This window comes from Ixodes scapularis, unplaced genomic scaffold (genome assembly GCF_016920785.2).
Source record: "Ixodes scapularis isolate PalLabHiFi unplaced genomic scaffold, ASM1692078v2 PGA_scaffold0__279_contigs__length_252992795, whole genome shotgun sequence".
Classification (NCBI taxonomy): domain Eukaryota; kingdom Metazoa; phylum Arthropoda; class Arachnida; order Ixodida; family Ixodidae; genus Ixodes; species Ixodes scapularis.
Genome location: NW_024609835.1, coordinates 15,133,707 through 15,277,885, shown reverse-complemented (window position 1 = coordinate 15,277,885; position 144,179 = coordinate 15,133,707). Strand labels below are relative to the sequence as shown.

The 144,179-nt window shown below is 46.8% G+C and overlaps 1 long non-coding RNA gene and 3 pseudogenes across 1 annotated transcript; 2 read left to right on the top strand and 2 right to left on the bottom strand.

Annotated features, from left to right (window-relative positions):
• Positions 1–35,967: 35,967 nt before the first annotated feature.
• On the bottom strand, positions 35,968–39,643 carry LOC121835399. Its single transcript, XR_006077601.1, has 5 exons — positions 39,058–39,643; positions 38,874–38,946; positions 38,092–38,292; positions 37,918–38,030; positions 35,968–36,189 (listed from the first exon to the last, which is right to left on the bottom strand). It is a non-coding gene; the product is annotated as an uncharacterized LOC121835399 (long non-coding RNA).
• Positions 39,644–44,830: 5,187 nt separating this feature from the next.
• LOC120849706 lies at positions 44,831–48,385 on the bottom strand (annotated as a pseudogene).
• A 14,037-nt stretch (positions 48,386–62,422) lies between these two features.
• LOC120849655 lies at positions 62,423–63,179 on the top strand (annotated as a pseudogene).
• A 38,229-nt stretch (positions 63,180–101,408) lies between these two features.
• On the top strand, positions 101,409–101,966 carry LOC121836429 (annotated as a pseudogene).
• The last annotated feature ends 42,213 nt before the right edge of the window (positions 101,967–144,179 follow it).

The window sequence follows — 144,179 nt, the reverse complement described above, 5'->3', positions numbered from 1 at the left end:
AAAAAGTCCATTATGTCTTGCTGTTGCACCTCCCTTAGACAAAGGACAGCCTTCTCAGCAGCAGCTGTTAACCATAGACCGTCTTCACAGTCTTCACTTGCGCCAAAGTAGTGGTGCGGCAAGTCCACCTTGTCCAGTGCCTGCGACGATGTCAGCACGGGGAACGCGCAAGATTGCGGAGCGTCACGGTCCTTGTCGCTCTTATGATTTGTGCCGGTGATTGCGAGCATGATGTCCTTGTCAGTCAGCTTCTTCGTCGTCACCACCATCAGCGTCTGCGCTCACATAGCTGCAAAATGATTCATTTTGAGACACAACACCGGGGTCATGAAGTGCCTTCCACGTCGCTACAAGCTCGTCCGACGAGGCGGATTTGGCTGGTACAGCGATAAAGTCTACCAACTCGTCGTTGCCAGTCGCTTGCGTCGCGGGCAAATGATGTGTGTCAGAAGCAGTTCCCAATGATGCTCGTGGTAACGCTGATCAATGCGGCCAGAGGCATCTCGATTGCCATATATACAAGTCGGATGTTGGTGTTGAGTTTCAGGCTCATGTTGATCAATACCCTGTCAATCAGATGCTTTCGGTAGTTCGCCTTGAAAGCCATGATGACACCTTGGTCGAGGGGCTGTATTACCGCTATGCTGTTTGGCGTAAAAAAGCAAACTTCAATGCTCTCAAGTACAGCAGTTGTGTGTTGGGCTGTGCAATTGTCCAAGAATAGGCAGACCTTTCTCTTCTGCTTCTTGAGCTTCTCATCACAGTCATGAAGCCATTTGGCTAAAATGTCTGTTGTCATCCATGGCTTCTTGTTGGAAACATACTCCAGTTTGCTCGCTCCCTCCCCCATTGTGTGTCGAACCTGTTCACTTCCTGGGTTCACTCCGAGTGCCTTTTCAATCGTCTTCCTTAGTTTCTGCTTCCCTTTGAAGCTTTGTGGAGGTGCACTTTTCTCGATCACCAATGGTGGCATCTTTTCCGAGCCTTCCATTTTGGCACAAAGAAGCACAGTGATGCGCACCTTGGTTTGTTTCCCGCTATGGCAACAATCACCTTTGAGTGATACAGTTCTCTGCGGCAGCATTTGAAAAAAAAAGTCCCGTCTTGTCAGCCTTGAACACATCTCACTCGTCGTACTGCTCCAACAAAGGAGCAATGCTGCTCTTTACTTGTGCTGTAGCCTCTTCTTTGTCCACTGACTGACACTTGCCGTTAATGACTTTGCCGACAATGTTGTGGCATTCTTTGAAGCGCTGCAACCAGCCAGCACTCGCAACAAAACTCAAATTCCACGATGCAAGCGAAGTCTCTTGCCTTCTTCTGGAGTAGTGCTCCACTCATTGGAACATTTGCAGCTCTGGTGTCCAGGAACCATGTAAACAATGCTTTCTCCACTGCTTCAAAAGCAGCAGAACGCAACTTCTTGCGGCTGCCTTTCACGCCACATGCAATAGCTTCCGCGATGACGTCTTTGCTGTCAGGGATGTCTTTGCCGCCGATGTCGGAGAGCTGCTTGCGCAGATCGCTCTTTTCGGACCTGTCGAGTGCGTTTGGGGTGCCACACCCTTTGATTGAATGAATGTGCGACAGTTTGTTCCAGGTTGGAAGACCATGCCTTGGCTATAAAGTCCAGGATGTCCTGCCGTGATGGCTTTCGCAGGTTGCCTTTTGGAGTCTTCTCTTCTTTTCACATGAAGGCCTCTCAGGTCCTCTGAAGACGCCTTGAATGGTTTATTCCAGAACATGTGCATGTACTGAAGCAGACTGGTGGATCCAGCTGGCACGTACACAACGTCAGTGCCGCGCTCCTCGATCACGTCCTTAACTGCCGGGGTCTTATGTCGAGCGCCTGGCCTCACACTAGCAGTCGCGGCATGTCGTCAGTGTTCGGGCCCCATTCCTCTCTAGCCACTACTGGAACGTTTCGGACGTCATTGATCTGTTCTTGGAAGCTGTGACATGAACATTAGCTAGCTAGGGATGAAAAAACAAAACAAAAGAGGGATTAGCACGCAGCCTTGCAATGTGTAGCATTCCTCAGTCATAAAATTGCAAACAAAAAGGTTCATGAAGGACGCTCATGAAGGCTCTTGCCCATACTCTGCTCTCTTTGCCCAAACTCCCGTCTGTCTTCGTCATCACTGAAAGCTGAATCAAAGTTGGGATGATGAGTGCTTGGGCTATTTGGTGTCCCATTTTAAAAAATAAAGTGAGAAAAAGAGAAGAGGGAGCGACGCAAGCTATTAGTTTTGCAAAACTCTCGATAGTAAACCGTCGACAGTACTATCGATAGGTTTACGATAGTCGACTATTGATAGTTTTCCGATAGTCGATTAACGATAATTTTCCGATAGTCGACTATCGATCGTGCAATCCATAGCTTTTCAATAGCCAACTATTGTATTATCTATAGTTTTTTTATTGTCGACTATCGATAGTAGTATTGAGTTTTTTTTACTATCGATAGTCAGATTTCTGGCGACTACTGATACTATCGATAGTACCATCGATAGTTTTGCACCACAAGTATCCGGTCTTTGGGGGTGGCTGCATTTGAGGGCCCTGGAGCCATGGGGAGATTGGACTTGTGCAGGTCCTTTTGCTGTGGCTGCTTGATGAGGCTAAAATTGCGAACCGGTTGGAGGTGGGCAAGGTGGGCTGGTTGCCAACTTCGGTGTCTGGAGGGTTTGGGTCTTGAGTGTGGACGTTCCGGCGGTGCCCAGCTCTGGTTTGTTTTTGTAAGGACTGTGTTGCTTCGAGGCGTGCAGGGCAGGAAGGGGTTTTTTGCTGCGTGTTCTCTGTTACAGTTGAGGCATTGGGGCTCACCGTCTTGCCGGATGTCAGAGGGGTTTTTGTTCGGAGGAAAACGGGACCCACATGTGGCAGAGTACACAAACTCGGCTCGGTCTGGGCATACAAGGCTTTGAAGTTCGAGGCTGAAGCAGTGCTTACATTGCTGGCTGTTAGGACGTGGTAGGTATAGCCTGAAAACCGTGGAACAGAGGTTGGCATGTCGAGGGAGAGTAAATCCTTCTATGATGACGAGGAGCGAGACCATTTGCCCTAGGTGGTGGAATCGGAGAATCCTACGGGATGGGATTGTAGTTTACACGAATAAACCGTTTATTTACAGACGTTACTAGAAATAAGGTGAGGTAGCATAAGCCCGTCCGCCATGCTGTCCAAGGCCCGTGTTCTGTGTCCCATCCTGTGGTCCCGTGCACCTTCGTCGTCTTTTACCCCGCCTACTGGCTCTCTTTCTCGTGCTGTAGTTCGTACCAGCCTACATCTCTCTTTCTTCGCCTACTTGTTGACGAAGTTTGTGTCCCTGAAGCGGGCTGGTTTCCTTTTCGTTCTTTGGCTTCTGTGGAGCATTATGCTGTTTCGCCTGCACTGGACACCATCGTCGTCTTGGACGATGTACGATCTTGGCTGTGGTGCTTTTGCTACAACAATAGCAGGCCTCCACTTTCCGCTGTGTTGATCCCTGAGAAATATATCTTCTCCGGTGTGGAGTTCGGGCAGAGTTTTGGCATTTTTGTTGTATTGTTGCCGTTGTTTCTTTTGTTTGTCCCTCAACCGCTGTTGTACTTCTGTGTGGTTTGTTTTTGTGCTTTGAAGCAGTGAAGGATGCGTGGGAATTTCTGTCCTTGTGTGCCTATTCATAAGCCTTTGAACTGGAGATCCCAGGACTCCGTCTCGAGGTGTGTTGCGCCACTCCAGTAGGGCGTCATAATAGTCTGTAGTTCCATAGCTGCATTTGTTCATGAGCTTTTTGGCTTCTTGCACCGCTCTCTCAGCCATTCCATTGGATTTGGGGTGATAGGGGCTGGATGTCACGTGGGAGATTCCTCGGTGCTGTAGACACTCCTTAAAGTCTGCACTGTTGAATGGTGGACCGTTGTCTGAAACGACTTTGACTGGCAATCCATGCACAGCAAATGTTTTTAGACAGCAGTTGATCACTTGATTGACAGCTGTCCTCTGAAGCTGATGTGTTTCGTAGTAGAACGAGTAGTAGTCCACTATCACAATGTAGTGGTGGCCGTTGTGTTGGAACAAATCTATTCCAACCACTTGCCATGGTGCGGTTGGCACAGGATGGTTAATGAGAGCTTCTTTCTGTTGTCGTGGCTTGTTTTCTTTGCACACGATGCAACTTTCTACTTTATCCTTTATGTCTTTCTGCATTGTAGGCCAGTAGAGAACTTCTTTGGCACGATGTAGTGTTTTCTCTACACCGCTGTGCGCCCTGTGTAACTTTACTAGTATTTCACTCTTCAGTTGTTCTGGAATGATGAGTCTATTTGACCTGAACAGCAAGTCATCCTCTTCATGTATCTCGTCTCTGTATGGCCAATACTGCTTCAGAGTATTTGGTACTTCTTCTTTGCTGATTGGCCACTGACCTCTTGCATATTCTAACATGGTGGTCATATCTTTGTCTTTACTTATCGCTTTCCGACATTCTTCTAAGGTTTTGTCTTTGATGGGGAGGCACTCCAAGACTTTCACCTCGAAAACCTCTGGCTCTTCCTCCTTTGATGGATTTCTAGAGAGTGTGTCAGCAATGTATAGCTCTCTTCCTGGGGTGTACTTAACTTGAAGTTCATATTTTTGAAGGGTTAGTCTCATCCTCTGTAGCCTGAGAGGGCACTGGTTGAGAGGCTTTCGGAAGATAGCCTCCAATGGCTTGTGGTCCGACTCCACGACAACGGTGTGTCCGAAGATAAAGTCGTGGAATCGACTGCATCCGTGTACGATCGCTAACAACTCCTTCTCGATTTGTGCATAGTTCTTCTGAGCGTCACTCAAGGACCTTGAAGAATAAGCTACTGGATGTCCCTCCTGCAGCAACACTGCACCTGTTCCTCTGGAGCTTGCATCTACTGACAGCGTTACTTGCTTGTTTTTGTCGTAGAACCGCAGCGTGGGTGCGACCGTCAGAGCCGTCCGAAGGGCTGTGAAACTTCTCTCTTGTTCTTCTGTCCATGACCAGGCTGTCTCCTTCTTTAGGAGTTGCCTCAACGACGTACTCACGTCTGACATGTTAGGAATGAATCTTCCCAGGTAGTTTACCACTCCTAGGAAGCTCTTCAGTTCGCCCACATTGTTCGGTCTTGGTAGAGCAAGGATGTCTTTCACTTTATCCGGATCGATTGAGAGTCCCTCTGCTGAGAAAATGTGACCCAGGTACTTGATTTGTTTCATGCAGAGCTTGCACTTTTCCTTGTTCAGTCGTAGGTTGACCTCTCGGCACCTTTGTAGTACCGCCTGAAGCCGACAGTCATGTTCCTCAGTCGTCTTTCCCCAGATGAGGATGTCGTCTATCATGATCTCTACTCCGTCTAAGCCTTCAAACACCATGTGCATTGTCTTCTGGAACACCTCGGGAGCAGACGATATGCCAAAAGGCATTCGCAGGAATCTATACCTCCCAAACGGCGTCGCAAAAGTACACAAGTACGAGCTGGGCGTGTCGAGCTTGATTTGCCAAAACCCTGTGGCTGCGTCTAGCGTCGAGAAGATCTTGGCTCCTTCCAATCGTGTGGCAGTGTCCTCTAACGTAGGCATACAGTAGGTTTCCCGCATGAGGACCTTGTTCAGGTCTTGAGGATCAAGGCACAGTCGGAGTTTGGCTTTCTTTTGTACAACCACAATAGGGTGGACCCACTCCGTTGGTTCTGTTACTGGCGCAATCACTCTTTGTTGCACCAGATCTTCCAGGTGGCTTTTGAGCTTGTCCCTGATAGCGACCGGGACTGTACGCGGCTGCTGGATCACGCCTTGTGCATCTGGCTTGAGTCTCATGTGGTATTTGACGCCTTTTAATTCTCCCAATCCATGAAAGATGTCTTCATGTTGTTGCACCGTCTGACTGCAGTGCTTTTCCACGGATGCCACTCGCTTGATCAAGTTTAGTTTTTCCGCGATGGTACCGCTAATCGTGGTGGGCACTTCCCGTTTCACGATGTAGAATTTCACTTCGGTACTCCTGTTACCGTGCATGACTGGCAGGATGATACGGCCTTCTGCTTTGCTGACGTGTCCAAAAAAAGAGCCAATTCTAGTAGTAAGAACTTGTGGCTTCTGAGTCGTGACACGGCTAAGTTGCATCGCAGACATTACGGAACAGTTCGCTCCTGTGTCGATTCTGCAGTCGACTTGCTTCCCTGCGTTATTAACATCTGCACACCAGAACTCTTCGTCGCCGTCACCATTGTGTAGGCTGCAGACCAACTTTTCCTCGTCCGAGTCGTAGTCGGGGGTCTTGCATCGTTCTACTTGGCGTACGTTTCTTCGTGGCGTACCTTTATGCTTGGTTTTCTTGTCTGGTGTGCGGCACACACGTGCAAAGTGTCCTTTCCTGCCACAGTTCTTGCATTTCGCATTCTTTGCTGGGCAGCCTTCGCTTGTGTGTTTAAGGTATCCACAGCGAGAGCATTCTTCCGAGTGTAACCCATGTACTACGGTGGGTGTCGCACCAGCTTGAATATCTTTGAACTGCTGAACTCCACGTTCTTCGGTTCGACATTTTTGAATCACTTGATCCAGCGTTGGGTCTTCGTTAATCATGCGCTGTTGTAGTTGCTTGTTGGTCATTCCGAGAATGATCCTACTCCGTAACATGCGGTCGTGCATTTCGCCAAACTCGCATTGTGTTGCGAGTGTACGTAGGTCGGTAAGCCAGTCGTCGAACCGTTCACCGTCTCGCTGGTTCCGTGTTCCAAACACGAAATCCCTGTAGCTGACGTTTGTTGCTGTCTTGCAATGCCTCTCGAACAGCTCCACTAGCTTTTCTACGCGCATTTCGTCCCCTGGGTTTTCAAACCTGAAGGTTTTGTAGACCCGTCTTGCGTCTTCCCCGATGGTCACGAGGAATGTTGCAGCTTGCACCTCGGCGTCTTGTGACTTGAGTCCAGTGGCGGTTGAAAGCAACTTAAACTCATCCCACCAGTTTTTCCAGGACTCTTCCAAGTCGCCGGACATATCAAGTGGCCTAGGGGGTGGCAGCAGACTGGCGAGGACTCCTCCCGACGTGGGAAGCGCCACGGTTGGATTCCTGTTTGATGACTGCGTGTGATCTACCGGGTCCGGCATCGTTCGTGACTTGTCTCTCGCTTTCACTGCAGCTTGGAGCTACTCACACTTGGAGCTGGCTGGTCTTGGGTTTCTTCGCTTCTGACACCATGTAGTTTACATGAATAAACCGTTTATTTACAGACGTTACTAGAAATAAGGTGAGGTAGCATAAGCCCGTCCGCCATGCTGTCCAAGGCCCGTGTTCTGTGTCCCATCCTGTGGTCCCGTGCACCTTCGTCGTCTTTTACCCCACCTACTGGCTCTCTTTCTCGTGCTGTAGTTCGTACCAGCCTACAGGGATGTAGAGCTCCGAGTGGATGGCTTCGTCAGTGAGATCCAGGGATACTCCGTGGATAACTCCTTGAGCGTTATTCGGGTTATTGGCCTCGTACATGTTGGCGGGATGTAGTTTGCCTTGGAGAGGGATTTGTTAAAGAGCGAGGAGTTTGGTGGTCGCAGAGTCGCGATATGCATCCACTACCAGGAGGTTTTGTCGGGATCGCAGCTTGGTGAAGGTGTCGTGGCATCCCTGTTTTTTAAGGCGGGCTACTTGTTGGATGGCTTGGCCGATGGTGGTAGGGCTCACAGATGCCCAGTTGGTGCTGTCCGCGAGCTTCACGATTATGGTCTGGGCTGAAGGCAGGCGTGGCGTTGGAGTGGCGGGTGTCCAGCCAACTCCTATGTCGGCAGTATCCATGGGGAGGTGGTACGCAGATATGAGATAGAACTCTGGGCACGCGCCAGCGTCGGTAGTCGCCGTGACGTGCACGAGCTAAGGTTAGTGTGGTGGAGATGCTAGCCGAGGTGGAAAGTGTTGCACTGCTCAGTCAATACCGGTCAGAGGGGCCGGGTTTGAAACTCTAGGGGCGCAGAAGCTGTTCACTGACCTCCAAGGAAATGTTGAGCAGGTTTTGAGTCCGGGAACTGGGGAAAATTGTAGCTGGTGACAAGACTCGATGCAAGCACTTCGGAACGCATAGAGCGTTTCTTCTTTTTTTTTTTTGTCTGGAGAGGACGTAAGTATCGGGTGAAGCAGTGAAGATGTTGTAGCTGCTATACGCGTTGGCTCGCTAACAAGTTGTGACAGATTGAAGTCATAACACGCATTAAGAAAAATGACTGCCTCACTGAAAGCAGGTTCAGAAAAAAGACATGGGTGTGACCACTCAATAGTTGGAAAATGAAAGTCCCCAAAAAAGAAAATAGGGACACCAGGAAATCATACAGCCGTATGACCTAAACATTCATAAAGACCTTCAGAGAAGCCACTTGTACACATAAGGGAACAGTAACAAGCATTGCAAAACATTTTCGTAAAACCAAGTGTTAAGGGGGGACACTACCCAGAAAAAACAATTTCTGCAAAAAAAAAGTTGATTTTTGAAAAATGTCATATTTACACCCACCAACATCTAGAGGTATTCCCAGAAAGTTTCATTGGTTTACACTGCATAGTTAATTTTTTATAAATTTTTTTCGGTTCAACAATGCTAAAGAAAAGGTAGAGGTTGGAACACTTTGAACGCATTTTTCTCCATTCCACTTTTTGGCATAAATTTCACTTTAGGAAAACTATTGTTTTGTTATTACATAACTTGGATTCATTTTTATGAGTTTTTCTTGGGTGAAATTTTAAGGGGAAGATAGCTATGAACTTGTATTTTTTATTTTTGTCAATTTCCATGCTCAAGAATTAAAAATTTGGACAAAGGATGGAAATCTAAAAAACAGTATTTATGTTTATCTGACTTTTAGAGCGCAGCTCTTAGCCGCCCGTTTCCGGCTTGAGCGGCGTTGCCGTCGGCGTAACCAAGGTCACCCCAAGGTCTCGTGACCCCTCCCAAGGTCAAATGACCCATCTTGGTTTTAAAAGCGCACAAAAGACGAGGACAGAGTAAGAAACACAAACGACAGACGAGTGCTCACTTGCAACTGATAGGTTTTATTGGAACCTCAGAAAACACAAAAAGCATCCCCCCCCCCCCCCCCTCAGATCGCTCATGCGCACCGCAGCTCCTTGTTGTCAAACTACACATCTTAAAAACTGTAAAATCACGATGTTTACGTGTTGACACGTGTCGTTGTCTTTAGAAACGCCAACTCGGCCTCAGTCAATACAAGGGAGGGTTGGCTTATGCATCCCTCTCCCCGAGAAGCTATCTAAAAGGCCTCCAAGATCTCTCCCGCCCTCTGTTCTTTATACGTGCCCAAAATATTTGTGTCACCGAACGCTGGAGAGCAGCCGCACCTGTCACAGTGGACAGCCAGGTGGCCCGACGGAGTCGCTCGAAGAGAGGCACGGTGCTCCCTAAGCCTTTCATTAACACAGCGACCAGTTTGGCCCACGTACACTTTGCCACAGGATAGAGGAATGCAATACGCCACACAAACCCGACATCGAACAAAACAGTTCACATGTTTTTTTCCTCAGGAAAATTCACCTCTTCTTCCCCTCCCCCGACTCTCGGACCCTCTTACACAATTGAAGTAATTTGTTGGGAGCCTTAAACACCACCTGTACGTCATACCGCCTTGCAACATTCTTAACATTGTGCGAAACACCGTGTAGGTACGGGAGCACCACCGGTCTCTTCGACCTTTCCCGTGGTGCCCGGCTGACGGGACCTTTCAAACCCTTCATCAGCCCCGCCGACACTTCCCCGAATATTTGTAAAGGAAAACCTGCTTCCGTAAATTTCCTCACTTGATCATTGAAGCTCTTCCCCACTACGTGGAAGCATGATTTCTTGAGGGCCGAAACAAGGCAAGATGCCGCGATGCCTCTTTTTACTATTTTCGAATGCGCCGACTCGTACGGCAGAAGCGCTTTTCTTGAGCGGGGACTAAAAGCCCAACAAACATGGTTGCTTGACAAACGGAGAGACAAATCCAAAAACTGGAGGCAGCCCACCGACGGTGTCTCGAAGGTAAACTTCAGTCCTTTCCTGAGTTTTTCGAAGACTGACGACACTTTGGCTACAACATCCACCCTACCGTTGACTTCAACAAAAATAAGGTAGTCGTCTACATATCTAAACATTTTTATGACACCCTCGACCCCCTGTGCACCCTCGAGAGAAACATCGAGCTGTCCAAGGAAAATGTCGCTAAGAACCGGCGCCACACAAGAACCAATGCATATGCCATTCCTTTGCACAAAAACTCCCTTCTCCCACTGAACCAACATGGACTTCAAATAAAAACTGAGTAATTCCAAAAAACCCTCCACTGTAACCTTGCAGGAGTTTCTGAACTTGACCTCCCCCGTCGCGTCAATGCAGTCGTTGACAGCGACTAGTAACTCCTTTTGTGGAATCAAATAAAATCAATCTTCCATGTCCACAGAGAAGACTCGGCAAGATTTCGGGTTGTCACCCTTAAGATAGCTGATGACAACATCAGAGCTGCGTATTACATTACGTGCACAGACTTATGCCGCAGTTGTGCAGACGTCGTCGAATGTCGTAGACACTAAAACGTGGTGAAGAGCGCAGTGCAGACTACACTCGCGCCTGGCACACGCCTGCCCCAATCCCGCCTGTCGTTGCGTACAGGATCATGTGACATCTCGTACCACGTTATAGCCATGTTCTTGGCGGCCAGAGGCCAATGTTGCCAGACGGAGCAGAATTTTCGTTGTAGATTTCTGCTTGTGTTTAACATATTGAAAAATATATATTCCATTTTTCGGGACACAAATAACATAGTTTTTCCCTACGACACTTGATGCGAAATCACTCATTAATCCGAAATATTTGAAATTGAGCGGAGTTGCCTTTTAATTAAACTGTTCTGGTCATTGTGGACTACAAAGAAATAAAGATAGTTAAGTGATCCAATGTGCCTTTCTACCTAGGCCTTGTCAGGTGGAAGGAAGTGGAAACGAAATGAGTAAATGTTCCACTAACAGGTAAACAGCACGGAAAAAATATACTATCTTCATGACTCTGCGGTGTGTATATATTTAACCTTCCTTCACCATGTCACCATTCTCCCTTGCGGGTCTGGAATGCATCTCCTACTCTGCTTTAGACCATGCTTTTTTTTCCCCTCATGACCGTTTCGGTTTTGAATGAAATATTATCTTCCTTAATTGTCCACTTTTTTTTTTAAAACTTTTTAGAGCAACTGAGGGCTGTGACAAGTGTTACTGTTGTTGCCGCTTCCAATTTTATTGCAATTTTATTTTAACTGTATTGCTGTTCTTATGTTGCTCGGCATTTTAGTCATGTAACATGTTGCTGGCGTATTTTTTTAGCATGGCAAATGTGCTCTGTGTTTTGCTCTGAACTGTACAGGGGGTGGGGGCCCCTGCCATGCAGCAATGTCTTTTGCCCCTGCCTCCCTACCCGGTAATGCCGGTGAAAATCCAAATAAATAATGAATGAATGAATGGAGAAATGAGTACTGGACTGGATGTTTATTCATCATGATCATTTAACATTTTCATGTAACACAGCTAACTGAAGTGTGTGTGCAACAAATATTGTTCACAAAAATCTAAGAAAGAATATAAAAAGGATACCGAAGGCAAGTATGGGAAAAGGGAAATTAAACCCTGCGCTGTATGCAGGAAGTACATTGCTCATAGAAATATCAAAAGCAATATAAAAAGGCTGCCGAAAATAGGTATGACAAAAAGCAAAATAACCCCCTCCCCCTCCTCCTCCCTCCCTCCCTCCCTCCCCTCCCCCCCCAAACACAACTTCCAGTCTCCAAGAGGCCTCGAGGAACAGTATAGAAAACAATGAAATGCAAAGTTCTTTAGAAAGGTAACAAAGTGTGACGAGTTCAGGAAGTAGATGATTTTCTTGGGTAGTGTTACAAATGGGGACTGTTCTTGGAAAATAGCAAACTTGCCAGCCTACCTCTGTTTGAAGTAATTGTGCTGTGCCAGAGCTTGTACTCCATTTCACCTTATGACTGACTGCAGTGGATGCTACGAGCCATTGCAGCCAATCCAGTGCTGTGAATGTCTCACCTGGCTACACAGCCCACACATCGCTGCGCCTTTCCCAAAGGTCACGCACGACATTGGATTGCCTCCCATGGCTCATAGCATTTGCTGCAGTACACCATAAGGGGAAACTGAGTATAGCTGGTCATCTGGTGTCCCAGCTGTAGATGAGAAATTTAGTCAGTGAAGTATACTGCTTGCCTAGGGCCTAAAGAACATCACAAAGTAGTGATGGACGGTTCCTATTCGGAAGTTGAAGATTGAGAACTACTCAGTCTTTCAGCTCTGCAATGCAGTTCGTATAAAAGCGACTTAACTTTAGACTGCTTCTCATTTCCTACGTGAATCCCATAAATCCTAAAAGGATCGTTACTGTCTGGGTTTTCGGCCCGACTCGCCATTTGCCTTGTCTCCTCGACTATGCGACGAAGAGACCCCTCTTCCTCTTGGGAGTTGGCCCGCCCCACCTTCCTTGCCCGCTTCTTGGCCGGCGGCTGATCAGCTGCCTGGGCAGGTGATGCGTGCTGCTGCACTGGAGCATGCTGTGAAGCTGGTGGCTGAGCTGGCACCAGCTGCACAGGGGTGGGCAGCTCGCGGTTTTGCTCCAGCTGCAGCAGCACCTCGCAGGTCTCTGATGGTTCGAAGTCCTCCAGCATGGTGTCCTAGGAAAAGATTTTGTTTGGCATATTTCATTTTTAAGAATTTAAATGTAATTTATTTATAGCTATGTTCAAAATATCTAATTATGACAGCTGCAAGGCAAAGTTGCGGCTAGTTTCTTCAACATTATCAATACCGGAGAAAGCAGTTGCAACACCAGCACACCCAGCAATCTAGTCAAATGGGGTGGTGTAAGTAGAAGAGAGGACACTTGGTCCACACAGCACTATATATACTCATTTCCACCCCAAGAAGAAAGGAAGTTTTGCGCATTGTTTATACGTCGGACAAAGAAGTTCTCACAAAATTTGATTGTCAGAGGCAAAAGTGATGCCTTTGATGTTCGAAACATGTACGTCCTGATAAAATAGCATATATCTAATCTAAAATGCACCTACATATCCCTTCTCTACATAAAAGGGGAAATTTGCAACGATCGGCAAGGAGCGAAACATTTTTTTACTACAGTTCTTCATATGAAAACGGGTATAGTACATACTGAATGTATTGTTGAATGCTTTAGGAATGTGCATGATAAATTACGTGTCTGACAGACAGAATCATGTTTTTATTTCAACGTAACAGATATAAAGTTAAAATATGAAATGCCTACTCGGAGCCCGTATTGGACTAACTGGCGGTGGCACTTACAAAAGCCGTGGTTCAAGCATTGGAAATTACGATTGACAATATCACTAACAAAATGAATCAGTGCTGCCAATAATGTCTGTGAAAAGTTGGAAGGAAAAAATTGCCAACACTTTATACTAGTTTGCCTCCCATGTGAGTGGCTGCATCCGGAACGACCGAAACAACAAACCCATTGGGTGATGGATATGGTACCAGCGAACACTGAAATAGTGAAAGGTTTTCCTTTTTCACGTGAAGTATTCTCTTTATTCGTGGGACCAGGGTTGTGTTGCAATGGTAAAATAGCATGTCCCATACTCCGTTCAGCCCTCAGCTGAGACTGCGGAGGGAGCTACTTGCCCACCGGACCAATTAGCCAACTCCCTTTCGTCACCTCACGCCGCTCTGCACGTGGGTGTGGGCGGGAGCGTGATCACATGGCGAAAGACACCTATGACAGGTCCAACGAAGACATAGCTTCCACTGCATGCAGTCTCAGCTTAGGGGTGAACGGAGTACACTCTAAAAAATGTTTGTGCATCTACTTTCCCGCACAACACTCTGAGAGCCAATCACCGCAACTTACGAAGGCAGCTCAGCGAATGACGATGCCGAAACGCGTTTAGACCGAAAAACGCAGTCTGAGTTGTGACATTAAGCAATGCAAAACGTCACGCTTGCATTGCTTAATGTCACAACTCAGACTGCGTTTTTTGGTCTAAACATATGCTTCGGCATTGTCATTCGCTGAGCTGCCTCCGTAAGTTGCGGTGATTGGCTCTCCGAGTGTTGTGCGGGAAAGCAGACTCACGGGCTTTTTTTAGAGTGTAGTCATTGGCAAGGTTTGAATGGATGGGTGTCTCTTTCAAATGCCCCTGCCTCCAGCATGTGCCCATTGACTTTACCCATGCTTCGTCCGTGCGTGCACGTCAGAGGTTCACGAGACTACGAAGCATAATCGAAGGTAGGAAGCTCACGCTGAAGGTCGGACAACTGAAACTCCTGCCTGAAAGGGGGAAATTTTCATATGTTTCCGTCTCGGAGTAAATTAATTAGTGCTACCATTTGCGCTGCTTACTTTGTCTACGTGATCTCAAAATTACTTTTATATATATGTTGATATATTGCTGCTAAAATTTACGCTGCGAGCTCTATCCTGTAAAAATGAAAATAAATAAAGCTTGAGGCTATTCAAAACTCTCTGCCCTTTTCTGTTACACCAGTGAGTGACAGAGGCACCGCAGAAACGGCCGACAGCAATGGAGAAGCGGTTGATGTGCTGACAATTGCGATGTTTGCCAAAATTGCTGCGTTCCTTGCAGCGGTTGCAAGATTGTACACGCAGCGCAGAGCGGTCATTCCAGTCGCTGTGGTTACAATGGATGCAGTCGTTGTGACCAGTGAACTGGAACTCGCTGCAGATCTCTGAACTAAGATTGCCATAGCAATAGATGGTTAGATGATACTCTGACCACCAACCTCCCTATGCTATGCATCTATAGACCAACACGCGGCCCTGACGTCACGCAGCTGCGGTGGCGCTGTTGACGGTACTGCCCATGCGCAGACGCTTCAGTTCACGCGAACCTGGTTTCTGCGCATGCGCAGTGCCCACACCTGGTGTGGGCACTGCGCAGACGCTTCAGTTCACGCGAACCTGGTTTCTGCGCATGCGCAGTGCCCACACCAGGTGTGGGCAAACGCCGGCTTGTTTGTAAACAGCGTGTCGGTCTATACTCCGTTTCACGATAACTTCGCAAACTGTGGACGTCACGGCCCCTCCGACCCAATAAGAGCATCGGAGGGAGGCACGTGACATCATGTTACGGGAGCGTGTGTCGCTGCGCTAAATACAAGGCCCGGGGAAACTGGTTGTCGTCTGCTGGTCAAGGGTCATCTGCTGTGAAGCCAACTTTGGGCATTTTATCCCAGTTTCCTCTCATAGAGACGCATAGGATGAGACCTGGATGCTCGTTTAAATTACCTGCAAGTTTGAATTAACGAGATTTGACTGTATATTGCCGATAGAGATGGCATCGCGCGAGTTCAATTGCCATTCAAAGGAAAAGAAGCCTAGAAGTACTTTTTGTCATGGACGGCGCTGTTGCTGTGGCAGTAACGAGGCCTCTGTGGGCTCAACCATGGAGTGTTTTCACGTGCCTTACTTGGGTCGCAGAAGCTGCAGCCTCCACAGTTTGACAAGTTATGGTGAAACGAAGTATAGGGGTGTTAGGAACTGCAGAAATGGAGCAAGTGTGAGGGAATAGAACATCACACGGGTGTCCTCCACGCTGTCGATGCTTTGAACCCCAGACTGCCCTTCATCCTCTTTTTGAGGACTGTAGGCCTCCATGAGCAGATCTGCACATCAAATAACAAAAATGGAAGAAAGCGGAAGCATAAAGTAATGTTCTAACATTCCTTATACAAGTCCAATATTTCTGGAAACTGGTCCCTGCCACTTAAAAAAATTAGAAATAGAACACAGCTTTCGCTTGTGTGCTAATTTTTCTGTTAAAGCATTTGTACATATACGTTTAATGCCCCTAAACTTTTACTTTATCTGAAATAGTAAAAGGCGGTTTCACGAAACGCCTTTTGACTTCCGGTAAGCTGCGTCTTGCCATGTTGATGAACAGCATCTGCCGCTTCCCTTTTTGCTTTCAAAAAGACGATTAGTTATTGGCATCATTTTTTTTGTGATGGTGAAATGCGGAAGCATGGAAAGCACCATCGCAGACAAAAATTAAAGAGGAGAACACCTTCAAGGGACACTGACATCCCGAAACAAATGTTGATTATGTTTTGCCAGGCGATCTATTATGGTGCAAGAAGACCACCCAATCAGTATTTTGCTACAGCGTCGCATATATTTTTAATGAAGTAAAAAACGTAACTGCCCGACACTGAAACCGAAACTGGACTGGGGAGGAAGAAATATAGATGAGAAAGATACCAGAAATCACATGGCTGTGCTACTTTTTTTTTTTTTTTTTTTTTTTTCAATCAACATATTTGCAGTTTTTTTAGAAGCCACAAAAAATGTGTATCATATTTTTGTCCATTTCTAGTATTGAGTGTGTGCCTTCGATGACCCACGACTTTGATTAGCTTGGGTGGTTGTTTCTAACCTTAGAAACCGGCATGTGACCATAGAGAAGAAAGTGAGCTCGACTTAAACCAACCAGCTCTCAATCGGCGGCTTTCGGGTGGAAAGAAAACAAGTTTTGAGCCGCAAATTGTGTTCTGGTAGTTGGGCCCTTGTATGTCAAGTACAAATGAAAACCTTGATGAGCATATATACCCTGTTAGTGTACCTTTAAGTGATCTGCTAACACCAAAAATAGAAAGCAAATTATGTTCTACGAACCAAATGCTGCGGTGAAGTTAAACCGGACGCAGGCTGCAACTATTGTTTGGAATTTGACATTGGAAGCAATCGCCAAACCTGTGGTTCTTTATAGCCGCGTCCCATAGAGCGACAGACAGCAACAAACGACAGCGACGCACGACAACAAGCGACAGACGACACCAACAGACAGCCTGTTTGTCGGAGTCCGCCATCCGACTTGGCGGGCACAACGCAGAATAAGGGGACAAGCAAACCTGTTTCCTAGTGGGACTGGAGTTGTCTACAAAACACTTCAAAATGCACAGACAAACTGAGTCTGGCGACGCAGTTTTCGTGTTTTGCTCTTTGGGCGTAAAGCGCGCCGACAAACATGGTGAAAGTGGAGACGATTACTTCATTTCTTGATTAAAGCTTCCGCTTGTCTTCATTTGCCATTGGCGACTTTCCGCAAACAGTCGTGACAATCGAAACCAAACTTTTTTTGAACTAGAATACCCAAATCGTTCCTTTTTTGGGTCGTTCGAGGAATTCTAGGTGAGCGCCACGGAATTTTACGCCGATTTTGAGGATGTTTATAGCTTCACATCCGAATGATTGAGGGCAGGCGTTTTTGGGAGGACAATACGGCATCCCGATTATCACAGAACGTGATGACAAGTCTCTCGTCAGCCGGAATGGTTTGCTGTGGAACGTGTCCTACTTCGTGGTGAGCGGTCTTACTTTGGTCAGTCCTCGAACCAGGCATGTAGCCAGGATTTTGTTTCAGGGGGGGCCCACTCATGACAAAATGCTGTATGAGGGGGAGGGGGGAGAGGAGGACCCATGCAAAATGGAAGATTTCGGGGCGGGGGGGGGGGGGGGGGGTGGAAGGGGAAGGGGAAGGGGGGGGGCCCGGGGCCCGGGCCCCATGGGCCTCCCCCCTGGCTACGTGCCTGCCTCGAACATGAGTGTATCCATTCTGATGCAGGGGCGTAGACCTCGGCGTCTTAAAGCACCACCTCGCGCACCAAGCTTTTGCGATCAAAACCAGCTACAGAAATTTCCCTTTCGCAACACGACCGCCCAACGCCAGCAAGCAAGCCACGCCCGCGACCACTACGTGCAATCGAGGGACCGGAACTGCGGGAACGAGGAGTGGCCGCCAAGGGCTTCTCTGAAGGTTGAGCGGCGGTGCGAGCCACGGGAAAAACGGGAGGAAGGGTAGAAGGAAGGGAAGGCACAAGCGGGTGAGGAGGATCAGTTTGTTTTAGAGACATGTTTCTCGGTGGGACTGCTTGCTGCACTTCAAGTCCAACGCAGACAAGAACTTGTCCGTCGTCGACTGTTTGTCAGCACTTGTCGGCGATTGTCGCGGGTGTTGGTCGTTCCAGTGGGACAGCATCGGCGACACGGAACTTTGTGGTGTCGTCGGACAAAAACCAGTGTTCGTCGCTCTAGTGGGACGAGGATATTAGCAAATCTGAAATTGTTTTGCTGCCATACTAATCCTAATATCGACCGGTAGATGAAGGACGATTTGGGTCAGGCACATCAGAAGCCACAAGACCTCTCTTCTCATTTGTGTGCAGGCAAGAAGTTGTCACCGAAATATTGCCCGACCGTAGACTGGGAAACAGATCTAATTTTATTCCATTAGTCTATAATGAACTTGCGTTAGTCGATAATGAACGGTAATGGTCCCAGATCTAATCAACTGATGTGATTGACCAAAGCCATTTTGGCGCACATTTCGGAGCAACCAAAACAGTGTTTTGGAGCAGCAAATGTGGCCTTTGGAGCAATCAAAACAGTGTTTTGGTGCAGCAAACGCGGCTTTTGGACCAGCCAGGACAGTATTTCGGAGCAGCAAAAGTGGATTTTGGAGCAGATATTCTTAGGAAAATAAAAATATTGGTTTTGAGTGCTGTACAAACAAAGGGCACTTTGTGTTTTGTTGAGTTTTGATGTGATGTGTTGAGACGGAACTCGCTGTTTCTGTTTTTTACTGCACAGACATCCCCCAAGTGTACAGTGCTGTAGGCATTGCCAAGCAATTTCGAAAAACTGCTTGCCACCGTTTTACTGGTTCCCGACGTGCCAGATTTTCGTCAAAAGAAAGCAAACGTAAAACAATAAATTGCAAGCGTCCCAGCTGGTGCCTCAGTTTAGTTTTGGTTTTGAAAGGCGACCTAAATTGGTCTTTTGGTGCAGGCTTGGTGCAGATTACCCATATTTTGGCGAAATGTAGCAGGATGTAGCAGGGTTAGCCCCTTGGCGCAGCAATCACAGCACTGAAAGAGAAATCTCGCTCTCACACATGACCAAAATAGTACCCCCGGGGATCATTCTGGCCACCGACGGGTTGACCTCAAGTTAGCTAGTTCTTCTGCACTCCGAATAAAGACCGGTAGGTACAAAAATCAAATAAAAAGCGAATATCAGACGCTATTCTTATTTGTCGCCGATGGCTCCAGTACATGAGGTAAATCTTGACGCGAAAGAAATCGAGTGAGCTGGAGAACACTTACTCCGCACATAGAATGACACGGGGCAAACATCTGTCAACATGGCATCTAGCGTAGTGCGTGGGAGGAAGCAAGATGCTTCCCTTCCTAACAACACTCGGACATGCTAAGCATGTTTGTCTTTCACAGTGTCCTTGACCTTCATTTAACTTTACCACAAGACTCCGTAGGAGAAAGCAGGTGATCCCAAATCGCTTCTAGATTTTGTTTCTGTGTAAGCAAACTTACCTCTAGGGGTCCATGCCTGACTTTTCTGCTTCTGCTGCCGCTGCAGAAGTGGATGCCACTCCCCTGGCAACATGGAGCACGCTGGTGCTGATAGAAGAGAGTAAAAATGTGTTAAACTCAGACTCGGGATCAACTGTGCGTGTTCTTGGCAGTAAGTAATGTAGCATATTACCGTCGGTGCTGAATCTGGCCCTTGAGGAACGCCAGATACTTGAACAGGTGTCATGTTGGCACGGGAACATCATCGCGGCCAGCACCGCTCCGGCCACTTTGTTTCTTTGACTCTCTTGCATACTTGGCCCTCAAGGCCCGCCAAACCTGACAGCAGGCATTAGAGTCGCTGCCTGAAGTGAAAGAAGTAAATGTGGCATAAATAATTCAAGTATCGCTTATGAAGACAAGTTTTAGAACAGAAATCAAGATCGAACTAGATTTCTAATACAACTTCAATTGGGACAGCCAATAGGTGCAACAGACATGCATCAGGGTTTCTTGCCAGCATTCAGCCAAAACTTTACAAACCTTCTTCAACTTTTTGAAATGTAGTATTCACACTTTTTATAATCTGCCAGTTTGATCTCTTCATTACTGATCACTCAATAATCGCTTCCCATTTCGTATCATAATTTTGGCAAACGGTTATGCGAGGTACGCAAACGAGGTGCGAGCGGTATGTTGGGGGTGGGTATGCGCTGCCCACTCGGAAATGTTTGGTCACATATAGCTGCATGGAGGCTGCATCAGTGGTTCCGAGGCAAACCGCCGGCACAAAGAATCAGATCCCCAGTTGGCGGGTTGGAATCCTAGCTGAGGAGCCCGCAATCTGACAGAGGTTCATTGGAGAGAAGGCGCCGTGTAACCGAGATTTCAGTTTCACGTCCAAAGAATCCCAGATGGTGTAAATTAATCGCTGAGGTATGCGATGGCCTTCCTTGGTTTGGCATGCAAAACAATCCAAACTTTTCTTTGCAAACGGCAAAGAAGTCTATTGGCAGTCCCGCCTCTGGCGTGACCCAAAACAAACCTTTGATAGCACTTTGGCGGCTTGCGAGCTTTGAGTGGAAACGCCCAGACGTGTGCAGCTGTGCGTGAACGTGAGCGTGCATGCGCAGCGAAAGCTTGGCAGAAGGCAACGAGCGCGCGACGAAGGCAGGGCATCCAGAGAGACGCCCTGGGTCGAGGCGCAAATTATATAGTTCTGTGAAGAGGTCATACTTACCCAAAGCGATTCCAATCGCCTTCCAGGAATTCTCTCGCTTTGCCGTGTCCCGGTAATCCATTCGGCTGGCATTCCATAACCACGGAGAGCGCTCAACTTCCAGAATGAGCGCTTCTTCCGAGCAAAGAGCCACCGTAGGAGCTGCCATGTTGTCAAGGGAGAACAGACTCACGACCGGCATACAACGTGCGCGGCTGCGGGCACCTCGACTCGTGATTGGTCTGTTGTTCCGGTCGTTCCCGTGCACAAGGAGAAAGTTGAGCTCCATTCAACTCCTTGCGTTGCGAACGAACACGAACGAAACAACCGTTTGGCGCTCTGTTGCCATGGCAACTTGTCGTTCCAACCGGTTGCATTCGTTCGTAAGCATAGTGGTCGCTCCGAACGCTACTGTGTGAACGTGCCTTCAGGTTGTCCATCTTTTCATGCCCTGGGTAGCTGTCGACAATGGAGATAACTTTTCGGTTTTCTCAGTCCAGCTTCCGGTCCAGCACGCGGACATACTCTTCAACGAGGGCCACCGTCATTCACGCCATCTTGTTCGACCGGTAGATCACATCCTTTAGCAGCCGAGCATTGCGAAAGCACACAGGCTTCTGCACTTTGCCGATCACCAGAAGTGGCAGCTTCTATTTGCCACCAATATTCAACCCGAAAAGGACTATGTCCTTCCGCTGTTTCGCTCCAGTGCACGTTCCTTTTTTTGGAGTGAAAGTGAAACTGGGCAGCATCATGTAGAAGAGTGCCGCCTCATCCAGGTTGAAGATGTTTTTCTCATGGTAGGTGTTCTGAAGCTTCCCAGTTATTTTTTTCGCAAAACAGAGTAAAACTTGGTGGAAATTACCTTTGTAGATTCCTTAAAGAATACTTAGTGGTGGTCCAGCCATTTTAGGTTTTAATAAAATTCTTAATAAATAAAAAAAAACTTATTTTGGGGCATCCTTGTATGGGAAAAGCACAGATTCTGGAGCAGGAAGGAGGCACTTTCGTATAGGCAGTGCCAGCACAAAAATGATCTTATCACACTCTTTGATGCATGTTAGATCTACCATTTTAGCAGTCATACTCCGTTACCTGAATTTTACTGGATGGATAGATTGATAATAACGACTTTACCCTTCATAACAAACAATATTTTGTGCCACCTAGCCTTAAAAAAAAAAAAAAAAAAAAAAAATAATATTTTAAGTTATTGCGTTTCTGTAAATATCACCAGGTCGTGAAGGTGATCGCCAGGCAGGCGTGTGGGGGATCTGGCAAGGATAAAGCTAAAAACATCCCCCCATCTCTTCTCCCAGTGAAGGAGTCTCCAATTTCCCTCCAGATGAACCTTGTCGGCGTCGCGTAACACCAGACCCACTGGGGGACAGTGTTTAGACTTTTGGCCGGAAACGCATGGTGGGGAGTCCCAAATTTCCTCTGTCCCTGCTGTCCTCCAGCCGTGCTAGTTAGTTGTACTCCATTCAATCTTCCCTAGATAATTTACACCAACTTCCTCTTCGTTGCCTCTACTGTTCTACAATCCACCCTTCGATCTTCTACAGCGAAACCGAGGGTCACTAGTACGTCTGTCATCCTTTCAGGAAGGACAGGACTAAGCTCCTTACATTTTAGAATCACAAGCTCATTTGTTTCATCTCCAAGATAAAATAGCGCACAAAACATGGGAGGAAAAGAAAAGCAGTAGAACGAAAGAGCGCTGACTCCCAACTAATTTAATTAGAAAGAGGAGGAAAGGAGCTAAAAGAGGCCATGAAAATAGAACTCCACGTGAAGTGAGGATAAAAGAAAGGGAAGAAAATATGTACATACACAATAGAAAAAGAAGAAAAAAAAAGATACGTCACCCTTCCCCCTTTTTCCGTCTGCTTTGACGCTTGTTTTTTTATTGCATTTTCTGCATATAAGTATCTTAGGGCTGCACGCGGGCTAGCAGTTTCCCCCGGTCCTTTTATTGCTGAGCAATTGACTCGCTGACTGGCTCAGTTTAGCTGACCGTAAACCTTAAAAAAAAAAAAAAAAAAAGAATTGGGTTTGTTTTATTTTTATTTCATTCCGGGCAAAAGGCATCTAATTCCATTCCCATTCCCCTCAACATTGTCGCCATTCCATCCACATTTCAATCCGGGGTCGCGAAAATGCGGAATGATTCCGGAATCATTCCAACCCCGGAGTGGGAACTCCGCAACACTGGTAAACATCAACTAGTGCCTCATCCACACTTACTGGGAGGCTTGTTGAGCCTTCCTGTGCCCCCAGACTGATTAAATGGCAGCAGCATCCAATGACGGCAAAATGTTCTTGTGATTCTCCTTGACGACAGCAGCAACATTGTTCTTAGATCCAATCATGACTGGAGCATTAACACATGCCATGCCGATACAGTTCCAAATAGGAATGTTCTCGCTTTTTAACGTCTCGACAAGCGCACCGATGTTATGTCCCGTGGGGTTGCCTTCGAGAGCAGGCATTGCAAGAAGGGCAGTGCGAATCGTCCTGTCACAAAGCATGACTACGATGGGATAAAGCATGGCATCATTGCCAACGTCATTGCTTCCGTCAGTTGCGACAGAGAACGGCACAGACCTTAAACTGCTAACATCACCAATCTCTTTTTCAGCCATTTCCTTCACTATCACAGCTGTCTTGGTTCGAGCACAAGAATAGTTAGTAGCCTCCTTTGAGCCCGGGAACATTTTCCGAAAAAGGCCTCCGGTGTGATCAGCTGCTGTGAATGGCACGTTGTGTTCAGTCAAAAATGCTGTAAAATGCATTCTGCTCCGGAAGTGTCGTGATTCGTTGGTCAGCTAAAGTATCCTCCAAGCTTCTTGTTGGTTTTAACTAGTTTTTCAGAGTCCTTGTGCTCTTTTGTATTCAGACGACGCAGAATGTCCCAGTGACCAGCATGTGAAATGTTTACATTGCAGCGTCCTTTGGCTCGGCCACCGCCCATTTTGTGGACCTGCCTGTTGTCGGTTGTATCTTTGCACGTTTTGGCTGGTGGGCGTCTTCCGATAAGGAAACCGTGACGGGGCAAATCTGGGGGCACTGGGTCGTCTGATGGATCTCCTGTAGAAGGAATAGGAAGACATCTATCAGTTCAGATGAAATGCAGGTACAAGGTCATGCATCTCCAGTCACACTTCTTGTGCATTGACTTCATGCATGCATGAATGTCGAGTGTACATCCACACTTTGCTAAGGCGGGCACCCAGTTTTGGGACATGTCACGGCAGCCCATGCAGGAAGTTGTGCAGGGTGCAGAGTATACCATTCGCTAGATTAAACTACTAATAATACAACATATTTATTTAAGTTCATTAAGGCTGTAAAAGACGGACATAGTGGGGCGTGTCTTTTGCAGTTGCATGATTGCGCAACAGAGAAAACTTTGAGCCAGAGAAAACCCAGAGAAAACTTTGAGCCTCTGATTTTTCGCTGTTACCCACACAATTTTGAATTATAAAAAAAAACAAAAAAACTGAAGGCTCATGGCACACAACAGGGCCCCCCCCCATGCTGCGTTTCCTTCCGTACTTTTCCATCGTCGCTGACACACCCGACCGTGAACTTTAGTCATAGCGGCAGATGCAAATCCGCGATTCCTAGAGGCGGCGCGGAATACTCGTTACCGGATCTAATTGACTGCTCCGCTCAAACCAGGGATCGAAACAGCGGCTACGACAAGCAAAATCAAACAGTAGGCTTCTAAAAGCGGGAAAACTACCGGAACCTTGCGGTGGCATCCAATTGCATTTGAGTAAGCCAGCCACGGTGTGATCGTCTGGCCTCGCCCCAACGAAGTTGCCAATGTCATATTGCAAACCAAAGTCAGCTGCTGGATTCCGAACTGTGTGGACGGCCGGGGCTAGTGAGGTAGTTCCGTCAGAATTCTCGACCATGGGCGACGGGAGAGCCTCAATCGTGAGTTGTTCGTCCACGCCATCAGACTTCAAACTGAGCTTCGAGTCGTTGCTTGCAATGTCTGCCTCAGTGACAATCTTTTTGGGCACAGCTTGGAAGAAGTTATGCAGAGTGGTACTTTTCCGCTTGGATGACTTTGGTGGACCATCTTCACTCTATGTAAAAACAACTTGCTTTACTAAACAGATAGAACTCATTCATAAGTGACGTCATTTATAAATACCACGAGTGACTGATTCAGCACTAATTACCAATATCAGCTGTGCGATCTTATGCGTCTCAAGCCAAAGTGTAAATGCAAGGTGAAAAAAATAAAGGCTGCGTACACTAATACAAAGGAAAAACTATTACAAAAAATAGCTCAATATAACTTACCAAGTCCCAAACGCTGGTTGGCTGGGAGTTCTTAAGCCATCAGTGTCCTTCCACCCCACAAAAAAAATTTAGTGAGCAAATTTCGCATAAATATTTTGATTATCCATCGACCGAAAGAAACGCCGCACACAGTCTATGACTAATTTTTATGCCTAAAAAGAGGAGGAAACAACGTCTGCAGCGCAATGTTTTTGTTATGTCGCTGCGGATGGTGGAAAAGAAATTAACAATCCACACGTTTCATTTAGCTTTTCTTTTCCTTACTACCTATGTCAATTACTTTTTCGGCATGCGTCACGGCTACCAACCACCTCATACGCGAGCGAAGTGCAGAAAGTGCCTCATGATTTGTCGAAAGAGCAACATCATTTTACGACTTAAAGTGCTACTCACCATTGTAGCGGCTGCAGAACTCGACTCCCGGTTACTTCATCCGCCTTAGGCTCACTTTGTCTCTGGAGGTCAACAGCACTTTTTCGTTACCGGCCGAATCACCGTTTTGCCCAGGAGTGAACATGTGAACGACAGGTCGAAAGCGCCGCCACTAAGCTCGAACGTGCGCGTCACCATGTCCTCCAAGTCAATTGTCACTGAAAAACAGCGATCCGCGACGGAGAAGGGATGAATGGTGCAACACAGTAAAGAAGTCCACGTTTGGTTTCCCTCGCGGATCTTGAAGCTGCACTGTTCTCGGCGTTCTAAACTACCCGACTGACTCCCCTTCAAAGTAGCCTGACCGACCATTCCTAACTTGTGAAACGTGAGCTCTGGCGTTCCCGAGGTACCTTTGCTCAAGCCCGGCGGTGCATGACTCGGAGCCCGCACACGCACGCATGTACACTGTGGTGACCCACGTTGCTCACCGCTCGAGAGAACTCGCCCTGCCTCGTGGCCTTGCTGCGCTCCCAATAGGCCAGTCCTTCCCACCCTCCCGCTTTGGGAGAACGTAGCCGAGGAGAGGGGAATGCCCGTCGCCTAAGACGGGAAGCGAAAATAAACCAGTTGAGTTTTGGTATGCACACTCTCTTGGTATTTCTTCTCGACCTCGCTATCGCCATCTCAACAACACCTTGTTATGACCCGTCCCATCTCCATGTGTGTGTGAGTGCGTGGGAAGCTTATCGAAGCATTTTCCCAGTCGTTGGGACCACTTTGGTGGAAGGATTAGCCCAGGCTAAGTTGAACGCTCGGGGCCTTGCCAGTCTGGCTGGCGTCAGTCGCTTCCGGGGAAGCGCCGCTCAAGGACTCCTCTCCCTCACGTCACGTGTCAACCCTTCGGACTTCTACCTGCGGCTGGCGCCGAGGCGGCGGAACGCGACAATGTGTGTTCCGTGCTTTCCCGATTCTTATCCGCCACGGTGGCGGGAGGGGGGATAACACGGCGCCGGCTGTCTGTGGGGAAACAATCCAGGGATCGTCCAACAGCCAACTCGAAGACCTTGGAGCTGTTTCCCACCCCCTTCGTAGAATTCCAAAGTGAAGGGATAATCGTAGTCTCGCCTTTCCCAAACATTAAGCTGCCCTTGGGGGAGAGCTCCGCTGGTCCGATTGCCCTCGGTCGCTTCAGGAGAAGCACCGCCCACGGAATCCTCCTCTCCCTCCTGTGTCCACGAAAACCCCGACCGTTCGAGAGACGGTCATCTTCGATCACACATTTTGCTATGAAATAAACCTGTTAAGTTTTCCCGACTGACTGGTTCGGACGTTGTTCGTGAGAAAGGTTGGACGCCAGCGAGATGACCATGCTATCCAAGAGACAAGGCTGGGCGTCGACACCTAACAACCTCCCCTCCACCCCTTTAGCCGAGTCTTGCAGTAATAGTGGACTTTTCCTGCCTCTCTTTGTTTTTCAACCAGTGGTGCCAATTCAGCGGCACAGGATGGCTCTACAGAGGGACGGAGGGAGTAGGGAGCCTCGATACCAAAGCCGCCACCTTCGTACAGAGTGGAGAGACGCTTTGGACGAGCCCGCGCCGCAAAGCTGCTATCTTAGGTTCTGAACTTTGAACAAGCACCGCTTTTCCTTCGCCGGTACATTTCTGGTAAACTTGTCCACTCATCTCTCTCCATTTTTTTTTATTAAATAACAAAGACGTTGCCAAGGAAAAACAGATGGCCGAATCTACTGTCCTGTTTCGGCAGCACAAATCTAGTTTGCTGACCAAATAATCACTACTTAACCAAAACCAAATATTAAAAAAAAAAAAAATCAATTATTTTTATTTTTGGCATCTTGGGGGAGGGGGGGGGGCAGCCGCCCCCCCCCCCCTTTTCCCCCCTAAATTTGCCCCTGCTCAACAGACTCGGTAGCGAATTCGTGGCCTGGCTTTTGGTGCGTGTCAGAACTAAGACTGGAGAAGACATCCCACTGGGTGTCTTCCAGTGAGTCTCCTATGCCTCCACTAATTTCGGCGGCTGCATCACTAGGCTCGTCCACTGATGCGCTCTCCTCGACGGCCTTCGTCAGGAGTGTGCATGCCCATTTTTTTTCTGCCTTTCCAGTGTAGCACCCGTCCTTGTTCCTGGGGTCCACCAACATTGACAAGGCTAGAAGGCGACACATCTTCCCATCTGGAAATCGTGTCTTGATGCTTTGTATGAGGCTTGAGGCAACTGATCCTGCTTCATCGGTAGAGTGTCGATTGAGAACAACCTTGGTGCACTCTAATAAGGGAATCACTTGGCAGAGGGTTGGATAGCTGTCTCCAGACAGCTCAGCTGTGGCTTGCTCGAGAGGCTGCAAGACCTGCACTACTGCAGTCATGAGCCTCCACTCACCTGCACTGAGAGGTTCCACTGTGTCACATTCCGACAGCTCCACACTGACGGGCACGCGAAGCTTCACAAGCCTCTTCATCATGGCGTGTTCACTGTTCCAACGTGTTGGAACGTCTTGCACAACTTCAAGTGGCTCAAGGTTCATGTTCTTTTGGATTTCTCCAAAGCGCCCGTGGGCCTTTGCACTCCTTTTATATCGAGCCACAATGGTTCTAGCTTTCGCATATAACTGCGAGAAACCCGCCTCTTCTTTTTTGGCGTTGCTCATGCACAGCTGGAGTGTGTGTCCGAAGCACTGCATGCCAGACCACGGTGACCGTGCAAACGCTGATTTGAAATTCCTTGCGTTGACCGTGACTACATAAGTCGGCATGGTGCCTGGTGCTGGTAGTTCCCAGTCCTCGATAGCACTTTTGATGAACTGTTCCAGGTTTTCGGCCGTGTGGGAGTCCGTCATGTCCGTACAAGCCAAAGCGTGCACGTGCTGCCCAAATTCTTTGTCCATCACGTGGCAAGTCACGGAGACGTGGCTATTGTTTGCGCGTGATGTCCAGCCATCCGTTGTGATGGAGTAACATTCTCCTCCGTTACTGAAAATGTCTCGCAGACTCATTCTTAGTTCTTTCTTTTTGGACTCGTATAGATCCGGGATGACAGCCCGCGAGAAGGTCGGAACGCGACGGCACGGTGTAGTCGGGCATGGCAAGCTTCATCATTTCAACGAAACCACTTTCTTCTACGATGCTGTATGGATGCATTCTGCTAGCAATGAAGTTCGCTATTATCGCGTTCGCTATTTCGCTTAGGGTGCAGTCGGTTTCAGTTTGGGCTTGAAACTGTCGGCTACCGACGGTTGCTGATAATTCGGTTTACTCCCGTTCTTGTGTTTGACGGCACTCCCGCGTGCTTGATGCTCACATTCGAAAGTCTTGTACGAATCAGGGTGCCTTTTCAGGTTTTCAAGAAGTAGTTCCATATCGGATTTCGATACACACCGGCTTCACTTTCATCGTTCCTGGCTGCCGTCGATGACCCGTCAGCCATACGAACGAACATGCAGCACCTAGAGCGAGCACACTTCGGAATCCTTTACAGAACTGCGACGCACGATTTTCTGATCGGTTTAGCATGTCTTGGATTGGATTGGATATTTTTTATTTCTTGATGCCGATGCGGCTTTCGTGAGTAACAACCGAAACCGAAGCTACCAGATACAATCGGCCTTCCTTCCGCCATTCGTTAGTGCCGAATGCTTCGAACTTTTTCGAATATCGGAATTCGGATTGAAGCGAATACCGAATAATGTACTATTCGATTGAATATTTGGAAAAATCGAATATTTGCACATGCCTACACGAAACCTATGAAACGAAATGCAAGCAAACTGCCAACCCTTGTCACGGATACATTGTAGCCATTCAATGAGGTGTATCAACCTGACTGCAACAAAAATTAAATTAACTTTAAAAGGTTGAAAGAGGACCACCATCCCGTGATCAGCGAGCTGTTCCTTCATGGAAATGGGTGTGAATTGTGCAAGGTCGACGAAGCTGTCCAAGTCATGTGGAGAATACAAGCAGTACATGAAACAAACAGCTCTGGAAGGTTTTAAGAAGCACTATGGATTAATAGTGCCATCTCACCGGTTGACCGGGTGCTCGGAAATTTTCATTTCATCCAAGATGTGGCTCTCACGGCAGGAAACCTCGTCCATGTCTGCTGTTTTCTCAGCAAGGACATAAAATATGTTCTAGTTGAAACTAAAGCCATTCGTGAAATTCAGATTGTGCTTTTGAAGGCATGTTTGTCCTGGGAGAGCCAAGATCTTGTAACGCCTGATATGTTTATACAACCTTGGGCTCGTCTTTTGCATTCAAATGCATTCAAGCAGCCACTCATCAGTGTGCTTTATTCCCTTTGCAAACTTGCGTCTGGCGGCTTCGAAACATATCCAGCTGCTGCTTAGAGGGAAGGCCACTGATCCTCTGCTCGAATTCGGTTTTGGACAGCTGTCCATTTTGACTCTTCATTTCCTCGAGAATGTTTTGCACCTTTCTGAGCTTCTGCTTCATGCACCATAGGGCACGGGTCTTCAGAATTCATGTCTTCGTAATTACCTTCTTTTTTTTTCAAGACCGTCTGTGTTCATAGAAAAGTGGCACTCATTGGAATCTTCAAAAAATTTCCTGGGGCACAGCTTGAGGTTCCCAATTTCCTGCAACAGATCATCTGCCTCCCTTGTGGTTTTTATATCTTGATCCTTCAATTTCTCTCCATGAATGTAGAGTCGGTTTCATGATTACCTCTCCCGATACACTGAAATTTAGCACAACACGCCGGCTCACATGTAAGTGTTCTAAAGCACCATCGCTGTTGATATGGCAGTCAGTAAAAGTTGTTTGGTCACTGGTGTCAACAAGATCAACCTTCGTCCAGGGCGATGTGCTTGTAACTCGCTTAATTCGCAGATGACAGCAGCATTGCAGAAAGTATCATCGGTGAAGAGATCGTCACCATTCATTTTTGCGTTGGTACACCAATGTTTAGCAGGCGGCAATGGTGTTGTTTGATCGCACAAGTTGCGATCAAACAACAAGTTGCGACCCTTCTCTTCTGAGGTACAGGTTTCGACAGATACCTTGGCGCACCTGAAAACACTGTCAGCACCGCGTCCTTCACTAGCTGGGGCAGGTCGCAAGGAATTTCGATGACCTCACCTTGAATGACATTTTTGAAGGTACTCTTGATGAAACAGGGTTCGGAGTGTCTTTGACATGACATGGGCATCGTCGAGGGGCTTGTCACTGTGCTTTATGTTCTGTTCCCACTACTGCAGCCTTTCTGGGTCCTTACTTAAGCACCCAGAAGAGAGAAAACTTTGGCTTGCACGAACAGTAGCCACTCTTGCAACCAGGCACAAAACAGGTACTATCGCGATTCTGTTGTTTATTGGAAGACATGGCGCTTCCCTTGCTGCATTTGGGGCATCGTAGCTGATCAAGAATGGCACATACTTGGGCAGCTGAAGCTAGATCTAAAATAAAGCACAAAACAAAATGAGCGCCCGCATTCAAAGCGTCGTCAGCAGCAGCTACACGTGGAGGCGGGGAGCAGAGCCGCACCGGCCGCACTCCAACAGGACGCCGATTGCGCACAGCACCTCCTGCACAATTCATCCACAGCGCTGCCATCTCGCTGCGTGGGGAGAGGCGTTTGAACAGGTGACTAGCCAGTCTTTCTAAGGACTGTACACACACCACCTTGCACCCTGCCTCCATAAGAAAGAGAAAATAGGCTAGGAATTTCATTGTAACTTTTTGTTCCCGTTTGGGTTTTGGCAGTCCTCCACGCGGTAGACCGACGGGCTCGTTCGTCCAACATGCTCATTCCAGTCAAGCATAGCGAGGCTTTGTCTCGGGTCATACGTTTCTTGTAGCGAATACATTTGTCCAGGTACATGAGCACCGAGTTGTTGAACGATTCAATGTAAAAGTGTTCTTGGACCTCACAAAATTGTGTACATAACTGTACACTGTCGATGAGTTGATGAACTTCGTCAAGATACCGAGAGCTATCGGTTCACTGACGATCAGCGTCTCGGAACGTGCCGAGCACATCACCGACGGTCACCAGAAAAATGATTAACGCAGTTTAGCAGTGTCGCCCATGGGGTGTCAGCATCACCTCCACAGGTAGCCATCGCAAAATAGACATGGTTGCATACTTGATGGCATTTGTCCGAGAGTTGCTGATGCCGCTTTTTTCCTTAATTTTTTTTTGGTCCCTAGGCTATGCTCATCATGCCCTTTTTTATTCTTTTCGCTGCATGCCAGCGTTCATTCATGTTTGTCGTATTGCCATTTCTCTCTCGGGTGATCTTCTTTACAGAGGTGTACCTGTCATGAGCGTGGTCTTTCAATTCGATTCCTCTTGAATCAAAATACTTGTACAACTTCTTTGTCCCCACGACTTTATGCTTCTGTTTGGTGGTTTTCCAACACGCAGTACCAATAATAAAGCCAAAACCTTTTTAGAGGAGACCACCTCTATCGACTCAAGGCGTAAACACGATGTGAAGCACGTAGCGCATACGTCGGAAAAGAGATACTGGCGAGTGAACCATGGCGTCTAACGTCTCCAAGCATGACGCAGGATAATGCTGCGCTTAACAAAGTCGCTTAGGTTGTATATCAGTGACTAGATAAATGACCAAGTATACAAAATTATGAATTGAAGAAAATGAATTCCTGGCTCAAATAGTGCTTATTACGTTAAAAAAAAAAAGAAAAAAAAAACAACTCGATTTTGATTGTCCATGCACCAAAATTTATGTGCACCAAAACATACGTGCACTGAGATACCCGCGCACCGAAATGTCCTACAGCGAAACGCTCTACGCTAAAAAGTGCTAGACCCATTGCGGATGGGATCCTCTGTCCGCCCTCTGTCACGTCTGCCAGTCCCCAAACCCTACTGATTCATAACCGCAGGCCTATGGAACGCGATCCTTGAGATATTGAAAAACACCGCTTATACTTTGTGGGAACCTCGTGTTCCCCGCATCCCTATCTAGGCCTAGCTCAGGGAAGCCGTGGGGCGTCGCTATGTGGGGGCGCGTCCCGGATGCGAGGGCGCAGCTGTATTCCCTTGTGGATGGCTTTCCCTCGCCCTTCTCCGGTGATTTGCCGAAGGCACAACCCTCTGGATCATGACTTGGACGCGTCCGCCTTTTCGGAAAGCCAGCCTACATCCGACCCATCCCGGGCCTGCGCGTCCATTCCCGCAGGCTATATAAGACGGCCCTAATCCAACGGGCAGGACTTTCGCTGGGGGAGGCTGTGCTCGATGGAGCCTCCCTATCTTTATCTGGTCCTCCCCCTTCTGTGATACTGTCAATAGCGGCAGCGCGGACTCCGACTGGCGATCCTGTCAAAAGAGACAGCGCCGTCATCTTTACCATTGTTGGCCCTCAAGCAAGCGTGTGGCATTGACGTGAAATAAACGCGTCTATATCCGGACTAAAGGAACCTACTGTGTTTCTAAGTGGTACCCCCAAAGGGGAAACCCACAACTTCCCGCTGTTGCCACGAATTCGCCTAAACAACGAAAGATGCCAAATGAGAGATTTAGAGCTAAATAGATACTTCAATGACTAGTTCTTTGAACAGAACAGTTATTTGTGTGCTCACAACAGCAAGAATCATTCTCCAAACCCATGCTATGGTCCTTGGAACGACTTGCTAGTCTCCTGTCCGCCGCTCGGGGCGGTGACTGCTACGGAATGACTGCGTGTGGTGGGCTGCAAGCAGTTGGCGTGCTATTGGCGGCGCGCCGACTGAAGTCCGCATTCAGGTAGGAGACTAAGCTCAAAGAAGGAAGCATTTAATATTGATCTCCGCATCACGTCGACAGACTCACCGACAAGGGGAGACATGCTCAGGAATGAGCCACGAAGTGGCAGAACTATGAGCCCCCTGACAAGTCCCAAGATCACCGAGGTTGGAGAAACTAAATGCTTGTACAGATTTCATACGAATTTACAAAGAAAGCAAACATCAAGTTCCTAGGCAGGCCTCTTTGCAGGCAGCTGTTGATGCAGCATATGTACTTGTTGGGAGCTTTCATTGAACGCTGTAGCCAACAGGGATGAACACTGGTAAAAACACGCATCGTAATTCTTATCTCTTGGGTTCCCGGTAGTCGAGGGACTGGTCCATCCTCTCAGTCTCCATGCGGTTATTCGAAGAAATCTCAGTGAAGTGCAACATACTTTCGACAGATTGTAAAGCGAGGGACACGTGCATGGTAAAACTGGGTGCCGTGCGGCGCAACACTCGGCGATGCACGCCAATGCCCGTCGCGCGACGCACATGGTGCTGGGTCACGAACACAAGGTATCTGGCGGCACTTTGCTTTAAGCAAAGTCTTATCTGTGCTGAAACATAAATTATTACATCCAAATTGGAAATAAAATGTGGAAAATATTTTACCCATGCTGTAGGTGCATGTGACCTGTAGCAAATGGGCTCTGGCTTTGGCCACAAGTTGTGGTGGAATCTCTGTGGCCTGTCTTTTTTTCGGAGGTTTATGAAAATGATTGTAGTCATCATAATTTCTTCATTTAATTGATTATTTACATTTCCAAGCATGCGGATGACTGCTTGATCGACCGTTGCAATTTCTGGTGGTGTTCCCTCAGCCTTGCGTTATTTTTTTATTTAACGTTTTGTAGGGAGCAAATGGCAGTCAAAGCACTGGGGGGCCTGGAGTAGGGGAGGGACGTGAGGGGGGGGGGGGGAAGTTGGAGGTGAGCCATCTTGGGAAAAACTGAAAGAATCGGGCTTGGCGTCCAGACTGCCGTTGCAACAGACCGATCTCACCAGGATTTGCGCGACGCCACCGCTGCCGCGGTGCATTCTGGTACCTGTAGTTCTCAGTTTCCCGGCCGCGTCAATGCGCATTCTACGCCCGGCGTTTGGAAATTTTCAAGTTAGCACGATACTTTTAGCCTGGCGTTTACTCATGGTTTTCAATTGGTGGCTTCACCTGTTGTAATCCACGGAGCTATAATAACAGCACCAGGCAAATAGGCTTCGGATATTATGTGTTCCCGAAAGAAAGAAGCATGGCAAAGAAAGGTAAACACAACCGTACAGAGCGGCAGGAAAATTAGCGTTTTACGATTTGTTTTGCGGTTTGCTTCATAATTTGTATCCACACTATCGCACGTCAGATAAAATGTGTAAGATTACAGGGCACGAGACACAGGGACCGAAGTGTTCCGTACGCTGGAATCTCTCTGAGCATTTGTTCCGTAGCGGTTTATACGTCGGTCTGTCTCAAATAAGACCTCGGCACTGCTTTGCGGAGGCCATTTTTAATACACTTTTTGCTTGATGTATTTTGGTGGTTATAACTATTATTGCGACGACATGTTTCAAGCACAGCTGTGCTTGAAAAGATCACGACAATCACTAAAAAAGAGTAGCGATTCCCGATATACATCGCTTGAAATAAAACAACTTTTTTCGGATGCAGTCTTCACTTTTTTATATATATAAGCGTGAAAACGCCACATAATTCAATTTAGAAGTGCAACACTTAGCGCCATAAATGTAACAAACGAACCTCATTCATTTTGTGGTCGCCTATTAGGCTGGTGTTACTGACCCATTCTGCATTAACAACAATCGAGATTGTAGAAAAAAGCTTTGCCTCATCGGGCGACTGTTAGCGTTTGGAGCTTGCGCAAACAAAATAGAACTGAACAAAAAACTATGCACGAAAAATCATCCCCACCTTAAGCATTCAGGTATCTGGCATGGTTGCTTTTTTCTGACAGATGCCAATTGTTATGGCGTGTCACGCATGGCCTTTCTGTAGATCACATCTTTCTGTGCAGGCTTCTCCCGCAGTTAATCTGTACCCTGTTACACAGGCTGTCAACAAGAATGAAACAACTTTTAGAAAACTATTGCTCACCGAGAAAGTCTATTTAGCTCCTCTATACTTCATTGTCAATTAAAACTTATGCCCAAGCCTATGCACTACTAAGCACAGTTTTTCACCAACACATTTCCCAGACGACGCACAGACATCCTAAGGACATCCTAGGGATGTCCAGTCTGGGTTCTTGGGAAGTCCCAGGGATGTCCCAAAGAAGGCCAAAAAACATCCCAAGTGATACAAAAAAAGACTTATCCAGGATGTCCCAAACTATGCAGTGTTGGGACTTCATTGGGATATTTATTTTGCAGGCTCTCTTTTGCTACTCGTAACAGATTTATCTGGAGGCCACCATTGCTGTCTGGCCATTTTTAAAGGCTCGATGGCAAACACATACACAAATGCTTTAGCCAAACTGTTGCTGCGCCACTAAACACTGAATTCAGTGTTTAGTGGCGCAGCAACAGTTTGGCTAAAGCGTCCCCGAGTGCTTCCTGTTGCAAAAGCTGGTTCTTTAATCGATATTGTATACAAAAAGGTAATCGACGCAGAGCAAATGCATGATTGAGCACGATACCAACTGGTACACCTGTTTTTGACCGGTTAAGTTCTCAGGGTGTCATGGCTTTTTGAAAACTGTCAAAGGAAAAATAACTGCTTGAAATTCCACCATGCAAATGTGCCAGAGGACGAGCTATTGCAGAACTTTTTCTCAATGTAACTATATATAAGGATAAGGACTTGAAAAGATGTGTACAAAAAAAACAGTTTTATTATGCCACCAGATCCTGTCTAGGCATAAAAATGGTTGCAGTGTTTAGTCGGTGCCAGGACAAAAAAATGATTACAGAATGTGTTTAATCTGTGCCAGCATCAGCTGCTGTTGGGCTCCTTGTTGCAGCCAAGGCTGTGTCCTCTCCTGCTGCTTGTTCTGTTGCATGGCGGAACCACGACATGCCGGCCTTCTCAATATCCTTCAGCGTGGCTTGCTTGATATTCTCTGCGACCGAGCCATCACAGTCGACCAGGGTGCCTGCATAAAATTAAAAAGTACTCTTGTTAGTAAGCCAGATGACTGCAGACCCAAAAATACGGGATGCCTGCTTTGTGCGCTAGCAACAAGCTGCTGTCTTAGATGGCAACAGCTGGTGGTCCTGCAGCCCACGACAACTACCACTGAGCTTGCCACCAACCACTTCCATTACTGTGCACGCTGCCACGGCGGGAGGCACCGCCTCTACTTGGCAGCCTGCTGTACAATCGATTCATGATGAACCTAAATGTGAACGAGCATGTATTAAGAATACGTGACGGACTAGCCGAAGTCAGCAATGCATCCTTGTATCACACGTAGCACAAAAAGACACCGAACAGCGAGCATCATGTGGCGTCTCATGTTCCTGCCTACCGTCCCGAAGGAAAAATCCATCAATGTAACCCTGTTTGGCAGTCAATGTTTTCTAGTGGACCGCTGACCGTGCCTGACTGTGCGTCAAGCATGTCTGATTGGCCAACAAGTTACTTTGACCGACAGTCAAACTCCAGTCAGACTCCACTTGTCGGCTTTCTGATGGTTTCCTGGTGGCAGTCGGCCGCCGCGAAATGCCATCAAGATGTCTTGGTGGCGATTCTGACTGTACATCGATTGGCTCTGACTGTACGTCAAAAAGCTTTGTTGTGCAGACAGACGTACGGTCAAAGGACGTAAAGTTCGTTCGGATACCATTATTTCGTCAAATCTATGAATACGAAAAATAAGTTATGCACAAGAAAACGATTTCGGGACGTGAGCCCATAAAACCGCTGATGTTAGAGATATGACACGCAGCCGACCGACAACCTTGATCAGAAGCCCGCCGAAACTCTAGAAATGCCGAACACGCCACTTCGCTTCGCCCTAGAGGCTTCGCCGAGCTTTCATGAACGATCGCTCTCGACTCGGTTTGTTTGCCCTCTTGCTCCAACCTGTCGATCCTGCCCGGGCTCTACAGTGTCTTATGTTTTAGTAGAATATCTACTTGACAAGACCCAGCCTGTTGTGAGTTCCGACGATGTAAGGGACTTTAGTGGTGTAGTTGAAGACGACAAGGTGTACCAGGTCTACTGCACCGGAGACGCGCGAACAAAAGGATCGTTCTACGGCGCGAAAGTACTCTACATGGCAGGTGAGTAGAACTGAAGTACGGCGAGTGATGTACGAGTGCTTTGCATAACATGCTGAAGGCTTAACTGCATTTGCAGCCGAAGCATCTCGTATAAAACGAATGGTCAAATAGAGTTTCCTAAGCGATGACATAGCATAGGGGTTAAGGTGTCCGATTTGTATGCAAGTGGTCGCGGGTTCGATCCGCGGTGATCCTGCTTTTATTTTTTCACTTTTTTTTTTCACAAACGTTTTGTTTTATCGAGGCATTTGGCAATATTTATGAGTGCGTATAGCTTTACTCTTATATGAATGCTGCCCTTGTTTATGAAATTCCCTTGGCAGTGGCACTCAGACGTCATCTGATGGACCATCAGATGACGTCTGATGGTCCATCACGTTCCACCAAGGCTGCTGACTGGCAGTCAGTGTCCCAAATTACGTATCTTGATGGAATTTTCAATAGGGGTGATAAGAAGCCGTTGTAACGCGAGTCATGCTAGTTTTTATTATTTTCGTGCGCTGCTTCACATCTGCATTTCAGAACTGTTGAATGATGATTAAGTGCACCAAGAACAAGCACAACTGATTTGCAATGTAAATAAACATGTAACTTACTGCATAAGAGCTTGCAGATATTGAGCTCAATGAACTTTTGCTTGCCTTTGGTACCGAACCAGGTGATCTGCATTGCCATTTCCCCATTTTCTCATGTGCCATCTCATAGTCATCTGAAAAAAAAAATATTGTCATGACAACGGTAAAATACTTAACACGAGGATGCAGCCTTACCAGTCCAAAACTTTACTACACATCTTGCCTGGCTCCAATCAGGTTATGGTGTGGCTCCTTCTATGACCATTCGCCGGTGCTTATCTGGGTTCTTTACTTGAGGCCAGAATGTTCTGTCATATCTGGCACTCAGCCACGACCTGTAGACAACAGCCAGGGTGTTTTTCTCATCGGGGAATACCACTACAGCAAACTTCTCACCTAAAAAAAGTAAGAATGGACAGTATGTTGATAAACAGTGCATAAATAGCACTTGGGAAAAAGGCCTACAGAGTGAAACGGTTTTTTTTTGTATGCCATATTTTTGAAAAAAAAGGGCGCGATTGAGCGGAGAATGCGACGTGGCCAATCTCCGGGAGCGGTTGAGAATGAAAGAAACCGGCCGTCCTTGCGCAGCCGGATGCCCGTCAGAAGACGGGCATCCGGCTGCGCAGGCTGGCTGACATGAAAGCACACATGATTCAGGAGCCACCTCCACTGCAGAGCACGAAGTCGAACCTCCCGGTGACAGTTCACATTCCGACATGAAAGGCGCACCGGATTTTTCGGCTAAACACGAACTTCCTTCGCCAGCTGACAGTATTACGTTCACGTCTTGCACTGTGCGGCGCACCCGCCGAAAGGCCGTCATTCTTGACAGGTCGGCCATCTTCGATAGTCGGCCGATAGTGCCACTGGCGCGAACGCACTAGTGCGACAGCGAAGCGAAATGTGAAGCAGCGTTGTCAGCCAGCATCAGTGCGCCACTTTTAAAAGAATATATTGCCCGTGGCAACACTCACTGCCACAAGCCATGCTCGCCATGAAAAATGCGGGATCCACTTCTGCGCAGTCTTCCGGTCCCGCCGACCAGCACTAGCAGGGGAACAAAGACGACGCCAAAACAGAATGTTCATCAATGACCACGTTGGTGTCGAAGCAATAACAAATAAGGTAGAGACAAAAAAAAAACAAAAAAACAATTACCTCAAAAATGCGTGCTCCAAAGCGCGAGACTTCCCGATTCCCGCTGCAAACTCACATTCAAAGCATTCAAGCAAGCACGTCTAGCATCAGCGAAAATGGCGCCAAACTGAAGCCAAAAATTGATGATGATAGCATCGCAGTTCTAAAATATAAGGTTAAAATGAATAAATATCACACAAAGCGATTTTTACTTACATATATAATGAAAGATATTGATTTACAAGCATTTACAATATTTTATTAACATTGAAAAATAAAAACGAAACTCATTTCACTGGCGCAGGTTTTCTGGGCATCTGCTGCGGGTGTTGCGAGCAAATCATGATTCGGTGTCTCAAATCGGCCGGTGTGTATCAGATTTTTTAAACTACAATTTTGCACCGTACGAAATTTGACGTTTTGGTCTCGCGGTAACCGGCGTTCAGAAGCGTCTCCTTTCTGTTCGTGTACTTGTTTCCTTTTATGCGCTGTGGTTTTAAGGAAGATGCAGAAATGTTTACATCCAAATGTTTACGCACGTGGGCAAGTGCACGCGCACCAACACCACTGACGTCCCGATCACCCATGTTCCGGGACATGTTAGGGATGATCCCTTAAGGGGGGACATGGGCCTAAATTTTAAATTTTTTTGAAAAAATTCATTTTTTAATTTTGACGTTTTTAGTTTTAGAAACTAATTATACACCTTTACACCAAATTTGATAACCATACGCCAAATAGTTAAGTTGATATAAAATATTTTTAACACATTGTGAGGCAGTAACAAAGTAAAGAAGTTCAATGTTTGAATGCATTTTTCTCAGTTCCACTTTTTGCTGCAAATTTCATACGAAGGAATCTTTTGTTCGAAGGTGAAAGTATTCTGATACCACAATCAAGATGTTTCTGAACTGAAATTTACTCAGGAATTGGGCTATCTACTTTATTTTGTTTTAGGTTGTAGTCCTCAGTGATAAAAAACTAATTTTTCAAAAACTGACAGTGGACAGATATGCATCTCATAGTTTGAGGTAATAACTCTTCCTGAAATATTTACATTTAAGTTGTTAAAACTAGATAGCCCGAGGTCCCATATCCCCCACTTTATATTCAAGCAGTCAAAATGATGCTTAATAGCTTGATTTGCATATCATAGATTTCTTAATGAAAAGTGACACATCATCTTATGCAGGTATGTAAATTTGTCCCAGAGAGCTGAAAGTTTGCACAGTATACCTACATCTGAAGCTAAATCTCCCCTGCAAATTTCATTCCGATCACTTGAGCAGTTCAAAAGTTTGACCTCTAGCCAGTGTCCCCCCTTAAAGGACGTCTCTAGGACGTCCCCTGGAGCTCCTTCTTTGGATGTGGGACGTTAGGACATTTTCGGGACGTCCCTGGGATGTTTGGTGTTGTCTGGGTTGATGCTGCTCTGCGGCGCGACACCGAGCCGATGGTCCCTCGAATGAGATGTCCAACCAGCCGGAATGCTTGACTAGTGGTGTCGTTTTTTTCCCGCGGCCGCAGTGCGACCACCACGTGAATGGCAGTGGGCTCACGTGTTCACGAACAAGACGAAGCAGACGACAACGAAACCGACGACCACAGTGCCGACGACAAAGCGATTCTAAAGCGATAAGACGACTGAAACTACTTTTCTGCGGATGCTCACAAACTAAGCCATCACAAACAACACAATGTTATGAAGGGCAGACATGCAGGAGAATCAAGCTGATACCGGGGCGTCTCAAACGATAATCTACGATGATGTACGCGCAGCCCTATGTAGCCGGGAAGCCGGAAAGGGATGACTACAATTAGCATGGCGGCGGCACCTTTTCCGGAATGCGCACGCTTGTGCATTCGCTTGGTGACATTGGTCTACTCCCTCCATCCTGGGTACTCCACATCCACAATATTGGCAGTGTGGCCAGGAGGGAAAGGGGGCACCGTCTAGGCCGCTCCAGAAGCCATGTTGCTTATGGTTCTGAAAATGAATTACATATAAAAAAGGATCTTGCACTTATCTCAGTTACCCCTTCAGTGCCGTGAACATTTACTTAAAGTAATTTCCGCTTGCATTCTGCGTTGTTAGGAGCAGTCACACTGTTTTTGTTTTAGAACACTATAGCAGAATTGCTATTTTTAAGAACAAGTCTGCAATGAGGCATGAAAAAAAAAAGACTTGAAAGGTTTACTGCATAGGAAGATAAGAATTTTGAAGCATGAGTTCACAATGTATGATAGGTGAAATATAGTTCAGCGCCTGAAAATCTCTTGAGGGGGATTAAGAAGGCATTTGGTCGGTGCTGAAATATATTACTTATTATTAGTATTATTATTAATACAATACACATACACATCTTTATTGCACAATACACGAGTACATAAATTACCCAGGCGTGCAAAAGCATGTGTGTGCTCGTGGGCGGAACACTGTTGCAATGGAAAAAAAAAAAATAGTGTTATTACTTTTACACGAAATGATGTACCAATATGCTTCCTGCCTAAAAAAATGGTTTTAAACCCTGAAAAGTTAGACAAAATCCAAGTTACACGTCGGTGGTGTTCGACTTCCGTTGTCCGCTGCAGGCGATCGACCAGACTACTCATTCTCTTCACTAGGTGCTTACTACCATTCAGCACGTTCGCAGCAGTCGGCGGCTTGTCCCAGAGAGAGTGCCCCTCGGTTCTCCGGGCTCTTTTTTTACTTGGTGGGAGCAGGGGAACTGCCCCCCAAGCTGTTGGCACACTCTGCCACGGGTGACAAAGAAGTTGCAGATCACATGGGGCTGATGGCGATTGCACACCAATCGGGGCTCCTTCAGGTTTGCCTGACCTGGTCTTGGAGTATGCTATGTTTGGAGCTCACGTCCCACCCCACTTGCAAGTTTTGTCCTCTTAGAAAAAGAAAACTAATCAGCAGTGACAGGTTGTAGTCTTGTAGTCGCCTGGGTTGTGTCCAATGACGCTGGGGTCTTTGGTTTAGAGGTTGGGCTGAAGCTTCATTTTTGAGAGAAGGCACTAAGTTAGGTTCATCTTGGAATTTCAGCGGAGTCATGTACAGGGGCTTTATTGTCACGTGTTGACTCTGCAGAATCTTGAATAGGAGCTTGATCTTCGGCTACCGGCATTGCCAGGATTGGATCAAAGTATGGTGGGTGGTGTCTCTTCATCTGGCTTAGATGAACGACTCAAGTGTCTGCTGCTTGGTTTAGGCGTTTGAACTTGGGTGCAAACTTCTCAGATTTTTGTAGGATAGGTGTTTGTTGTACCCATACGAAGTCGCCAATGGCAAACGATGCATCACGGTGGATCCTTTTGACTGCACCATGCGTGAGTGGTGGAGGTGGGTGAAAGTGATAAAAAGACTTTACTTTGGCAGATACAGTGTAGACCGCATATAACGTATGTCGCGGGAGTCGCCAAAATCTGCACTAAAATCGGTACCACGCTATAACCAAAACATCAATTTTTCAGGCCAAAATGCATGCCATCAGACAACTTACCTTTGTAAAAGAATTTATTTTATGTTAGATGAAAAATAAAGCTTAGTTTGAGGAAATTATTTCACCAGACTAGTACACTTCTCTCTCAAGTGTGTCACACATTTTGAAAGAAATGAGCGACTTTTGCCTGGCGCAGCCTTTTAACGGCGTCGCGGGTTGTGGACGGACGTTGCGAGCATTCAGTATTGCTAACGCTAATCACTTTTCTCCGGTGATGAAAACGCGTGAAAATTCGCATCCTTTATACGGTACGCGCCAGTAATACCTTCAACTTGAGCGCAGGCATGAAATGCTCCAAATAAGAAATCTAGGCGATGTTCGAAAACGCAAATGCTTAGAAAGCACTACTGTAGTCGAAGTAAACAAACACGACGACACGGGTGTTTCTGCCGTCTTGAGAGTGCCACCATGACATCGCCGCACTAGTAGGTGGATCTTCCCTTCTAGTACGTGCTGGGTTATCATAGGGACACACAACGAAAATTCACAGTCAAGGATAGCGCTTTTACGCGGAACGATGAGCTTCTACCACGCCGTCTCCGTCGACGATCAAAACCGACGCCATGTTTGCGGATAGAAGCGGCCGGCCGGCCAGGCCGGCCCGCGACCGGTATGCAACGCACGCGAACACTTCTCCTCGACCTGTGATTGGTCCACGACCATCTCTGTCTTTGCGGTTGTTTCCAACGTTTCCAACCCAGGTAAAATTTTTGCAAGTGGGACCACTTGAAGTGGTTTATCGAACAGGGACCACTTGGCAAGTGGGAGGCTAGTGGGACCACTTGAAGTGGGACCGCTTGAAGTGGGACCGCTTGAAGTGGGACTGCTTGGCAAGCGGAATCGCTTGGCAAGTGGGACCGCTTCTGGATTTTCAGTGGGTTCAGAATCGGGGTTTGGAATCTGTTTTATTAAAGCCTTTAAATCATAAATAAAAATAATGTCATAACATCCGTCACTTATGTATAATACAAAAAAATTACATGAACATACGCAGGTACTGAGAATTAACAGGCCGGGATGGTGGCTAGGGAGGGGGGCATAGCACACATTATTAAAAGTTTCATATTGTGTTGAGGTTAGCAGCTTAGTAATGCCTTGAAGCTAACTTGACACTTGCTGACTGAACATTGTATTTGCTCAAGAACATAGAATTACCAAAAGTGTGAGTAATAGCTCCAGAAGCCGCAAACTCGGCCACAGACTCCAAGTGGACCTCTCGTATTGCAACTGCAAAACATGTTAATTAAAAAAAATGCAAAAGAAACACCAGGCATGAGCAGAAATGAAGCAGGGTACTTGACCAGCAAACAAAAACAAAAAATATTCCCAGTGATAAATTGCCACAAAAAACACACTGCAACTTCTTCACACAAAATTAAAACAATACACGTTTTTTGTCACACGGGTTCCATATCTGGCATGTGGGACGAAAAAAAAATGAGGCACCTCAACCTAGAGCATGCGAGGAAATATGGATTAGGCAAAACAAAAATGTGTGAAAATCACGGATTTTTCGTGAACACCTTCCAGCGGCGTGGAGAGATATCAACACTGCTTTAACGCATACCAGAAGTGTCAACATTCAAGGCTGCACCCTTGTGGAAAGAGGTGCATACAATGATAGTGAAACCAACAAATATACACATAGTTCTACTCCAACAAGAAAAAACCAGCAGACAAAACAGGAACAATGACTGGGATAGAATATTGTTAAATTTTATGAGTTCTACATTGGCATCTCATAATTGCAAACTTATGTGATGGACATCATACAATGTAAAAGGTGTGCGAGTGGCATGAAAATGGAAAATGAAAGCTGGTAACTAAAATATAGTAGATACCTTTTTAAACATTCTAATCATTTGGCTGTCGCAGTGGGGCACCTGCAATCCTATGAAAGAAAATCTGTCAAACCTTGAATTCCTAAAAACAAATATCACCATAAGTTTTGATTCCATAAAATTCAAACTTTTAAAAATGTATTCACGACTCCAGCGAAACCATAGGGTCGGGTCAGGTAAAGGTTGGTCAGGCAAAATGGCAAACGAAAGGAAGTCGTTTTCGTCGTTCAACACGTGAACCACCGCTGCAGCGTAAAATGTGTGTTATGAATGCAAAGCACTTCATCGACGGTAAAAACCTTCCAGTCGGTGCGTAGAAATGACACGGCGGAAGCATAAAAATAATTACTGGAAACAATGTTAGTTTCTATGCTGGCTACGAGAACCATGCAAGCAGTGATAGCAGACGACAGAGTCTAAACGACCTCCTTTCTTGAGCTTCTCAATGTTGCTGCTACGCGGCGTCGATTTCACTGGAGTCACCAATAGTCCACATACTGCCGTTAAAAAATGGGGTAAATAAAAACAAATCTGACATATACAAAGGGGGTTACATTACATATTTTGCCGCTTCAGGCTTTTGCACACATCTTTTATCTTTTGGGAGAGGATGGTAGAAATGTTATCGATGGCGTCTGCAACTGGGACCCTAGCCTTCGTGCCCCAGTGTGTTACTGTCTCTGTAAAATAGCAACAAGCAAATTCAGTCGGGCACGAGTAATGCACCCATAAAATAGAACATGACTTCACTTACCAATCATAAGAGCGACTTTCTCAGGGGTCATCTCTTTCCGCAAGATGGTGTCGGGCTTGTGGTAGTCTTTTGGGGCTAATTTGCCCCCATAAGTGCGGTCCGCCAGCCCCTGACGTCCCCGAAGTGCCTGAGCTATGTCCTTAGCCACGAGTGCTGGCTTCCGTTGGCCGAAGGCTTTTTTTTGCCTGGTGGGCTCCGATAGTGATGCCACTTTTCAGATGGAACTGAGAATAGAAGCAGTATAGACATAAATTAGGGGCAACCTCAGGGAAATGCTATTTATATGCTTACCCTGCCACCGCCGACATCTGCGAAGGGTGCATGGCCTGCAGCTTGCGGGTCAGCCACTGAGGAGAGGTGAAGGTTCCACAAGTATGTTTTACCAAAATCGTGTAAACTTCTCCATTAATTTTAGGGGACACTAGTGTCTCATTGATGCAGATATTATACCTATTTCCGGTGGTGAGGCCAGGACTTCACTCTGGGCTGGTTGGTCAGTGATAGATGACATCTTGGAGGGGTCCTTGGAGGGTCCTCGGAGGGGTCCTCGGAGGGGTCCTCGGAGGGGTACTTGGAGGGGTACTCGGAGGGGTCCTCGAAAGGCTCCTCGAAAGGCTCCTCGGAGGGGTCCTTGGAGGGGTTCTCGGAGGGGTCCTCTGAGGGTTCCTCGGAGGACTTCTTGGGGGCAGAGCCATCTGACTAACGGCAGGGGCCCTTGGGGGGTTGCTCGGAGGCACCGTTCTCCGTGCACTTGGCCTTGCCGTCGGTTCAAGTGATGTGCAAACTGAAACAGATCCATACTCCGAGTCCCTGAAGAGAACAGTACAGCACAGATACCAGGTTATAGATAGACCACTGCAAAATATTTGTTACATGGTGTACACAAATATTCCTGAAAATTGAACTGTGACTGCCCTGAGCATAAAATTACATGGAGTAACTTTCAGTATAAGGTTGCTATCTCCTTACCTTGATGAACTGCCTGCGTTCCTGGCAGCTGAACAGGCCCCCTGCACTCCAGCATTTCCTTAACTAGAACAAATGAATAACCATCCCTTAGTTTGAACTCCCTGGTAGAAACCTCTATAAGAAATTCAACCCCGAGTTAAAAGTGAAGTCACCAAATTATCAATTCGCCAATACCTTAAGCAGCAGTATTATGATGCAACTTTCTATTTGACAAAGATGAAAATGTGCACAAACCGTGGTGTCAAGAAATGAATTACCAAAAACATTTTCTATCCAAGGCACACCAGTCCCCAAGACTATGCTCGTAAGAATCACAGGCACTATTATGAACATCGGATCACCATATTTGTACTTACGCGTTGCCAACTGGCCAATTATAGTTCCACTCATGGTTTCGACGATATTAGTAAGCTGCGCCTTTTCTCTGGTAGCTTCTTCGTAGCGACGGCGCCAGTACCGTGCCTCTGTTTGTGCGCGCTTTAACTCAGAGGCAGAGACAACGTAATCATCGGTGTCGCTGTCCGATTCTGGGGCAGGACGTGGTCTTTTTCTGGAGACCTGCACGAGAACATGTTTGGTAGATTGCAGGTAAACAAATGTTGAAAGCATGTATGATATGCATATTGCAGTACACACCTGTACAGCAGAGGCAGCTTCATTCTTCTTCTTGGCATTTTCGCGTTGCTCTTCTAATGTCCTCTGGTAAGCAGAACTCTTTGACGCCAACTGGAGAGCCTTCTGTCTTTTTTTGTCATGTGAAGTCTGGCGGGAGTCCTGAAACATGAAGCATAGAAGTTGCTCACAAAAGTATGAGAAGTTGTTTAAACAAAAATTAATATTAAAATACATTCCCCTTTTTGTCATAACCAATTCATATATTGGTCAATGTCGTCCCATATCAACTACGGAAGAGTAATTCAACAAGACCAATTTAAACGCAATGTTTTTCATAATTCACTTTTCCCTCGGGCAATTCAGATTTACGTTCCTTTTTCTTCAGGCTATTCAAGACTGAAATTCCCTTCGTAATTAGAGTCATGCTTTGTTCAATGGAAAGTCTTATTCAGGCATTAACAATATATTTTCTTAAAAATTGCTTTTATAAGTTGTTCATCTATTTTATTTTCTATTTTTTAACACAGGTCCATTCCCATGATGGCTCTCAGGGAAGAGCCACAGTGTTGCTCAAATAAACAAACTAATAAGTGTCATAACTGAGCATAACATACCAGCTTCGACGATTGCTTCTGAGAAGCGGGAGCATCATGCTCGCTTCCCTCCCCCTGCTCCAAATCCGAAGGGTGAATAATAGCCTTGCGCACCCTTTTCAATGCCCTTTTGGCTTCCAGCTCTTCCTTGGACCCTGTAATTTAATAATAATTAGTTCAGCAGTACTGTCACCATTTCTTAGTATAGTACCTAGAAAGTGCATGCAACAGAGTTTAGTACTTTCTATGCCAAAGCTTTACAATGTATATATTGTAAACGAAAAGTTCCGCCTTCCGCGAGGACCTGATTTTTGCGAATTTCGCGACGCAAATAATACGGAAACATATTTCTCTGTGGTGACAAATACATAGCATACCAAACCGATTCACAAAATTTCTTGCTCGCCTTGCCAAATTCGCGAAATATTGAGCCCGGGAAAATAAAGTCGGTTAGGGTTGACAATTGAGCTAGTTGGTGATCCACAACAGCAATTTTAAGTAAAAGACGAGGACTGCGCGCCGTGTCCCTTTCTTGTCCTCGTTTTTTGTGCTGAAATAAAAGTAAAGTAGATGCCGTAGCCTTGTATGGCCTATGAGACGTGCGAACTGCACGTCTTATAGCCTGGAGCGCGGGCTAGCTCGCGCTTGTAGCTTTAGCTGCAGTGCAGTATAAGCGGAGCGTTGTGACAGTTGCAATCTTTTTTAAGCATTCAGCGATGTAGACGACGGACGCCCTATGTCGGACATTATTTACAGTTACAATACCCACTAAGCTCCGCGCAGAAACGTTTCTCCGACGTGACGCACCGCATGCATGTGCTCACCACACTCTTTATAATACAAGGAGTTGTGTGAACGAACATGCAATTACTTACCTGCGAGAAGCAGCACCTGCGAAGAGTAGGATCCTGTATTTTCGGAGTTCTCTACGTCTTCCCAGTACGTTGTGTAGACGCCATTCTTGTCAAAGTCATTTTCATTTAACGGATGGAAGTCCTTAATGCACCGAACGGGCACCACATACACTTTTCTGTCGAATTCATTAAAAAAACGGACCAGCGCGAACATTTTACGTTAGCTAATGCCTGGGCTTTTGTGGTTCCCGTTACGTTTAACTACGTATTTGCGTTCTCCGCGTGTCGACATAGGAGACTAGGCCACTAGGCTTAGAACTGCTAGAACCAGAAAGCGGCTGTGGCTACGGATTTCACGGGGTCGTGACGGATTTGACAAGTTTTTTTTCTCCATCTTGCGATTACATTAGAAATGTGAAGGCAAACGAGGCAAAAAATACTTTTACTTGAAGTATAAATAAACAAAAAGTAAATCTAGCTTTCTGAAATATGTAGACATAACCAGTTTATCCATTCAATTTGTATTTGTCGCAATATGGAGAATTTACCCCACATGACTCAAGGGCAGGTGGGCAGGTGGCAAGCTCCATCGCCATCACCGTTTTCCCCAGCACGTTTCACACTTTTGTAGGCGAATTGTTCGATTCGGCAGAAAATTAATGTCTGTCTGAATTTAACAGATGCTATCTGAAGTGCGAGATTGAAAGACTGCCTAATCCAGCCAACTTTGGTTTGAACGGACTGGACTTGTGCGTGTTCGATTTGGTTGTGCCGTTTTTCCAGTGCTTTTTTTGTGAAAAGAAAAATGAGCAAGTACAAGACTCGAAAGCGCAACCTCGAGCCCGATGCTTGGGATGAACCTTTGCCAAGGTCAACGGAGTATGAATTAAGGAAGAGGACGCTTGCATCTTCAGGTGATGCTCGCCCACCTCTTGATTCGGATGACCCTGACACCTCTTCTGTCAATGCACCGGACGACAGCCTCTTTGAAGATCTGGGTGGTGTTTCAGAACCGAGTGGTAATTCAAGTCCCGAACACAGTGGTTCCACGTTCGCCGATGAAGCTACTTCGTCCAGTTCTTCCAGCTCGCCAATTTTTTTTTTTCGTTTTTTTTTTTTTAAAGTGTGTGAGCCCCCTCAGTAATGGAACTACAATGTCCGTGGGCGACGCCCTTGTCCTTGCCATGGACATTGCCATAAAGTATGGCCTAGCATGGACAGCATCATGCAGTACCTCACAGATTTGTACAAGTAGCCACTGGGATTTCTGTCACTGTTATTGTGAAAAAAAAAATCTTTCTCTGCACTAAAATCGATTTTATCAGCTAAGAGATGGGTTAAAAGCAGGCTTCTTATATTTTTATAACATTACAAACACCAAGTGCTTATCTCTGTTTAAAAGTTTTATGCTAATATTTTCTTTGTAAAATATAAAATGGGATAACTGGTGAAACCTTTGTTCGGGTATTCAAACATTTTATGGGTCTCCTCTTTCTATGTTAGCTCAACTGTAACTGAAAACTTGTCCCATTAATATTTGTTGTAAGTTATTTACTATTCACTTTGCCTATTCTGTTTTGTTTTTATTTTGCGAATTTGTCGAACCAAGTTTGTACTTACTTTTGATATCCTGATTGGTATTTTTATTCCTAATTATTTTTAGCTTGTGCATATGCAAGCAATTGTGCTGAAAACGTCCCTAACAGAGCTGAATACATATGCCAGTTTTGACCTGTGCAAAAGTTTTTTTGTAGTCATTGGTCTTTACAAGACTTCTGGTGAAACAGTCTGAAATTGTTTACATCTCTTGCCATCTTTGAATATCCCATTCATTTCCCTGAATGAGCAGTGGAGGCATCAACCTCAGCTGAGTAATCTACAACCCTGCAGAGTTGAAGTTTTCAAGAAATATTTATGTAGTTGCACCTTGTTGAGAGAGGCATAATCAGCTTACATGTTTTTGATTAAAAATAATTATGCTCAGTCCAGTTCAGTTAACTGTAGCAAGTCATTAACATGGTCTAGTTGGTACTTACTAAAATAAAAACTGCAAAAGTGTGATGACGAACAACAAAGGTGACCCACAAAATATAGGTCACAAGTTTTGCCTGCTAGTGTGGTTTCTGCACTGTTTTTTCTTTAATAATTAGGATACTTTATCTAAGCTGGAAAGGAGTCAAGTGTATTAATAAATTAGACTTGCCTCTCCAAGTGCATTTTGGAAATACACAATAACCTTTAGTACAAAGTGTATGACTTAAAGTCAACTGTCAAATTCTTGGCAGTTGCACTGAACTGGACATCAGAGACCATTTAATTGTGAGTGGACACCATCTTTAGCTGAAGGGAACTATTCATCCGTAAACCATTTGAAGGCAAGTGGGACCAGTTCAGAAACCAGTTGCAATCCAAGTGGTCACAAGTGGGACCACTTGAAGTCAAGTTGGACCAGTTGTAGTCCAAGTGGTCCCACTTCAGAAACCACTTGCAATCCAAGTGGTCACAGGTGGGACCATTTGCAGTCCCAGTGGTCACAAGTGGGACCACTTGAAAGCAAGTGGGACCACTTGAAATCCCACTTCATATTTTCACCTGGGAACGCAGCGAAGGAACGCACGCACGTGAATGACACGTGCGTGCATCCCTCCGTCGCTATGGCAACTGAAGCCTCTCTCTTCGCTTCTCCCCGCTTCTTCGAGCAACCTCCATGCCATCCTTGCCCCCGTGAGTGCCGCTTGCGGTTAGTGCCGTTATCTAGTGTCACACAGGGAAGCGTGCTCTCTGCGTCAATCAGTCGGCGCGGTGCGCCGGGCTGTTCCGAAAACCGCACTATAACCGCTATTTCCCTTCGCGCGCCTGCATTTTAAGTGGTATGTAATTACATGGAGTTCTATGGGAGGCGAACTGGTGGTTTAAAAAAGCCGCATTATACCCGGTCCTGCACTATAAGCAGTTACGTTGTAAGTGGTCTATACTGTAATGGCAGTTTTATAATCGCATAGACCAGAGCCCTGTCTCATTAGTCAAACCCAGCAATAAAAGTTGTCTTTTTGTAGATTGAGAAGCAACATTCTGATTTTCGGGCACGTTTTCTCATGTGTACGCCAATGAGAGAAGTCTACTTCGCGCTAGCGCTTAGTTATGTTGATTTATTAAAATATTATTTTAATTAATCTATAGGCACTTCACAGCAGTAAGTTATTCAAGCCTCCACCAGCTGGTGCTGAGCTAGGCCGCCATGGCTGCCCTTCAGATCTGATCGCGCCTGCTATTCTAGCCTACAGAATACATTGTTTGCGGCTGTTAGCTGGCGATGGGGGACGGCGGTGGAACGCTTAAACAGCGTCCGGCGGGCAAAACATGCTCAGTTGTAGGCTGCAAAAACTGCAGTGTGTGGAACCACGCTGTGTGCACCAAACATGCCCCGCTAGCGCACAATGACTGTCCGTGTTTGGTGCCATTTTCGCTGCATCGGTTCCCCAGCGGAAAGAACGAAGAACGCCGTCGACAGTGGTTGGTGAACATGGAAAGAAAAAACTTTAATCCTGAAAAAAGCGCAGTGGTAAGTACCGTTACATCGAGAGTACGGCTGCGTCGTGTGATTGCGGACAATGTGCCCTGCTCGAAGCGAGATGCGCAGAACCGGCAATGTCTACGCCGCGAACACCGCTGGTACCTGCTGCGTCGCGTGATCGCAGACGCTATGCCTAGTGTAGTACGTGCTTCACGCGCATTTGTAAAGATTATTGTAGCACGTAAGACGCTGCTTGTCTGCCTTAGCACAAACACTTGATCGCTCGCTCATTTGTTGTTGTTTTTTTTGTTTTTTTTTTCTTCTCGGCATCATTGCAGAGGATCTACACCGGCGGTGCTCGCCGTGCTCGCGGCGTAGACATCGCGGTTCAGCGCATCTCGCTTCGAGCAGGGTAGTCTCGTGCGGGAAAACTTCCAGAGCGGGATGATGGGCACAAGCGCGCGTTGGTTTGGAAAGCAACAGCATACTTTGGCGAATGCTGATATAGCCTGCACCATGTCGTGTTTTGTTTTCAAATTCGAGATTTAATGAAGGATGCTTCAGGAGTTTGGCCCCCACTGTTTGAGAAATTCAACAAAATATAAAAAAAAAACTAGTCTAACTTTGCAGTTAGGTGCAAGCTTGGGAGTAACTTTAATTTGATCAGCTGTTTCTTTTTTTAAGGCATATTTGCCGAACACATGCTGATTTTACGTACCCATCAAATTCGACATGTCAAATGTCATTGATGACCATAATTGACCATAATTAATTGACCTTTGTAGTTTAATTGTCCTTTGCACTGCATACTAGAAGTAGCTGCACACAAGTGGGAAGGCAAAGAAGTGTACAGTATGAACACATGATGTATTTGATTCTCATTGAAATAAATGAAAGTGAAATGTTTGTTTTTCAGAAAGTTTTTATTGCTTCAGAATGTGCTTTAAATTTACTCGAACAATGCAATCACCTCACTGACACTGCATTGCATGCAAACATGCTCATATAACTTTGTGCAACACTAAACAAACCCACTACAGCAATGGTGTCTTCATACTTTGCTACCCACCTGGAGGCAGAGGTCGGCATTTTAGGTTGCCCTCAATCACCGTCACCCTCACAGCTACATTCACCTTCAGCCCCTCACTCACCCTCATCCTCGCAGTCACCCTCACGGCCCTCACCGCCCTCACGCACTCATACCCCTCACGCCACTCACCGGCTTCATAGCCCCCACGCACTCACCGTCCTCACGCACTCGCCACCCTCACACTCATTCCCCTCACGCCCTTCACCGCCCTCACGCATTTATACCCCCCCACGCACTCACCGCCCTCACACCCCTCACCGCCCTCACACCCCTCGCCGCCCTCATTCCTCTCACGCCCTCATGGCCCTCACTCCCCTTACTGCCCTCACGGCCCTCACACCCTTATGGACCGCATGCACTCACCACCCTCATGCCACTGCGGCCTGCTTCAGGCGGGGCAATTTCGCCCAGAAACTTGACGTCACAACACCAGCAACACGGGCCGCCCGCGTTTACACGCAGCAACCAATTGCTGCAATTCGCCATCATCACCATGAAATTTTATTTTTCTTGCACTATTTAGACAGAATTGCGCACTATAAACATGTTTTTATGCATTTAAATCTCGTTGAGAATACTAATACATCTTTCTGAAACAGTTTAGTTCCAAAAACGATCAATTTCAAACCAGAACCAAGTCTTTTGTTGACATCATCACCGGCACGCAGTGTCACGTGACAATATTGCATCCCTGATAGGATGCAACCGCTTCAAACGTCTTCAAATTGCTCTGAGTTGCTCGCTTGTTTCGAGCCGGACCCGATCTCAGCAATTCGTGTCGATCTAGGGAAAGCTAGGCAACAACAAGTTGCTCCATCTGAAGGTGGACTCACGCCCCTTACACAATCACCGCCCTCAGGCACTCATGGTCCTCATGCCACTCACTCACTCACTGCCTTCATGCACTCATGGCCGGCCCTCACACCCCTCATGCACTTACTGCCCTCATAGCCCTCACGCCCCTTAGGCACTCATGGCCTTAACGACACTCACCGCCCTCACGGCCCTCACTCACCCTCACACTCATGAATTTCCCTGGTTCAGAAACTCACTCACCCTCACCTCACCTGTGAAGATGAGAATGAGTGTGGGAGAGTGAAGGCCCTCATGAGTGAGGTTTGCCGAGGTATGCCTGGAGGTCCAAGGCGGTGTAGCACTATTCACACGGATTGCAGCTTTTACAACTCATGCCTTACATTTAAATCCTGTATAATCAGTCGGGATTTCAAACCACTAAATGCATACCTGAATGATTTTAGGAGGATTGTTGCAGATGAAACATGTATTCACTATTTTTATTGAGGGAAAAAATAAAGATTGACTAAATGCAAGCATTGCCTCTCATGTGCATCTGTATTCAGTTTGTTTATTTTTGTTTCAGGTTTGCTCCATCCACTTCCCCGATGGAAGGCCAACTCTTATGAACCCCTATCCAACTCAACACCTGGGAGAGGAAAACAGGGTAGGCGTAACATTCTCCACCAAACTACCTGGTGTTGTGTCATGCAGCAATAAATGTGTTTTTCTGACTGTCTGTAATTTTCTGTCCAAACACAGGGTGGTGCACAAGGGCAGGAGGAAGATGAATTATCCGTCTCAAGGCACTCGACCCACTGCAGGACCTTCGCCCAGTCTCGCAGTGAACCTAGATGGCATTGTGTCCCCTGATACACAACTGCCAGCTGACCCGGAGGACGCAAGCATTGCCACAGACCCCAACCCTGCTGCATCATCGCTGACCTATAGCATGCTTCGCCACACAGAGACCGTGTGCCCCAACCGCGGGTGCGACTGTAAGAAGAAAAAAAACTAAAGAGCAGGGAGTGCGGTATGAGAAAACTGCCCCTGATCATAGCTGCAGCTCGTCAGTTGTGGCCATGCCACCGAAAGTCACGGAAAGGGCCAGTCAAACGACTTCAACAATGCACGAGACCATCCCCGACAGCCAGTTTCGCTTTTAGAGCGCAGCTCTTAGGGGCCCGTTTCCGGCTTGAGCGGCGTCGCCGTCGGCGTCGCCGTCGCCGTCGCCGTCGGCGTCGGCGTAACCGCGCGGTGCATCATGGGAAATGTCCCATAATGCACCGCGCGAGCCCCCCACCGGGGTCACGTGACCTCGTGGGGGGCACGTGACCCCGGTGCATCATGGGAAATGTCCCATAATGCACCGCGCGAGCCCCCCACCGGGGTCACGTGACCTCGTGGGGGGCACGTGACCCCCCGAGGTCACGTGACCCCCCGAAGTCACGTGACTACCCTGAGGTCACGTGACCCCCTCCTCGAGGTCACGTGACCCCCCGAGGTCACGTGACCCCCGCCGATGTCGCGTGACCCCCCGATGACGTCATCCTCACTGATGACGTCACCGGCATCCACATCGTCATCGTCATCATCACTGATGACGTCACCGGCATCCACATCGTCATCGTCATCATCACTGATGACGTCACCGGCATCCACATCGTCATCATCACTGATGACGTCACCGGCATCCACATCGTCATCGTCATCATCACTGATGACGTCACCGGTGTCCGCATCGTCATCGTCATCATCACTGATGACGTCACCGGCATCCACATCGTCATCGTCGTCATCACTGATGACGTCACCGGCATCCACATCATCATCGTCATCATCACTGATGACGTCACCGGCATCCACATCGTCATCGTCATCATCACTGATGACGTCACCGGCATCCACATCGTCATAATCACTGATGACGTCACCGGCATCCGCATCGTCATCGTCATCATCACTGATGACGTCACCGGCATCCACATCGTCATCGTCATCATCACTGATGACGTCACCGGCATCCACATCGTCATCATCATTGATGACGTCACCGGCATCCGCATCGTCATCGTCATCATCACTGATGACGTTACCGACATCCGCATCGTCATCGTCATCATCACTGATGACATCATCAGTGACGTCACTGATGTCGTCACCGGCATCCGCATCGTCATCATCACTCATCACTCGCTGATGACGTCATCATCACTGATGACGTCATCAGCGACGTCACTGATGACGTCACCGACATTCGCATCGTCATCGTCATCATCACTGGTGAAGTCATCAGTGACGTCACTAAGGACGTCATCAGTGACGTCAGTGATGACATCATCGGCACTGGGGGTCACGTGACCCCCAAGGTCACGTGACCCCCCACTGGTTAGTTTAACCCCCCCCAGTGCCCTTCCCTCCTCCTCCTCAAGAGCTGCGCTCTAATTCGGTGTTACAGGGAGTTGTAAGCGGCTTTCATTTTTTTACTGGGTTATCGAAGCCTGTTTTTTATGAGTATGTGACACTGGCGACATCTCTCGCTAAAGCCTCATTTGTCATGTCTGTTGAGGACCAGATTCTGCTGGGTGATTTTACGTCAGTTCATGCAATGATGGTCCGGGTCATAATTTTGATATTTTTGTTAAAAATATATATGAAAGCCGTGTTCTTGGGATGAACATTAAGCTATATATGAATGCCGTAACAAATTTTTTCGCTGAGATATAAAATAGAGAAGCTCGTGGCATGGAAATCAAGATTTCACTATGCTACTTTGCGCAGTCGTCATTTTCTCATCAAAGTTTCACGTCACCATAACTTTTCTAATGCATTTTACAAAAGATATACAACACATACACAAAAAAGTAAAAATATCAATAAATTATTTCTATGCAAACAAAACTATCAAACATGGCATAAAAACGCATTTCAGAGACATATTCACAATTTTTTTTCCAAATAAACCATTTGTCATAATACTTCACAAAACATATCAAAATGTGCGCCTATAAATATTCTTTACGAATGTATAGAGATAATATGCCTACCCTTAATTGTCTTCTTGTTATTATTGCGGAAATGCAGCTGATTTCTCGAAATGTGGCAAGATTGGGCGTCAAGATTTCAAAAACTCCATCTTTTATTTTTTTTTAAACTTTCCTTGGCACTTTGCAGTGACTTGAACTAACTTGTGATGACAAAACATTGAGTAACATATGACCTCCAAACGGGAAAAGCTACGACACACCTTCACTCGGAGTGAGCCGACGTCTTCGTCATAGCGGCTTTGCCGCACAGCACGAGATATTTTGAGCGTTAGTTATGGCATGTATTTTATATTTTTTAAATTCTTTTTTTCAGAAGGCGTTAGTATAACTGACACGAAAATGTACTTTAGGCTGGAATACCATTACTTAGCTTACAATTCACAAAAACAGAACGGCCCCACTCTGCAAATTCGCTAACTATGCATACCTAAGCTTAAAACTCAGTTGCGCAAGTGGCCATGTATACATCCGGCCTCTCGGCATATGATGACTTCCACAGATGAGATGCCTGGATTCCTCTCACAGGTTTTACGGTGGTCCACTCTACTTGCTTCACCGCACGAAACTCTCGGACCCGTTCCGCAGACAGGTGGAACATGCAGAGATTTGTTACTTTTTCACGCAGCACTTCCACAAAGTCTTTAGCGGTGACAATCGTTGAGTTGAGCGAAGATCTCAAGTTGGTGAGCGTTGCATTGTGTTTAAGAACACCACCTACTCCATCACAAGCGCTTTTTCCGTGTCCGGTGGCTGAAAAGATCCATCTTGCCAAAGAGTACGGCTTCCAAGATAATTCGTGCAATTGGAAGCGATTCTTGAGATGCGCCGCCGCTCCGTCTGATACAAAAATATTTCAGAAAAGAGCGGGTAATGTTCATCAACATACTCTTCTATGGCTTTTGTGGCTAGAAGAGCGTGAGCTGTGTCATGAGTCGTGTCATCGCTGACAACAACAAAGCTTTCCGTGCCTTGTGTGGACGTAACCACATATGTGAAGAGAGACACTTGAGTTTTTTTCTAATGAAAACTCCGCACTTCGGTTGGGAAGATGACTGTCCAATTTTCCGCAAAATCGAAGTGGAACATCACCGCCTTGGGTGGTAAGGCGGTTCTTGTGTCACGTGTCAGGCTTCGTTGAAGGTCACGGATGTAAGAATGCCTCATATACTTTTCGCTCCATGACTCCAGTTCCTTTAGGAAAGCGGAAGTGTCCATAACCTTTTTGACGAGTTCGCCGGCGTCCCATAACGCGTAACAGATCTCTTCGTCTTCGTCGAGATGGAGCGACTGCAGCGAGATGCTCTGCATTTTTGGGCACTTTTCGCAACGGCGCAGGAAGCAATCGTTTTGTGGAGTGCTGCAGATGTAGATGCGCTTAGAGTCGTCTTCAGTAAATGTCTCCTGTGAGGCATTTGTTATTGCCGTTAAAAGCAACTAAAAATTAACGCAATATATGCAAGCGCACACCTCATGCTCAAGACTCTTTTTTACCCATTTTGGTCGTAGGGAATAGAACTTAGCGATGCCTAGTTCTCAATGGGGATGGTCCTTCCTAAACAGCTGGTAAGCTTCCTTAATAGAGCGGGTCATAAACCTTTTTACGACTTTGGTCTTGTTGTCGTTGATCATGGCTTTGACGACGTCCTTTTTGTTGGGGCTTTGATAAGAGCATGCGAGGTCGTCGCGTGTGTAGTACTCAAGTGCAACTCTCACGTCTTCGGCATTCGCCCTTTTCCCCATGTAGGGATCAGGGGTTGCCCATACACCACCTTTACGCTTCAGTTTTCTTATTTGATCAATCATGTAGGCAGTCGCTTCTGGCTCCAGACGCAATATTTCTTTTTTCGAGAAGCTTGGTGGCAGAAGCTTGTACAATCGCTTGCGTTCCTGGTGGGAACTGCATGCCTTCAGCGCTTCGCGGAACGCGTCAAACCACTCTGCGCAGTACTCACAACTGTCTTCGCCGGTTTTCATGCCATGAACGCCTGACAGCTTTCTTCTAATCGAAGAACTCGCTTGAGCTTGTTTTTTCTTCAAATATGCTTCGCGCCTTTTTTTTCTTAATGGTTTTACGTGGTTTCAATGGAGTTACCGACAGACTAGCAGCACACAATTCTTGACTCACTTCAGCCAGAACTTCATCAGAGTCCTGGAAAGAAGAGTCTGATGTACTCACGTTGTGAGGAGAAGCAATCTCATTCTGGAGGTATTTGTAGCAATGTTGGCATAAAAGGTCAGATTCGTTCACCGTGGAGCCAGTAGCTTTTCCAACCGCACTTTGTTGGGTCTCCCTACCGATACGAGGTGCTTATTGCTATACACTTTCTTGGACTATCTATGGACTATCTTGGACTATCTATCTATACACTGGACTATCTATGGAGACACAAGAAGTGTCTCCATAGATAGTCCACACAGAACAATCGCACGGTGCTGAATCGTTGGGCCATGGCTGTTCGATTTGACACTAGACTCTTATTCGCTTCGTAAATGACAGAACTTCAAACGTCCTCGCAAACGCCTATTTGAGAGGTTCTGAATTCCTCTCTCCCGGCTCGGAATATGCGGTCAGAGTTCGGAAAGAAATTGTTCTTGTGGTTATCAACTTCTGTCTTCCATTGTAGATATAATCGGTGCGTCGCGCATGGTTAAGCTGGTGTTGTTTGTTTGTAGTACCACTTATTGAGCACCAAAGACGCCGAGTCTCCTGTAAGCATAGCGATAGTCAGCCGTCCTTTTTTCTTTTTTACCTTCTAAAAGTTTTTTATATTGTAATGCTTTTGGGGTTTTCGGTGTTGAAGTGTAGTTTGTGTGTGTGTGTGTGTGTTGGGGAAGGGGGTTACGGCAGTAAAATAGATGAGGGGGTTAGGGGTTCGGTCTCGGTCGGTTCGCATAGCGTGGTGCAACCCATCTTTTCAGGTCCTTGGGAGAGGTGCCCGTTCCCGTTGCTGTCCTTAGCCTTGGAGTGATTTAGTTTGTCTGGTTAGGTTCGGTCAAGTCTTTGCGGTCGCATGTCTTGATCTTCCCAATTTTATTTCTTTCCGCTTGGACATGCATTTATTGTCGTTCTTGTGAATAAGCTCAGCTGCGTTTGAGAGTTTGTTTTGCACTGTCCGTTATTTTTGTTTTTCCTCGTCTCTGGGTTTAGATTGAAATGTTTCCTGACCAACTGACATGCATATTTTCCCTTGCAACTACTCTCGCCTTATTTTGCCGTAACTGACTCTTCACAGCTTTGGGTTTCAAGGCAATGTGATGTGCTTACGATTACTAACTACCGCAAGCAGTGACGTTCGCAGGCGTTTCTTGCTCGTGTTAAGGGGCGGGAAAAAGAGGGCAGGGCGGGGGAAAGGGGGGGGGGTATAGTCACACAACGATAAAGCAATGCTCGGAACAGCACGACTTTCCGCTCTCTACGACAGAGTCCCGCTTTCCAGCTTTTGACGCTTCCATGAAGGGGACGTTATGCGGCAAAGCCGCTATAACGAGACGTCGGCTCGCTCCGAGTGAAGGTTTTTCGCAGCTTTTCCCGTTCGGAGGTCATATGTTACTCAATGTTTTGTCATCACAGGTTGGTTCATGTCACTGCAAACTGCCAAGGGGAGTTTAAAAAAAATAAAAGATGGAGTTTTTTAAATATCGACGCCCAATCTTGACACATTTTGTGAAATCAGCCGCATTTCCGCGTTAATAACAAGAAGACAATTAAGGGTGGGCATATTATCTTTATACATTCGTAAAGATAATTCGAAGGCGCGCATTTTGATATGTTTCGTGAAGTATTATAGAAGATAGTTTATTTGCAAACAAATTGTGAATGTCTCTAAAACATGTTTTTATGCCATGTTTGACTTTTTTGTTTGCATAGAAATATGTTATTGATATTTTTACTTCTTTGGGTATGTGTTATCTCTTATGAAATTTACTAAAAGAAGTTATGGTAATGTGAAAGCTTCGATGAGAAAGTGACGACTGTGCAAAGTAGCATAGTGAAATCTTTTCAATTTCCACGCCTCGAGCTTATCTGTTTTATATCTCAGCGAAAAAAAACGTTACGGCGTTCATATATAGTGGAATGTTCCTCCCAAGAACATGGCTTTCATATACACCAACTCATGTTTACAAACAAACCGGAGCGCCCCTAGCGGACGCCACCGGCGCCACGCATGCGCTGTGGATGGTGGGCAAGAAGCCCGCCGTCGCCCATAAACAAACCATTGAATTGCGTTGTTCTCGGCGTCGGTGGGAGTCCCCGTGCTCTTTTTCGCGTTGGAATTGTTGATGCTACGTCCTCCTAACAATGTCTGACTACTTGAGCGGCTTCAGCAAAACTAACGAGGCAAAACTTTGCGTGAATAATGTGACGTGCGGTGATTCATTTCACGTGGACGCCGCAGAATGGGAGCTAAAGCCTGACTCCCACGATGAGATTCTGCTCGCTGTTTTCAGAGCGACGTTGCTCGGACTGCAAAAGCGTAGACCGTAGCTGAGATGGTGGACGTCGATACTGAAAACCGCAAGTAGAATCGGGCATTGCAAGTCGGTGATGGCTACTGGTAACAATAATGATCAACATCTTGTATCTGTTTACACTTAGCCTACTACCCCAACCAACCTTCAGAAGTGTTTTGAGGCCTGCACTTAGTTCTTATCGCAATTACCGGGTCATTGTTTGGTTTACGGGCCGCTGTCGTTTGAACGAGCTGACGACAAAAAGCAGCCAAGTTTGAAAGAGCAGACGACAGTTCGAACGCATGCGTAATGGGGTACGCGAAGCACCGCGTCCCGCGTCAACAAACCACTCGAATGTCACGTTGTCGGCGTCTGTGTGAGTCTGCATACTCTTTTTCGCGTTGGAATTGTCGATTCTACGTCCTCATCGCAATGTCTTACCACTTTAATCGCCTAAGCGAAATTATCAAGGCTCGTTACGCCGCTAAACTTTTCGTAAATAGTTTGACGTGCGGCGCTTCATTCTCATGAACGCCGCAGAAGGGACGCCAAAACCATAATGAGATTCTTCCAGCTATTTTCGGTTGCGACGTCGCTCGTGTTGCAAAAGTGTAGAAGGTAGCGGCGATGATCGACGTCGATACTGAAAATCGGAAGCGGGAACAGACCAAGCGTAACAAGTCGGTGATGGCCATTGGTACCAATGATCAGCATCTTGTATCTACTGTTTACACCGAGCCTACTTAAGTCGTTTGAGGCCTGCAATTACTTCTTATTGCAATCACCGGGTCAAAGTTTGGTCTACGGGCCGCTTTTTTTTGAACGAGCAGACGACAAAAAGCAGACGTTTGAAAGAGCAGACGAAGTTCGAACGATCAGGCGGCCGTGTGAATTTGAAGACGCACTGAACCCGTGGGTGGTTCGGACAACTTGGTGGTTTTCTCTCGTTCATGTTGGAACAAAGCGAATACATCTGGCGACCACAAAGTGTTGCCCGCACACGCAATCATAGTTCGACAGCGTCTGGTTAGCCCTTTTCACGGCTACTATCCATGTTCTCGGACGAACGGAGGGGGCAAAAACACATGAAAACTGATCTTCAAACCTTTCCAGACACTCTTGGTACAACCCGCGTCGCAGCATTTTGACGAGAAGGCAGTTTTTTTGTCTCGTTTCTTCCAAGGGAATACAGGAATGCATGTCTAGCACGGCGACTTCTGCCCACTGCCCCAAACCGGAAGTGCGTCCGGCGCGCCACCACCGCGGCGTGACGTAGGAGAGTTGAGTTGGTGTATATATTTTTAACAAAAATATCAAAATTATGACCCGGACCACCATTGCATGAACTGACGTGGAATCACCCTGCTGACATTGATGCGGCTTCGCATGGGGTTGCTAATTGCAGACTTGGCATTTCGTTTTCGGATTTCCACTGCTTCCGTCAGCCGTATTTTTTTTGTTTTGGATCCCACACCTGGCGCAGCTTACCAGGAAGTACCTGATGTTTTGGTTGCCCACTGAGACAATTAGAATGTCACTGCCAGATGTTTTTAGGGATATGCCTCACACGACATGCATCATTGACTGTTTTTAAATTTTTTCAGACAGGTTGCAGAACCTCTTGAGGAGGGGAAATATGTTTAGCTTCTATAAGAGCCGCAACACCGTCAAGGTGCTCCACGCAGTGGGACCGAATGGATTTGTAATGTTTATTTCTAAGGCCTACGGTGGGCGCGCCAGTGACCGCTACATAATGGCCAACTCGGGACTCTTTGACTGTCTGGAGTATGGAGACGAAGTCCTTGCAGACAGGGGCTTTATTATCGCCGACATTCTGCCGATCGGGGTAGAACTCGCTCTGCCTCCATTCACGAAGGGGAAGCAGCTGGCAGCACACAACGTGGTGGTGTCGTGTAGACTGGCCAAGTTGCGAATACATGTGGAGAGGTCAATCCGTCGGATGAAATGCTTTCGCATACTGAACCATGTGCCCTCGTCATATTTAGCAAAGCAAAACAAAATTGATGACATTCTTGTTACTGTTGCTGGGCTCTGCAACCTGCAGCCTGCTCTGATTAAGGAGCCACAGGGTGCAGAAACAGATGAGTGAAACATGATAAAGAGCAACTCTGTTTGATTTGATACATGTCCTGGTAATCGGCAATTTTTCATCAGCAACTGTGGCTTTCTCATCTTGCGTAAATTATATTTGGGGCGAGAAATGTTTTACTCGTTGAGGTAGTTATAACTGCAACTGTAGTGCCACGACAGCTATGGCATTGAGCAGCTGCCAGGGCTCAAGAGGCACAGAAGTTTAGTTCTGTTGCACATAATTGCATTACATTTTAATTCTGGCCTTTAGGACACCATTGAAGTAATCTGTTTTTTTTTTTCAGTGGATCAGCTTGAGCAGAGTTGCCCTTTAAGCATGTTGCACTATGTTCTAAAGAGAGCACACAGTAAAGACACAATGCATAAGCCATGGCATCCAGTAATGCCTTAATCACATGGGTACTTCTGAAATAGGTACAGCCTCCAAGCTATGGTCTCATCCTTAGAGCCTTCGTTGCATTTATTGTGTACTGTTTTTGGACAATATGCCAGTGCTTCCCAAGGTGTGGGTACAGCTGAAAAGGCAAATATTTTGCAACATGTTTTCCCTGTTGTTTTTTGTATATATGTATATATCCTCACTTTTATTGTGAGAAAAGATTCTGTCTAATAAAGCAGTTCAGATCAAAGCTCATTATTGCCCACTTTCCTTTAGCATTTGTTTTATGGCTTTGAAATGCATCCTCATCTCGTATTTGAAAGAGGCTGCTTGATATCACGTGCTGCAAAGCTGCTTTGAAAGTTAGGTTGGCTCACTTACAATTGTGCCTTATTTAAGAAAATTGGCAGACAGTGTTTATTTTTAGCATTGTTAAAACGGTGTATTGCTTTTTTATTGTTAAATAAAACCAGATGAGTCTAGAGGAATACTATATACAAATGCAAATCAGGTGTACTTTCATTTGCATTTACAAGGATGAGCACATTTCATCTGTCAGATTTCGCATGCTGACTGCACTAAAATGCAGATGAAGGAAGTGCAAGGGAGAAAGAACAGGTTGAAAGGTGACGTAGCCTAAACATTCCTAATGGCAGACATGTCCCTGGATAAGTGCCACACCTGACAAGGCTTACAAAAAATTTCACGGGAACAATTTGTCTAAAAAAACAGGTTCATAGTAAGGGTGGGACCGACGTTGGGTCCAGGCACAGCAAATGGTCGAGGCGTACCACATGGGCAGCCATACCCCCGCCTTGTTCAACATTGTTATGGCCAGGCTACCTGCAATACTCGGATGAAGAGAAGTCCTAGGTTTAACCATCTACGCTGATGACATCACGCTTTGGACTAAAGAGGGCCAGTGACCGTTTCTCACTCTCGGCGTTCACCAAGCCCACCAAGGCCTGCCTAAGAGGAGGCTAGCTCTGCCTTATTGCAGGTCAGCGACATCCATACACACACTACACCCCTCCTTGCCACAGGACGACACCTCGATAAGCAGTAAACCCCGAAAGCAAATAAAGAAGATTCAACAGCAACATATCGATAAAAAGTCATAAATCTAGGTAATGCTTGACATGAGTACGCTTAAGCAGTGAAAGGTCGGCCCGTAGATTACAAGTCGCTTCGAAAGGAAAGAAAGAGGTATTCCGAGTACAATTTGTGTACAGAACGGACGCATGTGTTGAAGTACTTTGGATCGAACTCAACAGTCACTTGTCTCCACTCGGTTAATGATCTGTAAACAAAAAAAGTCGCATGATGAAATGTTTAAAATACCCATTGCTACCTGGACCTGCATCATATACAGTGGTTTCGGTCGACACTTAGAAAATGAGTTTTTTTAGGTTGGTCGGACACTTAACCTCGAGCAGAACTAGTTTTTCCGTACAACACTCCCAGTCGAAACTCACAACACCATCTGGTGAGCACGCCATCACTGGAAAATCCTTCCAAATGACAAATCCCCTATTCTCAAGCACAGGGCAGTGTCCATCAGCTGTCAAGAGCGACATGTAGAGGGCAATGGCCTTTGGTTCCCTTGTCCTTCCCTTCTTTCATGGCTGGGGTCTGAACGGTGCTCATGCACGAAATACCACTAAGAAGGCCTCTCATGCCATGCGGCTTGGCTTTTCGTCTATGTCCTTAGCTCTTGTTTTAAAGGAGTGGCACACTGTGCTTGTCACTCTGGCTCTCCTGTGCAAGTACCAGTCGCGAGAGAATGACTGCGCTCTAGTATTCTTCTCCACGCTATCAATTATATCATCTGTGAATATTTCTCTGAGGTCATCAACGAAGCTGTTGAAATCATCCTTGTCTGTTGTCCTCAGGAGATCCGTTAATATGGGAGCGGATGTAGGCCGTGGAAGACTGGTATCTGGAAGAGGAAGTGGTAGGATTCCTTCATTAGCTCACAGTGTTTTCATAAACTATTCGATATGAGTCAATTTAGTGCATGATAAGCACGGGCTTTTGAGGGCCATATATGTCCTCGGTGAAACCTATTGAGTTCTGTCATCTACGGAGCCACTCGCCATGCATCTGTGTTTCACGAACGTTGATAATGATGCCAATAACAAAGAAATTAGTTGAGACGCAGGCAAGCTGGTGACCAATCATACACTTTAGAAAAAGCCCGTGCGTCTACTTTCCCGCACAACACTCGGAGGTCCAATCACCGCAACTTAAGGAAGCAGCTAAGCGAATGACGGTGCCGAAACACGTTTAGACCAAAAAACGCAGTCCGAGTTGTGACGTTAGGCAATGCAAGCCTGACGTTTTGCATTGCCTAATGTCACAACTTGGACAGCGTTTTTTGGTCTAAACATGTGTTTCGGTATCGTCATTCGCTGAGCCGCCTCCTTAAGCTGTGGTGATTGGCTCTGAGTCTTGTGCAGGAAAGTAGACGCACGGGCTTTTTTAGAGTGTAGTACAAAAAACCTTGATATAAGGGAACAAGGACAACATTGTCTCATAACCAGCACAACAATGATTTAATTTTGACACTGCCTTCTTTCTTGTTCTTTTCCCACAGCATGAACAGATCCCCACGTCAGTTGCAGGCACTACACCATGAAAGTCTCTAGCGAGAAAACTCATGCTGCCAGAAGCATTCGGTGGACACAACTATTAAAGAAATGGCAAAAGCAACAGCTCCCAAACAACGGTTTGGTGGGACCACGGCCATCCGCCATCGTCCTACAGTCTCCCGCTTCACAACCGCCGTCGTCGTCTCACCGTTTGTGATTATTGTCTCGGAGTTTCGTCCATATTACCGACACCACGTACGCAGACTAACGCCGCAGTTGTGCAGTCGTCGTCGAATGTCGTAGACACGTAAACGTGGTGAAGAGTGCGGTGCAGACGACACTTGCGCCTGGCACACGTCCGCCCCAATCCCACTCGACGTTGCGTAGAGGATCATGTGACATCTTGTACCACGTGAAAAAAAAATCAACAGAATCGCCACTCTGCAGCCGAACAACAATATATATATAAAAACACATCACACTGGCAAGCCCCGCAGTGAGCCTACTCCAGCTAACCCTAGAATGCGCTCCCACTCGGACATCTGCAAGCTATTCCCGACATTCCGGGAAGCAAAGTCGGCCCCTCGGTACCAATGAAGAATCTCGACAATCTCGCGAGAAACGTTTCCGGGACGAGAGGGGCCAGGCAGTCATAAAACAGAAAGCGGGCGAGGCCCGAGCCCTTCCGCTCAACGCACCGGGCAAGGGGCAACCGACAACCAGATGCGCTTCCCCCGAGAAGTCCCAAACAAAGAAAAAAAAAAAAGTTGAATTCTGTGACAGTCTTAGGAGCAAGGTAACGAGAGCAACTGTTGCGCCCCGTCCGTTAGTCCCTTGCACTAGTACCTTTGGGACTAACTGTTACACTGTTCCAGTTGCACCCCGAGGACCAACTGCTAAGCCTTTGCATTAAGGCTCCTGGGACCAACTATTACACTGTTTCAATTGAACCCTGAGGACCGGCTGTTAGGCCCTTGCACTTGGACCCCTGGGTCTAAACATTGCACCCTTGCATTTAGATGCCTGGTACTGAAAGTTAATCCTTTACGTTTGGTCTTGAGACACAAAATTTTGAACCCTTGCTGTTAGTCCCCTTCGACTTAAAGTTTTGCAGAACTGAAGAAACAAGCCTTGCGCAAGTCTGCTGTTTGCCTAGTGTACTTCAATCTCAGAAACTAAATTGTGCAGTTCAGGTTGAACATAGCTTTATTGCATCGCAGATACACATCGCATTCAAGGATGACTGAAGTCGAAGTTCCTGAGCGGTAGAATCTACGATAAGGCCGAATCATGAAGAGTGCACTTCCGTCGACAATGACTTGGAACACTAGGATGTCTGTCCAGACCGGCCGTGGTCCAAGCACCGTTAACTGGGGCACTGGCAGCTTCTTGCCTGTTCGCGAGGAATTTGGATTATTAGTGACAGTGGCAGCGTGAAATACCCGATCGCTCGACAAACATATAACTCATGCATTATAAAATGAGACAAAGGGCTGTGTAAGTGCTACAGTGGTTTACATATAACATGCAATCTGTTGACAGCAGACCAGTGCAATATTAGATTTTTAGTAGACCGTTCACTCTGAATTACAGACCCAGCGTGCGCGTGCTCAATCTATGCTTCAAAGTGACGGCACGAGCTCCCGCTAGCAATGCGAAAATCTAGTGTACGGTTAAATAAATGTCTTCATTACGGCCGGTTCTCACATGCAGCGAAGCACTGATGTAGCGCTGCTCACATGTCGGCTCCTTATTGTCTGCCATGAGCAACAGTTTTGATGACCCCGCAGGGGGCACCTGTGAAAGCAGGTGTTTGGAGAGTGGTGTCTCCACGGACCCCGAGCCATGCGGGTTCGCCCGCCCACGTATGGCTGTGCGTGGCTTTCCCGTGTCCGGGGAAAAGGGCATCCTGGTGGTTGAGCCGAGCCCGGGGTAGGTTTGGACCCTTCGGGGCCCCTGGGTGAGGCAATACACCACTTCGGCCCCTGCTTCTCGTAGACGGGAGTCCTGGTAAGGCCCGGCCAGGATGATTCAGTCTAGTCGCCACTTCTACTATCCCCTCTCTACTTTCACCCTTGTCTTCTCCTTCTTTTCACTCTTCTCATTTCTCTTCTTTCCTTTTCAACTCCTTTGGCGGCAAGGGCTAACCTTGGGTGGCGACAGACACCTTGTCCAAAACCACTCTTGGTTATAGAGACTGGGCAGCACTAATAGCGTAACGTCTTCAGCCAAGCCATTCTTGTTATGGAGCGTTACCTATTCCCTTGTTGGACTCGGTGGTGGGCGGTGCACCACAGTTTCCGAAAACCCTCCCCCTTCATATGGGTTCCAAACTTAAACCTTTTGATCGGCCCCCCAAAAGGGGCCGCACCGAAGCACTGAACACGAAACAATCTTTTGTACTGGAAAAATTCCCGAAGTTCCTTGTTATGCACTCGGAAGGTGACAAGCCACTTGGCAAACTTTCTCCCTTTCTAGTCTCCAAAGTTCTTGAGGGTGTTATTGGCGCCAATTACAATGCAAAGAAGATGGGATCTGATGATCTCCTTGTCGAGGTCAACACAAAGCAGCAAAGTGATGCCCTCCTTAAACTGAACCTTGTCTCCGACTACAAAGTAAGCGTCAGTCCTCACCGCAAACTGAACAGTGTTCAAGGGGTCATTCCCCGCAGGGGGCACCTGTGAAAGCAGGTGTTTGGAGAGTGGCGTCTCCACGGACCCCGAGCCATGCGGGTTCGCCCGCCCACGTCTGGCTGTGCGTGGCTTTCCCGTGTCCGGGGAAAAGGGCATCCTGGTGGTTGAGCCGAGCCCGGGGTAGGTTTGGACCCTTCGGGGCCCCCCGGACGAGGCAATACACCACTTCGGCCCCCGCTTCCCGTAGACGGGAGTCCTGGCTTGGCCCGACCAGGATTATTCAGCCTAGTCGCCACTTCTACTATCCCCTCCTTTCTTTCACCCTTGTCTTCTTCTTCTTTTCACTCTTCTCATTTCCCTTCTTTCCTTTTTCAACTCCTTTGGTGGCAAGGGCTAACCTTGGGTGGTGACAGATACTCTCGTCCAGATCCACACTTGGTTATAGTTTCTGGGTAGCGCTAATAGAGTAATGCTTCCAGCAAAGCCATATTTGTTATGGGGTGTTACCTATTCCCTCGTTGGGCTCCGTGGTGGGCGGCGCGCCACAGATTCCGAACACTCCTTGCCCTCTTATGGCGCCCCTCTCTTCCAAACCCCGTTCGGGGCAAGCCGTTAAAAGGCGCTGCCCTGAACACAAGACTATTGAAAAAGAACCAGAGGTAGAAAACTTCACGAAGTTTTTCGTTGTTCATTCCCTCGATGAACAGAAACCTGTGTCAAAGCTTTCACCATTTGTAGTAGCCAAAGTACTTGAACACCTTGTAGGGTTTTCCTACAAGGCTAAAAAACTCCACTCAGGAGACCTCCTAGTTGAGATAAATAACAAAAAGCAAAGTGAAGCACTTCTCAAGCTGAACTCCATACTTGATGTGAAAGTGTCGGTGAGCCCTCACCGCACACTGAACACCATCCGTGGAGTCCTCTCTGAGGACGACTTCTTGCACACTAGTGAGGAAGAACTCCTCGAGGGACTCCAAGGTGCCGGCGTTGTCGCAGTAAAAAGGATTATGTTAAAAAAAGATGGTGTAGAAATTCCCTCAAAACACGTCATACTTACTTTTGAGAGGCACACACTACCACAAACAATCAAGGCTGGATACCTGAACTGCCACATCCGCCCTTTTGTCCCCAACCCCCAGCGGTGTTTCCGTTGCCAGCGTTTTGGTCACGGAACACGCAGCTGTCGAGGGAAGGAGACTTGTGCAAAGTGTGGCAGTCAGGATCACATCTCTGACAATTGCGAGAATGTGGCCCACTGCGTTAATTGCGATGGAGCACACCCTACCTACTATCGTGGCTGTCCCATATGGAAGCAAGAAAAGGAAATCATTGCCATTAAAGCCAAAGAAAATATCAGCTATAGCGAAGCAAAGAAAAGGTATTCCTTCATGTCGAAGGGATCATACGCCGACGTGGCACGGAGGGGTCTTGTGCCACGCTCGGAGTCGAGGGCTACCCAGGTCTCACCTGAGGTTCTGGAGGCAGCCCTCAGGGCCCCAACCCCCCAGCTAGGGCAGCAGTGCCCCCCTCTTCATGGAGGGAGTGCACATGCTGCTTCGCTGGTTCTAGACAGGCCGGCGAATGCCGCACCTGTCCGCACATCGCGGTCCTCTGCCGCGGAGGGGGGGCGAAACTCCCGCCCGACCTCCTCAGAGAGGACCTCCTCTTCGAAAGAGCGGCACAACCCTCGTGCCGCTCCCCCAGTACCCAAGGGGCCGGAGGAGGCAGAGTTGAAAGACACTCTGCCCAGCACCTCCGGTGCCTCTTCGGCTGGTCGTGGCCGGGGCAAGCCACCCCGTGCAACGAGCCAGCCAAAACCTTCAGGTAAAGGCTCGCCTCCAGAAATAGAGGCGATGGATGATACCGCTGAGTCACCCACTCTTGCATCCGACGAGGGTGACATGGAGTGGCAGACCTTGAAGTCTAAAGGGAAAAAACCAGTGGTCCCTCCCAAATAACCATTAATTTCATACTCTCAATTTCTTCATTGCCTCTCTCTTTAATTTTACACTTCACCTTTTTAGATAAATGAAGAATTTGCATTTTATGCAGTGGAACTGTCGTGGTCTTTTACCCAATATTGATGACGTTAACTATTTTATGGATGATCTTCGGCCTATTGCCCTCTCTTTACAAGAAACTCATCTTCAAACACATCATACACAGATTTTACGACGTTATCAAGTGTTCCGCAAAGATCGTCTGAGTTCCAGTTCTGGTGGCGTAGCAGTGGTCGTGCAGAGCGGGGTTGCCTGCTCGGAGGTCCCTCTCTGCACACCGCTCGAAGCTGTAGCGGTACGCCTTCTTTTAGACCGCCTCATTACAATTGTGTCCATTTATTTGCCACCAAACGTTCCATTGCAACTTCACGAACTTCAGGGTCTTGTAGGACAGCTTCCTCAACCCTTCTTAATTTTAGGAGATTTTAATGCCCATCACCCCATGTGGGGCAGTACTCGCCTCGATTCTCGAGGCCGAGTAATTGAGCGGTTTTTATTGTCATCTAACTTGTGTATTTTTAACGGGAGAGAGCCTACTTTTTTTAGTTCTGCTCACAACTCATTTACATCTATTGACCTTTCTATTACTTCACCTTCATTACTTCCATGCTTTTCATGGAAGGTTGTTAATAATCCCTTTGGGAGCGATCACTTCCCGATTGTTTTAGAGAGTACTGTCTCTCTTCCGACTCTGTTAACACGAATGCCCCGATGGAAACTAGATAAGGCAGATTGGTCCATTTTTCAATTAGAGGCACTGATTGATTCTTCTATAATCTCAAACATGAATCCAGATGAAGCAACGCTGTATGTCACAGAGGTTATAATACATGCTGCCACACGGAGTATCCCTCAAACGTCTGGTCGTCTTCCTAAGAGATGCAAGCCATGGTGGAATGATGACTGTAAAACAACACGAAAGTCCCAGAACAAAGCCTGGTGCATCTTTCGTAGATATCCAACTTCTAGCAACTTACTTGAGTTTAAGAAAACGAGAGCTAAAGCTCGCTGGACAAGACGCCAGGCGAAGGGAAGCTCCTGGAGAAAGTATTTGACGTCCTTGAGTAGTTTTGTATCTACAAAAGAAGCGTGGGATCGGCTTAGAAAGGTTAGGGGCGACTACTTACCTTTCAGAACTCCTCTCTTCCCTGCATCATCTTCAACATCTCTGAAAGATCAAGCGAATGTTCTTGGGAAACATTTTCAGGATGTTTCTAGTTTACGTAACTGCAGTGAAGCCTTTAAAAAGTTCAGTTCGACAGCAGAGAAACAACCAATCATTTTGTCTGGTGCTCGTGACGCTCCGTACAACAGGCCCTTTACACTTTCTGAGCTCAAAGTGGCTCTTAGTGTAAAGAAACAGTCTGCTCCTGGACCAGATAATGTTCATTATGAGATGTTAAGGCACCTGTCACCTGATTCTCTAGGCAGTTTGTTGACCTTTTATAACTCATTGTGGCATCGCTCTGCATTCCCCGAGGTTTGGAAAAGAGCTCATGTAATCGCTCTTCTGAAGCCTGGCAAAGATGCTTCTCAACCAACTAGCTACCGACCCATTGCTCTCACAAGTTGCTTGGGAAAAACCTACGAAAGAATGATTAACCGACGTCTCATTCATTTCTTGGAGAGTGAGAATGTGCTTGACATTCTTCAGTGTGGTTTTAGAGCTGGACGTTCCACCCTGGACCACTTAGTCCGCCTTGAAACCTCTATTCGTGAGGCGTTTGTACACCGCCAGGTCTGTCTCTCTGTGTTTTTTGATCTGCAAAAGGCGTACGATACAACGTGGCGCTATGGGATCCTGCGGGATCTGTATGCTTATGGTGTTCGGGGTCGCATGTTGCGATGCATACAAAGCTTCTTAATGGGACGTACTTTCCAAGTCCGTCTGGGCTCCACCTTATCAGATGCGTTTTCTCAAGAAAGTGGTGTCCCTCAGGGAGGGGTGCTTAGTGTCACACTTTTTGCAGTTAAAATCAATAGCCTGGCTCAGGTGATACCACCGACAGTATCTTATTCTTTGTATGTGGATGATGTGCAAATTTCAGTTTCTTCTTGCAATCTGCATAGTTGTGAACGTCAACTGCAACTGACAATCAACAGGATGAGCAAGTGGGCAGCCGAAAATGGGTTTCGCTTCTCCCCCGACAAAACCGTATGTGTTCTTTTTTCGCTGCGTCGAGGGTTGTCACTGGATCCTACCTTGCATCTGAATAACCTTACCATTACTGTTAAGGAGGCGCACAAGTTTCTAGGCGTGATATTCGACAAGAAGCTCACATTCGTACCCCATTTGAAAGAACTAAAACGAAAATGCCTACGATCTTCCAATATTCTCAAGGTGCTGTCGCACACAACTTGGGGGTCTGACAGACGATGTCTGCTGCGAATTTATAACTCTCTAGTGCGGTCCCGGTTGGATTATGGTGCACCGGTATATGCGTCGGCACGACCATCTGCTTTGAAGATGTTAGACCCAATCCATCACCTTGGCCTGCGTCTAGCCACAGGTGCATTTCGCACGTCGCCCGTGCCGAGCCTGTATGCTGAAACACATCAGATGTCCCTTGAGCGACGCAGACAATATCTTAGTCTCTGCTATGCCTACAAAGTTTATAGTGATCCACACCACCCTGCATTCTCTGCTCTGCAGACCTCTGCATCATTGCGCCTTTTTGAGAATAAGCCCAGTATTGTTCGGCCCTTGAGCCTTCGGGCTGAGAGCATGGCAAGGTCGCTGCACCTTTGTTTTGATGAGCCTCCTTTGTTGAGACAGGCCTATAGGGTTGCTCCTTGGGATTTGGTGCCAATCTCTTGTGATTGGTCACTTTCGAAGTACAGCAAAAAGGTTGTTCCTCGTCTTGTTCTCTTGCGGGAGTTCGCAGAGCTAGAGCAGAAATATAGTGACTATCTCCACTTTTATACTGATGGCTCGAAAACATTGAATTGCGTAGGCTGTGCAGTTTATTCTCTCGCTTTCAGTGAAGTGAGGCAACTCAACCCTCTAGCAACTATCTTTACTGCTGAACTGTATGGTATCCTGATGGCTATTGAATATATTCTAGAAAATAACATTAACAAAGCAGTTCTGTTTGTTGATTCCCAAAGTGTTCTCTTAGCTATTTCATCTTTAGCAGACAGCAAGAACGCTCTTGTGCAACAGGTTCGTTTTCAGATACACAAAGCTTTCCATCTAGGACAATTTATAAACTTCTGCTGGGTGCCCAGTCATGTGGGCATTCCCGGTAACGAGAATGCAGACCATCTTGCACTTTCTGCAAAAAATTACACGGAAACGTCTTTTGGCCTGCCACACCAAGACCTCAAGCCAGCCTTAAACAAGTCAATTATGAAGTTATGGCAACAGGATTGGGACACACAGATAGATAACAAACTTCACATTATTAAGCCCAACTTAGAAGTGTGGGAGAGTTCCTCCCATAAGGACCGCCGTTCGGAAGTTCTTTTATGCCGCTTGAGAATTGGTCATTCTCGATTGACTCACCTGCACTTGCTCTGCGGTGAAGATGTAAAGCTCTGTGAAAAGTGTGGGAAAATGTTAACTGTCCTTCACATCCTGTGGAATTGTAGATTTTTCGATCATCAACGTCGAAGATATTTTCCAGAACTTTTCAGAAACCACCTTCCATTTCATCCTTATTTTTTGCTTGGTGATAGACCTTTGGTACCATTTGCTCGCGTTTTAAGTTTCCTACATGCAATTGGCCTTTTGCACTTGATATAGATAAGTAAAGTTAGATGTAAATGCAAGGCTCCTTAAATTAACTTTCTTGGCGCAATATGGCCGTAGTCGCTCTTGCGCCATTAAACCCCAATCATCATCATCAACATTCAAGGGGTCATTTCTGAGGATGACTTGCTTGACTCACCTGAGCCAGAGATAATTGAGGGCCTCTCTAGTCAAGGAGTTATAGATGCACGACGAATCACTATCCGCCGTGATGGTGTGGAACGGAAGACAAAACATATAATTTTGACTTTCGATTCAACCACTGCCGCAGACTGTAAAGGCAGGTTACCTTCAATGCCGGGTCCGACCTTATGTACCGAACCCTGAACGGTGCTTTAAGTGCCAGAGGTTCGGCCATGGGTCACGGAACTGTCGGGGAAGGGACACCTGTGCAAAGTGCTCCAGCAAGGAACACGTTGCAGATGTGTGCGATAATGAGCCTCATTGTGCGAACTGTAGTGGCAACCACCCGGCATACTCTCGATCTTGCCCTGTGTGGAAAGACGAGATAGAAGTTCTTACATTAAAAGTTACCGAAAACATTACCTACACTGAGGCAAAGAAGCGTTTTGCTTTTATATCGAAAGGGTCCTATGCCGAGGCCGTGCGCAGGGGACCAGCGCGGCCAGTAGTTTCGGTGGGAACGCAGACGTCTCCGGACGACCTGCATCTCCCGTCATGGTCCCCCTCTAAACCCCCGAGAGCGGCGCCAGTGGCACCGCCTCCGAACCGCAAGGTGAATGCTGCTTTGCCAGCATCCGCCCCAGAACAGGAGATGTCATCTCCTGCTCAACCGGCTGCTTCGACCCCTCGGGGTCGGGGCCTACCTCCTCACACCTCTGCTCCTGAGAGGAAGCCTGGGGAGGTGCCAAAGCAATCGACCTCCAAGAGCCAGCTGCCAGCAACTGCAGACGAGCCCATGAACGAGGGTGGGTCGAGATCTGATGAGGAGGCTCTCCTCTCAAGATCAGAGTCCACCCCCCCTGCCTCCGGTGACTCTAATCGGAGGCAGAATAACCCCCCTAAAAAACAAAGTGCACCGCGTGTAAAAATAGATTTTAAACCGCAAGGAATATAGCTTTTTAATATAATTTGTATGTTATACTTGTTTTGTTTTAAATGGTTAAAAATATAGGTATAATGCAGTGGAACTGCCGCGGTCTTTTTCGTAATATTGATGATGTCAACTTTTTTCTCGATGAGCTCCAGCCTGTTGCCATCTGTTTACAGGAGACTCATCTTAATGAAACACATACACAGGTACTATGGTGACATCAGGTTTTTAGAAAAGACCGTGTTTCTTGTAACACCTCTTCTGGTGGAGTAGCTGTGGTTGTGCAGAGTGGTATTGCCTGTGCACCTGTCCCTCTCGCAACCCCCTTAGAGGCAGTAGCAGTTTGTGTTCTGCTTGACCGCCTAATTACTATTGTTTCGCTTTACCTTCCACCAAACTTTCCAGTGCATTTACATGACCTGCAAGGGCTTGTGGGCCAACTGTTACAGCCTTTTTTAATCTTAAGAGATTTTAATGCACACTACCCCATGTGGGGCAGTGCTCGTCAAGACTCTCGTGGCGGTGTCATAGAACGTTTTTTACTGTCATCTGGCCTTTGCCTTTTAAACAAGAGACAACCAACTTTTTTTAGTGCACCTCATAATACTTTTACTTCCATTGATTTTTCCATATCACCTACTTTACTTCCTTGTTTTTCTTGGAAGGTGTTAGAAAATCCTTTCGGTAGTGACCATTTTCCTGTAATTTTAGAAAGTTCAGTATCCCTTCCTTCTCTTCGAGCTTGTGCTCCCAAGTGGAAGTTAGATAAAGCCGACTGGGCTTTATTTTCTCTGGAGGCAGTGGTTGATCCCGCTGTTTTTTTAGCTATGTCTCCTGAGGAAGCGACCCTTTATCTTACCGAAAAAATTATAAATGCTGCTTCTCTGTCAGTTCCCCGAACTTCTGGAAATATTCCCAAGAAATGCAAGCCTTGGTGGAACAAGGATTGTACAACCACCATAAAAGCTCAGGATAAGGCTTGGGGAAGGTTTCGGCGGTACTCGACTGTTCAGAACAAGATCAAATTCAAACAGTGTAAAGCAAAAGCTCGTTGGACACGAAAACAAGCCAAGAAGACCTCATGGGTGAAATATGTATCCTCCCTAAACAGTTTTGTTCCTGCAAAAGAGGTATGGGATCGTGTTAAGAAAATTCGAGGTACTTACCACTCATTCAGCATTCCCCTTTTTCCTTCATCATCCCCATCACTAAAAGAACAGGCTGACATTCTTGCTGATCATTTTCGAGAAGTCTCCAGTTCTTCAAATTACTCTACCAAATTTAAAAAGTTCAGGTCCTTGGCAGAAAAACAGCATATTGATTTCTCTGGAAGTGATACTGGTTACAACCGGCCGTTCACAATGTCTGAGCTTGAATTTGCCCTTGCAGTAAGGAAGCAGTCAGCACCTGGTCCAGATATGATTCATTATGAACTGCTGAGGCACTTGTCGGCTGAATCCTTGGTGAATTTGTTGTCTTTAATTATTTATGGGAAGCTTATTGTTTTACACAGTGCTGGAAGCGAGCACACATAATTCCCATCTTGAAGCCTGGCAAAGACCCTTCCCTACCAGCAAGTTATCGGCTTATAGCACTGACTAGTTGTCTAGGAAAAACTTATGAACGGCTTATAAACAAAAGGCTAGTATACATTCTAGAACAAAAGAAAATTTTTGATAAAAACCAGTGTGGTTTTAGAAGAGGTCGCTCAACCTTAGATCACCTTGTCCGGTTGGAGACTTTCGTGCGTGAGGCTTTTGTGAACCGGCAGCATTGCGTTTCTGTCTTTTTTGATTTACAGAAAGCTTACGATACGGCATGGCGGTACGGAATACTTCAGGACCTGTATAGGTGTGGCGTTCGTGGTCGCATGCTGCGTTGCTTAAAGGACTTCTTGACAGACTGTTTCTTTTAAGTCCGCCTGGGATCCACGCTCTCAGATGTTTTTACACAGGAAAACGGCGTCCCACAAGGAGGTGTCTTGAGTGTTACCTTGTTTGCAATTAAGATCAACAGCCTCGCTGCAGTTATACCACCATCAGTCTTTTATTCATTGTACGTAGACGATGTCCAGATCGCTTTCTCCTCATGCAACTTGTCAATTTGTGAGCGCCAATTGCAGATAGCAATAAATAGGATGAGTAAGTGGGCCGATGAAAATGGCTTCCGGTTTGCACCAGAAAAAACGGTGTGCGTGCCTTTTTCATTACGTCGAGGGTTGTCGCTAGATCCCAGCTTGCAGATGAATGGCATTGACGTAACCGTTAGGCATGAACACAAATTCTTGGGTGTTATTTTTGATAAGAAGCTCACTTTTCAGACCCATCTTGTGATCATCATCATGATCTTGTGAATATTTCCGAAAATGTCAAATTTGTCTTGTATGCCGACGACACCAGTCTGTTCCTCAGTGACGCGGATGCGGATAACCTAATAACCAAAGGAAATTTAATTTTGTCTAGATTTTTTTTTGTGGTCGCGAATAAATGGCCTATATATTAATGATACAAAAACAAAGGCAATTTTATTTAAACCGTCCAATAAACAGGTAAATATAAATGAAACTCTCCATTTTCAATCCACGCCGATTGAATTAGTGAAAGAACATAAAACATTAGGTATTATATTTTCAGATAACTTACAGTGGGATAAACACATAAACCAGGTCGTCAGCAAATTATGCAAAATTGTAGGTGTGCTTGCACGTTGTCGAGCCATTCTCCCCGAAAAAATAAAACTACAAATATATCATGCATTATTTAAATCCCAAATATCCTATTGCCATCTCGTTTGGGGCACGACCACAAGGACAAATCTGAACAGAATATTATTACTACAAAAAAAAGTTTTGCGCTTTGTTGGAAACGTTCATTTCTTAGCCCACACAGAGGCTCTATTTTCACGATACAAAATTATAAATATACATCGTTTTTATGAGTACCTTTTGACTCGATCATTTCTTTTTTCTTCCCCTGAATCTATTAATTTTCTGAAACAGACATCGGGATTAATCAAAAACATACCCACCATTTGCACCCGCTACTCCGAGGAATGGAAAGTGTTTCCGTTTCGCACGAACTACAGTTACCAGTCTTTGAAACATAATCTACCCTCATTGCTAAACAAATATTGCGTAGATGACGTGGACATCTACAATATAAACCCTAAGTCATTGTACTTACTTTTTGTATAGAGCTGTTTTCATTAACCTGTGAAACCTAGGTCTCTTTTATATATGTATTTTACGTATTGCTGTAATCTCTGCAGTTATTTTTGTATCGCCATAGCTGTCTGCCAAGTGCACGGGGCCCGGACCCCGTCAAGTCAACATTTGTTGACTTTTTGTCCGTGGCTCCGGCGTCTGTAACCCATACGGATGCAAAAATAAAAATTATTATAATTATTATTATTATTATAATCTAAAAACTGAAGCGAAAGTGTCTTAAATCTGCCAATGTTCTCAAGGTGCTTGCACACATGTCCTGGGGTTCTGACAGGAGATGCCTCCTGCGGCTCTACAACTCGCTGGTTCGTTCCCGCCTCGACTATGGTGCGGTTGTATATGGCTCGGCACGACCGTCATCTTTAAAAATGCTAGATCCTGTGCATCACCTTGGACTTCGACTTGCCACGGGGGCCTTCCGAACGTCGCCTGTCCCGAGTTTGTATGCGGAGACATACCAAATGCCTCTAGAAAAGCGAAGACAGTTCCTCAGCCTATGCTATAGTTATAAAGTCAAATCTGACCCTGAACACCCATCCTTCCGTTGTTTGCAGGTATCTCCTTTTTTTCGTCTTTTTGAGAATAAGCCAAGTATAGTACGGCTTTTAAGCCTCCGCATTGAATGCATGTCTGCATCGCTGCAGCTTGCACTTCCTGAGCGCAGCTTGATGACAAAAGTTCGAAGCATTGCTCCTTGGAAGGTGGTGCACTATACCTGTGACTGGTCACTAGCGAAATACAATAAGCGAACTGTTGCACCACTAGTCCTTCAGCAAGAGTTTATGACCTTGCAAGCTAAGTATAAGGACTATGCACAATTCTTCACTGATGGTGCAAAAACTCCACACTTTGTTGGTTCGGCTGTATATTCAGAACACTTTGTAAAAGCTCGACGGCTTCACTCTGTTGCCAGCATTTTTACTGCAGAACTTTATGGTGTGCTCATGGTTATTGAATATATATTAGGCAACAACATCAGGAAAGCTATTTTGTTTGTGGACTCCCAGAGTGCTATCCTCTCTCTCTGTTCCCTCCATGATGCTAAGAATCGGCTCGTGCAACAAGTACAGGTAGAGTTAAACCTGGCTTCCCAAATGGGATACAATATCAAGCTATGCTGGGTACCAAGCCATGTGGGAATTTCAGGTAATGAAAAGGCGGATAGGCTAGCAGCCTCTGTTAAGGATGCTCTGGAAACACCTGTTCAGCTGCCTCAAGAAGATTTTAAACCGGTTCTCAAAAAAGCAGTTTATTATGCCTGGCAGCAAGACTGGGACAAAGAAATAAATAATAAGCTACATGTTATCAAACCACGTTTGGAGTTATGGGAGAGTTCGCACCATAGAAACCGTCGCCATGAAGTCTTAATGTGTCGTTTGAGAATTGGACATTCACGTATCACCCATCGGCATCTTCTTTGTGGTGAGGACACCCCAGTCTGTGAGCATTGCGGTGAATCGCTAACTATACTGCATATTTTATTGCACTGCAAATTCTTTGATCAGAAACGTCGGACGAGTTTTCCTTCACTTTCTGGATATCTTCCATTTCATCCAGCCTTCTTACTGGGAGATGAACCTTTAGTTCCTTTTGGTCACATTTTAGATTTTCTTAAAAAAACTGGCTACCTGCACCAGTTATAGATCCTCTGCATAGTAATTCCTTCCTTCTACTATAGAGTCTTTTAATTATCTCTTTTGCGCAGCATGGCCTTTGTTGCTTTTTGCGCCATTAAACACCTAATCAGTCAGTCAGTTTTGATGGTGCGATACAAAGCTGGTGAACGCTCCCGTCAGCACGCACTTAGCGCGAGGTCAGCGCTATGCTTGTAGCGCTCCACAGCATATGTGAACAGACCTTTATGGTCAAGCGGCCCCTGCCAGGGTCTGCCAAACACAAAAAGCAAGCCATCGGTAGGATTGGTGTTTCGCTCAATACGATTGAATATCAGGTCTCTGTGCTGCATAACAAAATCAGCAACCATGGCGCCGAGAAGAATAGAGCATGGTGCGTGCTTTGCAAGCTCGAGAACGCGCTCAAACTAAAAACAGTTTCTGGAGCCACAGATAATGAATACACCGTGAACAGAGGTACTTCGACATACCTTGTCAGGAGAAAATCAGTTCACTTACAGCTGGATTATGGAACTGGAAATAAGGCAGTCCAGATGGATTCCAGCTGGACCCAGCTGGAATCTAGCTGGACTGCCTCATTTCCAGTTCCATAATCCAGCTGGTAGTGGACTGATTTTCGCCAGGGAATTGTCTTGTGACTTCAGAACAGATGAAGTTCAGTGCTGCAGCACTGTGAATCCAAACCAGATCCCGCAAAGATCGAAGACAACACAGGGAGAAAAAACGGTGACCAGCTTCTGACAAGGGTTGTATTTCATTTCACTAAGGACAGGCTCTTTTCAAACAAAGACCCCTTCACATTTTCCGAACGCACCCTATCTGCCGAGGTGCACAAGAAAGAATGCAGGGAAGGGGGGTTGGGGCAACACCTCCTAAATTGGGAAGGCCTCAGCGCTCTTTCCGCATGGCCAAAAGACGAGGCCATCGGGGGTGTGGAAGAGAAAGCAACGCATGGGGGTTTATCGTCGGGGCAATGAATTATTGATGCAAGCGTGTTCATTTACTTAAATGCCACTATGCACAACATTTTGGTTAGGAAGCTGAATTTCTTAGACTAGTGAATTATCTTTGCATAAAACCATTTATGTAAAATGGAAGAACAGGTTGGGTGCGTATCGAGGTTTCGAGCTAGATAGAGTACTTTTAAGCACATAATTGTGAATGATGTAATTATCCTTGCGGGATAGATCAGTTATGAAGAATACTTGCCAAAAATTACATGATAAAGAATGATTGACATCTCCTGACATCTGATGGGATGCACAAGTTTCATTCCAATCTTGTCGCTGTTTTTACCATGTGAAGAGTAAGGCGGAGTAGGCGTTTAAAACGATTGAGTAGTTGATTCATGGTGCTGGGTTTTCAACAATGTGTACCAAAAGGAGCCGACCATTGCTTTCAATAGCTTCCCAGGATGCTCACTGTTTGCTTCTTATGTGGTCCGCAAGATCCTTTGGGCTAAGAATCTTATTTTCTTGGTCGCTGGCAAACGTTTCCATGGAGTTGGCCACAACAGTTATCACGGATCTTAAGTTGAAGCGCATTCTTCGAGCCTCTGGGCACGACAGCCTCAATTGCTCCGTCGCTCTCCACTTGGTATGGCCTGACGCATCGCTCTCCTTCCCTGTGGGAGCGGAAGCGCAAAAAGCGGCAATTAGAGAGGCGCTACCGAGCGCTGAAAGTCAGCAGATCGTCTGATGGAGAGCAGGCGTGGCAGCCGGGTGAAATGCGGGGTGAGGGCTTCACGGCATGTTAATTTTTTTAATAAAACTTCAAGGTAATTGACTCATCTGCGTATCATATTCAGTCAGGTTTACAAGAAATGAGGCTTCACAGTTTCTGAAAAATGGCTTAGCCATCAAGGGTTGACTTCACGCTTTAGGTGATTTCTATGGGAACGGGCATCTTGTAGCATCTTCATGTGTGGAATTACTGCTGTGCGATGCTCATTGAAGAACTCAACTCGGGATTAACACTACGTCTCTAAATTGTCATTCTGTATGGTGGATACAAGACACAATTTCAACGCAGCCTGACTTTGGAGTCTATAAACATTCACGCAACCTCATTTTAGCTTACAAGCTGCAGATTACTTGTTACCTCCTAATAAGCAGAGCTATTTGTTTTTATTTACAAATAAAACATTGAGTACATACGTAACAAGAATGAAAGAAATGTCTAGAAAGGCAACTCACATCTTTCTCAAAACCGTAGACACTTTCTGGATAGCGGCTTGTGTACATAATGTAGTGGCCTCTCTACCAACATGGTTAGATGGACTACCTAGTTGACAAGAAGACAATGCAAAAGCTTCTGCAAAAAAAAAAAACTGAGGAGAGCTCACTGCAGTGTTCATATATCATTTGGTGATTGCTGGACCACATAACACTGCAATCTTGCAGATGTGAGAGCAGAGTGCTGTAGAGCAGCTTAGATATGCATCTTGAATGCCTCACTTCTGGTGTCTTAAGTGCCAATTCGACTAAAGTGCAAACGGTGCTGCACACCCACGTCACTTCCTCTGTTGGATAGGTAAGACCTCCAGGTCAGCCTTGTACTTGTATGAACTGTGGTTTGTGCACGGTTCTTCCAGCTGTATTTTGCAACTGGGACATGACACCTGTGAGACAGTGTGCAGTGTGTATCTTGTGAGGCGAAAGGATATAATGGAATCTGAGAAGCCTTACGGATGCTTGCTAAAAACCTTACCTTCTCTTTGCATGCATGTGCTAAGTAGTTAGCCAAGTACATGATGGGCAGTTGCTGAAGCTGTAGCAAAATATGTATATTCTGATCCGGTAATTAGGGGAAAGAGTAACATATTCCACAAAAGGAAGGACAGAAGTTTCCTTCTCTCCCCCCTTTCCCCCCGACTTTTCTGAAATTAATGAACATGTCTTATAAATAGTCAAGAACAGTCATTCATAATCAATAGCAAGTTTTTATATTAAGGCTGATTCGCACACTTGCGTTCAGTCCGAATGCTATTGCGTCTGCTTGCAACGGTTAAAACACGATGGCGGTGCCCGCGAGATTGTGCCAACGGCTAGGTTATACACGCACCTAATGTATCAAACGCATTCAGACAGGATTGTAGATGGTTCCCACTGCATTTTGAAACCGTAGATGCGTTTTAAACTCTATGCAAGTCTGATCCATCCTTTAGGCTGCAACTATTCGTCCTTTGATGTTTGTGAACAAACTTGGTGGCACCATCTGTCGGATAGCCCTGACACACATCTGGTGTGCACACATTTCCCAATTTTTTAGGCATAGTTCTTTCGATAAATGTGTGAAATAACACTAGCATGAGTTGAATGAAATTATGTTAATTCATAGAAAAGAGAATTTCTCTATGACAGCACACAATTTGATGTTGAAAATACTGCAAAACATAGTACCTAGTTCAAGATAGTAAGTGCAAAAGGGCTATTTCTTCACAAGCCACCACATTTCAACCCACATAAGGAAGAGTAAATAAACCATTACAACAGGATCACAATTAAATCTATACGAGCCATAAACTATCAGAAAATAAGGTGGCAGGAACTGACATGTGATGGCAGCTGATGTACTGTCGATAAAAATAAATGCGAACAACCGCCCGCCTTATCACGTGCTGTGGTGATTACATTTAATTTTTCCTCGACTGTACCTGAGGACCGAGGTTGCTATAATCCTGATGAATGTTCCCAGTGGAACTCAGTGACAGCTGCTTCAGTGTATTTGCATCCTTTCTCCAGTGGGTTGCAAATGAAGCATGCATTTCTTTAAAGAAAAAGCTTCTGTTTCTTATGCATTCATTTCAGTAATTTGGGTCCCACACTGACATATGGAGGGGATCATGGTACTGAACCACGATTTCAATACCCTGCAGCTATCTCACCTAGCAGCTTTTTTTTTTTTGGTGGGTGGTAAAAAGGTAAAGTGTAATTCTGAGCAGTCTGTCGATCAAAATTACTCTACAAAATGCAATTTCTTAAAGTAGTGGACTACTTGCAAAACTATTCAACTACTTTACAAGCTCAAAATGAATTACTCCAGTCTAGCCGTAGTTCACTCTCAACTAGATTTATATCGGACTAAGTAAGTTTTTACATCAATAATTGTTTCTGGGCATGTCTAAACATTGCGTTTCCACTGCAATGGTACTTTAAATTAAGTTTTACAAAATGCAGACTAAATACAGTGAAAGTACTTATCCATACCAGTGACTGAAAAAAGGCAGTACATTTCTCTTTTAAGAGCTGAGGCAGGAATTCCATTACCCCTGTTGCAAGGATGCCTGCAGATAATAGAAACCATATCATTCAAAATGAGCTTTACCAAACAACCATAAACATAAATAGAGAAATGGTTTAAAGGCTATACGCTTGTACAGTGCTGCTGCCACTGTCTTTGTTTTCCGCTTATCTGCAGCAAGGGCCAACACTTCCATTCCAAAGCTCTTGATGTGCACTTTCAGCTCCTTAGCAGCATCAATCTTTGTGATGCACTTGAACTCCCTTTCAATCTGTTATTAAAAAATAAGCCAAAATGCTTGCTTAGTGAGCTGTGTACAAGAACACAAAAGACTGCAGCTACAGAGCTGCACATATGTGGAAAAGCTAAAACAGGTTATGCATAAACAGACACTGAGGTGTCTGTGTCTTTTTACTCCTAAAGAAGCCTTGAGAGAGAGATGTTATTGTCCCGTCTGTGACATATCCCTTTCAGAAGATGTGAAAACAGCTTTTTCAATTCTTACATCTCTACAATGGAGTCCAAGAAGCTTTACTCCTATACAGCCCTGAAACTGACCTACAGAGTGAGTGTGTGCTCGACAGTGGAATGATTCTTATAGAGCTGCCTTCAAATGTGGCAGTGATGGTAAAATAAATATTGACATAACAGGTACAGATTGGTGGCATTCTGCATTCAGCTGACAAGTAAGGGATTGCCCCACAAGCCCTACTGAGTGAAGGGCTCTGTTTTCACTATTTTGACTTGTATTCAAGAAACAACAAAAAAAAATCCTGTCAAGGTGGCTACCATTCGACCACAGTTTTTTTTAAAGAACTCTCAGCCTAAATTAGTAGAGTTGTGCGAATATTCGAAATTTCGAATACTAGTTCCGAATAATACACTATTCGATATTCGCTTTGAGAATAACTGCACTATTCGCGTTTTTCGAAGTGCTGATTGCGGCGGGTTGGCCCCGTTGAGTGCGCTTCTTGCCATGCACTGGTGCGTTGCGAAGCAATACCCGCAGAGGCGAGCTCTGCGGGTGTTGGTTCTCCGCAGCGCACCGGTGTTTGGTAAGAAGCGCACTCAACGGAGTAACACGCCGCGATAAACATTTGGAAAAGTATAAATATTGTAATTGCGTGCTTGGAAGTAAAGCATACATTCAAAGCGGGATGGTGCACCTGTGCCGACTGTATGTGCAAATAAATTAAAACTGTGAATTTGTATATCTACATTGCAGTAAAAGTTTTAAAATTAAACTGTTATGCAAGAGTATACTATGTTAGGCAGAGATGCCCTTACAACCTGCATTCATCATGCATGATTCATTCTTTTTAACTCGAGATTAAAGAAAGAATATTTTATATAGCAATATTTGTAAATTAACACCATTGGGTATAGTTGGCCATCTCTACAGGATTTATTTTATGTCCAATCCGTCGTTTACTTGCCATCGGAGGACACCAGACTTTCTGAGGTCACAGTTCATAAATATAGAGGATTAAACTTAGCTTATGAATGAATAAGTGGAACAACCTTCACAAGTTTAGGTGGGTTTTCGTCTAAGCATTATGCAATGGTAGTGAAAGGCGTGGAAAAACTTCGATATTCGAATCGAAAATATTCGGCCAAAACCACTATTCGCTTCGAATTTGCTTCAAACTCAAAATCCACTATTCACACAAGACTATAAATTAGTGTTCTGGTTTACCTCACGCCTCATTCAACACCTCTACAAACATGACTGACATAAAATCAATAAAATTCAATGTCATTCGAGCACAGATATTTTTCCTCCCTGCCATCTGTAACCATGCCTTCTCCTGCCAGCAAGCATCACTCCAATTAATTAAAGGGACAATGAAGGCAATTTTGGACATCCTTTTGGTGATTGAACTGGGTTCCTGTCACGTCTCAAGCCTCGTTGCCCAAATTTCAGCCGAAACCGGCGCTTGTGTGCCGCGCAAATCAATTATACAGTCGCGGTAATAACGTACCGGGATCGACTGGGGCGACGCCCCGAGAGTTGCGGGAGAAGCCAGGAGAAGCGGAGCTCACGTGACCGGTGCGGGGCCAAGAAGCTCGACGTCACAAGAGACGCGTCAGCGGTTGGTTGAAACGAAAGACGTGCCTTCGGTCACGTTTTGGTTCGCGATTTTTAGAAATACTGTTCTAATTTCCGCTTGAATAACAATGAAAAGTATAAATCGGACTGGAAATGATTACTAAACCGTAAATAAAGCAGTATAATTGCTTTTTTCTTTGCTACGCTGGATGCGAAACGGCCAACGAGTAACTATGGGCACCTCGGCATGCAGGCCCCTCGTTGCCGGCTGGGCGGTCTGCCTCGAGTGATGGCGGAAGCCGCCGCACTCTTACTCCCGTTCCATTTGTGTTGGGTCACTGAACGGAAGCTTGAATTCGCTCGCGAGAGCGGCATTGCGTCTATGTTGACCGATTTGACGAAACGACCGTGCCATTGCGCTGCTATAACCCACCGCGGTAACCAGAGTCTCGATCTCCTAAATACTACCGATACCGACTATTCGCACCTGAACGTCGCTCCCTATGTCACCTCCGTTTTCAAAGGCCCAGAAACAAGAATGGAGATTGTTCAGTTTCGGTTTCTTTACTTCTTTCGTAGGCACAGAAATACACATCACAAATGTCTACAAAAAATTGGGCAGTATGCTATGTTCCCAAGAAGCATAAAAACACCATTTAAAAAAAAATTAAATTAAATCGTCTTCATTGTTTCTTTAAGCGTGCCTTGGCTTGTACAAGAAAGTGACTTCAAGCTCTTGGACGTTTTGTGTTTAAAAACATCCTCATTGTCTTTAGAGAATATTGCAGGGACCTGTAAGCAGCCACCAGCTGCACTCAATTGCAAGAAGGTTAACATATGAGCTTTATCTAAAACCGGCCTGTTATTGTTATTTAAAAGGTTCAACCTTAATCATATTGCGAAAAGTTGCATACCTCTTGAGTATATCCCAGAACTGGATGCTTCCTTAGTACCTGACTGATGAGTGGCTTGGCAATGATCATCCAGTGGCACCTCTCATCAAAGGTGCACTCCATTGATGTTGCAAACTTTCCGGGGTTGTTTTCCTGACCTCTTCCGCCATTAAAGGGGCGGTGCAATGATTTTAACACCGAACGAATGTGCAGCTTGTATTTTTTATATTGTTTACTTCGGCATAAGTAAGAGAAAAAGTGCCATCATACCCCAAAATACCTATTTCGCTGCGTAATCGCAAAATAAAAAACACTTTTTTTCACAACAAGCGGCCACATGGTGGCCGCAAATGGAACCTATGGTGTGACGTCATTCAGAGTGGTTTTTGTAAGTGAGAGTGTTAGGCAATTGTAAGCTTGATTTAAGGTTAAGTTTATAAAATCTTGTTGTTTAGGCATGCAGAAACGCTTCAAAAGCCTAATATTACCGCTGAAAGATTTGTGGCGCCATCTACCGCAAGTCAACCAAACCTGCCGTCGCCGTCATCCGCCGACGCCCGAGGCGCCTACGGCGGTTACACGAGCAACCCAAACGTTTTGTCTTTCCCTCGCTCGACGGAGTGCGTTGGTCGTGGTCCGTAGTATCGTGGTATCGTTATTGTTCCTGGTGTCTCGACCTCGACTTCGATTGCCCGCCGTGTCGACTGCCCGCCGCACAAGTCCAACTGACTTGCTATACGCAAGCATCTTGCGCTCGACGTCGCTCATGCCGTTCGCCCATGCCGCCATGCTGGTCGGGAATCGACGGGAGAGCGTCAAGCGCTGGAGAAACGGAAGCCAGAAGCACCCAACCGGAAACCAATGCCACTCTGAATGACGTCACAGGCGAAGCTGGTGCCGCTTCAATGTTGAGTTGAGGGGTGCCAGAGATACCAATTTCTTTTATTTTTTTAATAAAAACTAGGGCAAGCAGGAAAGAATAGTTTTCGGTCCTTCGTTTTATATGTGGCCGGGATCAATTCCCGCAATTAATTAGCCAAAGTCCGCAAATTGTTGCACCGCCCCTTTAAGGGCAGATGTCCTGCCACTGAAGCTTCATCTTCACGATGACACCATTGACCTAAAAGAAGGGATCAAACATGTATCTTAAAAAAAGCTTTCAATGAATTTCTGCACTTCTCTCATCGAAAAAACTAAATTCAGTACAAATGAAAACATTGGTTAAAAATTAGATTTCGGTGTACCTCTCACGCGAAATGCAAAATGTGACAGTAGACAACATTTGCTCTTAGAGAAAATCTTAAAATCAGGAGAGTGTAATACACAGAAACATGCTCGGCCCATATCCCTTTTAGTAAATCTAAATTAACTGCCAAAAATATTAACTCATTTATTCAAATAATTATGTATGATTTGCTTCATATTGAATCATGGTGTCGAAAACAGTTGATGAAAGTCAACGTTCTCAGAACTAATTTTTTAACTTCACTACAAAGAAAAGCAGCACCCAGTTGAACCACTCACTCTGTTTGGCATACAAATTAGGAAACACAGAAATACCTTGGCATCAGCTCTGAATTTATCATGAGAACCTCATAAGCTACATCCCTGCAAAACCTAACCAAAGCTTGATATTTTTAGTGCATCACCTTTCAAAATGAACATGATGTGAAAATATCATTGCATTTCGTCCGTTATCAGCTGGAAGGGTCTCTTGTCTGGAACCCCCCATCAGTCACTACAAAATAGGGCTACTCGTTTCATAATTAGTTTCTCCATTTTTAAGAAAAATGCCATGCCTGACTTGGGCATGACCTAACCAAGTTTTAACCCGACCAGACGCCTGCATGTCGAACAAATGAATTATACAGTTGGCACAAAAATCATACTGGGAGCGATGACAGCGGTGCCCCGCGGGTGCAGACGATACAATTTTTGCGCGACCTCTTAGCACCTCGCCTAGCATATTGTAGGAGCATGACATTGGAGAGGGAGTGACTTTACTCTTGCTACATCCCTCAGACAGTTAGTTTTTATATTGCCAGTTTATTTACAGGCCCGGGAAAAGGCATCATATCTCTATAAAACATTGAGCGGCATGCCAGGTCTCCAAGATGTAAAAAAAAAAAACACATGTAAGAAAAAATAAATAAAATTGTCTTCATTGTTTCTTTATGTAAAGCCCTCATGGGCACTTAAAGAAATCAATAAAAATATTAAATTACAGCTGTTTAAATGTTTTTAACCAACTTTATTTGCGCCTAGCCAATGAGAATGCCATGTCCCAGGTGTACCGTGTTTAACAGTTGGCAACAGGATTTAACCTGGTTACGCTTCCTTCCAAAAATCTCCCTGCATGGCAAATGGCATGATTGCAATGTCTTGTTCATGAACAAAAGAAAGTCCGTCTCTCCCGAAAGGTTCCAACCTCAAATCGAAAAGTACGAACACCCGTTCTTCCGGAATGTCGCGTAACTTAAGGTTAGTAAACATCAGTCAAAAATGAAACAAAACAAAATACAGTACAACAAACGAAGGCGGCACTACTGTTTTCAGCACCGTGAAATGATGCTACAAACGAGTTTCGAACTCTCTGTAGCTCTCACCGAACCATGGTGGATATGTGCCGGAGAAAGTGTTTTTCCTTTTATTTTTTTTATTTCTGCATTTAGACACTGTGCCATCGCCTACTTTTAGGGAATTTCAGGCAACAGGTTGGTGGGTGCCGAGTCGGAATATTACGGTGTGCATGCGAGTGCCCGAACTAGCCCATAAGTAGCTCAAGAGGAAGCTGTATTTATGCCTACAAATGTTCTCGTTGCCATCAGAACACCTGGAGCTTTCGTGTGATTGCCTTTCCAGACAAAATATCCCGACATATTTTGTGTGGACTCTCAAGTAGGTTCACCTACTGAATTACCTCTATGATTTCTAGTACTTGTAACCTAACCAGAAAAGAAAAAGTGGCAGACGTTCACTGAAAGAACAGAAACTTGCCAGGCTTGTTCTTACCCAGTATCTTGTACACTGGATAGACAGTGGTTTCCCAATATTAGAGCGTAGCTCTTAGGCGCCCGTTTCCAACTTGAGTGGCGTCGCCGTCGGCGTAACCGCGCGGTGCATTATGGGTAAATTTCCCCGCTAAATCTAGCGGAAAAATTTCCCGCTAAATTTAGCGGAAAAATTTCCCTGCTAAATCTAGTGAAAAAATTTCCCCGCTAAATCTAGCGGAAAAACGTCCCCGCTAAATCTAGCGGAAAGATTTCCCCGCTAAATCTAGCTGAAAAATTTCCCCGCTAAATCTAGCGGAAAAATTTCCCCGCTACATCTAGCGGAATAATTACCCCGCCAAATCTAGCGGAAACATTTCCCCGTTAATTCTAGCGGAAAAATTTCCCCACTAAATCTAGCGGAATAATTTCCCCGCTAAATCTACCGGAAAAATTTCCCCGCTAAATCTAGCGGAAAAAGTTCCCCGCTAAATCTAGTGGAAAAATTTCCCCGCTAAATCTAGCAAAAACATTTCCCCGCTAAATCTAGCGGAAAAATTTCCCCGCTAAATCTAGCGGAAAAACGTCCCCGCTAAATCTAGCGGAAAAATTTCCCCGCTAAATCTAGCGGAAAAATTTCCCCGTTAATTCTAGAGGAAAAATTTCCCCGCTAAATCTAGCGGAAACATTTCCCCGCTAAATCTAGCGGAAAAATTTCCCCGTTAATTCTAGCGGAAAAATTTCCACACAAAATCTAGCGGAATAATTTCCCCGCTAAATCTACCGAAAAATTTCCCCGCTAAATCTAGCGGAAAAAGTTCCCCGCTAAATCTAGCGGAAAAATTTCCCCGCTAAATCTAGCAAAAACATTTCCCCGCTAAATCTAGCGGAATAATTTCCCCGCTAAATCTACCGGAAAAATTACCCCGCTACATCTAGCGGAATAATTTCCCCGCTAAATCTAGCTGAAAAATTTCCCCGCTAAATCTAGCGGAAAGATTTCCCCGCTACATCTAGCGGAAAAATTTCCCCACTAAATCTAGTGGAAAAATTTCCCGCTAAATTTAGCGGAAAAATTTCTCCGCTAAATCTAGCAAAAAAATTTTCCCGCTAAATCTAGCGGAAAAACGTTCCCGCTAAACCTAGCGGAAAAATTTCCCCTCTAAATTTAGCGGAAAATTTTCCCCGCTAACTCTAGCGGAAAAATTTACCCGCTAAACCTAGCGGAAAAATTTCCCCGCTAAATCTAGCAAAAAAATTTCCCCGCTAAATCTAGCGCGAAAACGTCCCCGCTAAATCTAGCGAAAAAATTTCCCCGCTAAATCTGGCGGAAACATTTCCCCGCTAAATCTAGCGAAAGAATTTCCCCGCTAAATCTAGCCGAAAAACTTCCCCGCTAAATCTAGCCGAAAAACTTCCCCGCTAAATCTAGCGGCAAAATTTCCCGCTAATTCTAGCGGAAAAATTTCCCCGCGAAATCTGGTGGAAAAATTTCTCGTGAGGTCAGGTGACCCCCCGAGGTCACGTGACACCCCCCGGTCACGTGACCTTGACGAGGGGGTCATGTGACCCCTGCAAGGTCACGTGACCACCCCTCCCCCCCCCCCCGATAACACGTGAACCTCAGTACCCTTCCCTCCTCCTCCTGAAGAGCTGCGCTCTAATTCGGCGTTACAGGGAGTTGTAAACGGCTTTCATTATTTTTCCAATTGTCAGTGTATTTGTTAAATGTGAGGACTGTGGGTAGTGATGAAATCTGAAACTGGCTTTCTTTTACGAGATTTGCATTGTGGTACTAGGCAGTGAATCACCATTGTCAATGCCTCCAAACATGTACAGTACACATGGATGCAAACAATGTCACAGACCTGCTGGAAGCAGTCGCAGTATGTGTCATTTAATAAGGATGCAGCAAAAGCAGCAATGCTTGTGTTTAGGGGTGTGCGAATACTCGAATATACGAATTCGAATCGAATAGAAAGTTCCCGAATAATTCGATTCGCGAATCGAATCTCTAGTATTCGGTCACTCGAATATTCAATACATTCGGCCAAAGACGCGCGGTTGGCGCGGAGCTGACGAAAAAAGCCATTTTTCTCCCCGATGTAAGCGCCATGATGTTAGACAAACCATACGAAAAACAGCTCTTGGTCCTACCATTCCACAAAAATCTAACGCACAGGTTAGAAAAAAGAAAAGTAACGAACGCCACAAACTTTATAGCACGCAGATTTACTCACGATCGTGATACAACCTACCCTTGAATCACAATTGAAACATCCCGTTAGCGCCGCTTCCAGAGAGGAATTGTTGGGAGGCCAAAATCCCGCTTCATGCCTAATTCTTTTCACGAGTAAAGCCCCTCGTTTCAAATTGAAGCACCGATGTAAAACACACTTGGCCGCACTCACAGAAATCGGCGACTGCACGATCACAGAAAGAAATCCACGTTGAACACGCCGATAAAACCAGCCGAGTTATCGTCGTCGTTCTTTTGGAACCTCAAGCCGCAAATTCTGATTCGGAACGAAACGAAACGGGAAAATAGTTTGCCTAGATTTGAGAGGGTTTCCAACCGTTCGATAGCCGCGTTTGAATTACGAACTGTGAGGTGACGAAAAAACAAAAGTGTCGATCGGGATCAGGCAGGCAGGGCAGGGAGAGCAGGCGTCGTCGCCCTTCTGTTTGCTCGCCTTTTTCCTCGCGACAACACAACACATGCGCACTTACGACCAATCTGCACTGGAGTCATCTCCGTGGTTTCAGTTTCGCTTGCTCCCTCTTTTAAATCAAGGCCCTCTAAAACAGGATAGATAGACGGAAAAATGGATGCATGGCGGCAATTGGACAGTGTCTTGCGCCACCTAACCATGCTTTTCTTTTTCTTACTTCAGATTATATTCTTTAAGCCTGTTTACTAAGATTTAACACCTATCTGTTTATTTACGTGAATTAAAATTCCGAATGCCCTTTTTCTTCCTTAAAGTGAAAACCAAATATCGCAAAATGCCCCTTTTCTGAGATAAGCAAACTTTCAAACAAAAAAGTCGCGGTGTTAGGTTCGGCTTAAAAAAGGCATGCGTGGCTGTAACTATGGTTTTTTTGTGACGTTTAAGGAAAATAGATATTTGTGCCATAAAATTGGATCTTTAGTGCCCAACATCCAACAGCAACTGCTTTTATTTTTTTTTTCATCAGAATTTTTTTACATTTTAGCGTTTGTTCTGCACAAGATGCATATTCTGCAGCAGGTGCATACTGTGCACATATAATAATTTTATTCGCAGCACACTTTGAAAAATTCCTACAAATAAAATCACTATTCGATATTCGATTTGATATTCGGCTTTTTTTTCTTGATTCAATTCGGTATTCGATTCGAAAACTACTATTCGGTGTTCGCACTTACTTCTGTTCACTCTAATAGCTCAAGGTAAGGCTGACAAAGCCATTGCTGCTACCAGCTCGCTAGCTTGCCTCTTGGAGCTTGAAGTCGGTCTTCTATATGACAACAATCAAACTTTGACAATTGCATATCAAAATCTGCACAGTGCAAGGATAATGGCATGATTGCCAGTAAATTGCACCAATTGCTAATTGTTCAAGACTGGTCATGCAGATTCTCATTACAGCGTGTCTTGGTGGCAGACCTATAATCCATTTCGTTGTAAGTCTGAGCGAAGGGGAAGCTACAAGAACGAGCGCAACTTTTTTTATGAAGTCGCTTTTTCAGTGATAAATGGTAGGCGTACCTGGCTAAGAGAATATTGTTGCTGATTAATGTGCTATGTGGGAGTTTCAAGGGGATCCCTGTTTTTCAGCCCAGGTAGAAATGCTTCCAGTCCAGGCTGTGTTATGGAACTGGAAATGGACTACGGCTGGAGCTGGAAATCTATTTTACCAGCCAAATTCCAGGCTCTTTCCACCCAGAAATAGACAAATTTCTTGCTGGAAATTAGATTTTTCCTCCTATAACATGCAGCATTTCCAGGTGGAAATGTTTTTTTTTCCTCCAGGAAAATGCATAATTTCCAGCCAGAAATGTTTTTATTTCCACCTGGAAAATGCATAATTTCCAACCGGGAATGTTCTTATTTCCGCCTGGAACATGCATAATTTCCCACCGGGAATGTTTTTATTTCCTCCTGGAACACGTATCGTTTCCAGCTGGAACAGCAGCCAAAGTTCACCATGAGAAACTTTACCTTTATTTGACATCTATTTGACATATACATTGATGATGTCCTTCCTTCTGCAAGCGTAGCTTCCGCTTCACATGATCTTGTCACTGAGGGCCCTTGTCAGGTTCGCAGCAGCGATTGTTGTGTCCTTTTTTTTTACGTAGCCCCAATGGTCCAGGCATGCTGAGAATAAAAAACATGAGAGCAACTGTAATGCTATCTGCTTTTAAAAGTTATGCATAAAATACTGACCAGAGACTACCTGAACCTTGGCCGGTGCGAGCTGCTTAGCGTTGAGGTCCCCTGCCAGCAACCTCCCGCACACCCTTCGCTGAGCCAGTGTTTCTGTACCCCAAATGGCTTGGGCGGCTTCCCGCACAACAATTGTTCCCTTTTTATTTTTAAATATTTTTGACGCGTTCTCTGCGTCGATGAATGTGTTGTTGCAGAGGTGAAACTGGGAAAAAGACATATATCAACAATCTAAACAAAGGCATGCACCATTTTTGTTTGCCGTACTTTCAAACGTCGCAAAAAATTACAATAAACCATATATGTAAATCTTGTTTAGGTCACTTAACATTGAAAAAAGTTACGCAACCCTTTGAGAACTGTACTTACGCGTCCATCAGCAGTCTGTGGGAAGTTCGGCACTTCATCCATGGGAGGCTGGGCATCTGGTGCAGCTGGGGGGCTCGGTTTCTGGGGCTTCGATTGGTGCGGCTGGGAGCTGGACGTCTAATGCTGCCACAACAACTGCACCAGGCTCTGCAACTTTGGAAAAGAGAATGTCAAAATGCTACACAGGTGTACTGTATAGGTGAAAAAAGGCCTAATGGAAAACCACAACGAAAAGTTCCAGCGGTGATTGGAAGCTGCTCATGATTGGCATTGGCATCAAGAAAATGGACAGCGAATGACGAGGGGGGTTTTATGAATAGTTACTTCAAAAAACTGTTATGCTTACAATTACAGTCAGCTGCAGCCCATACGGCATTGTACTCTGAAAGCACTTTCCAGAAGCGAGCTTACTTTGATTAAACCCTTCAGTATGTTTTTTCTGGGCTACATAGTACTAATGCAGCACAACACAAGCACACTGAAAGAGAAAATATCATGAAAAAAAAGCACAAGCAAATAATCTCTAAAACAATTTTAATACAATGCACTAAAAGATTCTGCAGTTTTTCACCAATAATTAACAGAGCAAAAAGCAACCGCATTTACCCCCAAAACATCCGTTAGTAGATGGCTCCACTGCAATGTTTTGACCCGATACTCGAGTGCATGCCGGCCTGGCGGCTTGGCGGAGTATGCCGTCTATACCTGTTTTGCCAAGAAAAAAGTAAGTTTTGCGCATTGTTCATGCGCGGCGTGAAGTAGTTCTTAACGAGACTCGGTTATCTGAGGAAAACGCGAGGCTTTTGGTGTTTTGAACGTGAACGTCTTGCTAAGACAACATATATCTAATCTACAATTCACCTACGTATATCTTAATTCTCTACATAAAAGGGGAAATCAGTAATGCTCCGCGAGAAGCCGGACTTTTTTTACTGTGGTTCTTGAGGTGAAAACGGGTATAGAAGAGCAACCCTCTGAAGCGGTATGAAGACACCTGTGTGTTGCTTGGACAGGTGTATGATTAGCATGAAAAGTTCCAAAGTGGAGAGCCCGATCTGACCGACAAACCTCTCTACGGCCGGGCTCACACTTCGACAACGCCGGAGGGGGCCTCTTCCTTCACACAACTCCAGCACACCAGCCCGGATTGGCCAGAGGGCCAATTCAGGCTGATTCCCACTCTGACAGATGGATCATGAAGCACTGCGTGCTCGATGATCCACCACACCTGTTCTGTCAAACCAAGAAGATCGCACAAAATAGGTGTACATCTGCAATATTGAAAGCTTGGTAGTGCTGTTGAGTCGTGCCTTCACAAGAAGGTACGTTCCAGCCTTCTGTGTGCACCCAGGGAAAAGACACTGCCATTAATCCTGTAATTATCACTGCATTTTCTTGCATACATGTACCCCCATGCAAACAAGCGAGGACACATGCTCACTGTAATGATGGACAAATGATACCGTTGATAGGTACATACTTATAAAGCTACCAAAAAGCCAATTTGTAAGGTGCATAACGCACAAAAATGAATCGCTCATACGCGATGTGCTTACTATTCATGCTTGGAAGCTCTTGAACCAGCTTCTGCACTAAAAGAAAGAACAAATAGGTCAGTCAGCTATTATCTCATTTATACACACAACATAGAAATCACCTAACTTACAGTTGCCCAGCTGCTTTTCAACCTTGCTTTCAAGAAAGCGGATTAGCTCTAAGTGAAACTGAGTGCTCTTGCTCCAGTTTGCATTGCCGCCTCCAGTACTGTGCTTCCTTTAGCGTTTTGTGGAGCTCCCCTGATGGTACTAAGCTCTTGTCAGAGTCAGAGGTACTCTCCACCTCATGCCTTCGTTTTTTGGATGCCTGCAGATAAAACAAGTTTTGATAGATGCTTTGCCTAAGCCATTGAATAATAAGACCTCGCACAAGCCCTTAAAAATAAAATTAGTGTACCTATTTTTTTCCCCATGCTGCCTATAGTTATGAATATTTTTCAATGAACACTCTAGTAATTACCATATAACTAGCCATGAAATGTTATGCTATTGTGCAGAATGAATTAGCCCAAGTTTGGTAGTCATTTTCCGTAATTTACTATTAGCCACCACATGGAACTGCACCACCTTGATAAATACACAAATCTTGAAGCAGTCGATGGGCATAGCTCTTTATATTGTGATCAAAACTTAAGCCCTATCGACCAGCCGGCATTCCAGAAAAGAAAAGGTTATGAAGCTACTAAATTATCAATGCAGGTGAAAAAAAAAGGTCAAGAATACTTTGCCAATATGAAGTGCTGATGTGAGATGGGCAGGTGCTGATGTGAGGCGGGGTGGTAGAGTGGTAGCTAGGGCTTCACGAGGCATGGTGCACAGGCGGTCTTGAACAGCAGCCTGCAGAATTTTATACAAACAATTGATGCAAGTAAAGTAGAAGCATACTTTTATTACCTTTGAGGTGATGGTTTGGCCATGGCTGCAGCATTAGCATTCAGCATGTCTGCAGTGTACCGTTCAAGCACGGCCTGAAATTGATGCTTCTTTGAAGCTGCTTTGTAAATTTTTCTTGAGCTCCTGTAACAAACAGAAAAGTGGTTGCAATGGCAAACACCAGAGAAACACTGGCCTAAGGCCGATTCCACAAGTACTATCAGCCAAAAAAGCTGGTTTGTAACAATCGCAAAACTGCAATAAATAGAAGGAACCTGTTTTGCGGTCTTTGCGGCAGCAGCTTCTTCCAAATCGGTCTCCTCAACGTCCGATGCATTTATTCGAGGAATCGGCGTCCTCTTGGAGAGCATTTTCAGTTCCATTTCTTCTTTTGTAGCTGTAAAACAGTGCATACGTGAACCAATGCTACATGTCTTAATTAGCTCGGCCAGGCAGAAAAACGGGCGTGTTGTTATTAGTTCCTAATGTATGTTTGTGCGTCCCTTTACGGTAAACTTGCAGTATGATCTAGTAGCACTGTATGCATCAATCAATAGCACTACAAACAAAATTCGCTTAATTGTTAACCACGTAGACGAGATACCTACTTTCTCAAATAAACCACGAAAACGGGCCCTGTTGTGCTTGTTTGCGTGGAGCGAAGAACACAACTATTAACCAATATGGGACATTGCTTAACTGCTGCATACTACTATCAGGTGTGCTGCCCACTGATCTCTGTTGTGGTAGGCAGGATCGCGGATTGAGGCCTGCCTTGCTAGGGTCGAGTGGCACCACCGGCAGCGATTGCTTGATACCAGCAAATGTATGGAAGTCTACGAGAAAAACACGAAAAAATGCTGTTTTCTTTATTATTAGGTTGTTCTCGGCAATGAAACTTTTATTGTATTTTCCGCGAAAGGCATTAAATTATGTGTTTAGATATTAGAACCAGCATGACATTCAGCTTTTATAAATAAATAGTTATTGTCAAGGGTTGAGGGTTACGACTCCGTTGAGCAGAAGCTCTGCTGCGGTTGGATGAGACGAGGGTTGCCGAGACTCAACGTAGTCATTCGTGGTTTGAAAGTCAGTTGTTTTATCAGACGACTCGTTTGAAGACATTTTTACGCGTAATTTCTGCACTACAGAACGGCGATAATAAGCTGAAAAGCTTTGAAAGCAATTCTTTTCCACCGTCTAAAAATAATTTTTTTTAAATATTTTTTTAGAGAGTAGTTTGATGGTGCTTCCTAAGTTCATGTATTTGTATGTTAAAAAAAGCAACAGCGATTACTGTTGTGATTTCGTTACCTCTTGGAGGAAGAATAAAACCTGGCATCTTTTCAAACGCTGTGCCGAGTGATTTTTTCGCAATATTTAGCTTCAAACACGGAAGGCTTCTGTTGAGAACTAAAACTCGAAGCGTGTCGTTTATCTTACGAACTCGACACAACCGTGAACGCTGGTACATTTGAATTTTTTAATCGGCTTTCGATAGCTTCATAGACTTCGATCTGATTGCAAAATACCTGAAATGACAGTCTCAAAACATCGTAAAATAATCGCGTTCAAGGACAGCGTCCAAACTTCAGCGTCCATACTTTTCTGTTTTACTTCCATAGAGCTGCGTGTATCGTGTTAAGCAATGGCCGCCGGTAGCGACACCGGAACGCTCTCGACCCGCGATCCAGCTTACTACAATAGACATCAGTGGTGCCGCCAGTCTGGTGGCACGATAATATGAGTCGGCATGTCGTTTACTGAGTGCACAACGAGGAAGGTGAAGGTTAGGCCCAATCGTGCACAAGAGACACGCTTGGCAACACAATGGAACTTAACAAAAAGAGCGCAGTTACGGTTGACAAAGTTGATCAGTGCAATATATACCAAATTTTGCACTAACCTGCAAGTTGCAGTATTTGAATGACATACCGCCCGCTGTTTACTTTGTCTTTTTTGTCGTGCCAGATGGCTGTACCGTAAAAACCCGCGTATAGTTCAGACCCGCATATAGTCCGAGGTGTAATTCGGGGATAGAAAACGCGAGAAAAAACGTTTTCACGCGAATATAGTTTAAGAGAAACAGACAAATGCATTTATTTACATTACACCTTATTCGTCGTCCTCGTCTGACGCACTCTCTTCCGAAGTTCCCTTGTCGGAAATGTACTCCCACAGCACCTCATCCTCCGTGCCATCAAGCGCGTTTGAAATGGAGCACTTTTTAAAGGCACGACAAACCAGCGCCTCGGGAATGCAGGCCCGTTTCAGCCGTCCGGCAGGGGTCACTTCCAGCTCTCCGAACCTCATCCACTCCATGTACGGGCGCCTGATGTGGTCCTTAAACGGCTTATTAATGCACACTTCAAGTGGCTGCAGCTGGGATGTCATCCCTCCCGGGATGACGACGAGCTCGGTGCGGGAGTCTTGCGGCAGTCGCTTCACGGAGTCCGCCAGATGACACCAAAACGCGTCGAGCACAAGCATCGATGGGAACCCCAGCAGTGCTCCGGGCCGTCGACACCACACGGACTTTATCGAGTCCAGCACTAGCGATTCGTCCATCCACCCCTTGTCCAGGCAGCGGATGACAACATTTTTTGGGAACTTCTCCCCCTTCGGCAGCGTCTTTCGTTTGAACATCACGCAGGGTGGCAGCGTGCGACCGTCTGCCGTGCAGGACATTACAGTTACCCGCGTTTCCTCGTTCCCAGTTGATCGCACGGTAACTTGCCTGGAGCCTTTTTGATGCACCGTTAGAGCCGAGGGCATATCGAGGTACACTGGCGTCTGGTCAGTGTTGCCAATCTGGCCCAGCCTTTCGCAAAGAAATCACGTGCTTCTGAAAAGCCACAAACAGCTCTTCGTAGCTTTCTGGCAGCTTCTGCGAGATCGACGTACGCCGACGTAGGGAGAACCCAGCGCGGCGCATGAAGCGAGACACCCAATGCTTGCTTGCCTTGAAGTCCGCCCGATGAATGCCTTTGTCTCGAGCGATCTCCCTTGCCTTTGCTTGCAGCAGCTCGATGTTCACCGCGAGATGTGCAGCTCGTTGCTCCCGAACAAAGTCCGTCAGTTCTCGTTCCACTTCGGGAAACTCTCCATTTTTCGGTCCCCGGAAACTTTTTCTCTGGCCGCTGCATGCAAAAAGGGCTTCCTTAACCCCAAGCACGTCCAGGCGGTCGCGTGGGTCGACACCACCCATGGCATTTCGAACGCGGCTGCGCTTTCAACCACTGAAGACGTCGACACTACGCAAGCGGAACTTATGGCACTTCTCCGAGCATCTCAGTGGGTTCTTCAAACTTTTACACCAACAGACATCCCACACAGGCTCCTACTGTTCACCAACTCGACCCGCGCTTACGAAACTTGCAGACAAGCGAGCGGGAGCCCCTCAACGTACACGGGAATAGTTGGCGAGTTGCTCGCCGCCTTCCTAGAACTTCGAAACAAGCTCAACATCGAAGCTACTATTTCCTGGGTGCCCGCGCATGCGGGCATTGACGGCAATGAGTGGGCCCACAGCGAGGCTCGAGCAGCAGTTCGCCAGATGGCATCTGCGCCGAACGCATTCCACAACTCAGCCGGCGAGGCAGCCAGCCCGGCCGACCCGTCTGTCGTCAAGGAAAGTGCTAAACAGTGAAGGCGGAGAACCCTACGGCACCTTCGTGAGGAGCAGGAGGAACGTTCGGACGAGCAGTTGCGTCCCGTTCCTCCGATGCCGAATGACTTACCGAGGAGCACTCGGACCCCCGTCTGCCGCCTCGCGACCGACACTGTCTTATCCCCGGCGCTGCGCCATAAGTTCTTTGGCGACGATCCCGACGAGAGGGTGTGTCGCCGGTGCCGGAGGACCGCGACGGCTGCCCATGTTGTCTGAGAGTGCGAGCGCCACGCTAGCCTTCGGAAAACGAAACTGGAGGAACTCCCAGACGAGATCCGTCCGGCGACGTATGTCGATTGGATTCTGCCCACCAGTCGTGACAAGACGATCCTCTCCCTGCTGTGGACAAAGCTGGCGGAGTTCGTCTGTGACAACGACGGCCCCGGTGGACGACTTTGCAGCAGCCGAAGGCGCTGGGACCAACACCCACCCAGACCGCCATGATGGCAACGGCAGATCCTTAGGCCCGCACCGATGCAGACGACAATGGTGCATTATATGTGTGTATGGTATATATATATATATATCATATATTATATATAACAGGGCAATAAAGAATGTTCTAACAACAACAACTGGTTCCGCCAACCGCGAATGCTCCGCTCGTTCACGCCGAACTGCCGCTCCGCAGCACAGTTGCCGATGATTTCGGCAGCAGAAATAACTTTTCTTTTAAAGGCAGCCGAGTACTGCCTGCACGGTCCTGACATGGTGTAAAATCACAGAAAATTGTGGCCGTCGTGATGTGTGCCAAGTGATTGCAATGGCCACTGTCAGGGTTGCCGTTGGGCATACTTGGAAAGTAGCCAAAAGTAGCCATACCATTTAATCTTAGCGCCATATTTGTAGCCAAATTGAACACAAGCGATATTATGAATACTGTTTTTATTAGTAAATTCGAACAATCAGGGATAGCATTTTGAATCAACTCAGGATACAGAATAAATACAACAAAAATTTTGGCACCTTTGCTTTGTCACAGGTGTGTCGCAAATAAATAAATTATTAAATGTTCAGTGGGCCTGTACATAGTTTATCTAGAATAGATAGTGTTCTTGCCAGAGTAATTTTGACACATTCTAGTCAACAACTCAGTTGGGACGTTAAATGTCGAAGTTGTTTTTCCCTGAAGCTGTAGACCAAACTTGACTCGTAGGATCGCCATGAGTAGGTTCAGCTTCATTTTGTTGCGGGTCTCTGTTTTTGTCAAAATCATACAAGAGAACACGCGCTCAGCATCAGCATTAGAAACTGGAAGAGAAAATTTTCAATGCACCTCGCGCCAGGTGTGGAGAAGGGCATTCGCCGCAAGTGTCCTCGTACAATGCCGCTGCATGCCAGAAACTCAAACATGATGTGCGATCAAATGCACCGATAACTGTTTGCAGTTGCCGTATTTCCGACTCCAGCTCGACGGAGGAACATTTAAAAAATGCAGCGGCAGTTTCAGTATGCCTTCACGGCTCTTCGCACTTTCTATATTATCAGGATTGATGGCGTGCAGCCTCCGAAGTGTAGACGAGGCATTTGGAAGCCGCTGCTGGAGCTGTATCGCCATCTGCCTCAAGAACTGGAAGCACCGATCCCTCACGGCCCCTTGGTCTTCAGTAGAAACTAGAGAAAGTTTCTCCCTGAAGACGTCACCCAGATCCGCTGTCTCTGGTTGCAAAAAGATAGACCCCATCTTCACCAGGTCTAGAGACAGCAGGCTTTCCGTTGTGTTGTGCCTCAAGACTGATGGGTGAAAAATTCGTCTTAGGACTTCCAAATACAAGTTTTCTAGCTCTTGAAAGACAACCAGTGGGTCGGGCGCGTTGGTCTGGAGCATTCTGTTCACCCGTCTGACGCTACGGAGAACTGAGGCAAAGAACACGATGTAGGCATGATGTTTTCTGTCCCGATACATCTCTCGCAAAATGCGCACGTTGTAGCCTGCGCTGTTCTGCTTTCTCAAAAAACTCTTGGAGGGCCTGGTACTGCGCCAAAATTCTTTCGATACAGTCTGCAATAGCAAGCCACCTTGTGTGCGAAAGCGATAAAAGCTGGGGCGGTGACTCTACACTTTCATCGTCCACCAACAGGCTGGCATGGAGTCTTATAACCATCTTGCCGGCAGCTGCTGTGTGCAAAGTAGTTCTGAGTTTCTCGCATTAATTGCTCAACCGCAGAGGGAATCGCCTCCATCGACTTGGATGCCACAAGGTCCAGGCTGTGGCAAGAGCATTTTACCAGGATTAATTCTTTGTTATCCTCACGAAGATGGCTGAAGAGAGAATTGTGTTCGCCGCACATGGCATTTGCCCCATCAGTGCAGAGCCCGAGACAGTTCTTGATTGATAGGCCGTGCATCTCCAAGGTCTTCAATACGGTGTTGTGGAGTGTTTCTGCTGTTCCATATGACAGCTCTACGAGATCAAGAAGGGTGGTTTTAATCTTGTTATCTGCTGAATCCAGAAACCGCACAACGATGCACAGTTGCTTTGTCGTGGATATATCGGTTGACTCATCTACCATGAGGGAATAGCTCGAGCATTTCAGTTGTTTGTCCATGCTGGCCGTGAAGTACGGGAAAAGAATGTTTGTAATTATAGCTGTGCACTTTGTTCTGTGCAGATCAAAATCCTTGAATTCGGGAATGCAGAATCCCACCAAGCTCTCCACAGCATTTATAGAAGTGTGGACAGCGCTGTACAAGGCAATCCTCAACTCTCGGCGAGCCTTTTCATACTTCGTTTGACTGGAAGACGCTAGAAGCTGCGGCAGTTGTTGCGAGCTTGGGATTACTGTGGACTCGCGGTGTTTCTTGGTTTCGGCGTGCTTGAGCAGGTCACTGTAGTGGGGCCGAATGTTGCAATTGCAGTATTTGCAGTGATCGGTCGTTCCGTTCTCACAAGATGAAATCCAGCCTGTAGCACGTGGTAACAAAAATGCGCATGAGATGCTACGCGACACGCAACTAAACGCTTCACGCATATTTTCCGTTTAGCTTACCGCTCAGTTTCTTGTCCTTTCCCCCGCAGGGGGCACCTATGAAAGCAGGTGTTTGGAGAGTGGCGTCTCCACGGACCCCGAGCTCCGCAGGGGGCGCCTGCACCTTAGGTGCTAGGTGCTTGGTGAGTAGCGTCACCACGGACCCCAGCCGCGTGGGCCACCATACCCGCACGCAGGGGCACCTACTTTAGTAGGTGCTTGGTGAGTGGCGTCACTACGAACCCCGAGCCATGTGGGTTCGCCCACCCACGTCTGGCTGTGCGTGGCTTAACCCGTGTCCGGGGAAAAGGGGACCCTGGTGGTTGAGCTGAGCCCGGGGTATGTTTGGAGCCTTCGGGGCCCCCCGGGCGAGGCAATACATTGCTTCGACCCCTGCTTCTCGTAGACGGGTGTCCTGGTTTGGCCCGACCAGGATGATTCAGTCAGTCGCCTCTTCTACCCTCTTCTTCCTTCTTTCACGTTTCCTCCCACCCCTTTCTCTTTTCTTCTACACTCTCTTCCTTCCTTTTTCACCTTCTTAGGTGGCAAGGGCCAACCTTGAGTGGAAACAGGACCTATCCCTGCAACCACACTAGGGTATAGTGCCCGGGCAGCACTGGTAGCGTAATTGTGTCAGCCAAGCTCTCTTGCTATGGCACATTACCTACCCCCTTGTTGGGCTCCGTGGTGGGCGGTGCACCCGGGCACTGAACTTTCCTCCCATCTTTATGGGTTCCAGGCAAAAACCTACTGATCGGGCCCTGAAAAGGGTCCGCACCGAATCAAAAGACATTCCCGCAAAACGTGTTGAATTTCTAAAATTCCCAAAGTTTCTTGTACTCCACTCAGAAGACGAAAAGGCACTTGCAAAGTTATCCCCTTTTCTGGTATCAAAAGTTCTTGAAGGTATTATTGGAATGAATTTTAATGCAAAAAAGATGGCATCGGGTGACCTTCTTGTGGAAATTAATACAAAACAACAAAGTGAAGCTCTCCTAGTTTTGAATGCCGTCGCAGACTACACAGTTAGCGTAACACCTCATCGCAAGCTAAACACCGTACAGGGAGTCATCTCTGAGGATGACTTGCTTGAAACATCCGAGGCAGAAATTGTTGAGGGCCTTTCTGGTCAAGGGGTTGTAGCTGCGCGCCGCATCACTATCCGCCGAGATGGTGTTGAAAGAAAAACCAAACACATCATCCTGACCTTTGACTCTACCACACTACCTGAAACCTTGAAGGCAGGATATCTACAGTGCCGTGTACGGCCCTATGTGCCGAACCCTCAGAGATGCTTCAAATGCCAACGGTTTGGCCATGGGTCGCGGAGCTGTCGGGGAGCCGACACTTGTGCCAAGTGCTCCAGCAGAGAGCATGCTGCTGACACCTGCGATAACAATCCGAAATGTGCCAACTGTGACGGTCCTCACCCGGCATACTCTCGCTCCTGTCCATTGTGGAAGCAAGAGAAAGAAATTCTCACTCTAAAGGCAAAGGAAAATATTCCCTACCATGAGGCCAAAAAACGTTTTTCTTTCTTGGCAAAAGGCGGATATGCCGAGGTCGTGCGTAGGGGACCTGCACGGCCAGTAATGGCATCGGCGGGAACACAGACGTCTCCGGACGATCTGCGGGTCTCGTCGGAGTCCCCACCGACACCCGCAGGGACGGTGCCAGCGGCATGATGTCCCAAGCACAGGGAGGGTGCTGGCCCGCCAGCATCCATCCCCGAGCAGGGGATGGCCCCCCTACCTCTGTGTTCCCCCGGGGCCGGGGCCAGCCACCCCGACCCACTGCCCCGAGGAAGCCCGGTGAGACGTCGAAGCAGTTGGCCCCTAAGGGTCAGCTGACGACACCACCGGAAGAGCCCATGGAAGAGTGCGGGCTCAGATCCGATGACGAGGCTATCCTCTCGGGATCGGAGTCCTCCCTCGCTGCTCCCACTACCTCTATTGGGAAGCAGAATGACTGCGCGAAAAAGAAAAACGCTCCGCACATAAAAATTGATTTTAAACCCTAGTAACCTGTTTGTACCCATTTTTGCAGTTTATAAGTTAAAGTTTATTTTAATTTTAGCACTGCTATGACTAAACAATTAGGTATCATGCAGTGGAACTCTCGCGGCCTTCTTCGTAATATTGATGACGTTAATTTTTTTCTCGATGAGCTTCGTCGTGTGGCACTTTGCAGGAAACCCATCTGAGCGACAAACACACACAGGTCTTACGCCGACACCAGGTTTTTAGGAAGGACCGCCTTTCTCCTAACCCTTCTGGTGGTGTCGCAGTTGTAGTGCAGAGCGGGGTTGTGTGTGCTCAGGTTCCTCTACAAACACCACTCGAGGCAGTAGCAGTTCGCGTTCTCCTTGACCGACTCGTCACCCTCGTCTCTCTCTACCTGCCACCCAACGTTCCACTGCAGCTCCACGAGCTACAAGGACTCACAGATCAGCTGCCTAAGCCTTTTTTAATTCTAGGTGATTTTAACGCCCACCACCCTTTGTGGGGTAGTGTTCGTCAGGATTCCCGTGGTGGAGTTATAGAACGACTTTTATTATCCTCCGGGCTCTGTCTTCTAAATAAAAAGGAGCCAACGTTTTTTAGTGCTGCTCATAACACCTTTACATCAATAGACCTTTCTATATCATCATCAGCTTTACTTCCATGCTTCTCATGGAAGGTTTTAGATAATCCATTTGGCAGCGATCATTTCCCCATAATTTTAGAAAGTTCAATACCCCTTCCTTCGCTTTCGACCCGCCTTCCAAAGTGGAAATTAGAGAAGGATGACTGGGCTCTTTTTGGTTTAAATGCCGTACTGAATCCATCGCTTTTTCGCAGTATGTCCCCCGAGGAGGCGACGGTGTTTGTCACTGAATGTCTAATTAATGCTGCTGCATCTTCTATTCCGCAAACATCCGGCGTCCTACCCCGGAGATGCAAACCCTGGTGGAATGAGGACTGCACAGTCACTCGCAGGAAACAGAACCAGGCATGGGGTATATTTCGCCGTTATCCCACTGCTTTTAACCTGATTGAATTTAAAAAATGTAGGGCCAAGGCACGTTGGACACGGAAACAGGCGAAGAGGACATCATGGGAAAAATATATATCTTCTCTAAATAGCTTTGTCCCAGCTAAAGAAGTTTGGGATCGCCTGCGGAAAGTTCGAGGAGATTACCAATCTTTCCGAACTGCTCTGTTTTCTTCCCCCTCTGTATCGCTGAAAGATCAAGCAAATGTTCTTGGGGAGCATTTCCATCTTATTAGTAGCTCCTCTAATTTTAGCGAAAAATTCAAGAAGTTCCAGTCGACTGTTGAAAAGCAGCCCATCTCGATGTCGGAGGGTGGTTCATTTTTTTACAATAGACCATTCACAATGTGTGAACTCAAAGTCGCTCTTGGTGCAAAGAAGCAGTCTGCACCAGGGCCAGACAGACTCCACTATGAAATGTTGAGGCAACTGTCCCCTGAATCTATGAACGGTCTGTTAACTTTCTTTAATCATCTATGGCAAGCTTCTGCCTTTCCTCGTTGCTGGAGACATGCCCACATAATCCCTTTTTTGAAACCTGGGAAAGACCCTTCCGTTCCTACGAGCTATCGTCCCATCGCACTCACAAGTTGCTTAGGGAAGACTTATGAGCGGCTTGTGAATCGTCATCTTGTCCATTTCTTAGAGACTGAGAATTTTTTTTTCATATAAACCAGTGCGGCTTTCGGGAGGGACGAGCGACAACCGATCATTTGGTTCGCCTAGAGACCGCTATACGTGAGGCATTTGTACACCGGCAACATTTTGTCTCGGTGTTTTTTGACTTACACAAAGCATATGATACCACATGGAGGTACGGAATACTTCGTGACTTGTACAACTGTGGTGTACGGGGCCGCATGCTTCAGTGCATACAGAGCTTTCTCAGCGAAAGAACCTTTCAAGTCCGATTGGGCTCCACACTTTCAGATGTTTTTTCTCAAGAAAATGGTGTTCCTCAAGGAGGAGTGTTGAGCGTTACCCTCTTTGCTGTAAAGATTAACAGTCTAGCTAAGGTTATGCCATCATCAGTAACTTACTCTCTATATGTGAATAATGTGCAAATCTCTGTGTCTTCCTGTAACCCCTCCAGTTGTGAACGACAATTGCAGCTTACAATCAATAGAATGTGTAAGTGGGCAGACGAAAACGGCTTCAAATTTTCTCCTGAAAAAATAGTCTGTGTTCCTTTTTCATTACGCCGGGGATTGTCGCTTGATCCTTCCTTGCATCTTAATAGCATTGAGATATCAGTCCAGCAAGAACACAAATTTTTGGGTGTTATTTTTGACAAGAAACTTACCTTTGTACCCCATCTAAAGAATTTGAAACGGAAATGCTTGATGTCATCAAGCATCCTAAAAGTGCTATCGCATATGTCGTGGGGTGCTGATAGGCGCTGTCTCCTACGACTGTATAACTCCTTAGTTCGATCCCGCCTCGACTATGGTGCAGTAGTATATGGGTCAGCGCGGCCATCCGTTCTTAAGATGCTTGACCCAGTACACCACCTTGGATTACGACTTTCTACAGGTGCATTTCGCACATCTCCTGTGAAGAGTTTGTATGCTGATATGCATCAAATGTCCCTTGAGAAACGGAGGCAGTACCTCAGCGTCTCTTATGCTTACAAGGTATTTTCAAATCCAAAACATCCCTCCTACAGTGCCCTTTATGCTTGCAGAAGTTCGCAGCTTTTCGAAAACAAGCCGAGCATTGTTAGACCATTAAGCCTCCGTTTGCAAAGTACTTGTCAATTCCTTAATATCCCCCTCCATGAGATTCCCTTGCTTAAAAACACACATAGGGTTGCTCCATGGGATGTTCTACCGATTTTCTGTGACTGGTCACTTGCAAAATACAGTAACAGGGTCATTTCACCACAAATCCTCCGGCAGGAGTTCCTCTCCTTGCAATAAAAATATGCAGACAACCTGGAGTTTTATACAGATAGGTCCAAATCGTCGTCTTTTGTAGGGTGTGCTTTCTATTCCGCCTCCTACAGCAAAGCCGCACAAGTTGACTGTAGGGCAAGCATTTTCACCGCAGAGCTTTATGCTATTTTGCTAGCGGTTGAACATATACTTGACAATAGTATAATGAAAGCTGTAATTTTTGTCGACTCACAAAGTGCCTTATTGGCTGTGTCCTCCCTGATGCCCACAAAGAACCGCCTTGTACAACATCTGCATGGTAAGATCAATAGCGCCCTGCGACGCGGTCGGGACATTAAGTTCTGCTGGGTGCCAAGCCACGTTGGGATTTTGGGCAATGAAGAGGCGGATAAATTGGCCGTGTCTGCCCGAGGCTTGTCTATAACATTCAATTGCTTACCCTACCAAGATTTGAAACCACTTCTGAGGAAATCTATTTTTTTCAAATGGCAGCTGGAATGGGATACAGAGAGCAACAATAAACTTCACATTATCAAGCCCCTTCTGGATGTTTGGGAGAGCTCTTATAGCAGGGAACGTCGTGTGGAGGTTCTTCTGTACCGTCTAAGAATAGGTCACACCCGCGTGACACATCAGTATCTGCTTCGTGGTGAAGATGTTGCATTATGTGAACATTGTGGAGAGCTTCTGACCGGGTTTCACATTTTGCGGCATTGTTCGTCCCACCAACCACTCCGTCAATCATGTTTTCTCGAACTGTTTAGGGATCATCTCCCATTTCATCCTTCGTTTTTGCTTGGTGATAAACCTTTAGTTCCTTTTAGCCGTGTCTTAGACTATTTAAAACAAACAGGATATTTATAGCATTTGTAAATATGTAGCCTCAAAGTAAACTTTTGTTATATTATGCTCTAAATACGTTAAGTTTGGCGCATTATGGCCCTCGCTGCTGCGCCAATAAACTCGTAATCATCATCATCATCATCATCATCATCATCTTGTCCTTTCGCCATTCTTCTCGGAACGCACATGTATTCTTTTTTTTTTTTTTGTGCCAAACCAACGGCGGGCGTCTGGCACGCCCCAGCGGAGGTCTGAGGATTAATTTAGACCGCCTTGGGATTCCTGGTAGTGCAACCGAAAACTTGGTTACACCGAGCGTTCGGTAAGGGTGCCTTTATTTGCACCCCTGCAGAGGGCACCTGTGAAAGCAGGTGTTTGGAGAGTGGCGTCTCCACGGACCCCGAACCATGCGGGCTCGCCCGCCCACGCCTGGCTGTGTGTGGCTTTCCCGTGTCCGGGGAAAAGGGGATCTTGGTAATTGAGCCGAGCCCGGGGTAGGTTTGGACCCGGGTGAGGCAGTACACCACTTCGGCCCCCGCTTCCCGTAGACGGGTGTCCTGGCTTGGCCTGACCAGGATAATTCAGTCAGTCGCCATATCTTCTACTATCCCCTCTTATCTTTCTTCTTTCTCTACTTTTCTTTCATTCATATTCACCATCTTTGACGGCAAGGGCTAACCTTGGGTGGCAATAGATCCCTTGTCTGGACCCACACTAGGTTATAGTGTCTTGGCAGCAGTGATAGTGTAATCTCGTCAGCAAAACCCTTATTGCTATGGCGCATTACCTATCTCCATGTTGGGCTCCATGGTGGGTGGTGCGCTACAGATGCCGAACGCCTTCCCGTTTCTTATGGGTTCCAAACTAAACCAAAAACTTGATCGGGCCCTGAAAAGGGTACGGACCGAAGTACGCATTAGAGAAACATTTGCACCCATGGAGAAGTTTCCCTAAATTCTCGTCATGCATTTTGAAACGGAAAAAGCCTTTATCCAAGTTATCCCCTTTCCTGATCTCTAAGACTCTTGAATCTGTAAACGGAAAGAATTTTAAAGCAAATAAAAATGCCATCTGGAGACCTCCTCGTTGAAGTTGTAACCTCTCAGCAAAGCTCAGACCTGCTGGCACGCAACATGGTTTCTGACTACAGGGTTACGTATCATCCCACCACACTTTGAACACTACAAAACGCATAATATCAAAAGATGACCTGCTAGAGTCCCCCGAAGATGAAATTGTCGATGGCCTTCGTGACCGAGGAGTGATTGCTGCAAAGCGAATTCCTTTTCGACGGGATGGTCAAGAGATGAAGACAAAGCATGTCGTTCTGACTTTTGAGCTGATGGCGCTTCCGGAATCAGTGAAAGCAGAATGTCTGAACTGTAGAGTACGGCTGTATGTGCCAAACCCTCAGTGTTGCTTTCATTGCCAGAGATATGGCCATAGCGCCCAAAGCTGCCGTGGAAAGGCAACATGTGCCAAGTGGCAAAAATGATCTCCCTGCAGAGAATTTCGAATCCACCTTGCTGCATCAACTGCGGTGCACCTCACCTTGCTTATTCCCGTTCTTTGCAGATAATGGAAACAAGAAAAAGAAACTATAACACTCAAAGTGAAAGAGAACATCTCGTTTCCCGAAGCCAGGAAGCGATTCTCCTTACAGAAGGGGCCTTACTCTTAGGTGGCACGTGCGGGGGGTGTGGCATCAAAATCTTCGGTAGGAACCCAGGTCTGTCCTAATGACCTGGTAATTCCACGGCCTCCCCCTGCCTCACAAAGATTCGCTCCACGACTCCGTTTGTCGTTGGAACCGAAGAAACCACAGGGGCCTCCAGATGGCGCAGAGGCAAGAGATGCCTCTGTGCCAATGGAGGGGAGGCAAGAGGAGAGGCGGCAACAGCAGCCTCAGAGAGAAGGCACTGGTGGCTCCTCCATTCCTAAGGATGGGCCATCGAACGGTGTGCCTGCCTTGGTTACTCGGACTCCTCCCAGGAAGAAGGAGGGTGTTTTTTGTTTTAAGGCTTTAGGAGAGGCCTCCACATCTAAGGAGTTGTCCGTACCAGCTACTCCCTCAGCCGTTCAGCCTGAGGAGGAGCGGATGGAACTTGGCAAACCTCCTCCCCCTCGTTCAGTCCCACCTGATGACGCCAGGCTTAAAAAGTCATCCCAGGAAAAAGCTCAATCTGCGAGTAACCCCACCCAAACTGCCCCAGGACACCTAGGGCAGGTTTCTTTTTTTTTGTTTTGCTGTTACTTTAAACCATTTTTAACATGAACACATATAGTTTTATACAATGGAACTGTAGAAGTCTTCTGCAAAATATTGATGACATTTCTTTCTGGACGAGCTACAGCCCATTGCTGTGTGCTTGCAGGAGACATATCTTAACACCGATACAAATGTTTTTAATCGTCACCGCGTTTTTAGAAAGGATCAGACTTCAGACCATTCTTCTGGTGGTGTTGCGATTGTTGTACGGAGTGGCATAGCGTGTGTGCCCAGTTAAAAATAACCATTGGCTCCAATTAGGATATTCAATAGACCGATCTCACCAGCTAGTTTGAGTACGCCACCGCTGCCGACATGCATCGTGGGAGCTGTAGTCTTTCTCCACGCGCGATAACCCTGCTAGAGGTCTGCGCGAGCAGAGCACGAGGTGGCATGAGCTGTCTCGTGAACTGGCGTCTGCCTGCTACGAACTACAGTTATGGCGGCGTCACGCATGCATGGAACGCTTGGTGAGATCGGTCTATTGGAACCAACTGGAGTCAATGGAATTCAATTGGTTCTGGGTCATCCAACTGGCCATTCTAATTAGTTTCAATGTTTCCAATTGGTTACACCAACTAGGAACAGCAAAATTCAATTGGCACTGGGCCACCTAATTGGTCACTCTAATTGGATTCAATGTTTCCAACTGGTTACCCCAATTAGGATCAACAAAATTCAATTGGCACTCAGCCACCTAATTGGTCACTCTAATTGGATTCAATGTTTCCAACTGGTCATCCCAATTGGGATCAATAAAATTCAGTTGGCACTGGGCCACCTAATTGGTTACTCAATTGGATTCAATGTTTCCAACTGGTTATCCCAATTAGGATCAATAAAATTCATTTGGCACTGGGTCACCTATTGGTCACTCTAATTGGATTCAATGTTTCCAACTTTATGATTGATTTCCCATTGGGATCAATAAAATTCAATTGGCACTGGGACAGAACTTGCTACTATCTCTTTCCTCACCACAGTTTCCAAAGATCGCAATTTTTTTTTTTTCAGTATTGTGTTGCAAAAAAATTTTTTAACATCGCAATTTGAAAGGGGAAAAAAATTCGTACACTATTTAATAAAAAAAAAAAACGAAAAAAAAATCTGTTTCTAGAATTAGTCGGAATTGCCGGCAGCGTCGGTGTACACTGGGCGGCAAAGATGGCGCCGCGAGGACGGAGGAAGCGCGAAGCACATGGCGCCGATGGCGTGTACGGCATTCGTAGCATGGTTATGGCAATGATTCAAAAAAGTTTTTTTTTGTGTTTTACTGCTGCAGAGTGCTCAATGGTGCGGTGATAATTACTTCATTTGACCTGCCTGCTTGTTAGAGCGCGAATGAGTGGCAACAAACGTTTATGGGAGCAAGGTAAGAAATTTTCTTTGTCCTTGCTGCGCTGCAGTTTGGGGATTTCGGATTATTAGATCTGCTGAGACACTCGTTGTTTGATCTTCAGTGAACGATGCAAGCGTGAATATATAGCTTTAGAGAAGAAAATTTTCCGGGCAGCTATCAGTTCGGAAGTTGTTGGGTATCCGCGAGGAAAGTTAAGCGCGTTTTAAGCATCTCAAAACTGAACTATGAATTGCTGAAAACACTGACTGGGCACAGTTTCAAAAATTGAAGCTTTGGGATTCAAAATTAAGCGATTTCGGGGGCATTTTCGATGAGGGAAGTGGGGTGGGGGGTCAGTCGGTCGGTGATGTCGGGTCATTACTTGCGGAAGTTGATGACTTCTAATAAAATAACAGTAGGTGCCGAAAATTTCGCATCTCATCCGGCGGACTATTTGCAGCTAAGTTTCAAAATTTACTCTGTCTCCACTCAGGGTAAGTTCAAAAACCTACCCGCGTCTTGCGTTGCCTCTGATCCATTCGAGTAAGATTTGGAACACAGCCTGCAATGCACGATTTCTTTTCGAGATACGAAAGACATTTATTTTTTCACCCATGCACACTTTCAGCATATTTCAGGTGCACTGGCCAGCTTTACAGAGATGCCTTTGAATTGACTGTTTCTTCTCCTTATAGCAGAGATTAAGTCTCACAGGCTCATAGGAAACATAATAGTCTTAAACCATCCCAGATGCAAATTTAGCCCAGTCTCGGCAAAAGCTTCATCTCCTAATTTTGACCAGAGTGTTTCCGTTACCCAGGGATGTTTGCCTTTTAATGCAAGGCCTGCAGGTTTATACCACTGCAACTAATTTCTTTGCAGCGAAAAAAAAAGTTTAGTATGTTTCTAAGCTTGATTTAAACATTTATAGTCCCATAAGGTCATTTAATGCATATTTATCCTTTATTTTAGGGAAGCTGCAGCTGCTATCCTGGAAGAAAACGACGATGCCTAGAAGCAAGAAATCATTTCTAATAAGTTAAATAAAGACGGTGTGATTATCTACCTTTAGATCTAGTTGCAACTTTTTCTAGTTTGGGATATCCAAACACTAATGGTTGTCCCAATTCATATCTGTCAATATGATTTGAACAGTTGGACCAATTGCTTTTTTCCTATTGGGAGTCCGAAAACAGAAATAGGTTTTTTCCAATTGGTTGCACCCTATTGACAATGCCGACCTGGTTCGAATTGGTGATGTTCAATTAGATTTCGACAATTGAAACCAATCGACTTTTTCTAACTAGGAGTCTGAAATCACAGATAGGATTCCCCATTGGTTCTAATTGTCGATAACTAATTAGAACCAGTTGACTTTTTCTAACTAGGAGTCCGAAATCACAGATAGGATTCCCCACTGGTTCTAATTGTCGACAACTAATTGGAACCAATTGACTTTTTCTAACTAGGAGTCCAAAATCACAGATAGGATTCCCCATTGGTTCTAATTGTCAATAACTAATTGGACCCTATTTTTAACTGGGTGGAAGTTCCTCTGCGTACATCACTAGAAGCAGTTGCAATACGTGTTCTTGCTGATCGTCTCATTACGGTTGTCTTTGTATTTACCTCCTCATCGTCAACTGCATCTTCATGAACTTCAAGGATTGGTTCAGGAACTCCCAACGCCTTTTTTAGTTTGTGTGACAAGCATGTAGCGCCCTCTCCCATCCACCCATCGATGGCCGCCAGACTCGGCGAACAACATTGGTCACTGCACCAATAAACACCGTGGAGCGTACGTCGCCCCGGTCAGTCATCGTTCACCCTCACAACGAGGCTGCGTGTCGTCTCTTCTCGGCGGGTGCTTCGGCCCTTTTCGTCCACGTTCTAGAAGGATCGTGACACTGGCGACGAGGAACCGTGGCACTGGAGGCCACCAACGTGCACGGTTCGGCCCACGCCGCTGAGAGAGTCGCAACACCGCCCCCGCTCCTGTCGCCTAGCCGCTGTACGGGAGGCTCGAGCCGTTCGAGGGAGATGGGTCCGCCTGGCCAGTTTACGAAGAACAAGTCCACGTGTTCTTCCGGGCGAACGACATGCCCGAGGCGAAACAGCGGGACATCTTCTTGGTCAGCTGCGGGACCCGCGTCTTCAGCCTCCTGCTCGACCACGCCGCACGTCAAAACGCTGGGTGAGCTGCTCGCCACGCTGCGCTCGCACTTCAGCCCGGCGCCGTCCACGCTAATGGAGCGGTTCTGTCTCAACAACCGGAGCTGCCGGGATGAAGAGACCCTCGGGCAGTTCGTCGCTGCGCTACGACGGTTAGCGAACACCTGCGCCTTCGCCGACCAGTTGGAGTCGCTACTTCCTGGACCGGTTCGTCTGCGGCATCAACAACCCCGCCGTGCAGATGCGACTCCTGGAGCTCCCCGACCCCTCGCTGGACGACGCGGTGAAGGCAGCGCTGGCGATGGAAGCAGCAGCTAAGGACGCCAGCGAGATAGCATGTGCGGCCGGCTGGCCGTCGACGGAAGCGTCGGAAGCGGCGGTGAACAAGATGGCGGCAAGGAGCGGTGCCTGCAGCCGCTGTGGTGCTGCCCACTCCCCCTCACGGTGCCAGTTCGTCCAAGCACAATGCTTTACGTGCGGGAGAACTGGGCACCTCGCACGTGTCTGCCGAGGGGGGAGGATGAGCGGCGGCCAGCAGCAGCAGCAGCAGCCTGGTTCAAGCCCGCGGCCAGCAGCAGCAGCAGCAGCCTGGTTCAAGCCCGCGGCCAGGGTGGTCGTCGCAAGAGAATGCGGCGGGGACGAGCGGCACCAGGTCCGGGTACCTCCTCAGCCAGGGTCCACGTCGTGGCCGAGGAACCACAGATTTTTGACGTGTGGCACACCAATAGACTTTCATCGTCTGTGCCACCTTGGTGTCAGTTGAAATCTGCGGCCACCCCATCACCATGGAGCTGGACACGGGCCAGCGTGTCGGTCATGCCTGGGAAGCTGTTCAAGCGGACCTTCCCTGGCGTGTTCATTGAGGCGTCGGACGTCATGCTGCGGAGCTACTCCGGTCAGCTTTCCCAGGTCCAGGGTCGGGCCCAAGTCAGCGTTCGCCTTGGCGACAGGGAGGCAATCCTTCTGCTTTATTTAACCAAAGGGTCGTCGCCGATGCTGCTGGGCCGGAACTGGATTCACGCACTGGGTGTTCGGCTGCCGGAGTACCAGGAAGTTGCCCTGCACATGGTGAAAGACGTCCCAAGCCTCCTGACCGACTTCCAGTCCTTGTTCCAGCCGGGGGTGGGCACCTTCGCCGGCACGACAGTCGGCCTCAATGTACCCGAGGGAGCCCGGCCTCGGTTCTTCAAGCCGCGTCCGCTGCCGTTCGCCCTGAAGGACGGGGTCACCCAGGAGCTGCAACGGCTTCAGCGAGAGGAAATCCTGGTGCCCGTCAGGACTTCCGAGTGGGCCGCACCAATTGTCCCAGTCCTCAAGCGAGACGGCCGCGTCAGGATCTGCGGGGACTTCAAGGTCACCATCAACCCCGTCGCTACCGTCGAGAAGTACCCGCTGCCTCGGATAGAAGATCTCTGGTCGGCTCTCTCCGGGGGACAGAAGTTCTCCAAGCTCGACCTTCGAGATGCCTATCAGCAGCTGGTGCTCCAGGATGCCGTCCGGAAGTATGTCACCATTTCGACTACCATGGGACTCTTCCAGTACACTCGCCTACCGTTCGGCGTGGCCTCAGCCCCAGCCATCTTCCAGAGGGAGATGGACAACCTATTCAGGAGCTTAAGGCACGTGGCGGTGTACTTGGACGACATCCTGGTTACCGGTACCGACGATCGGGACCACCTGCAGAACCTGCGCAAGGTCCTGACACGATTGCAGGACGCCGGTCTCAAGCTGAGGCTGGACAAGTGCGTGTTCCTGACCTCCAGCGTGGAGTACCTGGGACACATCATCTCCCAGGCTGGCCTGGCCCCGGCACCCCGCAAGATTGAGGCCGTGCTCAGGGCGCCGAAGCCCAAGAGCAAAAAGGAGCTTCAGAGCTACTTTGGCCTCGTCAACTTCTACAGGAGGTTCCTGCCCAACCTGTCGACGCATCTAGAGCCGTGGCATCACCTGCTTCGTGACGGTCAGCAGTGGGCCTGGAAGAAGGAGCAGGACTTGGCCTTCTAGCGCAGCAAGGAGCTGGTCGTTAAGGCTCCAGTGCTGGTGCACTTCGATCCGGCCAAGCCTGTAGTCCTCACCGTAGATGCGTCGCCGTACGGGGTAGGAGCCGTCCTGTCGCACCGGGGTCAGGATGGTCAGGAACACCCTGTGGCGTTTGCTTCTTGTCGGCTTCATGCGGCGGAGCAACGCTACAACCAGCTCGACAAGGAAGGCTTGGCCCTCATGTTCGGGGTCGAGCGCTTCCACCAGTACCTGTGGGGCCGGAAATTCGAGGCGGTCACGGACCACAAGCCACTACTGGGGCTGCTGGGGCCTGACAAGGCAGTCCCAGTGCAAGCATCGCCTCGTGTGGTGCGCTGGGCCTTGATGCTGGCGGCCTACAGCTACAAGCTGGTCTACCGCCCTGGGAAGGACCTGGGACCTGCCGATGCCCTGAGCCGCCTGCCCGTGCCGGAGGTGCCTGCTGCCGTTCCAGAGCCAGCTGACGTATTCCTGCTGGAGCGGGCCCACCCGGGGGTGCTTACCAGGACTGCGGTGGCGCAGGCGACCAGCCGGGACCCGGTCCTGTCTCAGGTAGTCGAGGCGGTTGCCCGAGGGGAGGAGCTGTGTCACCAGGCGTACAGCCACAAGACCGCCGAGCTGAGCTTGGAGCAGGGCTGCCTGCTGTGGGGTTCCAGGGTGGTGATTCCACAGAGTCTCTGGGCCAAAGTCCCCCGCAGGGGGCACCTGTGAAAACAGGTGTTTGGAGAGTGGCGTCTCCGTGGACTCTGAGCCGTGCGGGTTCGCCCGCCCACGTCTGGCTGTGCGTGGCTTTCCCGTGTCCGGGCAAAAGGGCATCCTGGTGGTTTTTTCGAACCCGGGGTAGGTTTGGACCCTTCGGGGCCCCCCGGGTGAGGCTATACACCACTTCGGCCCCCGCTTCCCGTAGACGGGTGTCCTGGCTTGGCCCGACCAGGATGATTCAGTCAGTTGCCATTTCTTCTACTATCCCCTCTTTTCTTCCTCTTTCCTCCTTTCTTCTATTCTTCGTTTTCACTTTCTTTGGCGGCAAGGGCTAACCTTGGGTGGCGACAGAACACTCTCTTGATCCACACTTGGTTATAGCATCCTAGTAGCACTGATAGAGTAGCATACTCAGACAAGCCAGACCTGTTATGAGATGTTACCTATCCCCTTGTTGGACTCCGCGGTGGGTGGTGCGCTACGGATGCCGGAGTTTCTGCCCTTCATATGGGTTCCAAGCAAAAAACCTCCCCCGATCGGACCCTGAAAAGGGTCCGGACCGAAGTATTTAACAAAGAGACATCAGCTGCTGCCCAGAATAGCTTCAGCCGCTTTCTGGTAATGCACTCAGAAAATGGAAAACCACTTGCCAAACTTTCACCGTTTCTTATTTCAAAGACTTTAGAAAACCTAATTGGTAAAAACTTCAAAGCAAAGAAACTAGCATCTGGCGACTTGCTCGTTGAGGTGGAAAACGGAGTGCAAAGTGTTGTTCTTTTAGACTTAAACAAGATCTCGGACTACAAAGTATCTGTCACCCCACATCGCACCTTGAACAGCTGCCAGGGCGTCGTCTCAGAGGACGACCTGCTGGAGTCTAGCGAAGAGGAGATCTTGGAGGGCCTTTCCGGGCAGGGTGTAGTCGCCGTGCGACGCATCTTCATACGCAGAGACGGACAGGAGAGACCATCGAAGCACTTAGTCCTCACTTTTGCTTCCACTGTGCTGCCCGAGAACATCAAGGCAGGCTATCTTCACTGCAAGGTGCGCCCCTACATACCAAACCCGAGACGATGTTTCAAATGCCAACGATTTGCTCACAGCTCTGTTACCTGTCGTGGGAAAATAACATGTGCAAAGTGCGGAGCTACGGACCATCCAGCTGACACATGCGAGGATACACTTCTCAAGTGTGTCAACTGCTCTGGTGCCCACCCCACTTACTCTCGAGCCTGCCCAAAGTTTCAGGAGGAAAAGAAAATCCTAACACTAAAAATCAAAGAAAACCTCACATACCCTGAAGCAAGGAAGCAATTTTTCTTCCTCCAAGGAGGCACTTATGCCGAGGCGGCTGCCAGGGGGGCAGCGCTGCCACTAAAGGCAACGGTGGGCACTCAGTACAGTCTTCGCGACTTGGAGTGCTCACCCAGCCCCCCAACCACCAGCGAGGCCTCTGTGGGTTCTCAGACCCCAGCGGCCCTGCCCGAAGCCCCACGTGCCAGGACGGTTCCCCATCGTCCTGGCCCTAAGCCCCGAGTGGTGCTTGACACCACTCCCTCTCAGAGCAGCGAGGGGCCCACTCCTTCCACTTCACAGCGGGAGGAGGAGGCCATGGAGGTATCTGTTGATCCAACAGAACCACCTCCACCCGCCAAGGGAGGTACAAAGCATACCCCCGAAAAGGGGGACCAAAAGAAAAAACCTCCTCGAGTCACTGCCCCGAGTGTACCATAGCTTGTATCCACTCACAGCTGTGAACCCCACAATTTTAACTATAATTTAATTAATCTGTGATTAGTCATTTTAGTTTCATGCAGTGGAACTGTCGGGGTCTCCTTCATAATATAGATGATGTTCACTTTTTACTTAATGAGCTACGCCCAATAGCTTTAGCATTACAGGAGACCTATTTGACGTCCACACATACCCAAGTTTTACGAAACTATCACCTCGTCCGGAAAGACCGCCCATCTTCTCATTCATCCGGTGGTGTTGCCATTGTTGTGCAGAGTGGAGTGGCATGTGCCCAGGTCCCCCTTGACACGCCCCTTGAGGCTGTGGCAGCACGAGTTCTTACGGACTGCCTCATTACTGTTGTCTCACTGTACCTTCCACCACACACCCCCGTACATATTCATGACCTCCAGAAGCTTTTAACTCAACTTCCACAACCTTTTTTAATCTTAGGTGATTTTAATGCTCATCACACCATGTGGGGCAGTGCACGAGTTTATTCCCGCGGAAAAGTGATTGAACGGTTTTTATTGTCTTCAAATTTATGTATTTTAAATAACAAAGCCCCAACCTTTTTTAGTGCTGCACACAACTCTTTCACCTGCATTGATTTATCTATTTTATCACCATTATTGCTTCCTTGCTTTTCTTGGAAGGTTTTACATAATCCATTTGGCAGCGACCATTTTCCAGTCGTTTTAGAGAGTGGTTGATCTCCCCACACTACAAAAGCGTATGCCTAGGTGGAAACTTGACAAGGCGGACTGGGAACGTTTCAGCCTAGCTGCTACACTTGATGCTTCACTATTGGCCACTCTGTCCCCTGATGAGGCTACAACATATGTTACTCAACAGATAGTCAATGCAGCTGAGCACTCTATCCCACGTACCTCCGGTAATTTGCCAAAAAAGTGCAAGCCATAGTGGAACAAGGACTGTTCAACCACACTTACAAGACAAAATAGAGCCTGGGATGTCTTTCGTCGGTACCCCACCGTGGACAACAAAATTGAATTTAAGAGACGAAAAGCGCAAGCTCGCTGGACAAGAAAGCAGGCAAAAAAGAAATCTTGGATGAAATATCTCTCTTCTATAAGTAGTTTTGTTACGGCTAAAGAGGTTTGGGATCGTGTACGCAAAATCAAAGGTGACTACCGGGCTTTTACCATTCCAGTATTTAATCTGCCTTTGGGGTCAGTCAAAGACGTTGCTAATGTTCTTGCGAAGCATTTTCATAGTGTATCTAGCTCTGATAATTATAGTGCTGAATTTAAACAGTTTAAATCTCGTGCATAGAGTTGCTCTATTTTTATGGGGGGTCTAACCCGCAGCCATATAATGGGCCCTTTACAATGTGCGAGCTAGAACAGGCTCTCGATGTAAAAAAGATGTCTGCTCCAGGGCCAGACACATTGCACTATGCTATGCTTCGAAAGTTGTCACGTGACTCGCTCAGGACACTCCTTTTTTTCAACTCTTTGTGGGAGAAGGCATGCTTTCCCCAGGCATGGAAGCGGGCTCACATCATACCACTCCTGAAACATGGCAAAGACGCTACGCTCCCTTCCAATTACCGACCCATTGCGCTCACTAGCTGCCTGGGGAAAACATATGAGAGGCTGATTAACAGACGGGTAATGTACCTTTTAGAAAAACAGAATCTTTTTGCAAATAACCAGTGTGGCTTTCGTCGCAGACGATCTGCAGTGGATCACTTAGTCCGCCTGGAAACAATGATCCGTGAAGCTTTCGTGCATAAACAACACTGTGTCTCGGTTCTCTTTGACCTAGAAAAAGCATACGATACCACATGGAGGTATGGAATACTTAAAGATCTTTATAACTATGGTATTTGGGGCCGGATGCTGAAGTGTATAGGAGACTTTTTAACGAATAGGACATTCCAGGTTCGATTGGGCTCTACTTTGTCTGATCTATTTGTTCAAGAAAACGGAGTTCCTCAAGGGGGCATCCTCAGTGTTACCTTGTTTGCAGTCAAGATAAATTCCGTTGCCACAATTCTCCCGTCTTCCATCTCATACTCACTTTACGTAGACGATCTTCAAATCTCGTGTTCCTCCTGTAACAGTTTCACCTGTGAACGCCAGCTTCAGTTGGCTCTAAAAAAACTTGGTACTTGGGCAGATGAAAATGGATTTAGGTTTTCTCCAGAAAAAACGGTTTGTGTGTCATTCTCCTTGCGCCGTGGGCTGCCTTTGAATCCAGATTTCGAACTGAAAGCCATGCGGTTGCCTGTTAATAATGAGCACAGGTTTCTGGGGGTGATCTTCGACAGGAAGCTTACTTTCATTTCCCACTTGAAGTGTCTGAAGGAAAAATGCCTTAAAAGTATGAACCTCTCAAAAGTATTGGCTAAGAAGACTTGGGGATCAGATAGAAGATGTCTGCTGCGCCTATACAATTCCCTTGTGCGATCCCGTCTTGATTATGGTGCTATAGTGTGTGGATCAGCGCGACAATCGGCTCTGAAAATGTTAGATCCAGTGCACCATCTTAAATTACGACTCGCCACGGGCGCTTTCCCTACATCCCCCATTCTGAGTTTATACGCCGAGTCCAACGAGTTGTCGTCGGATAAAAGACGCCAATATCTAAGTATGACATATGCCTACAAAATATTAGCTAACCCTCGCCATCCAACATATGATTCCATAAAACGTTCAAGGTTCTCTCGCCTTTTCGAAAACAAGCCCAGCATTGTACGCCCATTAAGCCTCCGCCTTCCTGACTATATTACCTCTCTTCAGATTTCTCCCGATGGAATGTCCCTACTCTCACAAGTTGACTGTATTGCTCCCTAAGAGAGACTGCCGGTTTGTTGCGATTGGTCACTTACGAAATATAATAAGCACTGTGTTATTCAGTGGTTATCCTGCAAGATTTTCAAGAGTTGCAGACAAAGTATGCTGATTATTGTCAGTTTTATACTGACGGTGCTAAGGCTCAATCCTTCACTGGATGTGCCGTATATTCTGAGAACTTTTCTAGAACGAAGCGCCTTAATTCGATCGCCAGTATCTTTACAGCAGAACTGTATGCAGTGATGTTAGCAATTGACCATATTAGACTGAAGAGAAAAGTAAGATCGATTATATATGTGGACTCTCAAAGTGTGATCACTGCAATTAGTTCCCTCAAAGACACCAAAAATATGCTTGTACAGCTTGTGCCTACCAAAATTAATCGTGCATTGCAGAACGGACATCGTATTATACTTTGCTGGGTGCCAAGTCATGTAGGTATATGGGGTAATGAAAAAGCTGGCTCTGTTCCGGTCTTGATGAAAAACGACGGCATCATTTTCCTGAATTGTTTAGATATCGTATACCTTTTCACCCTGTTCTGTTACTAGGAAATCACCCTCTTATCCCATTTGAACGAGTGCTCAGTTTTATTTCTAGCACTGGCTTTTTACACCAGCTCTAATACCCATGATAATGATAAACAATGTCCCATTTTACCTAGAATGTGAATGAACTACCTAGTAGTTTGGCGCACTTTGGCCTCAGTAGCATTTTGCGCCATAAAGCCCCCAATCATCATCATTATCTGGGCCAAGGTCCTGCAGTTGCTGCATGCGGGGCATCCTGGCATTGACAAGACCAAAATGGTTGCACGGTCGCACGTTTGGTGACCTGGCTTGGACCAGGACATCGTGCACCAGGTGCAAGGCTGCCAGGTCTGCCAGGAGAACCAGCGAGCCTCACGCCACGTGGAGATTACCCCCTGGCAGTCCCACAGAGGCCGTGGTCCCGCTTGCACGTGGATTATGCGGGACCCTTCATGGGCCACTACTTCCTGGTGGTAGTGGATGCCTTCTCGAAGTGGGTGGAGGCACTGCCAGTCACCAGTCCATCGGCAAGCGCGACTATTGCGGCGCTGCGGCAAGTCTTCGCGGCGCAGGGATTGCCGGACATTATTGTGTCCGACAATGGTCCCGCTTTCGCCAGCGCCGAGTACCTGGACTGGCTGCAAAAGAATGAAATCCGCCGGATGCTGGTACCGCCGTACCACCCTGATCCAATGGTGCAGCCGAGCGGGTGGTACAGACAATCAAGAGCAAGCTCAAGAAGAGCCAGCCCGGGATTTCCGGACGCAGGTGGCCCGGATACTGTTCCAGTACCGGACCACACCCCATGAGGTCACAGGCCGTGCCCCCTGCGAGCTTCTGCTGGGACGGATGTTCAAGACTCCCCTGGACGTCTTGCATCCAGACTTCCGGTCCACGGTGCTTCTGAAGCAGAAGAAGCAGAAGCTGGCTGCTGACCAAGGGTGCCGTCCCGGGCATTTGCCGGAGCCGGGAGCGTCGGTCTACGCTAGGAACTTCCGTCCTGGCCCACCCTGATCTGCCGGACATGTGGTTTCACCAGCGAGTGCCTCGTCGCTGCTCGTCCGCAATCCCGACGGGACCACCTGGCACCGGCACGCCGACCATGTCAGGCCTCGCTCCGGGACCTGCCTTGCACCCTCGGCTGTCGCTTCAGAGGACCAGTTCGCAGGGGGACCAACGACAGCACCAGTCTCCGCCAGTGGAGCGCCACCCACCACGGAGGCGTCAAGAGGCTCCAGTCCTGCGGCACCAGTTGGACCGGTGCCACACCCAAATCCGGTCCCTGCAGCTGCACCGGGTGGAGCGCGACCGGTTCAGGCAGCGCCCGGCGTTGCCACACCTGGCCCGTCGACTCCAGTGACCAGGCGGAGTACGCGGCAGCGAAGGCCACCGGACCGCTACTCGCCGGGGTGACCTTCGTCGTTGACCGGCCAGGACTTTGCATGACCAGACGCCGAGTTGGTGTCGGCCGTGTGTGTTGTTTATTCATGTATTTTGTTTTCAGAAAAAACAAACTGGGGGGAGGGATGTGACAAGCGTGTAGCGCCCTCTCCCGTCCACCCGTCGATGGCAGTCAGGCTCGGCGGGCAACATTGGTCACCGCACCAATAAACACCGTGGAGCGTACGTCGCCCTGATCAGTCATCGTTCAACCTCACAACCAGGCTGCGTGTCGTCTCTTCTTGGCGGGTGCCGGCCCCCTTCGTCCACGTTCTAGAAAGATCGTGACAGTTTGTGGTGATTTTAATGCTCACAGTCCCATGTGGGGCAGTAAGCGCATTGACTTTCGTGGCGCTGTTATAGAAAGATTTTTACTGTCCTCAGACGTAGGTTTTTTTTTAAATAAGAACGAATCAACATTTTATAGTTCCACTCGTAATTGCTTCACATCCATCAACCTCTCCATTTCATCACCATCATTACTTCCCTGTTTTTCTTAAAAGGTTTTTAACAACCTTTTCGGGAGCGACCATTTCCCGGTTTTAATTGAAAGCTTGTTCCTCTGCCGACTATTTTAAAACGAACCCCTAGGTGGAAACTGGACAAAGCCGACTGGGCGCTCTTTAAACTTGATGCAGTGCTTGACCCGTCAGTTCTAGCGAATTTTTCACCCGAAGAAGCGACAATGTATGTTACCGAGCAAATCGTAAGTGCTGCCCAACACGCCATTCCTCGCACCTCGGAAAATTTACCCAAGATGTGTAGGCCTTGGTGGAATGAAGACTGCCACTACAAGGAAAAAGCAGCATAGGGCATGGGATATCTTTCGGAGATACCCTACTTCTTCAAATAGGATAGAATTTAAAAGACTAAAAGCAAAGGCCCGATGGACTAGGAGAAAAGTTAAGCGGAAGACCTGGTTCAAGTACATTTCTTCCATAAATAGTTTTGTCTCGGAGAAGGAAGTATGGGATAGGTACAAAAAAGTCAAAGGGGATTACCATTGTTTTGTTATTCCTCTATTTAGGTTCCCCGCGAATTTGCTGAAAGATGTATTTAATGTGCTAGGAGAGCACCTTGAGAATGTTTCCAGCTCCCGAAATTATCGGACGGAACGCTTTAAAGTAAGTGCGGAGGGTCACGGTATACCCATGTTCGGTTGCAGCTCTGAGCCATACAACATTCCTTTCACAATGCAAGAACTAGAGGTGGCTCTTGGTGTGAAGAAGAGGTCGGCTCCGGGTCCTGATGGAATGCACTATGAAGTGCTCCGTCAATTGTCTCAAAAATCACTAAACACACTCCTTTTTTTCAACGACCTGTGGGAAGCAGCTTACTTTCCTCAAATCTGGAAACAGGCACACGTAATTCCTTTGCTGAAAGCTGGGAAGGACCCTTCGGACCCACGCAGTTATCGTCCAATCGCTTTGACGAGTTGCCTTGGCAAAACATTTGAACGCCTCATTAATAGGCGGTTGATATATATTTTGGAGCATAACCACTTTTTCGCTGATAACCAGTGTGGCTTTCGAGAAGGGCGCTCTACTTGGACCACATAGTCCGTCTGGAAACAATACGTGAAGCTTTCGTAAATACAGGTAACTTTGTGTTTCTGTTTTCTTCGACCTGGAGAAAGCATATGATACGACATGGCGGTATGGTATCCTCCGTGACTTGTATGGTTGTGGTGTGCGTGGTCGCATGTTGCGTTGTATAAGCAGTTTTCTTACAGGTCGCTCTTTTCAAGTTCGACTTGGCACCACACTATCCGAACAGTATATCCAGGAAAACGGTGTTCCACAGAGAGGTGTATTGAGTGTCACCTTGTTTGCGGTAAAGATTAATTCATTGTCAAGGGCAATTCCACCTTCCATTTCATACTCCCTTTATGTGGATGATATTAACAGTTCGGTTTCTTCTTGTAATTTGTCTAGCTGTGAGCGGCAACTGCAGCTTACCATCGACAAATTTAGTAAGTGGGCTGATGAAAATGGGTTTAAGTTTTCGCCTGAGAAGACTATCTGTGTGCCATTTTCTTTGCGTCGGGGGTTGTTTCTAGATCCATAACTGACGTTAAACAAGGTTCCTATTAATGTCAAAACAGAGCATAAATTTTTGGGTATAATGTTTGATAAAAAGCTAAACTTCGTTTCCCACCTGAAGGGCCTGAAAAAGAAGTGCCTGAAATCAGCCAATATTCTTAAAGTCTTAGCGCACAACTCATGGGGATCCGATAGAATAAGTCTGCTACGCTTATACAACTCCCTTATCCGGTCACGTCCGGACTATGGTGCTATAGCTTATGACTCAGCAAGGTCTTCTGCACTCAAAATGTTGGATCCCGTGCATCATCTCGGTTTAAGGCTCGCTAGGTGCCTTCCGCACATCGCCCATATTAGCTTGTACGCTGAATCCAATCAGATGCCACTTATGCACAGACGACGTTATCTTGCGGTGACTTATGCTTCCAGAATTCTATCCTATCCAAATCACCCAACTTATGGTGCTTTGCAACATTCTCGGTTTCCTCGTCTTTTCGAACATAAGCCCAGGATTTTACCGCCTTTAAGCCTTCGCCTTGAGGGCATTTGTACATCTCTTGACCTCACCCTTGACGAGACCGACCTTTTGCAGAAGGGTGAAAATGAAGCTCCGTGGAGTATGTTGCCCGTCTTTTGTGATTGGTATTTTACTAGATTTAACAAACGTAACATCCCCCAGCGGTGATTCAGCAAGAATTCCTTGAGGTGCGGAAGAAGTATGGTAACTACTCCCAATTTTATACCGATGGTGCCAAATCATTGCATTTTGTAGGATCAGCAGTTTACTCTGAAGGATTCAGTAGTTCAGCGTCTCAAGGAATGTGCAAGTATTTACACGGCAGAGCTCTATGAAGTGTTGATGGCCTTGGAGTATATTCTCACGAGCAAGACGATGAAATCTATTTTATTCGTGGATTCTCAAAGTGTGCTCACCACACTTTGCTCAATGAAGGGAAGTAAAAATAGACTGGCACAACTGGTCCGATCTAAGGTACAATGTGGTCTGCGGCTTGGCCGAGACAAAATTCTGCTGGGTGCCTAGCTATTTGGGGATTTTAGGCAACGAAAGAGCAGACGAACTGGCCACTAGCTTTAAGCACCTACTGCCAACTACCTCGCAGATTCCATTTCACGACATGAAGCCCTTAGTAAAATTATTAGTTTTCCAGCTATGGCAATCTGAGTGGAGTCTGGAATGCGAAAACAAACTTCAGGATTAAACCAGCTCTTGGTATGTGGGAAAGTGCATCCCACAAACCCGCCGCTATGAAGTTCTTTTGTGTCGTCTTAGAATTGGACACTCCTACCGCACCCACAAACATCTGCTCAGGCGGGAAGCCCCACCCCTGTGTGATGACTGTGGGGAGCGCTTAACAATTTTACGCATTTTGTGGCTGTGCCGAGGGCTTGAGCAGGAACGACGTACACATTTCCCCGAGTTCTTTTCACACCAGATTCCTTTTCACCCAGCGCTGCCAATTGGGGGACTCCTATAGCTGACATTCACTTGACGTCACTCGCTAGGTGCGCTGGCATCGACCGCCGCGGTCGCCATCTTCAAGGTCTCTTTTCTCGTCCCTTGTAGGTCGCATTGCGTGTCGCCTCTCGTCTGAACGTTCTGACCGTTTCTTTCAAAGAGTTTTAGTCGAAACTAAGTGTTATTTCTCTACTTCGGTGCTTTTGTAACACTGTGTGCCTATTTTTTGTTCGTTGTTGTCGCTAGCTGACTTGTCTGCTGCGGCAGTCGGTTTTGCGCCATGCCCACGATGGTCACGCTTGCTCAAGAACTTTTTTTTCTACTTTGGTTGTTTTGTAGCACGGTGCGATTATTTTTTGCTTTGTTTTTGTGGCCAGCGGACTCAATACGTTTCAGCCGTGTGATTTTGGTTGCTCCATCGGCTCCGTGTCGTGCAACGTTGGTGTCGTGCGTCGTGCCTACGGTGTTCGTCTCTTCAAAAACGTACCGTGCGGCTTCCGTGTGAGCCGTCAATGAGCAATGCGGCTCAGTGACTACGCAGAGCTTCTTTCTGGACGTGAGAAAGACCGTTATGTGAGCAAAGTCAAGCGGTGCCACGGCATCGACCCCCTAGACCTACGAGACGATGAGATGGTGCGCGACACGAGTCTCTATCCGAATGTGGAATTGACCGATATCAAAGACTGCCTTGTTCATGAAACAAGCTTCGTGACAAGGGAGGAGCTGAAAGCCTACAAGTCCCTCGAGTCGCACAACTTTTTGACGAGCGGCTGGGTCCAAGAACCCCAGATCAGGGTGCTTCCTGACAACAACGTCATGGTCGTGGGGAAGGTAAGCAAAAATCTTGGTTATCAGCAGCAAACCACTTATTTCTTACCTTGAGTTGTGTTGTTTTTCGATTGAATCTTAGGACAAATCTCTTGTTTATTGCTGCATTGCTCAAACACCACCACTCAGAGTCTGCAGCTGCCTGGCATTTGCTTGGCTAGGTTGAACCAAGTGATGACAGATGAAGGGTGCTGCATGGGTGGTTACTTTTTGTCTCTAAACTGAAAAGAACACATCTCTTTCAGGTTCGTCACTCGCAGTCGATGAGAGAGGCCTTACTGAGACCTTGGCTGCTCCTCAAGCCCGATGGCCAAGTGCAAGGAGCGCACTGTACCTGCATGGCAGGTCTGGGTGAAGCTTGCTCCCACATAGGAGCAGTACTGTTTTACCTGGAAGCGGTGGTGAGAACAAGCAGCCTGGCCTGTACAGACCAAGTGAACGCTTGGCTACCACCACGAATGCAGGTACTTGAATGCGTCCCCATTGTGAAGATTGACTTTTCGTCAGCGAAAATGAAGAAAAGAATTCTAGACGGGGAAAGATGGCCCACCGCACAGACCAGTTCCAGTGTACCCCTGGGTGCAACAGACAAAGAGTGGGCAACGTTTCTTGCGGCCTGTCACCAGAGTGGTTGTCGGCCAGCATTGCTGGCATTGGAGGAGGACTATGTCGACGAGTATATACCAGTGGCCACGAAGTTTCCCAGTGCCATACTGACAAGCCTTTGGAGGGACGACATGCTGGCTATGTGGGAGGAGGTCATAGCAGAGTGCCGGGACATGGCGGACAGCCTCACGCTTGATCCCGAGGTAAGTATTTTTTTTTATTCTGCTTGTTACTTTTAGCAAACTTAGTAAAGATGCTGCTACTGTGGCCTGCTCAAGGGGCGTGAACTAGACATCTGTCCTAGGCTTTGCACCCAAACAGGCCAAAAAAAAGAAGCGTAGTCTCGTCAGTCTCCTTGTGTTGTCACACTTTAGAGAAGAAATCAAGAAATTCCATAAATTCAGGTGCATGTGTGGAATTCACCCAATTACAATATCCAACTCAAATGCTGAGATTATGCAGTAGTCCTGTAAAACATTTCTTCTAGTTGTTGGGCCCAGGTCCTAGAACTGCATCAGGAGCACTGAATGACATGATGGTACAGCTGCAACAGAAAAAGAGGAGCACAATGACCGATGACCGGAGCGGCAAAATGGCGAATGGCGACATGCGGTGCTATCGTTCCCTAGCGCGCCAATAGCGAGAGCGCCAGTCACGTTCAGTGTCTCATTGTGCGGGTGGCCGGTAGAAAATTCAGGAACAAGATAGCATTTGAAATGCGGGCTTTAGGCTGGGCGGCTTTCTGTCGGCCACCCTTTTGTTGAGACACGGAACGTGACTGGCACTCTTGCTATTGGCGCGCTCAAGAACCATAGCACCGCGCGTCACGATTTTGCCGTGCCGGTCGTCGCTCACTTGTGCTATTCTTCTTCCATTGCAGCTCTACGTTCACAGTTATTTTCCGTACCATAATGTACTTGCAGCCACAATGTATGCAATTCGGTGCACTGTGGTAAATACTGTGCAAGAAATATTGCCAATGCCGGTTGATAATCATTTTTGGCAAGACAAAGAAACTTCGACAGTGCTTGACAGCATTCCTCATGCATAAAGGAGTAGTATGTTGTTTGATGACAACATGCACCTGGCATTAGGATGACTCGGGTGGGAGAAAAAGCAGATGACGCAATGTCAATATTGCATTATGTGAAATGTTACTCATCTCTGGAGAAAAGTGGCTTGAAATGTTAAAGTGACGTTAAACAGCTAAGTTTTGCAAAGCAGGTATTGATGTAAGGTACAGATAGGTTTCAAAATCTCATTAGGAAGAAACCTCTACTTTGGTGTAGCATGGGGTTAGGTTTACATAGTGTGGCCAATGCTAGCCTGAAGTTTCACTTATGGTAGGCCTGAGAAGCAATATAAAAGAGAGCCCACAAGCTTCGTACTACAAAACAAATTTGCTACATGAAGGTTTAAACAGCAGGAAGTTAACCCACGTTAAAATGGAGTCGCAAGCTGTGAAGGGCAGCAAAGGAAAGTTGATGCCATGCTAACTTGGATTTATGTACCGGAATGCATTTCAGGTGACCGCTGCAATCGAAGTGGAGACGAAAAAGCAGGCCTCGTCGGAGAAGTGGTTCGCAGTCCGAGCAGGCCGTGTCACGGCCTCCAACGCCAGGGCGGTGTGTAGAACGCCGATCGACAACCCCTCCCAGTTTCTTGTGAGGAGGATTTGCTACCCTCTTGAGACACAGTTCTGGGCTCCTTAAGTCGCTTGGGGAAGAGAAAAGGAGGGCAAGGCCAGGGACGCCTACATTGCGGACATAGCACCAATCCACCACAACTTCAGGTGTGAAGAGTCTGGACTTCATTTGTCCACCGAGCACCCATTCTTAGGTGCAACTCCAGATGGGCTGGTGAGCTGCACACACTGTGGAAAAGGTGTGCTGGAAATTAAGTGCACTTACCGTGCCAAGTATTCTTGGACTTCAGAAATCCCCAAGATAAAAGCTCCTGCCTCACCATGGAATGTGGAAAGTTGACATTGAAAACGGACCACAGGTACTACTTTCAAGTTCAAATGCAAATGCTGGTCTGTGGGAGAACCTACTGCGACTTCGTAGTGTGGACTACAAAAGATCTGTTTAGGCAGCGAATCTATAGACAGAGAGTTCTGCAGCGAGATGGTTGCCAGCTGTGCGGACTTCTTTCTATGTGCACTTCTGCCGGAGATCAGCTTCAGGTACTAGAGTAAAAAAATCCAAGAAGATGACACACTCGTAGACAGCACATCAAGCTCGGAGAGCAAAGAGGACGACAATGCGACTAGTCAAAGTTATTGCTTCTGCAAAGGACCAGAATCTGGCGAAATGGTCAAGTGTGACAATGGGTCATGCAGGTACCAATGGTTTCACTTTGCATGTGTGAACTTGAGAAAAGCCCCCAAGGCACGAAAGTGGTTTTGTGGCGACTGCAAAACAAAGAAGAGGTAGAATTCTGAAAAACAAGCAACAGTGAGCGCCCTAACTTTTTTTTACCTAAGTATGGAATGTATTTTGAGCGATGAAGTGCGTGCGATTCGTTTTAATAAAGTTTGCACGTCTGGTAAATCTTGTGGCTTACATCTTTAGAATTAACAAAAGTCAAATGTCCTTATAAGAATTTGATTTCTGGGATTTATTTCTAAATGTGACTGTGTGAACATGTTAACAGAAAATAATTCATAGATTTTCAGGTACAATAATAATACTTTTTACTGAAGGTAAGGTACTCTGGGAGGCTCGCAAGGCAAGGCAGATAGGCTTGGGCCTATAGGCATGAGCGTCTGCCAGCCAGCCACCCAGAGCAAGTGAATGAAAATAAAAGCGAAGAATAAAACAAGAGGGAGGGGGTAACACCGCCTAAACCAAGTTCCAGTGTCCAGGTGGCAACCCCCCATCCCACTCCCTCCCCCTAGTCCACTAGTTGATGTAGTTGTAAACAGCTCTGTTTCATACACTGCATGAGTCGCACATAAAATGAAAAAAAGACAACCAAGGTTGGTCATGTTATAAATTTGGTTTCATTCTTATCTTTATTTGGTAGTTGCATGAAAGCACTTATTATAACATGCTGGAAGACCTAATAGAAATGCAGTATATGCATCCACTCATAGTTTTCCTGCTTACAAGACAGCAGAAAATGACACACATTCCAAGACAGACTATAAACAGCATAACCAACGTAGGAGAAAGCAAAAGGAAGTTATCAACCTGTTTTTTCTTATGCATACCACAAATACCAAAACAACATTGGTAAAACTTGTAGTGGTAGGACTGTATACATAAAGAAAACAAGGAAGATGAGTACATTGTTCATTACATTTTGTTCTGTGGATGAGACATTTTTCCTAAACCTTTCTTTACAAAACTAAAACACGGAAGGGGGTATGCAAGTTATGAGAACAAAGAAATGTTACAGCTATGTGCCTAAATGTTGCCGCTGCATTTTACAATCCTATCGTGCTAAAAGCCGACGTACAGCTCATGCTCACCACTTTTTCAGAAACCCTCCTTTCCTATATCTATAGCTTGCAGCAAGTAGCACAATAAAATGGTTTGTTTCCTTCTCATGCACATGGTACCGGAATTCTTACTGCACCAGAGGTAGACATAAGTCGAACTAAAGCTGCATTCTGTAAAACCCTTTATGTTCGTGGCCCCTATTTTTCTCAAATCGGTCTCGGGGGACATAATTGCGGCCACTAAATTTCGTGAATTCCAGACGCCAGCATTGAAGCTCTTAGGGATTGAAATTTTCACGTACCCTTAAATGTCGCGAATTTTTTATTTTGTGGAAAAAAAGGGCTTGCGAACAAAGGGGTTATGACACGCCAAAAATAAAATATGAGATGACAATACTGCTAGGACCCACTGTATGTTCCTATAATCCTGCTAAATTGGTTTTAAAAATGGCGCGATAGTTTCGTGGATAAATCGATTTATATGCGGCTCCCTCGGAGGGGCGGATTTGGGCAGAGCGCAAGGCTGGTGATGTAGCCAGCCTCCCGCGCGGTGTCCCCTTGCACGCACTCACAAACTTGGGTCTCTTGGCGTCTCAAACTTCAGCTTCCTCGTTTACCTTCCGCGTTTCAAGCATACGGTCCATGACGATCACGTCTATGGCATTGCTCGCCTTGTCAAAGTGACGACATTGATCGCAGCAGCGATGAGACCCAGCTGAAAATTCCCATTAGATCCAATTGGAATTCTAACTGGTTTTAATTGGAACCAATTGGTTTTACTGGGTTCCAATTGGAAACACACTGGCCAATGGGTCTCACCAATTGGAAAAAATTTTCCAGTTGGAATCTTAATGGGGTAATTACGATTGGTTCCCATTGCAGTGACCAATTGGTTGTCCCAAAACCTAGCTGGTACCAATTGGAAATTCCAATTGGAATCTAATGGGAATTTCTAACTGGGGAGTGATTCCTATCAAGTAATGTTGGAAGCTGTTCTTTTTGACTGCGACCCGCTGGCGACCAGCTCCAGCGACGGCAAGTTACGGACAAATTCGCTGTGGTCACGGTCGTCTAGGAATATCTCACAGGCGCATGCAGGGTGGAAGGTCAACGGGCCGGGGGCGAGAGAGAGAATAGCGTTCGGGTTGCCGAGTTGCATGAGCAGTTTTGATCGTACCACGGCGAGGAGAGCCTGGATGATCATGGGGGCGCCTAGAATGAGACAGCGTTCATGACCACATGGTTTATGGACACCATGGTGTGACTAACTTGGACAGTGTTGCCTGGTCGCCAGATGAAAATTATAAAATTCGTAAATTGAGTATTACAATTACCAGAGCTTTAAAAATCGCATAACTTGGTGTATATACTAAGTAGCCTATGAGCATTCCATTTCAATAATAATCTATCAGTTTAATTTTCGTGTCATAACCCCTTTAAGGGTTTTACAGCGACTGAAAACATCTAGCCAAATGGCACAACGGAAGGGGACATGTTTGTTAATGCAGCACATACTGCCACAATCTTATCTAGACCAGTGGCATTGCCACTGCGCACAACAAGCAGTTCAACTGGTATGGTGCTTTTCAAGATCCTATACTTGCGCCGCACCAAACCAATCACGCGCTCGACATGTATATACATACATTCGCAAGGTTTCGCGTGGCCTCTATTGCACAAAGTGCCAGCTGCACTTTGCCCCTTGTAAATGCGGGAATCTCAAGTCGTGCACAGTGCACACTCACTGCATCGGATATAGTGAATCCTCTGTCGGCCAAGACAGAATTTCCTGGCAAAAGGTTGTCAAGCACCCCACACTGCTCTGTGAGGTGCTTGTCGCTCGTCCTTCCCCCCCAACCCTTTGAAATGAAAGCAATTTTCCCTTGTGCAATCCCAATGAGATACTTGACTGTGTTGTGGTGTTTGTAGCTCGACCATGTGAGTGCTCTTGCATGAAGAGACGATGGGCGATCTATAAACACCTCAAAACAGTCGAGGATCACGGCCACCCGAGTCCCAAATGTTCGTCGGAACGCCATAGGCATACTCTTTCTCAGGACATCTCGCCCGGGCCACTTGACAGCCTTTGGTAGCTTGAGGTAGGCCGCATCCAACCACTTGTCTACAATCCGCGTGATTGTGGACTGTGACACTTGAAACCTGTAGATATGTATTAAAAGTGTGGTGTTAAAAGGTGTTCAGCCCTAAACAAAATGCAAAACTAACTACCAAGTTGCTTGGTAAATTATCTAAGATTGAAGATTGCAAAAAGCATTGCTGCTAATTAGTATACCTCTACGCAAATCCTGCAGCGGGAGGTTCAGGCGCAGGCGAACCAAGAACACGATCATCTCTTGAAATTTGCTCAGAGGATTCCGTTCACTGTGTTGCACGCTGCCTTGCAGCAACCTGAAGAGCCCAAGCAGGAGTGCAAAGCTTGGCAGCCCAGTGTAAAATGGCACCATGCCTTTGTCCTTTTGGAAAGAAGTCTCATCCAGACGATGCACACTCAGCTGCTCCCTTGTAGCACCTAGGTCTGACATGAGGTGTCGAGACTCTGCTTCCAAGAGCTCTATGGAGGCCATGGTCAGGTCTGTAATGTAATGTAATGTTTATTTGCTCAGGAGAGCCGCGGCACCGCAGAAAGGCAAGAGCCCGTACCAAGGAGGCCCGCGGTGCCGTGTCTAGTGATGGTGATTATGTGATGATGTAATGTACAGATGAAAGTTATGGTGTGTTAGGCCTAGCAGCAATCTTCGCGGTGATGGTCTTCGCGGTGCTGCCATGGGCTGCTCACTTCTGGTAGGCCGGTCTCAAGCGCCTGGAGAGGGCTGTTCGCGTGCCATACTTGCATACGAGCCGGCCGAATTACCGGCGGCGCAGGGAGTCCAGCACCCCCGCAGGGGTTGGCGCCGGTGTTGGCCAGGCGGCGGTCTTTACGAAAGCGGGCCTTGGAGTGTCCCAGCTTGCGGTCCAGCTTGTAACTGGGCAGCGTGAGAACCCCCTGTCGATCGAAGACATGGTCTGTGGCACTGGTTTGGCTGGCTCTCTGACGATCGAAAAGACACGTCTTACGCCCAGGTGGCTTCTTCTTCATTTACCTGGCCAAAATCCTGCACGTCTGAAAGTTTAGGGCATGGTTTCAGCATGTGTAAAAGATGAGAAATACAGCTTCACTTTTTTTATCAGTGAGACGAGAAATTAACACTCGTAGCCCTCCTTCTCAAGAAAGGGCTCCGAAATGTCGCATACCAGTAGCTGTGGCAGAACACTGAGAGGTCCCCTCCATGCTTCCAGCTTCCATGGGACACGCACCACTGGAAACTTGACTGTCCATGAAACCTGTAAAGATTAGCAATTTCAAAGAATAAATATAGACAACTGTTATCTACAGTCATTCAATTTGCCACACGCTGAGTCTAGTCAACAGCCAGTGCTACAAGCACATGCTTTTAAAGCAGCTGCTGACACAACCAGAGGTCGGTATTTTCGAAATGTTGCATACCAGTAGCTGTGGCAGAACACTGAGAGGTCCCCTCCATGCTTCCAGCTTCCATGGGACACGCACCACTGGAAACTTGACTGTCCATGAAATCTGTAAAGATTAGCAATTTCAAAGAATAAATATAGACAACTGTTATCTACAGCCTTTCAATTTGCCACACGCTGAGTCTAGTCAACAGCCAGTGCTACAAGCACATGCTCTTAAAGCAGCTGCTGACGCAACCGGAGGTCGGTATTTTAGGTCGCTCACCCTCACCTTCACAGCTACACTCACCCTCACCGTCACTCACACACATACCCTCACGCACTTGCGGCCCTCACTCACCCTCACACTCATGAGTTTTTGGGGTTCAGTAACTCTCCCTCACCTCACCTGTCAAGATGAAAGTGAGTGAGGGCCCTCATGACAGGCTTGCCCAGGTATGGCAGCTCCTGGCCCAACTCAGCGAAAGGTTTTCACCAATTCTGGTGGACGACATGCTCATCGCAGCCAGCATACTTGACCCGCAGCAGAAGCTGCGAGTCTTCCAGCCGACATTTGCGCAAGGCCCGTGTAAAGGCATATCCAAGCAGAATACTGCCAAAATCGTGAGGCGTTGCGATACGGCTCCGCTTTCGTCCGTTTTTTTTTGCCAGGGCGGAAAGTTCCCTTTGTCAAAGGTTGCAAGTGCCCTTCATGGGGTGTTGAACATGCTCATCACATGAGTCCGAAGAGTCGCTTACAAGCTCTGTTGGCTGTCGGTCAACCGCTCAAGGCCTCCACTGCTTTTCAGGTCCCAAAAATAGGAAAGAGAGAGGCTGTGTTCAAAATCGTACCGAAATAGATCCGAGCTACTCCAGCAGGTCGTGTCACGAGATGACGCAGAGCGACGCTGGACACGAGTAGATTTTCGGACGCAAAGGTAGAAAACCCCTACCCTGGAGTAAAATTGAGTAAATTCTGGAACACAGCTAAGGATATGAGGGCCCGGCAGAACGGATGGATAGCATTGGCAGGTGGCGTATGACATTGAGTCTGACGTGCACCGAGGTCACCAAAAAGCAAAAGAAACAAGGAGGAAAATTGTGATGTTGGCTCGGTGGTGCTTAAACAGAGATTGAACTGACGCAGACGCTTCCAATTACCACGGTTTTTGACGGAGTCATGTCGCCTCACAAGAGAAGAGGCTTCAAGTCGCATGATTGGTCACCTCTCGATTTGATGCACCTGGGTCACACCATGCAAACATGGCCAGATATTGGGAGCTTTGGGAACAATTTCAGGGTAGCCAGGTCAACTACATATTCATGCTGCAATCTCCTCTGGAAATGTGGTCTTCATCTGGAAGTGCTGGCTTGTCCTGAGCATCTGCTTCACATTCTTCAGTTGGTGCTCTCCCATTCTTGGCTCTGGATTGCACTCTGCTGTGCCTATGACAGAATTCCTTCTGTAATGTATGCCTCTTTTTTTTTATGTGCTGCATGCATTACTTTTGTGGTGCCCGAGATATAAGGCACCAATTTTTGAAGTATAAATGATAAAGACAGCTATCCTAACTTAAACCTACCTAGCAGTCAGAGCTGCTTCATCAGCTGGCTTGCCGTACCCACGTTTGAGACTCTGGGCCCAGTCGGGGTCGGTGTCACTCATGACATAAGCAGGGCGCCCTTAAAGTACGAATGAAACGGTAATTAACATGAACAAAACGAAGTTCTCTTCAGAAAACAAAAGGTATTTTACGAAAGTAGTTTTTGGTTACCTGAAATGAAGTGATCCCCGCAGACCCTGTAATGAGTAGCAGACTTGTTGATGTCCGCTCGCCGGATTCGCCGGAACCACTCGGCCCTTCTCTTGGATGTAAAGGCTACCATCTTCTCACACTGGTTTGTCACCACTTTAGGAATTAGGGAAAAGCTAACTTTCGAACATTTTTCGTCGGCAGGAGTTTTCCGCGTGCGGTTAGAGCACCCTACCACGACACAGTTCACCATTGTTCAGCCGGGTACTACGGTGCTTAGAGGTCGCAAAAAAATAAGCGGGCAGCCGCCAATGCTTCTTTTATTTTTCTTCTTCTCTGTCTAATGAACTGCCGTCAAAGAAATGCCTTCAACAATATGAAATTACCGCCGAGGAAAGCCAGCCAAGCCGCGTGCCCAAACTACCGTACCACAGCCGCAGAAACAAAAACTCGCAAAACGCGACCTCGAAGATGGCGGCGCGACAGTGGCGCTCCCTGGCAAACTCGAATATGCACATTCAGTGAATACCACCTATAGTACCGTTTGATTGTGTCATAAATTACTTAAGAAAAACCGGCTTCCTACTGGAGTTGTAATTTTAATTCTATGACTTTTAACCTTGTCACATGAACCTTTTTTAGATAATTTGTATAAAAAAGTCCTGAGTATTTCCCAACTAAACAAGCTTGGTGCAGTATGGCCATAGTAGCTTTGCGCCATAAAGCCCGTAATCAACAAGCCTTTATGTGCGCTTTGCCACCCTTTGTAGTTACCCGACACTGACAGTGCGCTCGGGAAAAGAATACGAAGAAATTGCGAAAAACAAAATGGTGCTGTAGTAGTACCAAAGTGAGAAGATTGAGGAGGGAGATGTTTGAGCACACACTCACGGACAAAATAAACAGCAACAAACAGCTAAAGCATTTTTATGCAAAATGTGCGGGTGGCACCACCTGAAGACAGATCCCCGCAGGGGGCAATTGTGAGAGCAGGTGTTTGGAGAGGCGTCTCCACGGACCCCGAGCCATGCGGGTTCGCCTGCCCACGTCTGGCTGTGCGTGGCTTTCCCGTGTCCGAGGAAAAGGGCATCCTGGTGGTTGAGCCGAGCCTGGAGTAGGTTTGGACCCTTCGGGGCCCCCTGGGTGAGGCAATACACCACTTCGGCCCCCGCTTCTCGTAGACGGGAGTCCTGCATGGTAAGGCCCGGCCAGGATGATTCAGTCTAGTCGCCAGTTCTTCTACTATCCCCTCTTTTCTTTCACCCTTGTCTTCTCCTTCTTTTCATTCTTCTCATTTCTCTTCTCTCCTTTTCAACTCCTTTGGCAGCAAGGGCTAACCTTGGGTGGCTACAGACACCTTGTCCAGAACCACTCTTGGTTATAGACTGGGAAGCACTAATAGAGTAACGTCTTCAGCCAAGCCTTTCTTGTTATGGAGCGTTACCTATTCCCTTGTTGGGCTCCGTGGTGGGCGGTGCACCAGTTTCCAAAAACCCTCCCCCTTCATATGGGTTCCAAACTTAAACCTTTCGATCGGCCCCCCAAAAGGGGCCGCATCGAAGTACTGAACACGATGGAACAATTTTTTGTACTGGAGAAATTCCCGAAGTTCCTTGTTATGCACTCGGAAGGTGACAAGCCACTTGGCAAACTTTCTCTCTTTCTGGTCTCCAAAGTTCTTGAGGGTGTTATTGGCGCCAGGTACAGTGCAAAGAAGATGGCTTCTGATGATCTCCTTGTCGAGGTCAACACAAAGCAGCACAGTGATGCCCTTCTTAAACTCAACCTTGTCTCCGACTACAAAGCAACAAAGTAAGCGTCAGTCCTCACCGCAAGCTGAACAGTGTTCAAGGAGTCATTTTTGAGGATGACTTGCTTGACTCATCTGAGCCAGAGATAATTGAGGGCCTGTCTAGTCAAGGAGTTACAGACGCACGACGAATCACTATCCGCCGTGATGGCGTGGAACGGAAAACAAAACACATCATTTTGACTTTCTATTCAACCACTCGGCCACAGACTGTAGAAGCAGGTTACCTTCAGTGCCGGGTCTGACCTTATGTGTCGAACCCTCAACGGTGCTTTGAGTGCCAGAGGTTCGGCCATGGGTCACGGAACTGTCGGGGAGGGGATACCTGTGCAAAGTGCTCCAGCGAGGAGCACGTCGCAGATGCGTGCGATAATGAGCCTAATTGTGCGAACTGTGGTGGCAACCACCCGGCATACTCCCGATATTGCCCTGTGTGGAAAGACGAGAAAGAAGTTCTTACATTAAAAGTCACTGAAAACATCACCTACACTGACGCAAAGAAGCATTTCGCCTTTGTATCGAAAGGCGTTTACGCCGAGGCCGTGTGGAGGGGACCAGCGCGGCCAGTGGTTTCGATGGGAACGCAGACGTTTCCGGACGACCTGCATCTCCCGTCACGGTCCCCCTCGAAACCCCCAGGAGCGGCGCCAGTGGCACCGCCTCCGAACCGCAAGGTGAATGCTGCTTTGCCAGCATCCACCCCAGAACAGGAGATGACGTCTCCTGCTCAACCAGCTGCTTCGACCTCTCGGGGTCGGGGCCTACCTCCCCACACCTCTGCTCCCCAGAGGAAGCCTGGGGAAGTGCCAAGGCAGTCGACCTCCAGGGTCCAGCTGCCGGCAGCTGCAGACGAGCCCATGGATGAGGGTGAGTCGAAATCTGAGGAGGAGGCTCTCCTCTCGAGATCAGAGTCCACCCCCTCTGCCTCCGGTGACTCTAATCGGAGGCAGAATAACCCCCCTAAAAAACAAAGTGCGCCGCGTGTGAAAATAGATTTTAAACCTTAAAGAATATAGCTTTTTAATGTAATTTGTATGTTATACTTATTTTGTTTTAAATGGTTAAAATATAGGTATAATGCAGTGAAACTGCCGCGGTCTTTTTCGTAATATTGATGATGTCAACTTTTTTCTCGATGAGCTCCAGCTTGTTGCCATCTGTTTACAGGAGACTCATCTTAATGAAACACATACACAGGTACTACGGCGACATCAGGTTTTTAGAAAAGACCGTGTTTCTTGCAACAGCTCTTCTAGTGGTGTAGCTGTGGTTGTTCAGAGTGGTATTGCCTGTGCGCCTGTCCCTCTCGCAACCCCCTTAGAGGCAGTAGCAGTTCGTGTTCTGCTTGACCGCCTAATTACAATTGTTTCGCTTTACCTTCCACCAAACCTTCCAGTGCATTTACAAGACCTGCAAGGACTTGTGGGCCAACTCCCTCAGCCTTTTTTAATCTTAGGAGATTTTAATGCACTCCACCCCATGTGGGGCAGTGCTCGTCGACTCCCGTGGCGGTGTCATAGAACGTTTTTTACTGTCATCTGGCATTTGCCTTTTGAACAAGAGAACACCAACTTTTCTAAGGGCATCTCATAATACTTTTACTTCCATTGATCTTTCCATATCATCACCTACTTTACTTCCTTGTTTTTCTTGGAAGGTTCTAGAAAATCCTTTTGGTAGTGACCATTTTCCTGTAATTTTAGAAAGTTCAGTTTCCCTTCCTTCTCTTCGAGCTTGTGTTCCCAAGTGGAAGTCAGATAAAGCAGATTGGGCTTTTTTTTCTCTGGAGGCAGTCGTCGATCCCTCTGTATTTTTAGCTATGTCTCCTGAGGAAGCGACTCTTTACCGTACTGAAAAAATTATAAATGCTGCTTCTCTGGCAGTTCCCCGAACTTCTGGAAATATTCCTAAGAAATGCAAGCCTTGGTGGAACAAGGACTGTACGACCACCATAAAAGCTCAGAATAAGGCTTGGGGAAGATTTCGGTGGTACCCAACTGTTCATAACAAGATCAAATTCAAACAGTGTAAAGCGAAAGCTCGTTGGACACGAAAACAAGCTAAGTCGACCTCATGGGTGAAATATGTATCCTCTATAAACAGTTTTATTCCTGCAAAAGAGGTATGGGATCGTGTTCGGAAAATTCGGAGTACTTACCACTCCTTCAGCATTCCCCTTTTTCCTTCATCATCCCCGTCACTAAAAGATCTGGCTGACATTCTTGCTGATCATTTTCGAGAGGTCTCCAGTTCTTCATATTACACTACTAAATTTAAAAAGTTCAGGTCCTTGGCAGAAAAACAGCCAGTTGATTTCTCCGGAAGTGATGCTGGTTACAACCGGCCGTTCACAATGTATGAGCTTGAAATAGCCCTTGCAGTTAGGAAGCAGTCAGCACCTCGTCCAGATATGATTCATTATGAACTGCTGAGGCACTTGTCGGCTGAATCCTTGGTGAAATTGTTGTCTTTCTTTAATCATTTGTGGGAAGCTTCTTGTTTTTTCACAGTGCTGGAAGCGAGCACACATAATTCCCATCTTGAAGCCTGGCAAAGACTCTTCCCTACCAGCAAGTTATCGGCTTATAGCACTGACTAGTTGTCTAGGAAAATCTAATGAACGGCTTATAAACAAAAGGCTAGTATGCATCCTAGAACAAAAGAAAATTTTCGATAAAAACCAATGTGGTTTTAGAAAAGGTTGCTCAGCCTTAGATCACCTTGTCCGTTTGGAGACTTTCGTGCGTGAGGCTTTCGTGAACCGGCAGCATTGCCTTTGTTTTGTTTTTTTTACTTACAGAAAGCTTACGATACGGCATGGCGGTACGGAATACTTCAGGACCTGTATAGGTGCGGTGTTCGTGGTCGCATGCTGCGTTGCATAAAGGACTTCTTGACAGACCGTTTTTTTCAGGTCCGCCTGGTATCCACGCTCGGATGTTTTTACACAGGAAAACGGCGTCCCACAAGGTGTCTTGAGTGTTACCTTCTTCGCAATTAAGATCAACAGCCTCGCTGCAGTTATACCACCATCAGTTCCTTATTCATTGTACGTAGACGATGTTCAGATCGCTTTCTCCTCGTGCAACTTGTCAATTTGTGAGCGCCAATTGCAGATAGCAATAAATAGGATGAGTAAGTGGGCCAATAAAAATGTTTTCCGGTTTGCACCAGAAAAAAACGGTGTGTGTGCCTTTTTCATCACGTCGAGGGTTGTCGCTAGATCCCAGCTTGCAGATGAATGGCACTGACGTAACCGTTAGGCATGAACACAAGTTCTTGGGTATTATTTTTGATAAGAAGCTCACTTTTCAGACCCATCTAAAGGAACTGAAGCGAAAGTGTCTTAAATCTGACAATGTTCTCAAGGTACTTGCACACATGTCCTGGGGTTCTGACAGGAGGTGCCTCCTGCGACTCTACAACTCGCTGGTTCGTTCCCGTCTCGACTATGGTGCG